General features: G+C 50.4%; 4 protein-coding genes and 2 long non-coding RNA genes across 9 annotated transcripts; 4 read left to right on the top strand and 2 right to left on the bottom strand.

Annotated features, from left to right (window-relative positions):
• The first annotated feature begins 22273 nt into the window (after positions 1-22273).
• On the top strand, positions 22274-25292 carry ANKRD33 (ankyrin repeat domain 33). Its single transcript, XM_047741838.1, has 3 exons — positions 22274-22396; positions 22576-22716; positions 24002-25292. Exons 1-3 carry the CDS (start codon positions 22276-22278, stop codon positions 24706-24708), a joined length of 969 nt encoding a protein of 322 aa, XP_047597794.1. The 5' UTR covers positions 22274-22275; the 3' UTR covers positions 24709-25292.
• A 10830-nt stretch (positions 25293-36122) lies between these two features.
• On the top strand, positions 36123-51247 carry ACVRL1 (activin A receptor like type 1). The gene is made up of 11 exons (XM_047742323.1): positions 36123-36198; positions 36697-36874; positions 41317-41385; positions 41942-42193; positions 42387-42598; positions 42841-42940; positions 43268-43414; positions 43685-43960; positions 44568-44765; positions 47619-47749; positions 48949-51247. Exons 3-11 carry the CDS (start codon positions 41322-41324, stop codon positions 49081-49083), a joined length of 1515 nt encoding a protein of 504 aa, XP_047598279.1. The 5' UTR covers positions 36123-36198; positions 36697-36874; positions 41317-41321; the 3' UTR covers positions 49084-51247.
• Positions 51248-52752: 1505 nt separating this feature from the next.
• LOC125107343 (uncharacterized) lies at positions 52753-63293 on the bottom strand. 2 transcript variants are annotated; one of them, XR_007129510.1, is made up of 4 exons: positions 63165-63196; positions 61398-61432; positions 53896-54017; positions 52753-52884 (listed from the first exon to the last, which is right to left on the bottom strand). It is a non-coding gene; the product is annotated as an uncharacterized LOC125107343 (long non-coding RNA). The 2 variants fall into 2 exon arrangements; XR_007129511.1 differs by lacking the exon at positions 61398-61432 and having other exon boundaries at positions 63165-63293.
• An 18066-nt stretch (positions 63294-81359) lies between these two features.
• ACVR1B (activin A receptor type 1B) lies at positions 81360-115794 on the top strand. Of its 2 annotated transcripts, XM_047740893.1 has the most exons (10): positions 81418-81547; positions 82807-82955; positions 98849-99088; positions 99907-100155; positions 103339-103569; positions 106111-106278; positions 107565-107721; positions 108950-109074; positions 112424-112554; positions 114047-115794. In XM_047740893.1, the coding sequence occupies exons 3-10, from the start codon at positions 98914-98916 to the stop codon at positions 114170-114172; spliced, it is 1362 nt and encodes a 453-aa protein (XP_047596849.1). In that variant the 5' UTR covers positions 81418-81547; positions 82807-82955; positions 98849-98913; the 3' UTR covers positions 114173-115794. The 2 variants fall into 2 exon arrangements, with proteins under 2 accessions (XP_047596848.1, XP_047596849.1); XM_047740892.1 differs by lacking the exon at positions 82807-82955 and having other exon boundaries at positions 81360-81547.
• Positions 115795-117176: 1382 nt separating this feature from the next.
• On the bottom strand, positions 117177-126016 carry LOC125106613 (uncharacterized). Of its 2 annotated transcripts, none has more exons than XR_007129369.1 (4): positions 125931-126016; positions 122589-122748; positions 120410-120625; positions 117177-118545 (listed from the first exon to the last, which is right to left on the bottom strand). It is a non-coding gene; the product is annotated as an uncharacterized LOC125106613 (long non-coding RNA). The 2 variants fall into 2 exon arrangements; XR_007129370.1 differs by lacking the exon at positions 125931-126016 and adding an exon at positions 123999-124080.
• Positions 125029-132907, top strand: TAMALIN (trafficking regulator and scaffold protein tamalin). The gene is made up of 8 exons (XM_047740894.1): positions 125029-125358; positions 127450-127499; positions 129073-129127; positions 129226-129328; positions 130721-130814; positions 130919-130985; positions 131199-131265; positions 131688-132907. The coding sequence occupies exons 1-8, from the start codon at positions 125107-125109 to the stop codon at positions 132182-132184; spliced, it is 1185 nt and encodes a 394-aa protein (XP_047596850.1). The 5' UTR covers positions 125029-125106; the 3' UTR covers positions 132185-132907.
• Positions 132908-139530: the final 6623 nt, after the last annotated feature.

The raw sequence follows: 139530 nt of genomic DNA, 5'->3' as shown, positions 1-139530 counted from the left end.
AGAACATTTCTACTCACATCTTATCGGTCAGAAGTCGGTCACATGGCCACATTTAGCTGCATGAAAAGCTAAAAACATTTTTTAGCCAGGTACTTTGTCATCCTAAATAAGAATTGACTCTTTATTACTAAGGAAGAAGAGAGGAAAATGATGTAAGGCGGCCACAGTCAGAGTCTTCCAGTCTTCACGCTTAAACCAACTCCTGGTCAGTGGGGGCAGGATTACTAGGATTAGTGTACATTGATGTAGGATTTACTCCTGGGGTGGGCACGTGGCTATATTCCTTGAGAGGTGGATCCTGAAGAAAATCCAAATTCTGTTAACAAGAAAGAAGCACATGGAACCGCAAGTATTAGTTATTTACCAAGAACTATTGCCCTGCTTTCTTGCTAACAGAATCTTGATTTTGCTCAGGGACCAGACTGCCCTGGTCATCAGGGGAAGCTGAGCCCCTCCCCAACCCCAGGGGCAAATCTTGATTAGTCTTAGACACTTGTGGCAATTCCATTCCCTTTGCCAGTGTTTGGTTTAAGGATGGACATGTGATACGATTCTGGCCTATGCCACATGAGGGGATTTTTGTGGGGAGACTTCTGGAATGATTTTTCAGAGGCTGAAGGAGAAAAAAAGCTTTTCCTGCCCCCTGAATGCTGTTGTGTGCATGTGATATCTGGAACCGCAGCAGCCATCTTGTGACTTTAAGAGAAGTCAGAGTACAAGGACAAAAACCAACATGATAAGGATGGCAGAGAAAAGAGAAAGCAATATAGTGGAATGCTCACAGAGTGGAATTCTACTTCTGCAACATAAATCAACTATTGATATAGACAACGAAATGGGTGAATTTCAAAAACATTGTCTGAAGCAAAGAAGCCAAACACAGAAGAGTATATACAATACAATTCCATACACAGGAAGGTCTAAACAGGCAAAACTGATCTATGGAGGCAGAAATCAGAGGAGTGGATATACCTTTGGCAAGGGTAAGAGGCAATGAAGGGATTGACCATATACAGACACTAGAGAACTTTCTGGCATGAAGCCAGTGTTCTCTATCTTGATTGGAATGGTGGCTACCAGGTATTTGTTCATCAAAACTCATCAAACTGTATTTTTAAAATATGTGCATTCTACCACATGGAAATTGTATTTCAATAAAATTGATAAAAGAAGGAAAGAAAGGAAGAAAAAACGAACAGGAAGGAAGGAACCTAGGTCTTTGATAACACTGTTGAGTTACTGAATTATCAACAGCCTCACCTTGGGACTTCTTGTTTGGCAACGTAATAAACAATTGTCCTTACTGTTTAGGGCATTTTAGAGAATTCTTTTATTATTATTTATTTGACACACAGAGAGAGATCACAAGTAGGCAGAAAGGCAGGCAGAGGGAGGGGGAAGCAGGCTTCCCACTGAGCAGAGAGCCTGATGAGGGGCTCGATCCCAGGATCCTGAGATCATGACCTGAGCCAAAAGCAGAGGCTCAACCCACTGAGCCACCCAGGTGCCCCTAAGGGCATTTTAAAGTTGGGTCTTCTATAACTTGAAGCCCAGTCCCTCTCATTAAAAGCAGGGAAAGGCACACAGAGGTCAGGGCACAGATCCAGCACAGGGAAACTGTGGGCTTCAAGGAACAGCAGAAAAGAGCATGAGACGTTGAAGCTCAGCTTGATCTGGTGGGGTTTGCTCCCTGCCCCACTATCATGATAGCCCTGTACAGCTGAGGGTTTCCTCCCCACTTTCCTTGACTTTCCCTGCCCCCATTTGTAAAATGAGCACCCTAGCAATTGAAGGACCTACTCTCAGGCTTCTGGTGAGGATTAATTAAGGAACACTCAGAAAAGCTCAGAGCAGAGTGCCAGGCATATAGCGAGGGCTCAGTAAGGTTCCTATCTTACCTCACCTGGTCTGAACCAAGCAGAGGTGGGGGAAGAGGAAGGACCAGAATTCAGACACCTTTAGGAAACAGATCTTGAGACTGTAAATGATTGATGACACCAAGGACTCAGGCCTGGGTGTTTGGCAGAGATTATGAGCAGACTGTATTCTTAATGCCAGGAAGATGCTGGTAAAAAGAGATAAGAACATGGGAGGAAGGCGAGATCTGGAGAGCGAAAAGAAGAGTGTAAGCTGAGTCTCAGGTGTCTGTGAGCAGCAGCATGGAGTGGTGGACCAGAACACGGGGGTCTGCCACCAACTAGCTGTGTGATCTTGGGCAAGTTACTGCCTCTCTCTGAGCCTCAGTGTTCTCATCTGTGAAATGGGAAATCTGGGAATACTTATCTCATTAGGTTGCTATAAAGATTAAATGAAATAATATATTTAATGAGCTTAGCACATGCTGGTATATAGTAGGTGCTCATTAAGTAGTGCTAATAATTTTCACCATGCCCAGGCAGGCAGCTCAAGCTGAAATACTACAGTATTAACCATAGCTGAAGTGTATGGAGAGTTTTGAGCACACACTTCACTTTCTCTTGCCTCCAACAGGGCGTTCCCCAGCAGGGATTTCCTCTTCTTTTCTTTGACCCTGTCCCTCCCTTCCTTCCAGTCTTTATTCTGACCTCACTCTTCCAGGAAGCCTTCCTTGACTAATGCCTCCCCTTTCCCTGCCAACCCCTCCAGGAGCCTCCCTGTAGGGGCTGGCCTCTTAGCCCAGAGCTCTAGCCACTCCCTTCCTTAGCCCATCCCTCAGTAAAGACCACTCCAGCTCAGAGAAGGCCTAGACCCATGGGGATGCTTGCTCAGTAAGGGAAGGATGCCAGCTCTTCGCCACATCTCTAGTGGATGAGCGCTGTGAAAGCGGTGGGGGCTGGTGAGGAGGCGGCCACCTGCCAGAGAGGCAGCAGACAGGCCAGCTAAATCCTTGACCTACGATTTAAGGGGTCGGGCATAGTTCAATAGAGCACTCCAGGCTGAGTCCCAGCTCATTCACACAGGTCAGGGGGATGAGGGGCAGGGAGGGGAGGGGGGGGGGGCATGTCCTCCAAGAGCTCCTTGGAGACATTCCCAGCCCTCGGAGGCATAAGGCAGCACCCTGAAACCTGCAACCCCCATCCCCATCAGTCCAGAAACCCCTCTGAGAGGCGAAGTGGGGAGGTGGGGGGTGTGGAGCCGTGATTTGCATGCAATCCCCCGCGCCGGGCACCCAGTAAGGGCTCAATAAGGCTCCCGTCTGGATTAACCGCAGAGGTAGAACCCCTTGCTAGGTCCTGGGACCCAGCAACTTTGCCCAGAGTTCCCAGGTCGGCCCTAGCCTCTTGTCCTCTCCTCCACCTTTGGAATTTCCCCGGAACTGGGCTCTACAAGGATTTGCGAGAATGTCCTTTGAATAGCTGGAATGCCGGTTGGAATCCCGTGGGCAAAACGTAGATTTTCCTAGCCATAAATGCCGATCAGGCCCAGAGGAGCGCCAAGCCCGGACGCAGGTCTCAGCCAGGCCCCCTCCCAGCCGGTTTTCCTCAAGGGCCGCCGCCCACTTTCCCCCCCGCCGGGAGTGCTATGCAAAAAAGATGCAAAACAGGCCGAGACAGCCATAGGGATTGGCTGACGCGGGAGACCCGGCCGCCCAATCCGGGGCCGCCGGCGGCCTGGGCTCCCCCGCACAGGGCCTGGTCCCGCCCATAAATCATCTCCGTCAGCGTTAATGGCTCCTGACTAATTGCCTGGACTCGGGCTCCGGGCTCTCGGGTCGCCAGCATTAAAATTCAATCAGGCCTAGCGCTGAGCTATTAAATATTCATTGGGAGAGCTTCCCGAAACCAGACTGGGGGATGGAGGTTGATCGGGTTGGAGGGACTACCTGAACCCCCAGCTTCAGCGGAACACCCTCGACATTCTCCGCTCCATCAACTGCTGCCTGATTCCATTCTGTTGGGCCTGATTTCTCTCTGGTAGTCCCTGAGCCGTCTCTAGGGAGATTGAGCTGCCCTGCAGGCCTATGGTGCTAAATTATGACCAGGGCTGCCCTAGTCCTCTGGCCTGCATCCCCCTCGCGCCTGGTGGCCTGGCTCCACAGACCTCTTACCAGCGACCCACGTGGGCCGCTAATCGATGCTGAAGTGGAAGAGCTCCAAGGCAGGCAGAGATGGTTTCATCTTCAAGAGAGGCCCCTAGGTCCCTGGCCTGGTCTTTGCCAGGGGTTTTGCTGGCATTACACTGGTCATCTTCAGCTGGCTTGAGAGAGTTTTAGGCTGGGCAGCGTCGGGTCTGTGCTGGGAGGGAGGAGGGGGGCTCTGCGCAGCTCTCTTCTCCTCTCCCCTTCTCCCAGGAATGCAGTCTGTCCAAGCTGCTGGGCCCCTGGCCTGATGCTGAGCAGGCTGCCTGGAAGTTCTCAAGAAGGGTACCCAGGAGGAGGGGGCTGGGCTCGAGGGCCTGGAGGGGGCCACCGACAGTGTCTGGAACTTAAGCAGGAAAAACACAACCTGCCCCTGCCCTTCATACACACTATAGCTGCCAGGTCATATGAAGAGGGTTTGGCAGGTGTGAAGACAGCCATGGCCTGGAGACTGGAGCAAGACACTCAAGGGAGGACTGGACCCTCCATATTGTATTGAGACATCCTGTAACACAGCTCCACCCCTGACCAGGGCTGTTTAAAGGAAGGGAAACACCAGGAAATATGTTAGGAGAGACCTGTTCCCCTCCTGTTTTTACAGCAAATCTTCAGGAGCAAACCACCTGTTCCTGGGACTCTTCCCTTGCCCTCTGATCTGCTCCCTGCTCCCGGTGCCTGAGGGGCTGCCGGAAATTAACCCGCAGGGTATGGAGGAGGCTCACACTGTCAGAGCCACAGAGCACCCTACAGACACTGCCCTGGAAGGACAGAGGCCTAGGGTGCCAGATTCTGCAAAGCCAGAAGCAGCTCAGGGCTCTAGGAGCAGTGTGAATTTCAGGGGGTCCTGTCTGGGGAGATACTGGAAGGGATTTCTTGTTCTGCTATTCTGAGATTGTCAAGTGTTATAGAATTCTTGTCTGAAAAGCCCTACTCTTTCAGAGCTGAGATGCTCTCCTAGCAAGAGATGGGGGACCCAGGCTGGCCCCAGAGCTGGGTACAGAGCAGATTGTGTCTGGCAGCAATTAGGAGGGGAGCTGGGCTGGGGGGCCTCAGACTTCAGCGGTCAGAAGTGACCTGGGCCAAGTGTCCAATTCCAAAGCCAAACGTCACAGGCAATCCGGGATTCCAGCTCACCCCACGTGTGGTTTCCATTAGGGCTGGCTGGGGTCTTCCTGAAGGCCGGGCGGATTCCTGAGCCCCTCTCCCAACTTGGCTCCTCCCTCTTCAGGCTGTTTGGAATGTCTTACCCAGACCTTGGGGTGGCCCACAACCTTGGGGAGTGGGAGTGCATCCCACTCCAAATAGGCCTCCCCACTCACTAGATGATGTTTTTGCAATCTCTTAAAGGGGACAGCAGGATAGGAGACTTAAGCTCTTAACCCTGCCCCCCACCTAAGGAAGGGCTAATTCCCAAAGACACCTACACGGTGTCTGGGAGCCTTCCTCCTCTCTGGGTCAGCCGCCTTTGTTCAGGCCTCGGCCCCTTTGGTCCAGACACTTGCAACTGTCCCACTTACCAGCCCATTCCTCCATACTGCCCCCCGAGTGGGCATCAGAACACCCCGCCTAGGATTTGGATCATTACCCTCCTGAGGAAACTTCCAGTAGCTTTCCAGCAACTCGGCAGCAGTGGCCCAGATATTCGTTATGTGTATTTTGGACACACACACCGTTTTAGAGTTTTTAGCAATCTCTACACCCAATGTGGGGTTTGAGCTTACAACCCCGAGACCAAGAGTCACATGTTCTACCCACTGAGCCAGACAGGAACCCCTGTTTTAGAGTTGTTGTTGTTGTTGTTTTAATTGTCAACGTTTAAAAACCTAGAGGCAGCACATAAAAATCGACATTTCTAATTTTTCTTGAAAATATCTGACAACACGAAGCTCACTTGGCAGCATGGCAGTAACCCCTTTGGCCTTCAGGGGGTCTCTGGGGCTTCCACGTGCCCTTAGTCCCCCCACTGGATGAGTGAATGGCCTTTTTATCACAGGGCTGGCACTGACTCTTTTATCTCACTTCCTCTCAGCTTCACTCCTTCTAGCCATTTATGTTCCTGTCTGTCTCTCTAGGTGCAAACACTTCAACTTGCTACAACCAACCCAGGTCTAAATCCCTTGGCCTAGGGTCTGTGTCATTTCAGCCACCCTTCACACCCCGTCCCTCCTATCCCAGTCAACTCCTCCTGCCACTGTTGGTCCAATGACCGTGTACTCTTGGTCCAAGCCCACCAAACTTCTTACTCTTCCCCAGACACATCCCGGACGTTCACACACCAAGTCTTTTTTTTTTTTTTTTTTTTTAATTTTTAAAGATTTTATTTCTTTATTTGACAGAGAGAGAGAAAGAGTGAGATCACAAGGAGGCAGAAAGGCAGGCAGAGAGAGAGGGGGAAGCAGGCTCCCTGCCGAGCAGGGAGCCCAAAGCTAGGCTTGATCCCAGGACCCTGAGATCATGACCTGAGCCAAAGGCAGAGGCTTAACCCACTGAGCCACCCAGGCTCCCCTCATACCCCAAGTCTCTGCACACGGTCTCCCTCTGGCCCAGAACACGGCATCTCTTCCGCCCCTGGTGAACCTCTGTTGCTCCTTCAAGCCCCACCCCAGAAGCCACTGACTCTGTAGCATCGTTCTGACCCCTCCCAAAGGTTGCCTGATGGTTCCAGTGATTCCAAAATGTCTCATGCCGCATCCCCTCCCTGGAGGGAGAGCCTCTCCATGGCTGGAAGTGAGGTGCTGGGCATCCCTGGGTCTCCCCTGGGTGGAGGAATGGGCTATCAAGTTGGTGGTGGGAATGGCTGGGGGTTGGAGGGGTTGCATCTCAGCCGGTCTGGAGCTGGCCTTAGTGGCTAACACAGGTTTGTTAGAGTTGGCAAGGCTGGAGGGCGGGGGAAGGCAGCAGGCATTTTGGGACATTAGGTGAGGTCTTGTGGCCCTGGCAGGAAGGAGGCCTCACATCACTCATGTCACTTGGGACACCTGTGTTTCTGCACTTGGGGGATTGTTTAGACCCTTGTGTGTGTGTGTGTGTGTGTGTGTGTGTGTGTTTGAGCGAAGATGTGTAAGTGTTCAGATAAGTGGGCCAGGGCACCCAGGCAATGGGGTACTACTCTCCTCGGCCCTGTGAGTACCCCCAGTGCCCCCAAAGCTGCCATCAGTGTTGGATAAAGAGGTCAAACAGATACCATCTTCACCTCCAGAGGCTGAAGTTGCAGAGACCCTGGGAGATGGGCTTGAAATCAGTGGGGCTGCTCCCTCATCTGTTCCCTGGCCTCCTGTCCCTGTCCCACCCCACCCTCCTTCCTGCCTTTTCGGGGTTCCCAGCGGCCACAACACCTTCCACAGAGCCCACTCCTCCTGCCCCAGGGGCTCCACCAGGCCAGGCCCAGTGCCCCGCCTGGGGCCAACCTCCCCAGGACTAGCAACTGGCCCTCAGTGGAATCACCTGAGATGTAAGGCCTGGGGATCCTGTTTTTATGGACAAGGAAGTAAACTCTGAGGACTGTCAGGCTCGAAGGAACATACATACCAGAGATCCCCTGGGTGAGTAGTAACTGGGAGAAATTTCAGCCCGGACCCTTGTGTCTGAGGGCCACGTTCTGGCCCCCGGCGCCCCGCCTTGGCCCGCGGGTTTCTGGGCTCCAGCCTTGGGTCCCCCGCTTCCCGCCCTGTGCAGACCCACAGTCACAGCCCTCCGGTGCAGACAAAGATCGATGCGTCAATGTCCCAATGCCCGAGTTAACCACCGACAGGTGCGAACGTCGCGGGCGCCCAGGACGCTTCGGGGGTCCCTTCCCGGCGAGGGCAGAACCCGAACGCTGGGATTCGGGGTCTACCAGAGCGGTGTGCCTCCTGCGTGGGGCCCCTCAGCCCCTGCCAAAGAGAGGCGGTGGGCGCGCTCTCGGAACCCGCCAGCACTCATCCCCACGTCGTGGGGAGCTCGCGGGGTACTTAGACCTCCCGCCCCCAGGACCCTGGTGCGCGCGTCGCGCCTCGGCCCCTCCCCCACGCGGGGGGGAGGGGAAGGGGAGGGAGCAGATGGCAGCAATTACGGCTCGGACCCTCCCCCGCCCGTAGCCCGAGGCCGGAAGACCGGCTGCGTGCGCTTTCCCGGGTGGGAGGGGCGGCGGCCTCTGCGGCCAGCTAGCCGGCGGAGGCGGGGCGGGGGCGCCGGGCCCGGGAGGGGACTTCCTTCCCCCGGGAACGGGGCTGGGAGATTCCCGCAGGAAAGGCGAAGCCCCACCTTCCCGTTCCGGGCCCCAGAGTGTTTTCAGGCCCGTGTCCCAACAAGCCCAGCGCCTGCCTGTCTCAGAGCTCCGAGGATTTTCAGCTTGGGCCGGTGGTCCAGGCTGGGGACAGGGGAGTTGTCCGGTTGTGCAGGTTGCGACCTAAACAAGGGCTGGGTGAAGGGGTTAAAAGGGGTCTGAAGTCCAAGTCTTGTGGTTTGGCAGGGGCAGCTTTTTCTGGAGGGAAAGCAAGGAGCACCTTTTCTCACAAAGAGCCCAAATGAGCAAGTCTGGACTGCACCTGATTGAAGGCTGAGTAGATCCGGGAGAGCAAATGGCTAAAATTGGCTTCTTTACCTCAGGGGCACGGCCAAAGTGAGCAGGAGGACTCTCATGGCTCAGGACAGAGACAGTTCTACCAATTGATCTTCCAGGTTCCTTCCTCCTGAAATCTACTCCCATCCTGATCCTGTTGTCCAATCCACTAGCAAAGTTTGTCCCTTCTGTCTCTAAGATATATCTTGGATCAGCCCCTGCTCCCCAACCCCCTCCAGCGTCCAAGCCCTTCTTCCATCCTTGTACAACTGCAAAGGTTCCTGTTTGCTCTTCTGGCTCCGGGATAATCAATTCACACAGCTTCCATGGGGACTATAAAAATACCAATCAGGGTGAAAAAAAAAAACCCCAAAATGAGAGCATGTCAGTCCCTGTTTAAAACTTTGCATGGGGGGGGGGCGCCTGGGTGGCTCAGTGGGTTAAGCCTCTGCCTTCGGCTCAGGTCATGGTCCCAGGGTCCTGGGATCAAGCCCCGCATCGGGCTCTCTGCTCGGAGGGGAGCCTGCTTCTTCCTCTCTCTCTGCCTTCCTCTCTGCCTCTTTGTAATCTCTCTCTCTGTCAAGTAAATAAATAAAATCTTAAAAAAAAAAAAAAAAAAAAAACTTTGCATGGCTTCTCCTGGAGGAAGGCCCCACTTTCTTACCCTGGCCCCTGCCTGTGCTGACCTCTCCTAGATCATTCTCCCTTCTGTCCAGATGCCACTCCCACTGGCTGCCTTTCTGTTCCTTGAACTTGGCAAGTTTTTCCCACCTCCGGCTTTGGTCTTGCCGTTCCCTTTGCCTAGAAAACTCTGCCTGGATCCTTCCTAGGGATGTCACCTCCCCATCAATCCTAACCACAATACTACAACAGCCTCACACCCAATTGCCTGATCTACTGTGTCACTTAACCATGTCTGTTTCTTCAGGACTTAACGGCTTTCTGTAATTATCATCTTTATTCACTTTAGTCTGTGGTCTGTTTCACTTCCCAGAATGCCAGCTTGATGAATGCGGGTGTCTCTCTTGTTCTCTGCTAGCACAATGCCTGGCAGAGACCTAGGAGGTGCTCAACATACCTCATGCAGTTAAGGAATGTGGGAGTCCCTAGGGAATGAATTTGCTATTCGTCTATGTGATCACTTTTAAGGGGGCCACTTCCTGGGAGAAGCCAGCTGCAAACCCCTGTATTCACCTGTGTTTCACCCAAATGCCTCATGTATGGGCAGGCCTGTGGTTTCCAGTACCCATAAACTTAGCAGCCAAGACTAAACTGAGCATGTGCCACGTGCCAGGCGGTACTCTGAGAGCTTTACTTGGCTTAACTGATTTAATTTGCACAATGAAGTAGGTCGTAATATCTTCAGTTTATAAGCAGAGACATACGAGGAAACACATAAGAATGTGTGGTCATTCAGCAAACAATTGCTGGCATCATAAGCACTGAGTTGATTATCGATGGACAACAGATGGGTGAACTGAGTAAGTATAGAGGTGAGCCCATTGCGGGAAGATGGCCCAGATCAGGACAGAACATTAGGGAAGATCAGCATGGGTGGTAGGGGTGGGGGACACAGGGCTAGTTTGGGAAAGTGGGTAGAAGAGGAAGTCTAGGACCACAGCACGTGCTCCTGCCCTGGGTCCCCATGGCCGGCACGGGTGCAGCAGTGGTGCAGAGGCGAGGGCCTGGGTCCAGTATTCTGCCACCCTCCGGGGGGGTGATCTTGGGCAACCACTTGCCCGCTTGGGGCCACAGTAGCAGAATGCTTGGGAAGGCTTATATAACACCTTGCTGCCTGAGCTGTCACTGGGATTAAATTTAAAAATGCTCATGAAAACATTTCATCAGCCGCACCAGGCTGCTGAGGGAAGGGAGTAGGGAAAGGGTGCCAGCTGCTGGCCTGAGAAGCTGGGGATAGAGCCATACGTGGGCTCCTCTTGAGTCAGTCCCCTGCTGTGTGCCCCTCCAGGGTGGACCAGGTCTACCAGTTGTTCTCTGTATGCGGCCTGGCTGGGAGTTTGTACTCAGTGGGTGTTTGTTGAGCGAATACATGTGTTTGTTGAGTGAACGCCTGTGTGAGGGAAAGCCCAGGGGAAGGGTAAGAGAGGGAAAAATAAATGTATGAGTGAAAGATGGAGGGAATGAAGAAGAGACTAGAGACTCCCTCCGCCTCTGAGACTCAGTTTTTTCATCTGTAAAAGACAGTGGTAAGGCTTGGCCCTCCTTTCTCTTGGGCCTCTAGTGCGGATAGGAGGAGCCCTGGCAGGTCCATGGAGGATGCCCCTTGCTGTCGATGCTGGGCTGAGGTGACCGCTGCTCCCCTCCCCCACATCGCAGTCCCCCGGAATTTATAGATTCCTCATTGTCCTGCACAAAGGCCCTCTTGGGGAGGAGGCGTGGTGGTGAGGAGACTGGGGAATTAGAAAGTCAGAGGCTGAGTAACAGCCAACCACACCCAAGACCCCATAAATCTTCCTGGGCTCCCTGGAAGGTGGATTTGCTGTGCCCTCACCCAGAGCGGCCGCTTGCAGCGCGGAAGCATCACCAGCACCACAGTAAAGGTGTGGAGGCCCAAAGACGGGACCCTAACTCTGGGGGAGGGGTGGATCCTATTGTTTTATCCCTGTGACATCAGAAAGTCCTTCCTCCCATCCCACTCCATTCCCTTACACATCCCTGTTAAGTCTAATCCACTGCTGTTGGGATTGAGCAGAAAAATTAGCTTTCTGGGGGTATGCTGAGTTCCTTGGTAAGGGGTGCCTGGAGGTCCAGACTCCCAGGAAAGCTGCCACCTCCCCCACTCGGGCCTTTCCGGGAGAGGAGGACTGGCAGATGGTGCAGTGTTAACAGATGACAAGAAAACAGAATTACTCAGCTGCCCTGTCCCTCATGTTCGAGGAAGGGGATGGCCTTCGAACTGGAAAGAGACAATGGTGTCAATTGGGAGGGCTGGGGAGGAGAGGGAGGGAGAGAAGCTGTGGGGCATGGTTGGGGGGAGACTTGCAAACCAGCACATGGAAGACCAGCTTGGGGTCCCATCTTGGCCACTCACGGGTTGGGGGATCTCAAGCAGGTCAAACCCCTCAGAATCTGCATGGCCTCCTCTATAAAACAGGTCGACAAAAAAACCCTACCTTATCTTCTCACTGGCTTTTATGAAGAGAATGTGGGTTTTTCTCTTTATAAAACAGGCTTTACAACTTGTGATGGTGTCAACATGTGAGAGGTTACTTACCAGCTCTAAGTGCCAGCCCCTTAGGTGTTTGTAGAATCATTTTTAAAACTTTTTTTCCCTTGGACGTCTGGGTGGCTCAATGAGTTAAGTCTCTGCCTTCAGCTCGGGTCATGATCTCCGGGTCCAGGGATCGAGTCCTGCGTCAGGCTCTCTGCTCAGCAGGGAGCCTGCTTCCTCCTCTCTCTCTGCCTGCCTCTCTGCCTGCTTGTGATCTCTCTCCGTCTGTCAAATAAATAAATAAAATCTTTAAAAAAACCACTTTTTTTCCCCCTTACAACAAAATGGAATAGAATAGAAAATATCACGTGCATCACTTGTTATGTAAAACTTTTGCATTTACTTCTGGGGATGTTCTTGTGTTCCCCGAGGCCAAGATAGATATATTTTACTGGGCGTGATGGTAAAAAATTTTGAAGTATTCCAAGGAGAAGTTTCTCTCCTGGTATCTCCAGACCAGAAAGGCTGGTGGATGAAAACTAACAACAAGAAACGCACCAGGAGAAATATACATGTAATGGCTTTGGACTATGGAACCCCAGGGTGGGGAGACCTAGCTCTGAGCAGCTCAGTGTAACTAAGACTGGGGGAGGCTGGGGTGCTTACTTAGAACTCACCAGACTGCCGTCTTGGTGGGTAACAAGAATCTCTTTGCGTTATAGGATGCCTTGGGCCTGAATCATGAGAACACTGTTCCTGAACACCTACTAGGCCATGCCCACTGATCCCTCCGCATGGCCCTGAGCTGAGCTAAAGAGAGCAGCTGGTCAGTAAGAACCTTGAACTCCTGTCCTTGGCCCCTTCCCCCCAACAAATCCACTAAGAGTGCAACAGGTATGATGTAGTAGTAGTAGTCAGGACCCTCCTGCCTGAACTTCACCCATGACCCTCATCCCCACCTCCACCACAGGGGCCATAGTCCAGTGGGGGTGAACTGGTCAGAGGGGGCCCTAAATCAATCCCAGACTTCCCTGGATGGCATTGAGTTACGAGCTATGGGTTTTGTGATGTAGATCATGGTAGGGGAGGAGGGGGCATGACCTATGGCAGGTCACCAGGGACCCCCAGAAGGGGCCAGAGCCAGGGTCAGAGGTCACCTCCTCCATTCTCCATCCCACCATGTTGGGTCCCATCCCATGTCTAGTTCATAGGCGGGGGTGGGCTCTTTCCCCTGACTGCTGGCCCCAGCTGTACCCGCCACCAGGCCTGTAGGGAATAGGGGGCTTCTGCTGGAAAAAGATCCTGGACGAAGGACAGAGGTTGAGATGATAGTACATTTTGTTCCCTAAAGGAGATTGGCCTCTGCTCCAAACTTGACTCAAGAATTTGCTGAGCTCTTTCTCTGTAGATTTGTCGCTGCACTTTCCCCAAATCTCCCCCTTCCCTTCTGATTGAGTTCCACAAGTCAAGACTCCTGCAAACCCAGACCAAAGCATTATATGGCTGGCGATACAGCATGACAGTCAGAGACAAGATAGGAGGAGAGAGAGTGAGAGAGAGAATCGCCCCCAGACAATGTGTGTTATCAGGGCTTAAGCAAGATTGTTAGGGGGATAGATAGATGGAAAGTCCAGACAGTGAGACGAGAAAGATCAAAACTGAAAAGATGGAGAAGAGGTGAAGTCAGGCAGATGGAAAGAAGACAGATTGACAGAAGCAGTGAAGAGATGGAGATTGAAGGGGAAGTTGGAGTGGGCAAGAAAAGAGCATTCTGGTGCACTCCTATCAGAGCCCAGCAGCTAAGAGAACAAAAGGGGGATAACCGCCACTGTTAATCCTCAAGACTGCCACACTGAGACTCTGGAAGGCCCTGACTGAAATGTACCCATAATACCCAGGAGGTGATCTGTTATTTTACACATTAACTAGCAACCTCCAGTGCCCCTCTACCACAATCATCCCTATCAGCAAAGACATACACAGGGAGGGTCAAGACCCAGCCTGGACAAGGGGGGTGGGGTGGGAAGGAAGAAGCATACAGTCTGCCTGAGGACAGAGGCTTGGACAGGGCATGGGGGAACTGAGCATTGCTGCAGGTGGAAGGTAGAAGAAACCTTGCAAACTTTCTGGGTATACAATCAGGTCGACTAAAGCTGATCCACAAAAATAATTCCCCTATAATTCTATCATGCTTTGGGATCAAAAATGGACCCTGTCACCCTCCTCCTGTGCACCCGCCCTGCCAAGACCTTGCCCCTGCATCCAACCCCAGGACCCTCTGCTTTAGCCTTCACGTGGGTGGGGATGCTCTCCCAATTCCTGCCCAGGGCTGCCACCTGCTGGCAGAGAGTGGCCTTGCAGCACAGGACCCTTGCTAAGGCTGAAGGTGGTCAAGGCTTGGAGGAAGATCATTTGAAAAGCAAAATGTGAAATTCCCTTTTACCTAGTCAGATGTCCTTGGGGCCTCTCAGCACAGATTAAAGTCTCCTCTCCTATCCTTCTACAGTCGTTGCTGAATGGTACTGGGTGGGCGGGGCGGGGGGGCTTTCAGGCCAGAGGAGAAACTGTCAGGGGACTTCCCTTTTCCTGAGTGGCCAACATCGTGCTAGATGCAGGAGACAAAGATGTCCAAGGTGAGGGAAACAGCCAAGAACAAGATTAATGGTAACTCACGTGAAGAGTTAAAATATGTGCCTGACACAAGGCCAAGCAGGTTTCATTTCTTATTGAACAAATGATTGAGTGAAGTTCAGAGGTACACTGAGACATGATGAACTCTGTGTACAGGAGAGTTTGGGGGGCGCGGGGGGTGTCTGGCTGGCTCAGTCAGTAGAGTGGGCAACTCTTGATCTGGAGGTCATGAGTTCGAGCCTCATGTTGGGCAAGAGCCTCCCAAAAATAGAAATAAATAAATACACACACACACACACACGCATATGTATGTATATATCCTCTCTTTTCCTTTTGACATGAAGTAGTCATTATCTTGGTGGAAGATTCAAACATCATACAACTTGAAAAAGCAAAACATGAAGGTCCCCTTTCACCTCACTCCTATTCTCCTCCCTTAAATTAACCACCGGCAATGCTTTCATAGAGATCATTCTTTTATTATTATTATTTTTTAAGATTTTATTTATTTGGGACGTCTGGGTGGCTCAGTTGGTTAAGCAGCTGCCTTCGGCTCAGGTCATGATCCCAGCGTCCTGGGATCGAGTCCCGCATCGGGCTCCTTGCTCGGCGGGGAGCCTGCTTCTCCCTCTGCCTCTGCCTGCCATTCTGTCTGCCTGTGCTCGCTCTCTCTCCCTCTCTCTCTCTGACAAATAAATAAATAAAATCTTAAAAAAAAAGATTTTATTTATTTATTTGTCAGATAGCACAAGCAGAGGGAGAAGCAGGCGCCCCACTGAGCAGGGACCCTGACGTGGGACTTGATCCCAGGACCCTGGGATCATGACCTGAGTTGAAGGCAGAGGTTTAACCGACTGAGCCATCCAGGTGTCCCAAATACAGGTCATTCTTTACAAAAGTCCTCAGATTTGGCTACATGTTAGAATCACATGGGGGAGATGTAAATTTTTTTTATTTTAATTAAAAAAAATTTTTTTTTGTTAAGTAATCTCTACACCCAATGTGGGGCTCAAACTCACAACCCTAAGATCAAGAGTCACACACTCTACCAACTGAGCCAGCCAGCTGCCCCTATTATTTTTGTTTGTTTTGTTTTGTTTTATTATTTTTAAAGACTGATTGATTGATTTGAGAGAGAGAGAGCTCAGCAAGGGGCAGAGGGAGAGAGAATCCAGAAGCAGATTCCCTGCTGAGGGACAGAGTGGGGAGCTAGGCTTCGGGACTCCATCCCAGGACGCTGAGATCCTGACCCGGGTAGAAACCAAGAGTCAGCCACTCAACCAACTGAGCAGGCCAGGTGCCCCTACTATTTTGTTTGTTTGGTTGGTTTTGTTTTAAAGATTTATTTGAGAGAGAGAGAGAGAGAGAGCGAGAGCACGTGTACTCATCCACACAAGCGCGTGGGAGGAGGGGCAGAGGGAGAGAATCTGAAGCAGACTCCCCACTGAGGGCCCCATGAGATCATGACCTGAGCCAACACAAGTCAGATGCTTAACCACTGAACCACACAGGTGCCCCACTACTTTTTTTTTTTTTAATGATTAGGTGATTACATGGGGCAGCCAATGTTGACAACTCTTGTTCCAGTCCTTTCTATGCATTTACATACATGTGAGTGAGCCAGTCTCTCTCTCTCACACACACACACACACACATTCTCTCTCTCTCTCTCTCTGTATATATATGGCTTTTTTTCCCTTCAATTAACATGTCTCAGAGATACTTTCCAAGCAGTCCATATGGATCTATCTTATTATTTTTTAATGGAGACATAATTTTGTGCATAGTTTTTTCAAGTCCTTCCTCTGTTGATGAACATATTTTTTAAAGATTTTATTTATTTATTTGACAGACAGAGGTCACAAGTAGGCAGAGAGGCAGGCAGAGAGAGAGAAGGAAGCAGTCTCCCCCCTGAGCAGAGAGAGACCGATCTTAGGACCCTGGGATCATGACCTGAGCCGAAGGCAGAGGCTTTAACCCACTGAGCCACCCAGGCGCCCTGTTGATGAACATTTAAGTTATTTCTAAATTTCTTTTTTACAATTACAAACAATGCTGCAAAGTATATACAGTATATCTTTGTTCACATATACAAGTACTGTTTTGGGAAAGATTTCTAAAAGCAGAATTTTGGGGTTCATGTGTATGTACATTTGTTATTTTGATAGATACTGTCAAAATGCTTTCCAAAAATACTTCACTAATTTACATTTCCCCAACAGTGTAAGTACTTAATATAATTAATGTTTAATTTTTGCTAAGTTGATGGGCCAAAAACAACGTTTCATTATTGTTTTAATTTGCCTTTTCCTGCTTACTGTGAGATTAAGCATCTTTTCATATGTTTATTGGCCATTTGTATTTCTTCTATGAATTAATTACCATGTCTTTCCCCCAAATTACTATCAGTGTTTTTAATTAATTAAGATTAGAGGAAATTCTGTTTCCAATAATATGACTGCCTGGACTCTGGACTGATATTTCTGAGTTAAACAGTAAAATTGCTAGTTAAAATAACAAATACAAATTATTTTTAAAAAGCTGGCCAGATAGCAAGAATTGATTTGTGGGGGTGCCTGGGTAGCTCAGTCGGTTAAGTGTCTGATTCTTCGTTTCTGCTGCAGTGATCTCAGGGTTGTGGGATCAGGCCCTATGTCAGGCTTTATGCCCAGTGAATTTGAGTTTTTCTCTCCCTCTCCCTCTGCTCCCTCCAATACTTGCCCTTGTACATGCCTGCATTCTCTCACCCTCTCTAAAGTAAATAAATCAATCTTTCTTTAAAAAAGAATTTATTAGGTCAAAATCTAAGGGAGGGCAGGATCTCAGACAAGAGAAGAAATCAAGAAATCTGCTTTAGTTTGAAAATATTTCTTGAATCAGGCAAACTTGAGCTTCAATTTCCAGTCTTTTTTTTTTTTTAAGTTTTATTTATTTAAGTAATCTCTATACCCAATGTGGGGCTTGAACTCATGACCTCAAGATCAAGGGTCTCACACTCTTCTGACTGAGCCGGCCAGGTGCCCCACAATATCCACAGTCTTTTTTCTGACAGAACCAAAGTGAATTTAATAGATTTCCAAATTTTTCCAACATCGATAAAGGACAACAATTTACAGGTCCAAAAGCAGGATAAATAAAAAAAACAAAGAAAGGTAAATAATTAGAAATCTATACCTACCCATAAGAGTAAAATTTATTATTTTTTAATTTTATTTTTTTACATTTTTATTTCCTTTCTTTTTTTTTTTTTTTAAAAGATTTTATTTATTTATTTGTCAGAGAGAGAGAGGGAGAGAGAGCAAGCACAGGCAGACAGAATGGCAGGCAGAGGCAGAGGGAGAAGCAGGCTCCCTGATAAGCAAGGAGCCCAATGTGGGACTTGATCCCAGGACGCTGGGATCATGACCTGAGCCGAAGGCAGCTGCTTAACCAACTGAGCCACCCAGGAGTCCCTATTTCCTTATTTTTAAAGAGTAAAACCAGGGCACCATGTGGTTCAGTAGTTTAGTGTCTGCCTTTGGCTCAGGTCATGATCCCAGGGTCCTGGGATGGAGCCCCGCATCAGGCTTTCTACTCAGTGGGGATTCTGCTTCTCCCTCTCCCATTCCCCCTGCTTGTGCTCTCTCTTTGTCAAATAAATAAATAAAACCTTTAAAAAAAAGAAAGAAAAAAAAACTTAGAATACCACAGACAAAGAGAAGATTTTTAAAGGCAGCAAGAAGGGCACCTGAATGGCTCAGTCAGCTGAATGTCTGCCTTCGGCTCAGGTCGTGATCCCAGGGTCCTGGGATCGAACCCTGCGTTGGGCTCTCTACTCAGTGGGGAGCCTGCTTCTCCCTCTTCTGCATTTCTTCCTGCTTGTGCCCTGTCTCTCTCTCTTTCTATCAAATAAATAAGTAAAATTTTTTTTTTAAGATTTTATTTACTTATTTGACAGAGAGTGAGAGAGCACAAGCAGGGGGAGCAGCAGGCAGAGGGAGGAGCAGCCTCCCCACTGAGCAAGGAGCCCTGATGTAGGACTCGATCCCAGGACTCCGGGATCATGACCCGAGCCAAAAGCAAATGCTTAACTGACAGAGCCACCCAGGTATCCCGTAGGAAGTTCTTAAACAAGACCCAAAGTCACAAAGCATAAGGAGAAATCTTGATGAATTTAACCACATCAAAATTCTGGATTTTTTAAAAAAGATTTTATTTATTTATTTGAGAGAGAGAGGAAGGAGGCATGAGCAGGGGGAGGGGTAGAGGGCAAAGCAGGTTCTCCACTGAGCAAGGAGCCCACTGCTTTGGGCCTCCATCCCAGAACCCAGGGGTCATGACCTGAGCCAAAGCCAGAAGCTTAACCAACAGAGCCACCCAGGTGTACCCAAAACCAGGATTTCTTTCAGTGAAGCTCACCACAGATAAAGCTAACAGAAATGTACATAGTACAGTTGCAACGTCTAAAACCCATTTGAGGGGCACCTGGGTGGCTGTCATTAAGCGTCTGCCTTCAGTTCAGGTCATGATCCCAGAGTCCTTGGATCGAGCCCCACATTGGGCTCCCCCTCAGCAGAAAGCCTGCTTCTCCCTCTCCCCCTGCTTATGTTCCCTCTCTCGCTGTGTCTCTGTCAAATAAATAAATAAATAAATAAATAAATAAATAAATATCTGATGTATGCTCACAATGGAACTTTATGCAGCAGGAAGAAGAGGGGAGAAAGAAAGAAAGGTAAAGGATATGCCCCTATGTCATTTATCAAGAGAGCAAAGATTTTCCCAGGAGCCTTAGCCATTAGACTACTGCTTGTATTTCATGGGCCAAAACTGTGTTCCTCCACCAGACACGGTTATACTTAACTAAAACGTGACTAGAGAGAAGGGGGGGTCACAGATAGGGGTTGTGTCCTCTAATTAGTGATGTCTAATACATAATCTGGTAGATTTCTTCTAATTGCTGAAAGAATTCCATAGCATGCATTCACCACATTTTACTGTGATGGCTAGAGGGACAGTAGCCATCTTGTGGCCATGAGGAAAAGTCAAGAGGCTCCCAGAGAAGGCCCTGCCATCATCAGTTTATATCAACAACAGCTTATCCCTGAACTTCTTAATCTTGTGTGAAGAATAAACCCCTATTTGGTTAAGCCACTTGTGGCCGTTAAGGCTCAACAGTAGGCAACAGAAATAGATGTGGCCAGTTTAGACGTAAAGGAATAGAGAAACAGGTTCTAGGTTCAGAAACAACTCCCAGCTTTGAGAAGCACATGACTTCTGCCTGTGATCGGGAAGCAACAGTCATTACTAGAGGAAGCTGATGAATCAGGAAGCTCCTCACCAGAGCCCCACTGCATCTGTCCTGCTCTGTGACAGCAAAACACATGTCCCGTGGTATTTAGCTCTGTTCCAGATTTATGTCTTGCACAAGAGCAGAACCTAAATCACGGATTCCTGGCTCAAGGGAATCGAGGAAGTGTCGTTTTGGTTTTCTAGCTCCTGTAGTTCAGAAGAAACATGAAAAGGAGTTTTGGATCAATGTTGGCAGCCACCAAACCAAGGAGACCAGCTTTGGGTTACTTAAAACCAAAGACGCTCCCCACAGATACACTGCATAGAAAGCAATGAGGAGCCATCTCCAAAAAAGCATGGAGTGAACAAAACAAAACCAAACCAGAATGAGGTCTGTCACACAATTCTAGGGTGCAGGTTAAAACATACATAAACCACATAGAGGAGGGGAGGGAAAAATAAAATAAGACTGAAATCAGAGAGGGAGACAAACCATAAGAAACTCTTAACTCTAGGGAACAAATTGAAGGTTGCTGGTGGGGAAGTGGAGGGGAGGAAGGGATGACTAACTGGGTTATGGGCATTGGGAAGGGCACTTCACGTAATGAGCACTGGGTGTTGTGTGTAGGGGGTGAATCACTAAACTCTACCTCTGAAACTAATTTTAAAAACATACATAAACCAACACTACCTTTTTTAAAAAACAGATTTTATTTATTTGACAGAGAGAAATCACAAGTAGGCAGAGAGGCAGGCAGAGAGAGAGGGGGAAGCAGAGTTCCCTGCTGAGGAGAGAGCCCCATGTGGGGCTAGATCCCAGAACCCCCAGACCATGACCCAAGCGGAAGGCAGAGGCTTAACTCACTGAGGCACCCAGGCGCCCCAACACTACCTTTTTTAATGCAATTTACATTTTCAAGAATATATACATGCCAATTGATAAAGGGAAAGCAGGAGCATAATAGGCTGTGGGGGATCTGTGAAGAAAGAGATAAATAAAGTAAAATAAAAAAGTTCTCATACGTGCTGATGGTGGGAGTGATATAAACAGATGACCACGGTTGGCTCCGTTTTCTACACCTGAGGTCCAAAAGTGATCCATTAAATTTAATATTTAGTTTTAATTTACTTTAAAGAATGGTTCAATAATTATTGATACATAATTAATACATAATTGTAAATAATGTAATTCAATTATTGTAATTTTAATGCAATCTAAATATTCCATACTGAATTTACCATACCAAAACTAGTCCATGAAACTTACTATACCATAATTCTGTCCTCCTAATTAGACAATTTTTTATTTTTTAATTTCCCCAGAACCTCAAAAAAAAAAAAAAAAAATAGGTCCAGGTAACCTCCGGAGCCCCACCTCCCCCAGTCCCAGCCCCTGTTCATGGCGATGTCTGCACTCGAACCCTCTCCTTCCACCACCCGGGCTCCGCGGAAGGGAAAGGGACTTCAGGCTTACGAGGCTAGGGAGGGACCCCTCACGACCCTCCAGCCTCGGAAAGGTTTGCTACCGGTGCGGGAGGCGGAAGGTGAGCACGTTTTGGCGGGGCGGGGTCTTACCCCAGAGCCGCCTCCGCGGGGGAGGAGCCTCCTTGATTGGGCCTCGCCCACTCGGGGGCGGGCTCTCTGGCCGGTCCAGGTCTCTGGGAGAGGAGGGCACCCACCCTTCCCGGTTCCCCCCTCCCCCCAGCCCATTCCCGTCCGCTACTGACCCGGCTTGATCCAGCTCAGCCCCGGGGTGTTTGCAGCAGCTCTTTCCCTAAGTCCAGCCATCTGTTACCTGCCTTGCTTCCTGGGGAGAGAGAGTCCTCCTCCCGCTGCCCTGGAGATCCCGCGAGTGTGCCCCCAGGAGCCTGGGGGCTGCTGCGGGCCCCGGCAATGACCGCCTCCTAGGGAGCCTCCACACCTGGGTAAGGTCCCGTGGGAAAGAGAAGACCGCCCCTCTCCTTGACTCTCACTGGGATCTTCACAGCGAACCACTTCTGCCCTCTTAGGGCTCCTGCCCACAGTTTGTCTTCTCTTAAGTTGGGTGGGGTGCTGGGACCCTTCCCTGGCGTACAGGGAGACACTGTTCCCCTCCGTTCTATTTTACAGGTGCCAGCTGCGTGAGGCTGAGGAACAGGCGTTCTTGCCCCCCACCCCCACCCCCGCCCCAGCTGGAAGAGGAAGAGCCGGGGTGCCCAGGGGTGGGCTGGGCATGTCTGAGTCTTCATCCTGCCCCACCGGCCAGGAGACCCCTGCCCCAGGCTGTAGGCTGGGGGCCTTGTACTGGGGCTGTGTCCGCAATGACCCTGTCCAGCTTCAAGCCACGTTGGACAGTGGAGTCTCCCCAGAAGAGGCCACCCAGGTGGATGGCAACGGGAGGGTGAGCTACCTCAGGTGTTTCCCAGTGCAGGTAGAGCAACCCTGTGTCCTCGCCACAGGACATTCATCCAATGCCTGGATCCATGGGAGGAAGGGAGGGGTTGAGGGTAGGTCTAAACAGAGGCTAGACGTCTCTGGGATGGATGTGGGTTTAGAGGGCACAGGGGCCCCAAGGAGATCCTGGAAAAAAGCGCAGGGGCTGAGCTGCTCCTCCCCCAGACAGGTCTCATGGTTGCCTGCTATCGAGGTTTCGAGAGTGTTGTGGCTTTGCTCAGCCGCTGCCCTTTCCTCGATGTGAACCAGCAGGATAAAGAAGGGGACACTGCCCTCATGCTGGCTGCCCAAGCAGGTGAGAGACTGTTAACCTTACCGTCCACCAGTTTCCCCCACTTCAGACAGGGTCACAATCCCATACTTTTTGTATTATGTTCTTCCACCGCAGAGACTGTTGTGTTTGGTGGAGGGTGAGTTTGGGGCTTCATCACCCTCTTTGGGGGAGAGCTAAGCTCTGTCCTTGGTGCTCTGCAGGCCATGTGCCTCTGGTGAGTCTTCTGCTCAGCTATTACCCGGGCCTGGACCTGGAGCGCCGAGACCAGCGGGGGCTAACAGCACTGATGAAGGCCGCTGTGCGGAACCGTTCGGAATGCGTGGCTGCCCTCCTCATGGCAGGTGCATGGGGCCTGGACCGGGATTTATGACCACCAGTCCCTCCCCAAGCCTTCCAGCCTGACGCTTAGTCGGCCGTGTAGTTACAAAGAGAGGTGGACACGGAGGATCAATCTAGGCCCACTTCCTGGAGGAGGGGAGTGTGCTTGAGTTTCTCAGAATCAACGAAGTCCAGCTATTGATGTCTCTGTTTACACTGTGAATATTGGTCTCAGAAAAGAAAGCTTGGGAGGAAAACATAGACCAGCTAGAAAAACCAAAAATGCTGATATCTGGAACAGACTCTTGGGTTCTAGTCTTGGCTCAGCCACTAGCCGAGTGACCCTGGGCAGATGCCTTCTCTCTCCGGGACTTACCAGTATAATGAGGGTGTTGGTTTTCTCTGGGATGACTTCCGTCTCTGAGAGGCCAGGATTTCGGGGACACGATGATACGTAGATGAGGCGTGTGGCCAAGTGGAGTTGTTCTGGGATAAAGTTCACACTGCTCATGAAGTCTCGGGCCTCCACTATTTTTTCAGGTGGGGTTACCATCTGTTGGTCACCCTGGGGACCCCTGGCCTCCAACTCTTCCTTTCCCTATCCCATCTGACTGTGTTTGGGGTGAGAAGGGAGAAAACTCGGCAACCTCCTTTTACCCCAAAATGACTGCTATCCCCCCAGCCCAGATTAGAGGGGTGTGGTGATGAGAAGAATGAGGAGTGGGGGTCCACAGGACCCCCCTTCATTTGCCCAGCATGTGCCACTCAGGCCTCCCCTGTCCTGGGCGACCTGCCCACCATCTGTTCCTTGGCTCCTTATTCTGCTCTAGGTTTGCAGGCCCCTCCACCAGATCTCTCTGAAGTCTTTTTTACTCTCTGGACTTTACTGTTTTCTTCTTTAGTCTTTTTTTTTTTTTTTAAAGGATTTTATTTATTTATTTCGGGGAGAAAGAGAGCACAAGCAAGAGGAGTGGCAGGGAGGGAGAAGCAGGCTCTCACTGAGCAAGGAGCCCCATACGGGACTCGATCCTAAGACTCTGGTATCATGACCTGAGCCGAAGGCAGAGGCTTAACTGACTTAGCTGCCCAGGCGCCCCTTCTTCTTTAGTCTTAAATAGGAGATTGGGCTCTGGGGCTGATACTGTCCTGAGGCTGTAGCTGCTCACAGCTCCCAGATTCCAGCTGCAGCAGGAGGGGCCTCTGTGGTTTCTAATCCTCCCCAAAATCAGTCCCGCTGCTAAAGAATCCGCCCTTCTGCAAGTCGCCAGTCCTTGTCCCATCCCATGTCACTCCTGTGCCCCCTCCCAGGTGCTGACCTGACAGCGGTGGATCCTCTTCGGGGCAAGACGGCCCTAGAGTGGGCACTGCTGACCGACAGCTTCGACACTGTGCAGAGGATCCGGGCGCTGCTGCGGCGCCCCCAAATAGAGCAGCTGAGCCAGCATTACCAGCCCGAGTGGCCAGCCTTGCCTGGGCTTGTGGCTCAGGCCCAGGCCCAGGCCCAGGCTACCCCATCTCTCCTAGAGCGACTGCAGGCCACTTTGAGCCTCCCCTTTGCCCAGTCTCCTCAGGAGGGGGGTGTCCTGGACCACCTCGTGACCATCACGACCAGCCTGGCCAGTCCTTTCCTCACCACGGCCTGCCACACCCTGTGCCCTGACCGGCCACCAGCACTGGGCACCCGAAGCAAGTCTGTGCCAGAGCTGCTAGGCACTGCCCCACCCCCTCCCCCAGCCCCCCACCCCCCCCAGGTAGTCCCTGGCTCCCGGGTCCTCATCCCCTACCAGAGCCGTCAGGGTGTGCTGAGTATGTGCCCTCAGTGGCTACAGCCCAGGGACAGTAGCAGCCCCAGGCCCCCAACCCCCAAGATCCGCCTCTCCAAGGCACCCTCATCTTCCACACAGTACAAGCCAGAGCCCAGGCGCAGAGATAATCAAAGCCTAGACCTTCCTGTCTGGAGATACCAGGAGCTCAGGATGGAGAGGAAGAGGAGGGAGGAGGAGGAGGGTAGGTGAGCACAGAATTAGAGGAAGATGGATGAGGCCAGGCTGAGAGCAGGTGATCAGGTCCCTCCCTAAGGCTCCTTCACCCTCTAGAGCCCTTTCTGCTTTCCCATTGCTCTCTGTACAAATGCTTCTATGCTCTCCTTGAGAGGTTATTCATATGGCATTGTTTGCAATCATCAGAGTGAAAACAACCTAAGTGTCCATCAACTTAGCAAGGCAACTAGCTAAGTTCCTTATGGGTGTGATCATAGTACATCCATAGGATGTATTCTGTACAGTGGTAAAACAAGGTTAAGGAAGCTTTGTATGTTCTGATATGAAACTGTCTTCGAGATGTATTAAGCGTAAATAATCAAGGGGTGAAACAGCATGAATGGCGTGCTACTGTTTGTCAAGGGAAAATGTGCACCGAGATAAACTTGATCCTGGTTTACGTTATACAAACGTATACTGAGTACCAGGGTGTATTTAACTACGTAGTGAATGAAGGAATGAAGGAGGGAAAGGAAAAACCATTATCTGACCGTGGAGAGAAAAATGCCTGAATAAGATTGGAAAGGCAGGTACAAAAAAGTTTAATTCCTACTTAGCAATAAAACCATCACTGTTTTGTTCTGCCAGAGAAAAATAGTTTGCTATTTATCAGTCTTCAACAGCTTAACCTCGTAACTTTATGTAAGGTCTGGGCCCTATAAAGAGTAAATAGTATGTCAGACAAAATTACTTCCCCTTGATGACCCATAGGTGGGGTTATTAGCCAGTGATCTAAAATTGCTTGAAAAGGCACTTAGTAATTTTTTGTGTGTCTTATTTATAGTTTTTTCCTCACTTTTTGTTTTTTAAGATTCTATTTTTAAAGTAATCGCCACACCCAAGGTGGGACTCAAACTCATAACCCTGGGATCAAGAGTCACGTGCTCCTCCGACTGAGCCAGCCAGGCACCCCTGGGTATTTTTTCTTAATGCATTTGCTTGTTTATTTGTAATAGTAAAAGCAACCATTTGTAAGGTGCTTGCTATATACATTAATGTGTTTAACACTCCCAATAATCCTGTGAGGATTTTATCTTTGAGGACACAGGACACAGAGAAGGTAAGGAATTAACCTGGGGTCACACAGCTAGAAACTGGTAGAGATCAAGATTGAGAGCCAGCCATCTAGTTGTGGAGGCCAGGTTCTCCACTGGTGCCCTGCTGCCTCACTGGAACCTCACTGGGAAGAAACATGGTCGTTTGCTCAGCAAGATGACTGAGCAACTGACCCAGGGCAGAAGGGAAACTTTTCACTGAGTATCTTTTTGAAACTTTTGACTTTTTTTTTTTTTTAAATTTATTTGACACAGAGAGAGAAATCACAAGTAGCCAGAGAGGCAAGCAGAGAGAGAGGGGGAAGCAGGCTTCCTGCTGAGCAGAGCCCTACTCAGGTCTCAATCCCAGGACCCTGAGATTGACCTGAGCCTAAGGCAGATGCTTAATCCGCTGAGCCACCCAGGCACCCCTGACTTTTTTTTTTTTTAAGATTTTATTTATTTGACAGAGAGAGACACAGAGAGAGGGAACACAAGCAGGGGGAGTGGGAGAGGGAGAAGCAGGCTTCCTGTCAAGCAGGGAGCCTGATGTGGGGCTCGATCCCAGGACCCTGGGATCATGACCTGAGCCGAAGGCAGACGCCCAACAACTGAGCCACCCAGGTGCCCCGAAACTTTAGACTTTTTAAAAAAGCTTCATTTTTTACAACAGTTTCAGATTTACAGAAGAGTTGTGGCGATGGTGCAGAGTTCCCACACTCCATACTCTGTGACCTCTTGTCAACATGCGTATAGTACGTGCATTACAACTAGTGAACCAATATTAATGCATTATTACTAAAGTCAAAACTTGTTTCAGATTTCCTTAGATTTTCCCTGATTCCCTTTTATTTATTTATTTATTTACTTATTTATTTTTATTTTTTTTTTAAGATTTTATTTATTTATTTGACAGAGAGAAATCACAAGTAGGCAGAGAGGCAGGCAGAGAGAGAGGAGGAAGCAGGCTCCCCGCTGAGCAGAAAGCCCGATTCGGGGCTCGAACCCAGGACCTGGGATCATGACCTGAGCCGAAGGCAGCGGCCCAAACCCACTGAGCCACCCAGGCGCCCCTACTTATTTATTTTTAAAGATTTTATTTATTTATTTGACAGATCACAAGTAGGCAGAGAGGCAGACAGAGAGAGGGGGGGAGGCAGGCTCCCTGCTGAGCAGAGAGCCAGATGCGGGGCTTGATCCCTGGACCTCGAGATCATGACCTGAGCTGAAGGCAGAGGCTTAACCCACTAAGCCACCCAGGCGCCCCCCACTTTTTTTTAAGATTTTATTTATTTATTTGATAAACACAGATCACAAGTAGGCAGAGAGGCAGGCAGAGAGAGAGGAAAGCAGGCTCCCCACTGAGCAGAGAGCCTGATGCGGGGCTCGATCCCAGGACCCTGAGATCATGACCTGAGCTGAAGGCAGAGGCTTTAGCCCGCTGAGCCACCCAGGCGCCCCTGATGTCCCTTTTCTGTTCAGAATTCCATCCACGATATCATATTACATTTAGTTGTCATGCCTTTGTAGATTCTTCTTGACTGTTACAACTTGTCCAATTTTCCTTGTTTCTGATGACCGTGACGATTTTGAGGAGTACTGATCAGGTGTTTTGTAGAATATCCCTCAACTGGGATTTATCTGTTTTTCTCATGAGGAGACTGGGGTTATGGGCTTTCAGGAGGAAGACCACAGAGGTGACATGCCATTCCCATCGCATCCCATGAAGGGTACGTGCTGTGAACATCACGGTTGAGGGAACCTCGATCACCTGGCTGAAGTAGGGTTTCTCAGGTTTCTCCCTGTGATGTTTCTCTTCCCCCTTCCTAGATCATGCTCTTTGGAAGGAAGTCATTACATGAAGCCCACACTGAAGAAGTGGGGTGTTACATTCCATCTTCTTGGGGCTGAAGTATCCACATAAATTACTCGGAACTGTTCTGCACAGAACATTTTGACTTTTTAGTCATGTATTACTAAATTTTGAAAAATTAAAAAATAAACCTGTTCTTTGAATAGAGGAGAGCATGGAGACACACACTGAGGTGAGAGTGACTATTTGGGTTAGACGGTGTGTGATTTCTCCAGGGGGTTCTTTTTGTTTTGTTTTGTTTATTTTTTAAGGATTTATTTGTTTATGTATTTGAAATGGAGCACGCGAGCATGAGTCAGGGGAGGGACACAGAGAGAGGGAGAGAGAGAGAAGCAGACTCCTGCTGAGTGTGGAGCCCACTGTGACTTGGGGCTCGATCCCAGGACCCTGAGATCATAACGTGAGCTGCAGCTGAGTCAGCAGCTCAGTTGACTGAGCCACCCAGACTTCCCTTTGCTGGAGGCTTCTGAAGGCAACTATGGTGGATTGGACTAGATTCCAGGCTAATTTACCATTTCCTACTCGTGTTTAAGACACTTAATTTCCTCTTGCCTCTGTTTTCGCATCTGTTCATGGGGGAAGACAGGGTTTTGGGAAAGATCCATTTGAAAATCTGAGTTAAGAGGTCCCATTAAACTGTAAAGTGCTACCAAGATTTGAGGTACTATGGAAGGGTCCTGGGGGACTGAGTTTGACTGAGCTATTTCTGGGCCTCCGGGATGGAGCTGGGGTCCTTTCCTCCCATCGAAGACGGAAAGGAACTACATCTGCCGGCTTGGAACAGTGTGGTGGTTACACACTTCAGGCTGGGAGATGGCTGGTGACCTTGGGCAAGTCATTGAGCCTATCTGAGCCTCCAGGCTCTCACACACGCCGTGGCGGTGACACTAACATGTCAGCACGGGGCCGCTGAGAGAATTCAGCCAGCTGGAACTGTCCTGGCCTTAGCATCACCATTACCCTATTGAATCCTCATGACCTTCCTATTTTATAGTCAAGGGAACAGACTATGATTAAGCGACTTACGCAAGGTCACCAACTGGTAGAGGAGAAGTGGCACTTGGAGCTCACGTCTGTGGACCCTGGAGTCTGTTTCCTTTCCACAGCGGCACATGGCCTCTGCCCACAGCCCGGCTGCCTGGGCTTTCTGAGCCTCTCCCTGCCACGTCTAACCAGCCTGAGTTGTCCTAAGGCACAGGGGGTGACGTCAGAATCTTAAGGACCGGAGAAATAACCCTCCGTGGCTCGCTCTCCCTCCCGGCCAGCATGGGCTGGATCTGGGTTGGGGGCTTCCACAAGTAAGCAGTCATCCTCCCGCAGAAGCAGCCTCTCCACCTTGGAGCCCCACCATCAGTCCCCAGCCACCCTGGGGCAGCTCTAGTCTCAGGTCTGCAGTCCCACAAGTACCCCGCCCAGGCCAAAGCAAGCATTTTGTCTAGAATCCTCTAACAGCTTCTGACAGCCTTTCAGGCTTCCAGAGAGGAAGGACACCAATGTGAGCTGCTCTGCTTGTGCTGCCCAAACATCCCAGCTTCTCCACCAACATCCCAGCTTCTTCCCATGCCAGCCCAGCTCCTGCAGCTCCGCATGGAGTCCCCGTCAGTGGAGGCCGGGGAACCCAGGGCCAGGTTCCTGACTGTGCAGAGGATGGCCCTGCAAAAGCGCCCTGCTCAGGCCGACTCCTGACTTTGGATCCCGGCTCTGCCTCTGACCATCTCCATGACCCAGGACTGCTCCCAGCCTCAGTCTCCTAATTTGTAACATTCAGCCGTGATAGTATATAATTTTTACTTCCCAGGGTTGTCCTGCAGCCTAAACAGGGAGTGGGCTATGTGGGCACCGAGTGTGGCCCAGCCGACAGTCAGCAGCCCCATCAACAACAGGTTTTATGACTGGGCTGATCTGCAAGGGGTGTGGCCAAGGGGGTGGCTCTGAGGAGAAGGCCAGTGGGACATGTCCTGGGAACCCTGTGGCATCCCCCCATGATCCCAGGACGCTACTCTGGTGGGCCCTGAAGTGGAAACATGCTTATCCCAGACAGCCTTCTCAGAGCCGATCCTGGAAACTCTGCGTCCCCCCACCCAGGGCACTCTCAGCCCCCCCGTCTGTCCCCACAGCACTGACGGCTGCCAGCCTGCTCCCCGCATGTGCGTGTGCACCCTTACCCTGCCCAACAGGGGCTCCTACAAAAGGGACAGAAAAGTTGGCTTTTTGGACATACTGGGATGTCAGCCAGCCTTGTGAGGACTCATGGGACGGCCTCCCCTCTGTCCTGCATGGGCTGAACCTGGGTCTGTCTCCCCAGTTCCTGGCTCCGCGCCTAGCCCCTTACAGGTGTAATGAATGTGTGTACACAAGAACTGAGTTCAGGCTCCACCAAGGTCTGGGATGCTTAGAGCACCCTTTGTCATTGCCTTCCTCTTTATAGGGACTGTCCTGGTCCAAGAGCCACAGTGTCCCCAGTCATCCCAGGGCACACCCCAGAGAAGTCCTGCTGGGCCAAGCAAGACAAGGCAAGGGAGTACATATATGTAGGGAGGACAGAGGGACAGGTGGAGACTCATTGGTTTATGGTCCCTTTCTTCCAAGCTGGGACACCTGGACAGGATTCCCTCCCCTCCAGCAGTCATACTTCCCAAATGGTTGGAACCATCCATGCATCTTCCATTCCCCACACTTTCTCCCCCATCCCCCACCCATTCCTGTCCCTGGCCTCTGAGTACACTTCTGCCATCAGATTTCCGCTGGCCTCCCTGTCAAACCCACCTGGCCAGGGTTCCTGCAGAGAATCGGAGCTGTTCCCTTCTCTCCTTTTCCTCAGAGGGACCCTGGCTGTTCATGGTTAAGGAAGGTACCACATCCGTGGGGAGGACTGACTGGAGGGCAAGGCTTGGAGTTGGAGGGAGTGTGCAGCCTGGATTGGTCACATGGGCAATGTCATGTGCCAACATACTGCCAGCCCAGGTCCCATAGGGCCCTGCAGGTCCCCCGGGCTCAGAAGTATACACAGGCCCACTGCCCCTCCCCCAACAAGCACACATAAACCCACCCTATCACAGGGACACAAAGACACGGACCTAAGGACTGGGAAAAGTAAAGAGAGGGTTCCCTGTCCCTGGGGTCCCATCCCGCCCCTCCCCCAGCCCTGCTGCTCCCCAGCACTCTTCATTCCCCAGCCGTCCAGCTCCAGGCATTGCCCGTTGGACTGTGCTCTGAGATGTAGCCTGTCCAGCTTTTTGGAGTGGGAGTTGGTGGGGGGAAAAGGGCCAAGGCTTACCCTCGAGGTCACCCTTAGACCTCGCTGAAAAGCCGTGGTCCCTTGGAGGAGGAGAGAGGAGAGCAGGTCAAAACCTAAATCCTGCTTGGTGGTTATTTACTCCAGACCCGCCTTGGAGACCTCCCAACCTCTGTGTCTTACATCCGTGCCCCTGATCTGCTGTGGGAGAATTTGGGGCAGAGGTCTGTGGGTGGGGAGGTCCAGGGATCAAGAGCTTGCTGACGGCCATCCATACCAGGCTGTCCAGGGCTGCAAGGCCAGAGCCCGGGCACGGATGCCGGAGGGGTGGGAAAGGGGCAGGATTTATGGCATTTCCCCTCCAGCTGGAAACAAAGGCAGATTCCTGTGTCCAGTTCCAGTAATCCGGTCCCACCCACCTGAGTGGCTGGAGCTGAAGGAAATCCCGCTGGCCTGTGGCCTCACCCAGCCACCCAGACCCTCTTTCGAACAATCTCTCCCAGCTGGGGCCATAACCAGCTTGCATATTCTGGGGACCCCCTCCTTGTCCAAATACCAAGCCCTTCCCATTGGGGATAGTCCCTTTAACCCCTCAGACTCTGTCCTCAGGCAGCAAGGGTCCCCTTGGCACCATCCAAGAGCCTCCCAGACCCCCAGACCCTTGCTGGGCAACTCTGCCCACACTTGCCCCACAAATTTGGGATCTGCTTTTCTTTAGAGTGAAGAGTCTTGATGACCCTAGGAACTCCCCTGCCATCCTAAATGCTCAGCCCGACCTTCCAAGCATCTCCAATGATCTTTCAATTAACAAAACAAAAACAAATAAATGGCCTACGTTTTGAAGCTTTAAAATAAGGGCAGAGGATGCCTGGGTGGCTCAGTTGGTCGAGTTGGGTGACTCTTGATCTCAGGGTCGTGAGTTCAGGCCCCATGTTGGGTGTAGAGAGTACTTAAAAATAAAATCTTAAAAAAAAAAAATGCCTGAAGCTTTTAAATGTAGAGGCAGCTGAAAGACAAATATTGCACGGTGTCACTTAATCCAAACCAAGGCAAACTTAAGACACAGAGAACAGAAAAGTGGTTGCCGGCACTGAGGAGTGGGGAAATAGGGAGAGAGGTTGGTGAAAAGGTACAAACTTGCAGCTAGAAGATGAATAAGGTCTGGGGATCTAATGTAAAATATCGTGACTATCCATAGTTGAGAACACTGTCTTGTATAATTGAGATTAGCTAATTGTGTAGAACTTAAATTCTTTTAAGATTTTATTTATTTATTTGACAGAGAGATAGAGAGCACAAGTAAGCAGAGTGGCAGGCAGAGGGAAAGGGAGAAGCAGGCTTCCCACTGAGCAGGGAGCTCAACGAGGGGCTCGATCCGAGGACCCTGGAATCATGACCTGAGCCAAAGGCAGCAGCCTAACCAACTGAGCCACCCAGGCGCCCCTAGAACTTAAATTCTATTCCCAAAAAACTTCTCAACAACAACAACAAAAAGATAAATATGAGGGTAATGGATGTGTGGGGGTTTTTTTGTTGTTGTTGGAAAGGATCCTTGCACCTTGTATCTGTGTATGAAATCTTTATGATACACACTTCAAATATCTTATAATTTTGTCAACGGACGTCAACAAAGCTGAAAAAAGAAGGAGAGACGGCAGTGTGAACATACTATTCAGAGTTAGCAAATGAACGACAGAGAAAGGAATAGCTGAGACTTTGGGAAGGGGGTGGGCCTCAGCAAGAGGTTCTGGGGCTGGGCACAGGTGCTTCTCCTTATAAGGTTTCTCTGCAGAATCCCATTTCTTTATTTCACTGCCCTGCTTATTTGGGATCTTTAGAATTTTTTTTTCTGGAACAGTCACCTCATCCTTCCAAGTCCTCTGCAGTGGGCTCTGCCTTCCTCTGGATACCTAGAAGCCCACGAAGCAGCAGGTGGTACTCGTCTTGGAATGGAAACAGAGCCTCTGATCACCTGCCTTCCGGTTCATGCTCTTTCTCCCACCCCACAGCTCAGCCTCCCTCTCGCACACAGCCAGACATCTGTGTGGGTTTTACAGCTGGTAGGGGATTCTCCCAGATCGTTTGCCTTTAGGCAGAGAATGTGATAGAGAAGGAACGGTCAGCGCCTGGCATAGGTGTGGAGATGAAGGCTCGCGTGCGGACGTTCCAAGTCCAAGCCCAGGACTCTTTCCCACAGCAGTGTGGCTGGTTTGGGGGACAAGTCAGAGCCTTGAGGGGGCTTGTGGGGAGGGGCAGTGCAGAGGTCACTGGCTTGCCGGGGAGGGGGTGGTGCTGGAGCAGAGCCCCAGGCTGCCCCATAGGCCAACTCACCCTGAGCCATTGTGTGGGCACCGCCCAGTCTCAGACCTGCTGTCCTGACATGCTATCCCTTCCTTCAGGGCTTCCATCCTGGGATGAGTCATCCTGATGGCCCAGGGGTAGGCGAGGAGCGGATGAACCCACCTAGGGGACATCCTGGAGGAGCTGAAGAGGAAGGTGACTCCGTGGCTCCAAGTCTGGCAATCCGGCCCCTTCCTTGCCAGCCTCTTCCTGGAGGGCTGGGTGGGCTCTGGCTGCTGTGCCCTCCCCGGACCTTAGCACCAGCCATGTCGCCTTTCCACAGGAGCCGTGATGGACCGGCCGGGTGGGACCAGACCATTTTCTGAATTGTAGAACCAAACGAGCACGACCTTCGGAAGTATCTGGTTTAAACCTCTCAGTGTCCAGAGGAAGAAACTGAGGCCCAGAGAGGTGATCTAGGCCCGAAACCCAGGCCCCCTGACCCCTGGTTTAGTGTTGCCTTTGGGACACGATCTCGATGGTGCTTCCGCTCAGAGCTGAAGGAGACCTGGAGAGGTCGCTTCTCCCTCCCCCTCCAGGCAAAACTCAGGCCGTGTCCAGCCCACAAAGCTTGCTCTGTCCTCTGTGTTGAATAAATGGACAAACGGAATTCGCAGGTATCTGCCCTACTTCTCTCCTAAAGGAGACCCACAGTTCTTCTGGTTATTCTTCGTCCTCAGGTAGCAGAACCTGGTTCTACTGTTTCCATGTTTCTTGCATTTGAAAAATCCCTAGGTTGGCTGATCTAAATCTCCCACTCCGCAATTTAAATGAAGCAAAGCCCAGCTCACCCTCTCTGCTAATTCAGCGCCCCTCCCCGCCCACCCTTGTTTTTTCTTCCTACTCATCCTGGTGCAGAATCAGCTACATAATCTGTGGGGCCCAGTGCAAAATGAAAATGGCAGGCCCCTCGTTCAAACATGATTAAGAATTTCAAAATGGCAAAGGCAGAGCATTAAGCCAAGCGTGGGGTCCTGTCCATCTGCGTGGGTCTAATACCCGCGCCGCTCGCCGCGCCCTGGTGTCAAGAACCTGATACTCATAGCTGGGCCTGAAAGCACAAATTGTCCAATCTGCTCCCATGTGGGACTCCACGTGACCTGCCTTCCACAGATCAAAATCTCCTGGAGGTTCACCTCACGTGCCTCCCTAGGATCTCGAGGACTCTGTTTCACACACCGTTGGGAAATTCTTCTGAATATGTAAATTCAAATCATAGCCCTTTCAGCATGTTTCCTCTTGTTCTGTCCTCACTGAATATGGGGAACAGCTGGTCTTCTGAGTAATTAATCTTGTACACTTGGACACAGTTTGTGATTCCTTTTCCCTTTCCTCATTGGGCTGAGTCTCCAGGGCTTTCTCCAACTCTGCATCCCCTCTCTGGTGCCTTCCCCTGGTTCTCCGGGTGCTCTAGAACCCATGAGAGTCACAGGAAGCCTGAGAGAGCCCTAGTCGGGATCCAGGGGGCTCAGCGCTCTGGCGAGGTGGGGGTTCCCCAGTTCCCCATGGGGCCCTGCATTCCTCCTCCAAATCCAACCCTTCTTCATCTGTTTCAGATAAAGTTCCCCATCCCCACTGACTCTCACCAGCAACTCAGACCTAGCCGTGTCACTATTTCAGTGTTCGCTGTATGTCTCAGACTGAATGCTTCCCTTGGGGAAGCCCCCACTTCCACCTCCCAGAACAGAGATCCATGGGCTGGGATTGGGAGAAGTTTATCAGAAGCCAGAGCAGGGCGGGGGGAGAGTGGGTATGAGAGATGGACAGGAGGCCACACTCCGAAGTGGCCGCTATAATCTGGAAGAGCAGATACGGTAATCCCATAGTACTTCCTATTGGCTGCAGGACACAGCTCTATCCTGACACTGAAATTTGGGTGTGCCTTGGTTCTGGAATTCACAATGCTCCCGGAGCTGTGAAGCAGCTGTGGGGTGGGGGCTGGGGAGGGTTTCAGCAGAGGAAGTGAGGTCAGTCAGCAGTTGATGGCTGGCTGAGCCTTTGGCTGATGTCCCCCCAGCCTCTATTCCCAGGAGAGGGTGGGGGTCCCTGGCCCATTTTACACAATCTTCATAGAGGAAGACACCTTAGAGGTTCACTTCGGCTTCCAATACCTGCTCTTTCCGCTTGGCTCCGAGGCTACCTCCACCCCAGCTTTTTTATTTATTAATTTAACATGTTCTTTGATGCCAGCTAGCATTTTTACTCTGCACTAGGATAAGCATCATTGCCTTCATTTTCACGATAGCCCTGTGAGACTGGCCCTGTTGATTATGCCCATTTAGCAGACGGGGGTGTGAGGTGTGGAGAGGTGTCACTTGTCTGAGGTTACGCAACTAGTCTGAATTCCCAGACTTCAGGGTCTTTGTGGGTAAGGAGGACCCTAGAAATGAAGTCCTGCCTTCAGGGTGCTCCCAGTGGTTGGAGCAAAGCAAGCCGATGATGTCAGTGTTCTGAGCCTCTGTAAAGGAATCTGGAGGAAGAGCAAGTCTCTCTCTGGGGGAGAAGCCATTCTGCTCCCCTCCCCAGAGCCTTGTCTGCCTTGTCCCACCAGTGTCCCCACATAGGTTCCAGTCCCCATCTCCATTTGGTGGGGTGAGGGGCCTGCCTGGAAGGGGGCAGTCCCAAGGCCGTTCCTAGCCTCTCCCTCCATCGGGCCAAGCCTTGTAGGGAGAGGCATCCTTGTCGCTGAGCTGTGCTGTGGCTGGAGGGGTTCCACTGTTCTCACCACTGACCCAGAGCAGTCCCATGGGGCCTGTTTACTCTGCGCAGAGCCAGGGAGCCTGCGGAAGAGGGGAGTGAACAAGAGGGGGTGAAGGGGCAAGAGGGAGGAGGCTGAGGGATTTGGACCGAGTGGGGAGTCCTTGGGGGCGGGGGTAGGGGGCGGAGAGGGCGGGGCTAAAATATTTCGGACCCTGCCAGCCCCAAACTCTGCCCGGGCTGCTCCTTCTAGCCCCGGGACCAGAGACTTGAGGGTGGGAGGACAGGTACGTCACCTCCCCTGACACCCCCCTCCCCCGTCTCCCCGCGGTCCTTCCCTCGGTGCCCCCCTTCCAGTCCCGGATTCCAGGCCGCCCCCTCCACGGCTCAGAGCGCGAGGGGCCGCCTCCCCCTCCATCCCCTCCTCGGTTGGACCCTCAGATCGTGCCTCCAGCCTCGGCTCCTGGCCCCATGGCTCGGGTCTGGTCCCCACGAGACCCCCGCGGCCCGAGTCCAAGGCCCGCCCCCTCGGGGAGGCGGATGTGGGAGGCTCGGGCCGGGACGCAGCCGCGATCCCGGGGCGGGGTGTGGAGGGGCGGCCGCGGGGGGCGGCTGCCCTCGGGGTTTGGGAGCCATGCGGGGGATGGTCCGGGCCCTGCGGCCCCAGCAAGGGGCGAGCTGGCCGCCCGTCGGCTAGTTGGGCAATAGGAAACGGTTTATTAGGAGGGAGTGGTGGAGCCGGGCCAGGCAGGAAGACGCTGGAATAAGAAACATTTTTGCTCCAGCCCCTTTCCCAGCCCCGGGAGGCCGCCGCGCCATCCGCGCCGAGCGAGCCCCTCCCGGGTCCCAGCGCCGTCCCGGGCCGCACACGACCCGCGCCGCCGTCCAGCGCTCGCCGGGCTACCTCGGCCTCCGCCGGGGAGGGGACGTGCCCGGCCCGCTGCCTGCAGGGCGGGTCCAGAGGTGAGTCCAGGTCCGCGGGCCGCCTGACCCCCGCCCCTCAACCCTGCAGAGGCCCTTCTTGGGGCAGATCCCAGAGAGCGTCTCAAAGAGGTCGCCGTAGGGTCAGTCCCGCTCCTCGCTGGGGCGAGCTGCCCCTCACCTTCCCCGCACATCTGCGCGTGACCCCATCTGAGACTGGAACAGACTGGGCCGAAATCGGGCTGGGAATCAGAAAACTTCTGGCTCCTGGGGCTAGTCACTTCACTTCTCTGTTCCCCTAGCCTCATCTGTAAATGGGCAGAAGGGATTCCTGCTCTTCTTCCCAGACAGGGGACCCCCGAGTCTGTCCAGGCAGCTGCCTTCACCTGGGAGGGAGTGTCTACTTCCTGAGCGTCCCCTGGAAGCCCAACTTTCCCGGAGCAGCCTCTACAGCTCTTGCTTAAGGCACCTGCCACTGTAATTCCCTCAAAGAAACCTCACCTCCAAACCCTACAGGGTCAGATAATCCCCATGCCATGGTCTTCCCTAGGCATCCAGGCCAGAGGCTTTCCCAATCTCCCTGCAGGCTGGCACCCCGGGCTGGCCCTGGAGGTCAGTGCTGTTAAGAGCATCTCTGGCCTGGCCACCCACCCCCTTTTCTTCTTGAACGACAAGGGCATAGTGGACTCTAGCCCTTGGCCTCTCTATAGGAGGGGTTTCTGGATGAGTCAGGCTCTGTCCTCTCTGATCCCTCTCTGCCCCATTTGCCCTGATCCCTCTCACCTCCCATCTCATGGGGTGGTAAAAATCGCTACCGTTTATTGAGTACCTACTATGTAGTCTTAGATGTGCACTGAGCTCCATTTCTCTCATGTCATCCTGGCCACAGTTTAGCAAGACAGGTTTATTACGCCCATCCTCCTGAAAGGGAAAGAGTTTTGGACCTGCGCCACTTGTCCAAAGCCCCATGGATGGTGTAAATGGTGCTATTACATTTTGGGTGGCATTTATTAGGCGCTAACTGTATATCACTTAGTTTTCTGCTAAATAAGTACAGCGTACCCCTGAAATGAGCACTCTTCTTATTCTCATTTTTTTTTTTTTTTTTTGGTAGGGAAGCCTAAGCCTCAGAAAGTTGAAGTAACTTGCCCCACATCTCATAGCTCTAAGTGGCAGAGGCAGGATTTGAACTCAGGCAGAGGCAGGATTTGAACCCTGACCCCTGTGCTGTCTGGTGCTGCCTGCGCTTTCTGTCTGGCCCTAAGATTCAGGCCTGATGTTCCATCACCCTGGCCGTGAAGGGCCAGGGAGATGATGCCGTTGAAAGTGTTGTGTGTATGGGAAGGGCAGCTAGTCCGTGCTGTTTGGCTAAGACCTGTTGACATGCCAAGCGAGGCTCTTCCAGCCCTGTGACAATTCCTAGAGTGTGCTGGGGAGAAGCAGAATGACAGCCACCTTCTGGGCGCACCCTGACTCTGGTTCTTCCACTTAAGACCAAGCCTACAGCAAGCAGATGATTTCTGTCTTCACATCTAAACAAACCCGCATCGGGCACCCGGCGATAACAACAGCTGTGTGCCATCTGTTACTGTCCGCAAACCCCACTTGCTCTCTTTCTGCCTTTGAGGGACTCACTGAATACCAAGGAATTGGAGACAGGAAATGTCCAAGGGAGGATTTATTCCCAGCAGCGTAAGTTGGTCAGGACCAGGTGGTGACTGCAGGCAAGAAAGTTAATGTTCCTGAGCCTCAGTTTCCCCACTGGGTGGTTGCCAGGATTAAATGAGATTAACCGTGAAAACTGAGTCCTTGGCCCATGGATAGTATTCAGAGACAGTCAATTCTTATCAGGAAGGCTTTCATGGTGGTAAGTTAACATTTGAAATTAGCTTGGCACCTGGGATCTCTGCCCCACAGCGGCGCTGCTTCTGTCCACAGATCTTCCAGCTTCGAAGTGGAGGGATGCACCCGCCTTGGGGAGTCTGTGCTGGAGTCAGGTCTCAGGGCAGATCCGTCAGGGTCGCTGGGAGTTCAGACTGGTCTGGACATAGGACCCTCCTGTACTTCGCTCCATGCTGGGCCTGGCTAAAAGCTGGAGGGAGAATCCCTGTTTTACTCCCCCATATTCCCGAGATTCAACCAGAGGTGGATTCTGCAAATGCTGCCAGGCTCTCCCTGCACTGTGGCTGAGCCTGGGAAGCTGGAGAACAAAGCCCTCACCCCGCCCTCACCTCTGCAGGGGCTCCTCCAGCTGGGGAGGGGAGGTGCCCTGGTGGGAGTGAATCTCCGCCCTCTGCACCCTGGTCCCTGACCCAGCAGGGCCCACACAGCGAAATGAAAAGTGGCCCGGATTTAGCCCCATGTAGGGCACGTTTCTCAGGGGGTGGTACCCATGCCAACTGATGAGAATTACCTGGAGACCTTTTTAAAAATGCATGCTTCTTGCTGGTCCCAGATGGACTGAAGTCAGAATTTGGAAGGGGGGCGAGTAAGGCCAAAAAATGTGCATTTCTAACGAAGTACTTCAAGCAATTCTAATGAGTAATAAAGTAGGTAAGGGGGGTACACTGGGGCAAAGTCAGAGAAGTGGACGCATGGGTACAGGATCTGAAAAGGATGCCTGACTTCATCCTTCCAGTTATCCACCCTTTCTTTCCTACCCTGTGCTTTCTCCTTAGCTGCTCTCTGGGAAACAAAGGCTTCCACGGATGGCTTCCCCACCCCTACCACAGGCGACAAATTCAGCTCCTCTGGAGCTCCTTCTCCAGCTACCAGTTGCACTGCTGGACAGAGTCCTCACTGCCTGCCCGGCGGGGAGGGGGGGTGTGGGGGCAAGAGGTCAGGCAAGAGACTGGGGACACAACTGCAGCAGCCCAAGGCTCTGTTTCCTCCCCCAGCCCTGGGCCTCTGGGGCAGAGGAAGCCCAGGCAGGAAGGCCAGAGCTGCCACCAGCCAGAGAGGCCCATGAGCCACACACATCGCCCCGAACCATCCTACCCTCAGGGCCTCAACACCATGGAGCTTCATTTGGTACCATTCTTAGACTATGGGCCTGCCAAAGCCCATGTGGCCAGACAGCCAGCCTTCCCAACCTCCCTGGGTTATGCCAGAAGTCACTCCCACTCCCTCGTGTTAGCTGCTCCTGCCTGGGGATCCAGTCGCCAAGCACACACCCGCACCCTCGCCACCATTCAGAAAGTCCTTCTTGCTGTCTGCCCTCAGTCCTTGCTGCAGTGTGTCAGCCCTTATCCTCTTGTTCTCAGCCTTTGAGAAATGAAGAAGGGCGTGACTTCTGGAGCACTAGATGGTTTGCGACCTGGGTTGGGGACTATCCTAGATCAGAATTACTTCCCTAACCCTCTCTACCACACTTCTGGAAAAGTTCAACCTTAACCAGCCATGGAAGGTCAAACATTCAGTGCCTAAGAATGTTTCACTTCCCCTCCCACGTTCACTGGCCCTACCCCCACCCCTTCCCAGGACAGCAAGGAGAGGGAAGGGAGGGGCCAGGGAATGGCTCAGAGTGGGTGCCTTATACTCTGGTGATGTGTAGAGGGGTTTCCTTGCACCTGGTGTGAGCCAGCGCTGTTCAAGATCTGTACGGTTGTTATAGCCCAGAGGACTCAGACCCAGGCTGTCACCTGGATTGGGAGACAGAATGGAGGAAGCAGTGGCCTGGGAGTCTGAACACCTGGGGTGTACTCTTGTTACTGCCACTGACCTTGGACAAGTTTGACCTTGGACGAGTCTCCTGGGCTGTCTGAGGTTTAATCTCTATCTTTTCTAAAATAAGGAGCTGGGCTTTGTGGTTCCCAAGGTGTCACCCTAGAATTCTGTCATGGGGCGGTCCCAGCTGCAAGTGGCTCTTCCAGACCCTGTAGCCACCCCAGCCTGCCCTGAGAACACACCCGGAGCTCTTTACTGTGCGTGACTCCTGCCTGTTCTATCCAGACCCCAATCTAAACAATCTTGATTCCTGTTCCCAGCTTGGCGGGACCCTGAATGGCAGGAAGTGAAGACAGGAGCCTGTTTATATTTGAGGCAGCCAGTGCCGGGGGTGGGGGGGGGGTGGGGGCACTGGGAAAGGGGTGGACAGGGAGGGGATGGGCAGGAGCAGAGGACCGACGGGTGGGGGGGACTGCTGAAGAGAAGCTCCTTGCACCCCGGCCCCATGCCCTCTCTGCCCTCCAGTCTGAACTCAGAAGCAGGGGTAAAGAGCTGGGAGTCCCCCAAACTCTCTGTCACTTAAGCATGGCTCCCCCACCCTCTACCCCTAACAGGATGGTTTCCATGGGGAAGTGAACCAGGACTTCCCCTGTAGGCCCCGCCCCAAAGCCAGACACAGGGAGTAGAGAGGAGGCCTCCCTGCCCCCCCCAAAAACTCCCAGTAATTTCCTCTGGGTGGGAGGGACCCACAGTCAGTGGCTGAAAACTCCGAGGGGATCACATTTCACAGACCTTACTGCACCCCCTCTCCTCTTCAGGGACCATGATCTTGGACCCCCCCAGGAGAGGCCTTCTGATGTTCCTGATGGCCTTGGGCCTGACCCAGAGTAAGTACTAGGGAAGCAGGTAGGGGACAGGGGCTGGAATGGGGAAAGAACTGGCTGGGTTCAGCTCTTGCTGGGGCTGAATTTGAGGAGCTAGAGAGAGGGGCTACTTAGGAGCTTGGCTGGAGGGTGGGAGGCAGGCTTAGTTAGAGTAAGCCCCCTGCTACCCCAGCCCTCCTTTGTGTCCTTCTGATGCAAACCCATGGGCTGATGCTCTACTGGCCTCCATGTTGGGCACCTCTATCTGGAGGGTGCAGAGAGTGGGGACGTTGACAGGGAGGGCCTGGGAGAGCACTCAGGGTTGGGGCTGGGGGCCAGAGCTGGGCCTAGAACCCAAAGGGAAGGTCGTAGGATCAGGGAGGGGACAGTAGCCTGGTTCTCATCATGTCAGAGGGTAAGGTTCTAGAAGGAAGGATGATCTAAGGATGGGACTAAAGGAGCAAGGCCTCAGGGGTTGTGTTTGAGAGGCCAGAAGGGAGGGGCAACGTGACGGACACGGGTGTGAGGCCCAGCCTAGGAGTGGGGCCCAGAGTGGCTGAGCTTCCAGTGTGTCTCACAGGTGACCCCATGAAGCCCTCTCGGGGCCCGCTGGTCACCTGCACCTGTGAGAGCCCACAGTGCAGGGGGCCTACCTGCCAGGGGCTCTGGTGCACGGTCGTGCTGGTGCGGGAGGAGGGCCGGCAGCCGCAGGAGCACCGGGGCTGCGGGAGCCTGCATGAGGAGCTGTGCCGGGGGCGCCCCACCGAGTTCGTCAACCATTACTGCTGCTACAGCAGCCTCTGCAACCACAACGTGTCCCTGGTCCTGGAGGGTACGTGCGGCTGCCCTGGCCGGCCCTCCCCATCCTCTCTGACCCTTCCTCCCCGCCCTGCTCCCACCTCACACTCTGGCAAGGAGGGGTGGTGGGAGGAGGGGAGGCAGGACCCTGGGATCTGACTGGCAGAGTGGCCAGGCGGGGGGATCTGGCTTGGTGGTAGCTGGGCCTCCGTGTCCCCCTCTACCAGCCACCCAAATTCCTCCGGAGCAGCCGAAGGTAGATGGCCAGCTGCCTCTGATCCTGGGCCCCGTGCTGGCCTTGTTGGCCCTGGGGGCCTTGGGGGCCCTGGGCCTGTGGCATGTCCGGCGGAGGCAGGAGAAACAGCGGGCCCTGCACAGCGAGCTGGGCGAGTCCAGCCTCATCCTGAAGGCATCCGAGCAGGGGGACAGCATGCTGGGGGTATGGGCTTGGGAGAACCTGGCATGCGGGTTGGGGGGGGGGGGAGACAGGAGCCATAGAACCAAAGGGGGTGCCGAGGGACAAGTAACCAAGAAAGGTGCAATCGCACTCAAAGATCTGGGGGTGGGGGTTGCTGGGCGAGTGAGGAGCATGTGAGGACAGTAGTGGGTCCCAGCTTAAGGAGGAAGAAATGGCCTGGGCCAGGTGGTGCAGCCCATCAGTGGCCTGTCCGTATCCCTCAGGATCTCCTGGACAGTGATTGCACCACGGGCAGTGGCTCAGGACTCCCCTTCCTGGTGCAAAGGACAGTGGCACGGCAGGTGGCCCTCGTGGAGTGTGTAGGTGAGCCGTGGAGGGGAGGTGGGACTGAGGGCTCCTGTGAGCTTGCAGGAGTGAGCAAGCTCTTGGCCTCCAAGTCACAGGCAGGGCCAGGTCCCGAGTGGGAATTCTGCTGGGTAGGAAGTGGCCCAGAGAGGGGTCAGGGCAAGACCTTCTGCAGGTGCTGGGGTAGCCAGGCAAATGGGGCTGGGGCTGGACTAAGGAAACAAACATCAGGATTTTGCAGTTGGGGTCAGTGCAGCATCAAGATGGGGGTTTCTTCTGGGGTTCCCCATGCCCAAGGGCTGTGCGTGCCCATATGTGACCATATGTGATCCACCTTTGGATCAGGCAAGGGTCGCTACGGCGAAGTGTGGCGTGGCCTGTGGCATGGTGAAAGCGTGGCCGTCAAGATCTTCTCTTCAAGGGATGAACAGTCCTGGTTCCGGGAGACTGAGATCTATAATACAGTGCTGCTCAGACACGACAACATCCTTGGTAAGTTGGGAATACTAAGCCAGACCCGGGGCTTTCAGCCCTCTGCCCTCAGGGCTGGAGTCCCTGACCTAGTCAGGCCTGGTGACACTGACCTAGTCCTGAAGGACACCTGTCAGCCCCTCAGCCCCGACCTCTGACTCCAGCTCCCTCTCCGACCTAAGCCAGACCAGCCTCCACCCCCATCCCCAGCCCTGACCCTGACCCCAATTAGTCCAGCCTCCTTTCTCCCTTGCCCCTCTGCTGAGCCATCTATGGACCCTCTGCCCATAGGCTTTATCGCCTCAGACATGACCTCCCGCAACTCAAGCACGCAGCTGTGGCTCATCACGCACTACCACGAGCACGGCTCCCTCTACGACTTTCTTCAGAGGCAGACACTGGAGCCGCAGCTGGCCCTGAGGCTAGCTGTGTCGGCTGCCTGCGGCCTGGCTCACCTGCACGTGGAGATCTTTGGCACGCAGGGCAAGCCAGCCATCGCCCACCGAGACCTCAAAAGCCGCAACGTCCTGGTCAAGAGCAACCTGCAGTGCTGCATCGCTGACCTGGGTGAGCTGCTGGGCAGGGGTGGGCGCCGGCCGGGCGCGGGCTCGAGCACCCTCCCTCCCCGCTTTGTCCTGTGTGTGTGTGTGTGTGTGTGTGTGTTGACAATGATGCTTCTGATCAGTGCTTTAAAACCTCCTGGCGCTTGGGTTGTCTATTTCACCTCTGCAAGAGCCCTGCGAGTTGCCTGGCGGCTTTGAAAGCCCAGACTCCTCCTGGCGTACCGCCTGGGCTCCAGGACTTGGGAGAAAGGGGCAGGGTACCAGGAACCTGGGTTGTCCCCCTGGCTTCACTTGACTGCATTGCTCCCCTCACCGGGCCTCGGGGTTCTGCTCTGTGAAATGGGCACAATAACGCCTGCTTTGCCGACTCACATCTCTCTGGGCACTTGGGCACCTAGCAGGAGGGCTACACAAGCCAAGCATACCAGGGACAGGTGGGCCCGGGGGTGCAGTCTCCCAGCCGGCCTCCGGGCAGGTGTCCGTCTGCCTGCTGCTCCATGTCCCACCATCTCTCTCCATGCCCTCCTCGCCTCCTGCACCCCAGCTTCCGGGGCCACCCCGGAGTCTGGGGCTCGGATGAGTGGCAGGAGTGACAGGCCCGGTCCCCACAGGCCTAGCTGTGATGCACTCCCAGGGTAGTGATTACCTGGACATCGGGAACAACCCACGAGTGGGCACCAAGCGGTACATGGCCCCCGAGGTGCTGGAAGAACAGATCCGCACCGACTGCTTCGAGTCCTACAAGTGGACAGACATCTGGGCCTTTGGCCTGGTGCTATGGGAGATTGCCCGTCGGACCATTGTCAACGGTGAGGGCCTGCCCTGCGCAGGGTTGGGGAAGGGGCCTGGGGCAGATGGATAGACAGGCGGACAGGCAGGAGACAGGGGCCTCCTGCCACAGATGGTGTCCATGGCCTGAGGGTTCAACTGAGTGACCTTTTAAGGTGTGACTCTGGGAGTCTGTAAGTCTGGCTGTGAAATCCTGGATAATAACAGAAATATCAGTAGCGGCTAACTTTTATTGAGCTTAAACATGTTATATCCATGTATTATCCTAGTACATCGTCCCGTGTTGGCAGGGGGTGGTGTCACTTCGTGGTTAAGAGCGTGGGTTGGGAATCACACCACCTGGGCTCCGTTCCTGACCTTGCCACTGACCATGGGCAGGTTACTTAACCTCTCTGTGTCTCAGTTTCATTTGAAAAGAGGAATGAAGACAGCTCAAGTTGTTGGGATAATCCCAGGATAGTATCTGAAGCTATTCTGGGGCTCGGTAAATATTCATGGCAATTTATTGTAGTAACGAATGCCTGACACAGTATCGTCCCCATTTCCCAGGTGAAGGTACTGAGGTACAGAATTACTGAGGGCTGGAGGCAGCGCCGGGGTCTGAAATCCAGACTGTTGGACTCTGGGTCCGTGGTTTCTTTGCTGCAAAAATGCAGGATAGAATAGCGTCTACACTGCCTGCTTATCGCTGCCTCGTTATGACTGCGGGTGCCTGTGAATGGGCTGGGAGTAGGTGGAGGGACCCTGTTCCTGCTGGCCGGGACAGGGGTAGCCCTGGGGCCGGTGCCTTCCCAGCCCTGGGGTGGATGGATATTGGGTGGTGGTCTGGACCAGGCTGGGGAGGCTTGTCAGTCTCCATGGAGGCTGTCTATGGGGAGGGATTGCTGGCTATCCTGACAGGTTGGGGACAACCTCAGGATATGACTGGAGCTCCTTTCCTTGGGGACAGGGACCTTTTCCATTTCCTGAGCATCTGCTAGTAGCCACCCCCAGGCCAGGCTTCATTTCCCCTTAGCATTGACAGGTGGAGGGCAGAGTGTAACCCACCAGTCCCTCTGGGAGACTCTCGAGGAGCTCGGATTCCTGTCCCCTCAGGTGTGAACTCCTAGGCTAACATTGGCTGGGGCAGGGGGCACCTGGAAGGAGCCGAGGCCCCTTGGATGAGGCTGCCGGTGGAAAGAAAGGGCTGGCCCGGCCAGGGCTGATGGGGGAGGCTGACTGCAGACTCCTGGGGCGGAGGGAAGCTCTGTCAGCCCCACACAGATTCGTGGTGCATTATAAACACTGTAATCTGGTGTCAGCCCCAGCACTGATTAAAGGCCCATTAGACACGCTCAGGCCTCTGTGCAGTGCTGATTAGGGCTCCAGCGGCACAGGGGCCGGCCTGGAAGCCCGCCATGGAGAGAACAGCTGGTGTAGGGCTCTTCTGAGGTTGTGACTGTGTGGCCATGGCCCCCCACCTCAGGCTGGGAAGCAGGGGCGGGAGGAGGGGTCTGGGGGGCCTTCTCTGGTTCTGGCCTCTTCTGCCTGAGCTGTCCGCAGCTCTGCAGGCAGCGTTTTCCAGAAGGTTCCTGGTAAGGGATGTTGGGGAGGAGCGGCGCTGGTGAGGGGGCAGCGAGGCCTGTGCTGTCGTTGACAGGGGTGGCTGTTATGTGGACTTGGGTAAAAACCCCTTTCTTCTTGTGCCACATCGTCCCCCAGCAGTAGGCCAGCTCTCCTGCCGTGAGCAGAGCTCGGAGGTCAAGAGCGTGGGCTTTGGTTAGAGCGTCAGGGCTCACTTAAATCCGTCACTTACTTACCTGTGTGATTTTCACCAAGTTTCTTCACCCCTCTGGCCTTGGTTCCATTGTTCATAAAGTGGAGCTAATAGTATGACTTATCTCACAGGGTTGTTGTGAGGATTGAATGCTGTGAAGTTAGGACAGCACCCTGCACAGCATACGTGGCCAGTAAATGTGTTTTGTTTTTGTTTTTAAAGATTTTATTTATTTATTTGACAGAGACACAGCGAGAGAAGGAACACAAGCAGGGGGAGTGGGAGAGGGAGATGCAGGCTTCCTGCTGAGCAGGGAGCCCGATGTGGGACTTGATCCCAGGCTCCTGGGATCATGACCTGAGCCGGAGGCAGACGCTTGATGACTGAGCCACACAGGCGCCCCCAGTAAACGTTTTTATCAGGCATCTGGGAGAGTAGGGACCTGGGAGCAGTGCCTGGGCCCTGGGTGGGAGGCAGCCACGGAGAGACTATAATGAGGTCCAGCCTAGGAATCTGATGAGATGAGTTTAAGTCTGGACTCTGCCCTTACTAGTGGTGTAACCTTGGGCTTACCTTCCCTGAGCATCAGTCTCTTCATCTGTAAGCTAGAGGTCACAATAATACCCAGGGGGTTGTGACAAAGATGAAGAAGGGGGAGCACGAAAGTATTTATAACACAGTGGCTGGCATCTTCTGGGGAGTGCAAGTTCAATAGTCATAGTTCTTTTTTTTTTTAAAGATTTTATTTATTTATTTCACACACAGAGAGAGAGGGATCACAAGTAGGCAGAGAGGCAGGAGGGGGAAGGGGCAGGGAAGCAGGCTCCCCGCTGAGCAGAGAGCCCGATGCAGGGCTTGATCCCAGGACCCTGAGATCATGACCTGAGCTGAAGGCAGAGGCTTAACCCACTGAGCCACCCAGGCGTGCCATCAATAGTCATAATTCTTACTATTTGTAAACATATTGATTATATTTTAGAGGCCCCTTCAGGGTTAGCTTGGGTCAGATAGCTGGTTTTCTGGAACTTGGGACAGAAGGTGGGCAGGGCTCTCCTTGGGGTGGCATGGAGCCTTCCTGGGGTGACAAGTGACAGTCCCATCCCCCCTCCATCCTCAGGCATTGTGGAGGACTACAGGCCACCCTTCTATGATGTGGTGCCCAATGACCCCAGCTTTGAGGACATGAAGAAGGTGGTGTGTGTTGATCAGCAGACCCCCACCATCCCCAACCGGCTGGCTGCTGACCCGGTGAGGCCTCGGTGGGGACCGGGGTGGCACGGGGTGGTGGCTCACAGCTGGGAGTTCTGGCCCCAGGAGCATGTGCCTGAGGTCTTTGCCTCCCCTGGAGAGGTTCCAGAGGATAGAGTCCAGGGTCCCTCTCTGGGGACCCCCTCCCCCATCCCTGGCCTGTGGACCCCTGAGATTTGGGTTATGCTGGGATGTTCAGAACCTTCCCTCTGGCCCGAAAAGTCGGAGTCTCTCAGCTGCATTTCTTGCTATGAACTTTCATTGTTGCTGTTTGTTTTTGTTTTTTTCTCAGAACCCTCTACATGCATACGTAAGACACATACATATGTGTACATAAACACATACAGGCACGCACAAGCTTCTACACAAACATATCCTCACGGATACATATGTGGCGTGCACAGACATGCCAGACTCTCAGCCCTGGGCAGACAAAGAGCATGTCTCCCACGCCTCCTCACTTCCCTGTTATCTGTCGCTGGGCTGGCTGACAATAAGTGCTCCATCAATGTTTCTGGATAGAGCGAATGTACATGGATACACACATAGGTGCACAGACACATGTATGTTTCTGCAAAACATGCATATCCATAAAAAAACCACATATATGCACTGCTCTGCATACACACACCCTCTCTCCCTGTCAGGGGGCAGCTTGAGTTCTGAGGTTGGCTCACCCTGGGGCCACTGAGCGCCCTGGGCTGGGTTCCTCCACGGGCACTCCCCCAGTGGCCGCTGGGCCCAGCCGGGGCTGGTGGAAGTGCTGGGAGAGGCTGCCCTCCGCACGGGGGTCTGGCCATGGAGGGGCCCCTAAGCTTGCACATCTCCCCTTCCCTGGATCCTGGCGGAGGTGGGGGGTGGGTATAAGGCATTCCACAGACCCTCCTCGCAGAAGGGGGCCTGAGTGCACCCGAAGAGCTGGGTTGCAGCTGTCCTTCCGTCCTGCCTGTTGCCTTCCACCTGCTTCTCACTCCACCATCTTCCTCTTCCTCTTCCATCTCTCTCTCCTCTCCTCCTTGCTTCCATTCTCCCCTCCCTTACCACACTGGCTTCCCTCTTTCCCTCCTCAACGCTCTCCTCCTTTCTATCCTGCTTCTGTCTCCCCATTTCTGGGTGTCCTCCTTGTCACTCCATTTCCAGGTGCCCCTGACCCAGGTCTCTGCTTCCTCTCCTCTGTGTCTCCCCCCTCCCCAAAACAGGTCCTCTCAGGCCTGGCTCAGATGATGCGGGAGTGCTGGTACCCCAACCCCTCTGCCCGCCTCACTGCACTGCGAATCAAGAAGACACTGCAGAAACTGAGCAACGGTCTCGAGAAGCCCAAAGTGATTCACTAGCCACAGGCCTGAAGCCCGACCAACTCCCCTCTGCCTGCAGTGCATGTGGGGCGGGGAGGCAGACGGTGGCCCAGGGGCGGCTGTGCCTGTCGGCTTGGCTCATCCAGCCAAAAATACAGCTGGGCTGAAACCCGATCCCCCGCCGTCTGGCCTGCTCAAAGCAGCAGGCTCCCTGACGCCTGGCTCCCTCCTCACCCTCATGCCCCGGTGCAGTCCCTACCACCCCCAGGACAGGATGCGAAAGAGGCCCCAGAGCCAGGGTGGCCAGGCCAGGGAATCCCAGTCGCCGGCCCGGAGCCCAGGCCTGCACTTTTCCCCCTGCCCTCGGTCAACCCCGCTGCCCCACCAGAGCTGCCAGGGTGACGCAGGGTTCTCTCTAGCCTTCAGGATGCATCCTGCCTCTGGCATCAGCCCCACACCCACAGTCCATCATTTCCTCTCTGTGGGCTTGTCTGGGGCCTCTGTCTCCTGGGCAGGACCCCACCAGCCCAGCACCATCCGCCTGGGAGAGCTGGGGCCTGATCCTGGGCCCCTTCCCCATGCCCTCCCTAGCTCACTACTTAGGGCATTAAACCCAAGGAATCCTGCTGCAGGCGTGGCTGGGTTGGAGGACTGTGGAGAGGTAGTTGGTCAGATTGGGGAGGCCCAGGACCTTCAGAACAACGGGGAGATGCTGAAGCCAAGCACAGCTGGGGAAAGGCTCAGCTGGGAGTCAGGAGACCCATGTTCTGGTCCTGGGCAATTGCTCTACGGGACAAGAATGAAGTCTTCATGGTCTGGAACCTTTGTTCCCTCATCTACCTATTGCAAGATTCGGTCCTGATGTCCTTTGAGATTTTGTCAGCTCTAATTTTCTTTGACATTTCAGCCTGTGTCAGGGGTCAGTCAGTTCATCTGTTCCTTCTGCTCCTTTTGCCCAGCCCTGGTAGTTTGCCTCAAGGTGGGGACTTGAAAATGACTTAATCTGAGGCCAGGAGTGCCTGAAAGTTCTCCTAGACAAATTCTACAAGCTCCACTTCCCACTTTAACTCAAACCAGTGGCCATCCTTGGATTCAGACAGCCCTGGGCCTTTTGGCAGGCCACTCAACCCACTCTGTGGCTTAGCCTCTCTGTTCCAGGGCTGAGAAGGACTGAGGGCTGGCTTCCTGCAGGGCCTCCAAGGCTCAGAAGACATTTGGCTCTGGCCAGCAAGCCTCCAGCACCCAGATTCCTGCTCTCCACTGGCCCCTGGCCTGGGCCCATAGCCTTGGCTAGGCCCCAGACAGTGTGTGTCTAGGAAGAACCTGGTGGCTGTGGAGAAACACATGGAAAGTTCAGCATTTGGCCGTGTCAAGGGTGTAGGTCCGTGCCATGAAGAGGTTACCCCAAACCCTGGGTGGGTGGATGGGCTGGAGGTCAGTGGATTGAAAGTAGAGCCTGAGGGTTGGGGGATGGGGACGCTCAGCCTAGGGACAAGGACAGTTTCAAGCTTGGAAGACCTAGCATCTCTGCCCTCAGGCCGCAGTGGAGAAGGACCCTGTTTTCCCCAGGAGGTGACAAAAGTACAGCCTCCTCCCTCCTGCTTTGAATGACCCAGCACAACCTCCCCAGGCAGCCTGCGTGCTGCTTCCACCAGCCACAGTGGCACTTTCCCAGGCCTGTCTGCCCAAGTTGTGCAAGGCCCACAGCACAACCAGGAAGTGAAACTGGGTGAAAACAGAAAGTGAGAGGGACCTGCTGGGTCCTCAGATGAGCTCGGGGCACTTTCACGTCTTCTGGTCACTGGAACCCACCCAGCCCAGGAGCCAGTCCCCACCCACCCCCCATGCCAGATTTTTATCTCTGTTGCATTGGGGGAAGGGGGACAAAGCATCTTCTCCTGGGACTCCACAGCCAGAAATGGAAGGCCACAGCTCCCCATGAGGCTGGAAAATCCCGGAGGGGGAGAAGGTCTGAGGCAGGAGGTGGAGTGACAGGGGCCTCTCTGTTGGGAAAGAGTAGTTAGTGGCTAGGGAGGGAGGGAGGCCCTGGGAAGAGCAGTGCACTTGGTGCTCCTGTCTGAGGGTAGGAAGGTGTGACAGGGCCTAAATTACAGTCTGTCACCTGGGGATGTTGTGGGAGCACTTAGGTTGTGCTTAGCACATAGTAGGTCGTCAATAAACCGTGATTGAATCTCCAGCTCCTGCTGAGTTTTCCCAGGCTGGTTGGTGCCTCTGCAGTGGCTTGACGCAGGGAAAACCCGAGGTGGCAGGGAAGGAGTGGGTCCCAGAGCATCATGACCGGTCTTGCCCTTCTGGGTCAAGTCACAGCTGGCACAGACTCCCGCACCCGACCCTCACAGCGGCCCAAATCTCAGTTCAGTCCCTCCGCTGAGAGCAGTCGGCACTCGCGGCGCCTGCCACACCGCCCTCTGCTGGCGGACGGCTGCTCAGCAGCCGCCTCCCGCCCCGCCCCTACGCCGGGACCCGCTGGCCCTTCCCGGAACCAGACCGACTCCCGCACGCTGGGGGCAGCGTGCGTGCGCTGTGTCAGACCTCGGTTTGCAGGGACTGTCCCCTGAAATACACACCTAGGAACGAGCTTTCTGCGTCTTTACGCAGGTGCAGCGTGGACCCGCCCACCTCAATTTCTCTGTTCGTTCCCTTCCCAAATGCGGCCCCCACCTTGCCTGGAGTCGGCTCGCGCATCCCTAAAATGGGAAGGAGCTCACATCCTCCTCAGGGACCCATCTTGGCATCCTGCGCTTAGAAAGCACCTTCCCTACCCCTAACCCCGGGAAACTGGGGGCCAGGAAGTGTCATAGGGGAGAGAGGTACTGAAAGAAGCATAGAGGGTCTCCTCCATCTGACTTTCCAGCCTTGAAAATTTGCGCCTTTGTATTTGAGGCCCTCTTAGGGAACCGCAGAAAAGGTACCCTAATTCTTTCTACCGCCGACGACGGACACCACTCCCTACAGACCACAAGTCGGCCTCATGCCTGGTGCCCACTAAAGTCTCCTGGGGCTTATATCCATGGACGTGCCCACCACGCCCCCATGCCTCCCCACCCTCCTTCCCAGAGGAACCTTTAGACCAGCTTTGGGGAAATTAGATCGTTCCTGGTGTCCCACAAAGGCAGCCTTTCTCCTCCCTGGTCCTTACATCCCCACCCTGACGTCCACACTATGGTTGGACTTGGCTGGGTTCAGAGAAAGGAGAATTGACGCATTGCCCTCCAGAGTTAGAAGAGTACCTGGGAGATCACCATGTCCTAGCCTCACTCTCCCACTTAGAGCCTGGGGAACATGCCTGTCCATGGAAGAAGGAGACCCATTGACTTCTTTGCAGTTTTGCCCTGCTTTCCTGGGGGACCCCAACCTCTAATTTTCTTACCTGTACACAGAGGGAGAGGATCATCTGTGTAATGAGAACCCTCCCTAACGGGTGATGAGTGTCTGTAATATGCCCAAGTGGGGGTGAAGGTAGTCTCCAGAGCATGAGCTTCGAAGCTGAGGACCACGGTTCCCCTGCCAAGGCCTCAAGGCACCCAGCCTCCTAAGGACGGTTCTCTCTTCTGCCCAAAACACCAAACTCCCTCAGTCCCACCCCACTTCAGCCTTCAAAGAGGGTGTTCTGCTTCCTCCCAAACCTCCCTTGCATCAAGACTAACAGACCAAGATGTGGCCATCCTCATGTGTAAGAGACCCAGGCCTGGAGGTGGAGCAGAGGGGTGCACCTGAGACCAGCCTCCCCGGGCGGGGACCGATGCTATCTGTGCCGCCATCACTCTAGGTGGGCGACTCTTGGAAGGAGCCGTTTCCACCAGGGCCACATTCAGTTTGCTAGAAATAGAGACAGAGGGCTTCTTGACTTTGCATATAATTTGCATAATGTCATAGACACACAGTCTATTTTCAGGCAGATTTCAGGTTAAAGTGTTGTCACTTGCTGCCCTGCAGGGTGTCACGTCTGGATGAGTCTCTCTTCTGTTCTTTCTCACCCACCCACTCTTACTGACCTAGATCCCAACTGCAGGAGCAAGTGGCGAGGTGAGGGGGAAGAGTGGGGTTGTCCGGGGAGAGACGAGGACAGGGCAAGAGGCACGCTGGAATTTCCATGATGGGCAGAGGGCGAAGGAATGGGAAACGAGGTAGCCTGCACTCTGTTCTTCAGAACCTTTCCCGTCTCTCCCAGCCAGGAGAACGGCCAGTTCCCATACTCTTGATTCAGGCTTCTGCCAGTTTGAAGGAAGACATCTCGATCAACCTGTTCCTCTGAGCCACCCATAAACCCTTGCTTGGCCCAGCTATCCCTCTTGGGTGTTTATTTTCAGCACTAAGATTTGATCTTCGCCTCCTGTGAAATCTGACCCACAGTCCGGCCCTCTCCTGGGAGTCCCATCTGGGAGACCAGGATCCTGGTCTGATGATCTGTGTTTTTAAAGCACCTGGCACATAGTAGGAGGTCAATCAACGCTACAGCTCCTCTCCTTCCCTCCGTCTAGAAGTCGGTGCCAAGCTCCTAATTGTCCCAGCCCTGGATGCCCTGCACAGCCACCATCCTCTGAGGGCTCGAGCTAGAAAGGCCAATTGGGGTGACTGTCACTAAGTTGTCGGTGACCTTGGCAGGTCATTTGGCCTCTCCTCAGCTAGAAAGGAGGGGGTTTGGTGGGTTTAGGGCCAAGAGCAATTCTTATTTCATAGCTTGAGCTGTTCGGTGACTTGTCCTTGGTCACAGAGAGCTGGGGTGGAGCCCCAGCCTCCCGCAAAACGTTCGGCCTCAGGGCCTGTCTGGTGCGCTGTCTCACTACGTAGACCCAAGGATTTACCAGATACCAAGGCAAAGAGACTTACCAGGTCCTGGGAATCATAAGGCCACTCGGTCAGGCTGGACAGCAGCAGTGCGCTACCCAGAATTCCCAGTCCCTGGCGTCCAGTCCCCCTGGACCTGCCTCGTCCCCTTAGGCAGGCGTTTCCTGTTGATAAGAAGCTCAGTCACAAACACTGATAAAGAGATGAAGAAAGGAAATTGACGGGCTTGGGTATAATGGGCATTTTGTCTGCCTTTTCTACCTTCTTCCTTCTCCCAGTACCCCTCCCCCACTGCTTCCCAGAACTGAGGGAAAAACATGCCCCCCACCTCCACTGTTGGCCTTATTTTGTGGTTTCCAGGAATTTGGCCTCACAGAGCCCTTAGAAGCAGAGCCTAGCTTGACCTGGTTGGGGGTGGGCTGGGGCGGGGTCAGAGCTCAGTGGCAGGAAACACTGGGTGCTGTGAGGCCCCCAAGTGCAGGGAGAAGGGCAGTGGCAGCAGGAAGGAAGGACGGTCAGGCACAGGTTGCATCTGTGACCTTCCCTCTCCCTCCTTCCTGCAGAGGCCTGGCTCCAAGTAGTGGCTAGGTGGCTGCATAGTCTATAATTAGTGGATTTTCCATAATTTTAGTCTCAGGCTCATTACTGGAAAATCTCATTAATTTTGACTCCACTAATTTGGAACCTGTGATCCTTCAGGACAAGGAGCCGGACTGATCTTTAGAAAAACAAACACAGCAAACAAGTTTGCAAAGCATCCTGGGCTGCCCTTCTTGGTTCTGGATTTGTAAACTCAGCTGGACGAAGGCAGTTTTTCACAAGCATCCCCCACCATGTAGTTAGGATATCCTGCCACCAGGTGGGTGATGAGGCCTTACCGGCCAAGTGGGCTTTAAGTAGCCATTGCTCAGGGATAGTGGTGTTCTAAAGATCTCTACTTAATATCTTCTCCCCCCTCCCGCCCCGCCCCCCGACCCCCGTCTTCCCCAGAGATGTAATTCCTTAATGAAACATGCGAACGTGAAGGAGTAGAATAGATGGGTCTCTGAATGGCCAGGATTTAAAAGAAAAACAACAGCCATTTAGCCACTCAGTGACTTTCTCTTGAATTCCTGTTTCCAGTCCTGCTACCCTCCTGACCAGGGTCTCCTGGCTTCCGTCCCTCGTATCTTTCGTTGCACTTTGGATGCTTGAGGAAGGAGCAGAGTAGTAGTCAAGATTCCAGCTGGGTTTTCTGTTTAGTAATTAGTAATTCAACAGATTTATTCTTTTTTTTTTAAGATTTTATTTATTTATTTGACAGAGAGAGATCACAAGTAGGCAGAGAGGCAGGCAGAGAGAGAGAGAGGAAGGGAAGCAGGCTCCTTGCTGAGCAGAGAGCCTGATGGGGGTCTCAATCCCAGGACCCTGGGATCATGACCTGAGCTGAAGGCAGAGGCTTTAACCCTGAGCCACCCAGGCGCCCTCAACAGATTTATTCTTAATTTAACTTTATTTATTAACTTTTAAGATTTATTTATTTGAGAGACAGAGAGGGAGAGAGAGAAAGAGAGAGAGCAAAGAGGGAGAGTGAGAGGGAGAAGCAGGATCTCTGCTGAGCAGAGAGCCCGATGCGGGACTCGATCCTAGGATCCTGGGATCATGACCTGAGCTGAAGGCAGAGGCTTTAGCCCACTCAGCCACCCAGGCACCCCAAAAGGAGCATTAAAAAAAAAAGATTTTATTTATTTGACGGAGAGAGAGCACAAGCAGGGGGAGTGGCAAAGGGAGAGGGAGAAGCTGGTTCTCCACTGAGCAGGGAGCCCAACACGGAATTTGATTGCAGGACCCCAGGATCATGACCTGAAAGGAAGGCAGACACTTAAGTGACTGAGCCACCCACGTGCCCCAAAAGTTGCATATTATATACACTATTCTACACCTTACTTTTTTTCCCCTTTTTAAAAAAAAAAGATTTTATTTATTTATTTGACAGAGAGAGAGAGAGAGAGAGAGCAGAAGCAGGGGGAGCTGCAGACAGAAGGAGAAGCAGGATCCCCACTGAGCAGAGAACCTGAATGGGGGCTCCATCCCAGGACCCTGAGATTATGACCTGAGCTGAAGACAGATGCTTAACCGACTGAGCCACTCAGGCGCCCCAACACCTTACGTTTTTCACTTAATATACCTTGGGGGTGCCTGGGTAGCTCAGTCAGTTAAGTGTTTGACTTTTGGTTTCAGCTGGGGTCATGATCATGATCTATGGGTTGTAGGGTCAATCCCCTCATGGGGCTCCATGCTCAGCTCAGAGTCTGCTTATCCCTCTCCCTCCCCCTCTGCTCCTCTTCTGATGGCTCTCTCTCTCTCTCTCTCTCTCAAATAAATAAATAGAATCTTTAAATATTAGGGAAGAAAGGCTAGGTTGTTTAGATACTGTTGGGAATGCTAGATCATGGTTTTGAGAAAAAGTGTAGCTGGGTCTCTACTTTTGCATTCCATATAAAGATGGCCTCCAAATGGATTAAAGACCAAAATGTGAAAGCGAAACTGGAAGGCCAATAAAAGAAAATGAAAGAGGACATCCTTGTGACCTGGGGCTGGAGCAATACTTAAATAAGACCCCAAAACACAAACTGCAAAACAAATCATATAGATCTATCAGTTCACCCTTCAACTCTACACCATAAATAAATTTAACATAAATAAATTCATAAACTTAAAAATAGATGGTAGACTGAAAGAAGATATTTCTTTTTTTTTTTAAGATTTTATTTATTTATTTGACAGGCAGAGATCACAAGTAGGCAGAGAGGCAGGCAGAGAGAGAGGAGGAAGCAGGCTCCGTGCTGAGCAGAGAGCCCGATGAGGGGCTCAATCCCAGGACCCTGAGATCATGACCTGAACCTAAGGCAGAGGATTTAACCCACTGAGCCACCCAGGCGCCCCTGAAAGAAGACATTTGTAATCCCTAAAATTTTAAGGCATTAGTATCTACAACATATGAGAAACTCCTGCAAATCAATAAGACCCAATAAAAAACGGGCAAAGATGTGGAGAGTCAATTCTCTAAAAAGGAAGCCCAAAAGACCAATAATCTGGAAGGGAATGCTTTAATTCAATAGTGGTCCAAGAAATTCATGCTTAAATGACATAAAAACTAATATCCATCAAATTGGCAAAATCTGAAAAGGGGGTAGTGCCAAGTGTGGGCAAGGATGTGGGAAAATAAAAACTCTGTGTAATTCTTTTTTTTTTTTAAAGATGTTATTTATTCAGGGGCACCTGGGTGGCTCAGTGGGTTAATCCTCTGCCTTCAGCTCATGTCATGGTCTCAGGGTCCTGGGATCGAGCCCCACATTGGGCTCTCTGCACAGCAGGGAGCCTGCTTCCCTCTCTTACTCTGCCTGCCTCTCTGCCTACTTGTGATCTCTCTGTCGAATAAATAAATAACATCTTTTTAAAAAAGATTAAAAAAAAGATGTTTTTTGCTTTTTAAAAAAAAGATATTATTTATCTGAGAGAGAGAGAGAGAGAGAGAGAGTACAAGCAGGGGGAGGGGCAGAGGGAGAAGCAAATGTGGGACTCAATCCCGGGGTCCTGGGATCATGACTTGAGCCTAAGACAGATGCTTAACCAACTGAGACACCCAGTCACCCCTTGCACAATTCTTGTACAAATGTAAATTGGTATAGTCTTTTTAGCATTACTTAGTGAAAGTGGGTGTGCCTATCCCATTTGACCTCAAGTGTGATTACTTTTCTGCATTCATATCTAGGCAGAGTTCTCAGACAAGTCCACAAAGGGACATGCGGGAGGGAGTTCAACACAGTGCTGCTTGTGGTAGGAGGGAGGGAGCCACCCTTCGTGTCCATGAATGGGGGAATAGCTAGGTAAAATGTTATAAATGAATATTTCAGAATATTATGTCATTCAATGAACCAGATATACATACAGCAACATGGATAGATCTTTAAAAAATGCAGAACTGATTGGCAAAAAGAGAATGAGAACACAATGCCTTTTATATAAATTTATATATGCCTTTTATATAAATTTAGAATGCATAAAAGAATGACAGCAATCCTACTTCTGGGTATATATCAAAGGAATTGAAATCAGGATCCTGAAGAGATATCTGCAGCCGTGTTCATTGCAGCATTATTCATGATAGCAAAGACATGGAAGCAACCTAAAGGTCCGTTGACAGACAAATGGATAAAGAAAATGTGATAGGGTGCCTGGATGGCTCAGTTGGTTAAGTGTCTGCCTGCTTGAGATCTCTCTCTCTCTGTGTCAAATAAATAAATAAAATCTTGAAAAAAAAAGAAAGAAAAGAAAATGTGGTATATTGGGGTGCCTGGCTGGCTCAGTTGGTGGAGCACACAACTTTTGAACTTGGGATTGTTAAATTCGAGCCCCACACTGGGTGTAGTAATTACTTAAAAATAAAATCTCTCCGGGGGCGCCTGGGTGGCTCAGTGGGTTAAGCCGCTGCCTTCGGCTCAGGTCATGATCTCAGGGTCCTGGGATCGAGTCCCGCATCGGGCTCTCTGCTCAGCGGGGAGCCTGTTTCCCTTCCTCTCTCTCTGCCTGCCTCTCTGCCTGCTTGTGATATCTGTCTGTCAAATAAATAAATAAATAAATCTAAAAAAATAAAAAATAAATAAAAAATAAAATCTCTCGGGCGCCTGGGTGGCTCAGTGGGTTAAAGCCTCTGCCTTCAGCTCAGGTTATGGTCTCAGGGTCCTGGGATCAAGCCCCGCATCGGACTCTCTGCTCAGCAGGGAGCCTGCTTCCTCCTCTCTCTCTGCCTGCCTCTCTGCCTACTTGTGATCTCTGTCTGTCAAATAAATAAATAAAATCTTTAAAAAAATATATTCTTTTAAAAATAAATAAATAAATAAATAAATAAAATCAGGAGCGCCTGGGTGGCTCAGTCAGTTAAGCATTCAACTCTTGATTTTGGCTCAGGCCATGATCTGAGTCATGAGATTGAGCCTTGTTTCAGACTCCACGCAGGGCATGGAGCCTGCTTAAGATTCTCTCTCTGCCCCTCCCCACCTGCTCGGCAAGCACCTCTCTCTCTCTCTCTCAAAATAAAGAAATAAAATCTCTCCTTTTTTCTTTTTCTTTCTTTTTTTTTTTTTAAGATTTTATATATTTACTTGACAGACAGAGATCACAAGTAGGTGGAGAGGCAGGCAGAGAGAGAGAAAGGAGGAAGCAGGCTCCCTGCTGAGCAGAGAGCTGGATGCTGCTCGATCCCAGGATTCTGAGATCATAACGTGAGCCGAAGGCAGAGGCTTTAACCCACTGAGCCACTCAGGCGCTCCTTTTTTTTTTTCTTTTTTAAGATTTTATTTATTCATTTGAGAGAGAGAGACACAGCTAGAGAGAGAACACAAGCAGGGGGAGTACAAGAGGGAGAAGAAGGCTTCCCTCTGAGCAGGGAGCCCGATGTGGGGCTCAATCCCAGCACCCTGGGACCATGATCTGAGCTGAAGACAGATGCCTAACGACTGAGCCACCCAGGTACCCCATAAATAAAATCTCTTACAAAAGAAAATGTGGTATATATCTATATCTGCATATGAGGGAATATTATTCGCCCATTAATTAATGTTAATATTTAAAAAGGAGGAAATTCGGGGCACTTGGATGGCTCAGTCATTAAGTGTCTTTCTTCAGCTCAGGTCCTGATCCCTGAGTCCTGGGATGGAGCCGCACATCAGGCTCCTTGCTCAGCCAGAAGCCTGCCTCTCCCTCTCCCACTCCCCCTGCTTGTGTATTTTTTCTTGCTGTGTCTCTCTCTGTCAAATAAATAAATAAAATATTTTTTTAAAAAAGGAGGAAATCCTGCCATTTGTAACAACATAGATGAACCTAGAGGACATTATGCTAAGTGAAATAAGCCAGATACAGAAGGACAAATACTACAAGATATCACTTATACAAGGAATCTAAAATAGTCAAGCTCATAGAAGCAGAGGGTAGAAGGGTGATTATAAGGGTTGGTGGGGGGAGGTGGAAATAGGGTATTAGTAGTCAAAGGTACAAAGTTTCATTTACACAAGATAAATAAATTCTAGAACTCTGCAGTATACAGCCTATTGTTAACAATACTGTATTGTATACTTAAAAATACGCTCAGAGGGTAGACCTTATGTGTCAAGTGTTCTTAAACCCCCCCCCCCCCCAATAATAATAGAATGCATGCGTATCCAAAACAATGCTACATTCTTCCCCAGGATATGCATGCATTTAAAGACATTATCAGAGACGCCTGGGTGGCTGAGTCCGTTAAGCCACTGCCTTCCGCTCAGGTCATGATTCCAGAGTCCTGGGATAGAGTCCCACATCGGGCTCCTTGTCCAGCAGAGAGCCTGCTTCTGTCTCTGTCTCTGCCAGCCACTCTGCCTGCTCGTGCTCTCTCGCTCTCTCTCTGACAAATAAATAAATAAATAAAATTTAAAAAAAAAAAAAAAAAGACATTATCAAAGGAGCTCCAGGGTGGCTCAGTCTGTTAAGCGTCTGCCTCTTGATTTCAGCTCAGGTCTTGATTTCAGGGTGTGAGATCGAGCCCCAGAGGGCTCCGCACTCAGCGGAGAGCCTGCCTCAGGATTCTCTCCCTCTCCCTCTGACCCTCTCCCTCTGACCCTCTCCACTGTTCTCTCTCTCTTTCAAATAAAGAAATTAATTAAAAAAACAAAAACAAAAACCACGTGCAAATTCATCAGAGTGCCTGTGGGGTGAGGGGAGCTGGTGGATGGGGATCATGAAGGGGATTGGAGAATGAGGTAGAAAATACAACCCGAGAGGCGTCTTGCTGTCTCGCACTGGCCAGAGATGCTCACAGGCAACCGCGTGACTGACCTGAGGCCCATTGTGGGGGTTGGTAAGAAAACGCGATCCACACCCGCCGAGTTTTTGGGTCCTGACAGCCATCCACGAGCCTGTGACCCTGGACCCCAATCGGCACAAACTAATCAGCTTCCCCCTCTTGAAACGCGGATAATATCCAAAGGTGGTTGTGAGCATGCTGGGCAAAGGGCCCGGCCAGAACTGGTGTTAATAATAATAACACCAAAACCAAAACCAGGACAGTAGCCTCACCGAGGGTGTTGACGCGCGTCAGTTCCGTCAGTTCCGAGGAGCTCCAGCACCGCTTGGTGTCAATGCTTCTAGCTTTGTTCCTCTCTCAAGTGAGAAGAGAGAAAGGCAGTTCCCTCTCCCCATCCCCTAGCTCTCTAATCTCCCTGGCCTCCTTATCTGTGCAGCAGCTAAAAAGGGGAGATTTGCAGGACAAGGTGAGAGCATAAGATTGCACACACACATTATATGGGCTCTGTCTATATGCGTGCTTATTTCAATTAGAAAAAGCCTTCTCATCCTGTTCTCACTGGCTGATCCCTTTGGATCAATACTTTAGTTAGGTCTTTTGTGAAATGAAATTTATATTCACGCTCCACTGTTCCCTTAGTAACAATCTCCGGCAATCAGATCTGCTCTCTGGTGGAAATGGCCTTTGGAAAGTGCCTGTGTGGGGCACAGTTGCACGATCTTACCTTTGCCAGAAACAGTTTTCTGATGTAGTCCGTATCTTTTCCAGAAAAAAAAAAAATTAACTACATTTAAGCAGACTTAACAAGGTCTTAAAATAGATATAAAGTGGTTTCACCCCACAAGGGGAATTCTTAAAATACTAAAGTACTGTTTTTAAGCATAGTCAAGTACTTCAGAAAAACTAATTTACATTCCAAACAATTTCTATGCTAATTACAAATGATCCTTTCCCAACTGCTAGGTAATATTTTGCGTTACTGTATGTACCTGAAATGAATAAAATTACCTTTCTTTCTTTCTTTCACCAATATTCACTCCTTCAAACTGGCCTTTCTGCAATTCTTCCAGATTAGCATTTTTATTGTATTTCAGGTGTGAATTTGAGAATTTGATCCCATAGTGTTGAGGTAAAAACCACAAAAACAGATTTATCACAGTTATCTAAATGAGATGGTTGTCAATCTCAGATTTCCACTGCTTTTGCCTTTTCATAGAAAATGAAAGCCCAGGATGCTCTCTCTGGCTGACATGAAACCTATAAACTCACCTGCATCATTATCTCTCCCTCCTCTGGGGACCTACTTTCGGGTTCCTCTCGCTCTCTCTGTTTGAATAAAACTTTATTTATAAAAACAGGCAGCTGTTGGGACGCCTGGGTGGCTCAGTTGGTTAAGCAGCTGCCTTCGGCTCAGGTCATGATCCCAGCGTCCTGGGATCGAGTCCCACATCGGGCTCCTTGCTTGGCGGGGAGCCTGCTTCTCTCTCTGCCTCTGCCTGCCATTCTGTCTGCCTGTGCTTGCTCTCTCTCCCTCTCTCTCTGACAAAAAAAAAAACAAAAAAAACAAAACAGGCAGCTGGCCCAGGGCCTCAGGTTCCTCTCTCTTAATGACCCTTCACTCTTTCGAATGAATCTTCAACTTGCCTTTCTCTGTGGGTCCTTCCCACCACGGTGTAAACTCACTGCAAACAAAAAACTCTCACCTCTTCCAACCTCACCAATCTCTCTCAACTACCCCTCCCCTTGCTGGTCACATTTATTGGAAAAGTCTCTTCATCGCTTCCCAGTCTCGGCCCACTGCCTTCCAGCTCTGCCAAGGAAACTGATCTGTTAGTGGTTATCATGGCCTCCTTGTTGTGAAATCCAGTGGCCCCTTATCAGTCCTTCCTTATTTATCTCAACCTTTAGGCGACTTCTGACTGCTAACCACTCCCACCTCTTGGCTTTCCTGCCACACACTCCAGACCTCACTCCTGCCTGGGGTGGGGGTGGGGACCCTGTCTCAGACTTTTCTGCAGGGTTCTCTTCTTTGCCTCTTCCATAAATGCTGGCGCTCGGAGCATTCTGTCCCTGTCCTCTCCTCCATCTACACACATCCCTGAGTGAGCTCATTGCTCCTTGGTTTTAATGCTCGCTGATGACTCTCAAATCTGTGTCTCCGGCCTACACATCCCTCCTGAGCTCTAGACCTTAAGCCTCCGCTGCTTCTGGACCGCTTCTTGGATGTTTCCCAGGCTTCTCCAATTCATCATGTCCCAAGCAGAACTCGTTATCTGTCACCCCAAACTTGCTCTGTCCCTGATGTTCAGAGAATGGTATTACTATCCAAGCAAACACATGAATTTGTTCATGACTTCCTTCTACCTATCACCACCCCCATCAGTCGATCAGTCAAACCCGGACTCTTGTCCCTTCCAACTCTCAATTACCTCTTCGGCTCTGCCTACCTCTCTCCATGCCCACCTTGGTCCCAGCCACCAGCATCTCTCACCTAGGTTAGTGGGAAGTCCTCTTTCGGTCCTGCACCCATCTAGCCCCTCCAGTTCATCCTTCACACTGAAGCTGGAGGAGTTCCTCTAAAATACAAATGTGTATTCCATAATGTTCTCTGCTGCCTGCCGCTGCCTGCCACTGCCCTCAGGTTAAAGTCCAAACTCCTTATTAAAAGGCTGGTATTGCTTGATCTGAGCAGCCTGCAACATTCATTCCCACAGCCTTCCTCTCTCTTTGTGGTCCAGTCACACTGGATTTCCTCTCTTCAGCTCCATAGACCCACAGTTCCTCTTTTGCCTCTGGGCCTTTGCACATGCCATCCCCTCTGTCTGGGATACTCTTTAGGTCTAACTTATTATCAGTAAATGTGTATAGTGATGTGATGGAGAGGATTTCTGAGAGAGACAGACCGGGGTCTGTATTCCAGCTCTGTATGTATGACCATAAGCCTGTCCACTAACCTCTCTTAGCCTTAGTGTCCTCATCTGTAGAAAGAGAAATAATTACGCTTGCTATGTCTGGCATATACTGATTTTTCTTTTCAACTACCTGACCCACCTCCACCTCTCCACTTGGAAATTTTCGAGGAATTGCTCCCTCTTCCCTATTTGTGTGGGAACAGTGGGGATTCCTGGCAGCCATGTTCGTATAACATGGTGAAGCCTGCCCGCTCCCCACAGATAATGGGGCTGAGGTTGGCACCTGACCCAAGCTGGACCATCAGTCCCTACCTCCTGAATGAGGAGTTGGGACCCAGAGAGAGTCACTGGAGACTCTCCTGGGTGGCTGGACTGAACATAGACCCACAGACTATCAGGAGCCATGTGTTCCTGTGGATGGGAAGTAGAGAAAGCTGGTTGTCACAAAGAAGGTGGAAACAGGTACACAGAAGCAAAGGCCCGGAGAGGTAGAGAGAGGGTAGAAACAGAAAGAATCTTGTGCCTTCGACATCCTGCTTCCAGTGACTCACTGAGACTAGGTGCCCTGAGTCTAGGAGAAACTCATGCATCCTTAAACTGAAAAAGAAAAAAAGTGTTTTCTTTCCTTGAATAGCTAGACTGGATTTCTACTACTTGGAACCAACAAAGTCCTAGGTAATTTACCTATCTTAACAGAGTTCAGAGTTATTGTGAAAGGTGGAAATGAGGCAAATATGCACACAGTAAGTAATCAGTGAATAATAACAATAAGGTTATAATACATTATATTATACATTTAGTGGATGAGGACTAAAGATGTCAGAACTCTCTGTGCCTGTTTCTCTAGAATAGTTTCAGAAATAGGACCAGTGCTTAGTACTATATCATCCCATGAGTATTTTTTTTTTATTAAAAAGACGAATGATCATATTTTGGTAATTTTGAAAGAAGGGGAAAAAAATTACACATAATCTCACCCTACCAAATTGAACCAAATATTTCCATTGCGTAGAATCATGGCACACACTCCATGTTGTGTCCAGTGTTTTTCACTTATGATATCATTAACATTTTAATATTTCTATACAGGCTTTATAATCATTTAAATAATTATGTAATACTTAATACAGTATGTCAGATAATTTAATAAGCCATTCTCTCTCTCTCTCTATATATGCATATTTATTTTGTTTTTGTTTTTTCTGTCTTACATCACACTTCAGTGTATATTTTTCTGGACAGGCTTTTTATTTTTAAGATTTTATATATTTATTTATTTGACAGAGAGAGAGAGAGCACAGGCAGGGGGAGTGGAGGAGGGAGAAGGAGAAGCAGGCTCCACGCTGAGCAGGGAGCCTGACGTGGGGCTCAATTCCACAACCCTGTGATCATAACCTGAGCTGAAGGCAGATGCTTACCCAACTGAGCCATCCAGAGGCCCCTGGATAGGCTATTTTTTTGTTGTTGCTGTTTTTTTTTTTTTTAAAGATTTAATTTATTGATTTGTCAGGGAGAGAAGGAGGCCAATGCAGGACTCAATCCCAGGACCCCGGGATCACGACCGGAGCCAAAGGCCGATGCTTAACTGACTGAGCCACTCAGGCATCCCAGGCTATTTTCTTTCTTTCTTTCTTTCTTTTTTTTTAAGATTTTATTTATTTATTTGACAGAGAGAGAGATCACAAGTAGCAGAGAGGCAGGCAGAGAGAGAGGAGGAAACAGGATCCCCGCTGAGCAGAGAGCCCGATGCTGGGCTCAATCCCAGAACCCTGGGATCATGACCCGAACCTAAGGCAGAGGCTTTAACCCACTGAGCCACCCAGGTGCCCCACCAGACTATTTTCTTAAAGATTTGTTTATTTATTTATTTGAGAGAGAAGCCGTGAGTGGGAGGAGGGGCACAGCACCCTAGGCTTCAAGTAGACTCCCTGCTGAGCGAGGTGCCTGAAGCAGGGTTCAGTCCCATGACCCTTGAGATCATGACCTGAGCCGAAACCAGAAGTCTGACACCCAAGCGAGTAAGCCACATAGATGCCCCTGGATAGGGTCTTTTAAATTAGTTCACATTGATTGTTATAATTGCAAAAGTGATATGTAGTCATCTTTGAAAATGATGATACAGATTATCAAGAGGAAAATATTTGTCATTTCACCACCCAGAGATAATGTGCATAAACATTTTGCTAAGTATCTTCCCAGCTCTTTCTCATGCATAAATATTCGATTATACTGTACATATTTTATTTTATTTTTTTAAAGATTTTTATTTATCTATTTGACAGGGAGACACAGCAAGATAGGGAACATAAGCAGGGAGAGTAGGAGAGGGAGAAGCAAGCTCCCTGCAGAGCAGGGAGCCCGATGTGGGACTTGATCCCAGGACCCTGGGATCATGACCTGAGCCAAAGGCAGATGCTTAACAACTGAGCCACCCAGGCATTTCTGTACTGTACATATTTTATGACCTGCTCTTCCGCCACTTTAACGGTATATCAGAAACATCTTTTTGTGTCATTAAATCTTTTTCTACAACCCTTTGTATAAAAGTACCTTACATGAATAATCCTCTATTTTTGAATGTGCATTTATGTCAATATTTTACTATTTCAGCTGAAACTGCAATGACAGGAATTCCCGAGTCACATCTTTATACATGTGTCTGATTACAGTCTCTCTTTAGGATGAACTCTCACAACTGGAAATGTAGGGTCAAGAAATGTATGGGTATGCTTGGGATAATTTCTAGGCGTGAAATTATGAGGTTCAAGTTTAGAACTTCTTTAAGGCTCTTGTGCTATTTTGCTCATAAAAAATTCTTTAATTTTTTTTTAAAGATTTTATTTATTTGTTTGAAAGACAGAGAGAGATCACAAGTAGGCAGAGAGGCAGGCAGAGAGAGAGGGGGAAGCAGGCTCCCTGCCAAGCAGAGAGCCAAACAGAGAGCCTGACTTGGGGCTCGATCCTAGGACCCAAGGACCATGACTCGAGCTGAAGGCAGAGGCTTTAACCCACTGAGCCACCCAGGTGCCCCAATGCTTTAGTTTTTAAAAGTGGAATTTTAGTGGGGGAGGAGGGAAGAGTGCTTTTTAGTCCTCCCGGAATCACTGGCTTATGGGTACCAGCTCTCTTCCCTCTTCCTTTCCTCCTCTGCACCCAGGCATTTTAGGATAATGGCAAAGATCAAAGGATTTGGATCCCAGGGGCTATTTCCACATTTTACAAACTGAATGACTCAGGCAAAAGTCGCTTAGATGTTTCTGGAGCCTCAGTTTCCCTATCTGTTAAGTCAGGTTCATTGTATCTACTCTGGAGTAGCATAGTTTTCTCAGAGGTGAAAAGGAATAATAAATCAACCATAAACCCCTGTTCTAAGCAGTGCATTTGTTTCGCCTCATGAGGAGACAATGGTGCTCAGAACCGGGCTGCGTTTCTGATAAGATGATGGAGACAGGGGGCGGAGCTTGTTGAAACAGGGCATTTTACCTACCTGGTCAGCGGCAGGACCGGCAGGGGGTAGGCCCCATAACCTCCTCCCTCAGGCCCCCACTGTCTGGATTTATTCTCTGGAGCAAGGATGGTGGCCAGTGGACTGTGGTAGTGCTCCGAACAGCAGCGGTGGTATTCTTGGGCTTTAATCCACAACCCCTTCCTCCCCCAAAGCCAGACAGCCCCTGTAGGTTCCCATGACAACAGCACGCCCAGGAAGGACCAGCCTGGGGGGAAAGAAAAACACATTTTACTGCAAGAAAAAGTGGCCAGAAGCAGGCAGGGCAAGCTGAGACAAAGGCTAATGGGGCTGGGTCCTGGAGACAAAGACCACAGGGGTGTGAGGGAGAGCTCCAAGCAGGACAGTACCCGACCTGTTTTGAACACTTTTCCGGGCCAGACTCCATTAAATGTGCTGTGTATGTGTATTGACTTGGATTCTCCCAACTAACCTGTGAGGTAGGACCATTACTGGCCCCATTTTACAGGTGCCAAAACCAGTACAGGGAACTTAAAAGCCGGTAGTCTGACTTCGGTGCTTGCCTTATGGACCTGTAGGAAGTCATAACTCTTCTGTCTACAGCCTTTGGCAATTGATCAAGTACAGCTTCCTTCTCTCCTCACCAAAATGTTGCAAGAGAAAAATTATTCCCATTTTACAGATGAGGAACCCAAAGTTCAAAGAGGTTAAGTGACAGGCCTCAGATCACACAGCTAAGAAGTAATAGAGCTGGGATTTGAGCTCAGATATGTCTGAACCCAGAGCCCATGGTCTTTCTTCTACAGAAGGAGCCTAGAAGTAATTCTGGAACTTCCTATCTGCCCATAGGTACATTTGCCTGTCAGCCTGAAGAGGCAAGTCATGGTTGCTTAGTATAGCTTTAGGGGTGTGTGTGGGGAGTGTTTCTGTGTCTTTAGCACTGTGCCAACTCTTTCCCAACAGACACAGACACAGACACACACACACACACACACGTACGCACGCTTGCACATAGGCACGCACACATGTACACACAGGCCCTGGCAGGCTAATGCTGTCTTCCTCCCAGCCAGGAATGGGCCCGCCTACTCACCACAGGCTTCCCAGGCAGGTGAGCCTGCCCACACCTGCTCACCTCACCTGGGAGAGGCTGCTGGAAGGCACATCTCCCCACCCCAACTCATTCTGTGTAACCAGGCTGGGGCTTCCCAAGGGAGAGAGAAATTTCCGGAGGTCTGTGAGGCTCCTGGGGCTTGGGGGGGAGGATTTTCTTTCCAAACAGAACAGGGAGCCTGAACTTCAGAGCTTGGAGCCTTAGTCGATCCAAGGTTAGGGTAGGGAAGATTCTGGTATTCCGAAAGGAAAACTGTCCCTATTGTTCTTCCCATGTCTATTTTTTACTTAATGTATTTAATTACCTGTAACCTGATATAGTTCTTTTCTGGATGTGGCCTTTGATTTTTAAGAGGTCCTACAATCCCCTTGGTAGGTGCAGTGGTCTTTTATCTGTCATTCTTTTTTTTTTTTTAACATTTTTTAAAATTCCAGTGTAGCTAACATATAGTGTGTGGTTTTTTTTTTTAAGATTTTATTTATTTATTTGATAGAGAAAGACAGCAAGAGAGGGAGCACAAGCAGGGGGAGTGGGAGAGGGAGAAGCAGGCTTCCCGCTGAGCAGGGAGCCAAATGAGGGGCTCGATCCCAGGACCCTTCGGATCATGACCTGAGCTGAAAGCAGACGCTTAATGACTGAGCCACCCAGGTGCCCCCATATAGTGTTATATTAGTAAAAAATGGGTATATTAGTAAAATTAGTAAAATCATGGCATTTGCTTAAGTTCAGGTGTACAATATAGTGATTCAACTGTTCTGTACATCACTCAGTGCTCATCAGGGTAGGTGTGCTTTTAACCCCCTTCACCTCTTTACCCATCCTGCAGCCACCTCCCCTCTGGCAACAGTGGTTTGTTCTCTATGGTTAAGACACTGTTTCTTGACTTCTCTCTTTCTCTCTCTTTCTTTTTCTTTGCTCGTTTATTTTGTTTCTTAAGTTCTACATATGAGTGAAATCATATGGTATTTGTCTCTCTCTGACTTATTTCCTTTAGCATTATACCCTCTAGATCCATCCATGTTGTTGCAAATGGCAAGATTTCATTCTTTTTTGTGGCTGAATAGTATTCCTGTGTGTGTGTGTGTGTGTGTGTGTGTGTGTGTGTGTGTGTGTGAATTTTTTATCCATTTCTTCTTTATCCATTTATCCATCAGGGGACACTTGGGCTGTTTCCATAGTTTGGCAATTGTAAATAATGCTTCGGTAAACATAGGGGTGCATGCATCCCTTTGAAGTAGTGTTTTTGTATTCTTTGGGTAAATATTTAGTGGTGCAAGTACTGGATCACAGGGTAGTTCTATTTTTAATTATCTTGAGGAACCTCCATACTGTCTTCCACAGTGGCTGCACCACTTTGCATTCCTACCAACAGTGCACAAGGGTTCCTTTTCTCCACATCCTCACCAACACTTGCTGTTTCTCATGTTTTTGACTTTAGCCATTTTGACAGGTGAGAGGTGATATCTCATTGTGATTTTAATTTGCATTTCTCTGTTGATGAGTGATGTCAAGCCTCTTTTCATGTGTCTGTTGGATATCTGGATGTCTTCTTTGACATGTCTAGAAAATGTCTATTCAGGTCATCTGCCCATTTTTAAATTGGATTATTTGGTTTTGGGGTGTTGAGTTACAGAAGTTCTTTATATATTATGGGTACCAACTCTTTATCAGATATGCCATTTGCAAACATCTCCCATTCCATAGATTGTCTTTCAGTTTTGCTGATTGTTTCCTTCGCTGTGCAGAAGGTTTTTATTTTGATGAACTCCCAATAGTTTATTTTTGCTTTTATTTCCCTTGCCTCAGAAGACATATCTAGAAAAATGTTGCCACAGCTGATGTCAGAGAGATTACTGCCTGTGCGCTCTTTTTTTTTTTAAAGATTGATTGATTGATTGATTGATACAGAGAGAGGGTGTGTGCGCGAGAGCAAGAGCAAAGGGGCTTTCCGGCAGACTCCCCGCTGATTGCAGAGCGTGACATGGGGCTTGATCTCAAGATCCTGAGATCATGACCTGAGCTGAAACCAAGAGTCGTACAGTTGATTGACTGAGCCACACAGGTGCCCCTGCCTGTGCTCTCTTCTAGGACTTTTATGGTTTTGGGTCTCACACTGAGGTCTTTAATTCTATCATTCTGTCTTATCTCTGAAGGGCTATTCTGTATTTTCACCTGGGACCTCACCCCTAAGTTCTTGAGAAGAATCACAACATTTGCATAAGATCAGTCATTGCACAGAGATTGATCCTATGCCTTTCCCTTGAAAATCAGGTTATATATGGGAAACTAAAGACACAATTAGGTCCACCCCTTCTTACCTCTATAGAGTCAAGGGAGGCACAAGAAGCCTCTTCTGCCAAGTGTCCTCTTAGGTAGTGGGCTAGATAAGGGGCAGAAACTGAAAGCCTGTTTTATAGCAGGCAGCTTCTACACACTTTTCCACTGGAAGCAGAGTTAAGGTCCTCTCCCCAACTCTATCAGCCTATTCCCCTCTGAATCACCCACAAGACATCCTCAGAGATGACCTGGAAAACATCCTAAGCAGCTTTCTCTAGTATCCAGCAGAACCTGCCTTGCTTAGGTGTAAACCCCATTTCTGCTCCATGCTGAACTGCTGTAGATGGGAGTAGAAGATTTAGCACACTACAGCTCCCCGTTTCCCACTTGGGTAGAAACTGGCCATGAAGCCTTTTTTAGAGAACCCTGATGTCCATTCACAGGACAGCATGGATTCCAAAGTGGCGTGAGCAAGGGGGAGAGAGGTGGCAAAGCAGGGAACTATGGGCAAAATAGGACAATATCATGTTTGTTTCTGCCTCTGGTGGGGAAGAAAAGGGAGAGCCTGCCACTGTCTTGACTATGGCGCACCTGAGCCTGCCTCCCATCCCCCTGAGGTCCCTATAGGCTGGCCCTGGCAGGCAGTGGGCATTTAGTAAGTGCACATGAGAGCTGGTGGTGATGTTGACGGGATGGCCGCACAACACTCAGTCTGCAAAGTCCAGACTTCTGTCTCTCCCGCCCCCTGGGAATTTCATAAATAAATCCCTGGCCCTCTTCCAAGAAGAATTTCAGGGCTTCTCTGCATGTGTGTGTGTGTGTGTGTTTTCAGAAACACAACCATTTTACATGCTGCCTGGTGTGCAAACTCCTAAGCAGCTCCTGGGGAGGGATGAGGGCGGGCAGGGCATGAGAACGCAGAGCCTGGGTTAGGCTGGGCCAGCGGGATGGCCAGGATACCAGCAGTGAATGGGTAGGCTGGAGCGGAGTCTCTGCGCCTGGGTCAGCTAACCTGGTACGCAGGCACCCAGGCGGCCCCAGGCTCAGGTTGCTCAGCCCCCCTCCCCCACTCCCTGGCTTTGGCAGTATTCTCCACCAGGTTTTTGCAAAGCGCTGGGGTCTTAAAATAGCATAAAGGCATACACACTCTAGACTATAGTGTCAATTCCAGTACCAAAGAGTGATCCGAAAGGAGGGAGAGTGGAGGGGAGAGCTGTGTGAGTGTGAGGGCAGTAGGAAACGGGGTGGGCACTTGGTATGAGGACAGGGAGGGAGGAACAGGGAGAAGAAAACAAGACAGAGCTCATATCTGGGTGTGTGCTGGGTGTGTGTGACACAGTGAGGGGGCTGATAGTCATGTCTGGTGTGTGTGTGTGTGTGTGTATGTGTGTGTCTGGGATCATGAAAGCAGAGGCTGTGTTGGTGTGATCATTTTGGTGAGGACACTTTGGATTTCTCTTCTGGACTATGAACTTCATCGTAAGCATCCCCAAGGCCTAGCCTGGTGCCTGGCACGCAGACAGTGGGGGCATATTCCTGGGATAAATAAACAATGGATGGTGGGTGCGTGGATTTGCTAGAACATAAAATGATAGCCATAAAGATAGTCCAACTTCAGATAGCAAGATTAGAAATGTGTGCCCCGAAGGTAGCAGGCTCAGTCAATCCATATGTATTTACTGAACATCAGGAGGAAAATGGAAGTGAAGGGCTTATGGTCTGTCTGGGGAAGGAGAGAGGAGCACACCCAGGAAGGGGAAGGCTTCCTGGAGGAGTCAGGCCCTAAGCTCCTTCTGAAGGATGAGTGCAATTCGTTGAGCTGGTGTCCTAGCTAATGCTCTCAGGCTTCAAGGACCAGTACCCTCAAACCAACGGAAGTGAAAAGAGGATTTCCTGGAAAGACATGGGAATCTCAGAGAAACTGGTAGTGGAAAATACAGCCAGATCACCTGGGATCTGAGAAGACACTGGGCTGGTTATTTGTTGAGGATAATTTGACAGAGTGGGTGAGTATGGAGGGCGTGTGGGCACACATACATACCCATAGACACACCTCAGTAATCTCTCTCTCTTTCTCTCTCTCTCTCTCTGACTCTGTTCCATTCCACTCTCCTCTCCTGGTTCAGCCTGGTCATGCTACATGACCAGAATGGCTTTCTCGTAGTGCTCTGTAACTCCTGTCACCATCTAAGTGACTCAGTTACTATGCCTCCTGAGTTCCAATGCCCACAAGAGAGAAACTGAAGAGTCAGCCAGTCTACTTACTGTTTTTCCTGGGTTCAGATACCCAACCCTGTTCAATCATCTGTGGACAGAGGGCAGATCATGCACTCACCCAGGAGAAGGGGGCATTGACTCTTATAATCAAGATGGAAAAGACAGAACGAGGGCTGTCCAGGCAGGGGGAACACTATGACTGAGGATTTGGGGTCTGCGTGTCTGTGGGTATATGTGAGAGAGAGAGGGAAAGAGAAGCCAAGAGAGCTGTCAGGACCAAGATTAGCTGGGTGAACTTTTGCAACTTATTTAATCTCTCTATGCCTCAGTTCCTCATCTCTACAATGGAGTTGTTGTGAAGATTAAATAAATAATCCATATACGGCTCTTAGGAGAGTAAATGGTCAGTTCCTGTATGCTATTTTTAACTAAGTCTGGATGGATAGTAAGTTCTCATCATGAGGAGGTCTCGACTGTCCCCTTTGGTTCTACCCTGGACAAATCATTGATCTTGTCTGAACCTCAATTTGTCCATCTGTAAAATGAGATCAGACTAAAATAATTTCTAAACTCTTCTCTAGATTGAGAATGTCATGGGCTTGGCTTGTTGTTTTGGGCAACAGGGAGCCTGTATGCTGTCCAGAAGGCAGATGACACAATGAAAGGGGCTTTCATGTACATGGGTGTGCAGCAGTGTGCCTGGGGACAGTGGGGAGTGTGGCCAGGTGATAGGGCATGTAAGTACGAGCAGTACCAGATATGTGTGGTCTGAAGCTCTGGAAGGGGCCTCACTTAGGGCAGGGAGAAGAAGGGGCCAGGCAGGCAGAAGCTCAGATGGTCCATGATAAAAGGAGCATGACCAGGAGAGCCACCCTGCTTGGCCATTGGGCATGCTCAGAGAGAAACTGAAGTATGAATCATCAAGGCTGAGGGCACCAGGGCTGTTTACCGAGGAGGCACTAGGGTAGAACGAGGTCATTGTGAGGGTTAAAGAAAAAAAGTCTAAAATCATGTGATGGCCTCTGGAGCAGCAACAGGAGGAGAAAAGCCAGGGGAGAGTTTTCCTCAAGGACACCAGAGCTCAGCACCATCTCATGGGACCACGGAGCACAGATGGCACGCGGCCGATGGCATCAGGTCCCTGACACTGTCTGGGGCCTTCAGGCTTCCAAGGGCCACAGCAGCCCCTCTGGCCAGCCTCCCATCCTCAGCCACCAGCCATGTCACATTCAATTATCTTTCATTCCTACACTGTGCTCCTGCTGCTTCCCTCAACTCCCTGTCCCATCTGTTCACCCCCCAGCCCCTATTACCCCGTTCCCTACCCCTTAATCCTCCAAAAGTCCCTTCTGATCTCACCCGGGGCTGCTAAGTATTTCCAGAAGAACTGTACCAAAGCTTGTTATGACCTCAGCTTTGTGTCCTGCAATCCTGGCTGGGCCCCAGTGCCATCTTGGCAATCCCTTTCTGCTTTTTCATGTCCCTGCACACTGCTCCCATTGTCCACACAGTCTTATCCAAATGCTCACCACTCTCTTCAAGCAGATCCACCATCATATGCCATCCTTCCTCTTGACCATACTGTACCACAATAGAGGGCCATGACCGCAATTTGACTGAGAACACCCAGGTGGCCTTCTCATGCCTATAAAGTCCCTTGGTTCACCTTCCTCCTCCAGCCTCTGACCAGCATTATTCCCTGTACCTCTGCATCTTGATGCTGTGTTCCCCATCCACCCTGGGTTCTGGCTCCATCACTTATTCCTTCTTCTTCCTATACCTTTAAACTCCTCTTGGCCCCTTTACCGCAGTCTAAGTTGTCATCACTCCCTTCCTGTTAAGGCAACAAAACACAGCAAACACTTCTTTTTTTTTTTTTTTAAAGACTTTATTTATTTATTTGACAGAGAGAGATCACAAGTAGGCAGAGAGGCAGGCAGAGAGAGAGGAGGAAGCAGGCTCCCTGCTGAGCAGAGAGTCCGATGCGGGGCTCGATCCCAGGACCCTGAGATCATGACCTGAGCCGAAGGCAGTGGCTTAACCCACTGAGCCACCCAGGTGCCCCGACAGCAAACACTTCTGAGACCTTGTGTATCCTTCTAGAAATCTCCTTTTCTCTCTTTCTCTTGTCCAATCTGAAAATCTGTACCTTTTAATTGGATTATTTAGCCCATTCACATTTATTGTAATCATGGACATAGTTTGAATTTATTTTTACCATTTCATTTATGCTTTCTATTCATCCTTCTTTAATTTTTTTTCCTTTCCTTTTTTTCTCCTTTTGGATGGATTATTTTTTCTCACTCTATTTTCTTCCTTCTCTTAATTTGGAAGTTATATAATCTGTTATTAGCATATATCTGACAATAAAGTATGCATGAATTCATATATAACTTATATGTTTTTTATTTAGTCTTTTTTTTTAAGATTTCACTTATTTATTTGAGAGAGAGAGAGAGAGAAACATAAGCAGGGGGAGAGGGACGGGAGAAGCAGACACCCCATTGAGCAGGGAACCCCACATGGGGCTCGATCTCAGGACTCTGGGCTGGTCTGGGCTAATCCCAGGACTCTGGGACTCTGATCTGAGCTGAAGGCAGACACTTAAAGGGCTGAGCCACCCAGGCGTCCCAAGCCTTTGGTCCACCATGGTCCAGAAGCAGATGATTCTCCTTCTGACATATTGTCAAAAAGTCAATAGAAGCCTAATACTACATTACAATGCCTACATCATTCACCTCATTCATTGCATTTGGTAAGCATTTTATCATCACACATTATCACAAGAAGAGTGAGTACAGCAGAATAGGATATTTTGAGAGATCACATTTACATAACTTTTATTACAGGATAGTGTTACAATTGCTCTACTTGATTGTTATTGTTGTTAATCCCTTACTGTGCCTAATTTGTAAATTAAACTTTATCATAGGTATGTATGGATAGGGAAAGAGAGTATATAAAGGGCTTGTCACTATCCAGTTTCACTGGGGGTCTTGGAACGTATTCCCCTGTGGATAGGGGGAGCTATTGTATACGATATTCTAAGTTGACTGCTATTTTTCTCTAGGCCTTATTTAGTTGTTTTCGGATTTTTGACTACGGAGATTATATTTCTTGGAATTTTGTCTGTGAGAATTCCTTGTAGCCCAAATTGAAGGTGGGCTCATCTAGAGATGATCTGCTCTTCTTCCTTCCAGTTACTTTCAGAAGGTACACCAGCCCAGGACCATTTGAATCTAAATAGGGTATAGTTTTTCAGATCACACCGGTAGAGTGAATTTGTAATGAAATTGAATCATGCAAGCCCGCTTGTGGTTGTGAATTCTCAGGGAAGATTTTCCCCCATTCTCACTCAGAGCCAAGGTTTAAGTCTGGCAATTTTCCTTTCCTATCTCCTGGAGGAGTGAATTATTTCTAGTTCATACTTCAACCTAGTATATTATTACCCATCCTGGGTCACAGCTTTGTGCAGATGGTTGCTTATTAGACTCCTCACCTTGGGCAGTCCTGGGCTTTGTTTTCTGTTCCCTCTATCCTGCTTGCCTTTGAAAACCAAAGTTCAAGTTCACCTGGTATGCAAATGGTCTCAAGGTGAAAGCCAGCTTTGCAGTTTTGCTTTCCTCTCTTTTGTTCCTTAGTTTTTGACTTCCTTGGTAGTTTTCTAAGTATTTTGAGTTGCTTCTTCAGCAGAAGGTTTGCTCAGAGAAACTGGTCCGTCATTCTGAAGGAAATTCAAACCTCCCTCTCCCATCACAGCCACGTTTTTCTATGTATGTATGTATGTATGTATTTCTATTTGAGAAGGGGGAGGGTCAGAGGGAGAGATAGAATTTTTTTTAAGATTTTATTTATTTTTGGGAGAGAGAAAGTGAGAGAAAGCATGAGCTGGGGGAGAGGCAGATGGAGGGGGAGAGGCAGTCTCCCCATGGAGCAGGGAGCTCTATCCCAGGACCCTGGGATCATGACCCGAAATGAAGGCAGATGCTTAACCAGCTGAGCCACCCAGGTGCCCCAGGAAACAGAATCTTAACAGACTCCATGCTCCACACCCAGCATCCAGAGCAGAGCTCAGAGATGTGGGGCTCGACTTACATACAACCCTCCCCTGAAATCAAGAGGGACACCCAGGTGCCCCTCAGCCAAGTTCTTCTAAAGAATAGATGACTCTCAGTCTTTCTAAGCCTCTGCTTGCCATTCACTTATAGCCCCCTGAGGTTTGGCCTCTACCCCATGTTGCACTGAACCTACTTGGGTAATCATCCCCTTGAAGCATCAGGCTTCAAATCCTCAAATCCTAGACATTCTTGGTTCCTCATCTTACTTTATCCCTTCTCACATTAGAAACCCCCGATCTCTTGAATCCCTGGGGGTTGTATGTAACTGATGAATCACTGAACTCTACCTCTGAAACTAATAATACGCTATATGGTAATTGAATTTAAAAAACAAAAAACAAAAAAACAAAACAAAACAAAACAAAACAAAACACAAACCTGCCTGCTTAGAACCCTGCCAAGAAAACTGGAGAAAATAACATCTCCAAGTATCCGTCCACATCTATCTCTTCAACGTTACCTGTCTACCCTGCACCAGCCCCTTTCACCCCGTGCCCCCTTCACCCTCTGTGTTGCCAGGTTGCTCTTGCTTCCTCTAAATGCCAGGCAATTTTACTTCAGTATCTTGTTCGTACTGCTCTGTCTGCTGGGAACCACCTCCTGCTTTCCCTTGCCCCACACCAGCCTGTCTACCTAGAGGATGTTCTTTGATCTTCTAAGAGTCAGCTGTAGCATGGCCACTCTGTGAAAACTTTCCCCCCTCTTCAGCTTGTCCCTGAAGAGTTGAGGCATCCATATCTCTTGAGTGCCCCCACTGAGCCTTTACCGGTGTGTGTTACAACATAAACACATGTTGTTGTCTTTTTTTTTTTTTTTTTAAGAGGAGGGAGGTGGGGGAGGACATAAGGCAGAAGGAGAGAGAGAATCGTAAGCAGGTTCCATGCTCAGTGCAGGGCCTGATGCAGGGCTCGATCTCAGAACTCTGAGATCATGACCTGAGCTGAAAACAAGAGTCAGCAGCTTCACCAGTGGAGCCACCCAGGCATTGCTGTTGTTGCCTTTTTAAAAAACGCTTGCCTCTATTATTGTAGGTTCCATGAGGGCAAAGACCATGACTTATCTCTCTTTTACATGGTGCACCTGGTATACCATAGGTGCTCCATGCATGCTTGTAGAATGGGTGAATGAAGATGAGCTATTCCCTTCTTGAGATTAATGAGTCTGCTGCTCATCAAGGTGAACTAAGCCAGATCCCCTAAGATGACAATGTCTTGGTGCACTGTGACTAAGATGGCAGCCATAACACTGGACAGTCTAGTCATTGGAGCCCGGGGAGTAAGCTCTGGGGAATCCCATGACAAAGGGACAGAACAAGGCAAAGAGGAAATTTGTAGATTGTGATATGGGTCCAGTCCTAAGATTAAGGAGCTTTACAGAAATGGACACTTTGCTGAAGCCTTCAGGGATGGTCAGAGAGAGGAGCTGTGGGTAGGACACAAGTAGACTGAGTGCCCTAGGGCTCAGCTCAGGACCTAAAAGGGAAGGTAGGCACATCACATAGGAAAGTCCTGATTTGAGGGGATGTGCCAAACCCTCAGGAATAGGGTGTGAGGATATAACTAACCCCTCCCACAACCCATCTAGTCTAATGTCCGCACCTTCAGCTGGCTCTTGGAGACCAATCCCTGGTAATGCATGAGATGCTATAATGTTGAAGGAGCACAGGACCAGCGGGCTGTTCCTTCAACACTAAATTATACATGGGCTTGGGCAAGTTGCTCACCTTCTTTGGGTCTCAACTGCCTCACTTGTAAATTGCACACACACAAACATGCCTCAACCACTTCATAGGATTGCAGTAAATGTCAAATCATCATATCGTAATAGCTATTCTTTTTATATCACTTCCTATGTGTCAGAGGCTATACTAACTGCTTTACATATGATATCCTTGCAACATCTCTATGAGATAGAACTATTTTTTAAAAAAGATTTATTTACTTGAGAGAGAGAGAGCACAGGGAGAGGGGCAGAGGGAACTTCAAGCAGACTCCCTGCCGAACGCAGAGCCTGACATAGGGCTTGACCTCATGACCCTGAGATCATGACCTGAGCTGAAATCAAGAGTTGGACACTTAACCCCCTGAGCCACCCAGGTGCCCTGAGATAGAACTATTATCAACTCCATTTTGCAGATGAATGAATCGAGGCTTAGGGAGGCAAAATACCTTGCCCAAAGTCAAATGCTATCAAGTGAGACAGTGGAGCTGGGTTTGGGGTTGTTGCCCCAGTGTTCTGGTTCCCCAGGGTGTATATTCAGGTACACAGCTGACCTTGCAGTCTAGGAATAAAGCAACCACAGGGATTGGTGAATGTAACTGAATTGAATAGTGTCTTCCCTGAATTCAGGTCCACCCAGAACCTATAAATGTGATCTTATTGAAACAGGATCTTTGCAGATAATCAAATTAAAATTACTTGAGCTCATAGTGGATTGGGGTTGGCCCTGATTCAGTGACTTGTGTCTTTATAGGAAGAGAGAAATTTGGACACAGAGATACATGGAGAAAAGATGGCCATGTGAAGATGGAGGCAGAGAATGAAATTATGCTTCCGCAAGATAGGGAAAACCAAGGATTCTGGGAGCCATCAGAAGCCAGGAGAGACAAGGAAGGATTCTTCCCTAGAGGCTTGAGAGAGAGAGCATGGGCCTGCTGACACCCTGGTTTCAGATTTCTAGCCTCCAGAACTGTGAGAGAATAAATTTCTGTTATTTTAAGCCATGCAGTGTGTGGAACTTTGTTAAGGCAGCCCTAGGAAACTAAGACAGTAACCCAGCACTGTGCACATCACAGCTGGGCACCCTAAGAATGGGTGGGGCAGAGTTTGAGAGACCAGTTAGATGGACTCGGGGGGTGACCATTTTGGGGTGATGAGGGAGAGCAGTATAAAAATAAGGGGTTTACTCATGCAGCTACTGACCAACTCATAGACTGCATCTCTGCGTGACTTTGCACGTGTGTGTTTGTGCGTGAGTTGTCTGAGGAGTGTGGCTGCAGTCTTGTTTTTTTTCTGGATGTGAGGATGGGTGTTCTTCAGATTTGTAACAACTTAGAAGATGAGGATTCCACTTGGGAAATGTTGCCCCCCACCTCTGGTCATCCTCTCCACCCCTAGATCTTGGATGATGATGCACTGTACTTAGAGAGGTTAAAGAAACTTGCCCAGGCATTCATACCAGTTAGTAAGAAAAGGAAAATTCAGATCCAGAACTCTGGTTCTAAAGACTCTGACCTCCTCAAGAGCTAAAACTGTTTTTCAAGCTAAAGAAAGCAAACTCTTTTCAAAAAGATATGGGCGATTGATTCAGTTAACCTTTCTTATTTTATTTGTTTTTAAAGATTTTATTCATTTATTTGACAGACAGAGATCACAAGTAGGCAGAGAGGCAGGCAGAGAGAGGAGGGGAAGCAGGCTCCCTGCTGAGCAGAGAGCCTGATGCGGGGCTCTATCTCAGGACCCTGGAATCATGACCTGAGTGGAAGGCAGAGGCTTAACCCACTGAGCCACCCAGGCGCCCCCAGTTAACCTTCTTTAAGTACTTTTTTCTAAATTTGAAAGTAACACTTGTTCATCTGTAAAATATTTAGAAAACATTGAAGTGTTTCAAGGAAAAGTAAAAAAATAAAAATAAAAAAATCTTGGCAATACCTACTGATAATATTGGGTAATTCCTTTCCAGTCTTTCCCCCATACAGTTATATATTATCAACAAAATTAGAATAATACTGTAAATAGTTTGGTATTTTGCTTGCTCATTTAACATTATCTCACAAACATCTCACCTTATTGGTTTTTATAAATATAATTTTTAATTACTAAATAATGCTCCATCCCATGGATGGGCCATCATTTATTTGTCTTCTATTACTGCCTCCTTAAGGGTCCAGCTTTTTATGATGATAAACATGCAGCTGTTAACATTTTTCATACATATTGGTCCTCATCTATTATTTCTTGGAAGACAGACAAGGAATAATACCAGCACATGGGTATGGATATTTTAAGGCATTTGATATATAATGTCAAACTGTTTACCGAAAGGAAAACAGCAGAATGGGAGTGCCTCCCGCAGCACCCTCCCCAAGACTGAGCGCTAGCATTAAAAACCTGACTCTGTTCTGCAAAGGGGCACCCCAGGATGTGATCACACAGGTTGCCGCAGCCTGCCGCGCGGGACAGGGAGGCAGGTTGCAAGGACCCCGGCGGGACGTGAGACGTGATGGAGGCTTGAGGTGAAGCAGTGGGGATGGAGGGAACAGGAACACACGCACGCGACCCGTATGGCATTCGATGCGGAGGAGGGGGGTGGGTGCTGATAACTGTGCGCGGGGCGGGGTGCAGGCCAGGGTGGAGGCCGCGTGTCAGACCCGGGCCTCTCAGCTGAGCGTTCGGCACCCACCCGTGAGGTGGCCGAGGCGCGAGCCCCTCCCACCCCGTTAACAGGGACACTCCCCTTTAAGGCGGGCGCCCGCGCGCACCCGGCCCCGCCCTTCGGGGGCGCGCGCGGCGGCCGCGGCGCCGGCTCGGCCGGGAGCGCACGTGCCGGCGCCGGGCGGAGGAGAGGGAGGCGGGAGCGGGGCCGAGGGAGGAGGGGAGGCGCCGGGGGCGCGCGCGCGCGCGCTGGGCGCTGCTGGGCTGCGGCGGCGGCGGCGGCGGCGGCGGCGGTGGTGGTTACTATGGCGGAGTCGGCCAGAGCCTCCTCCTTCTTCCCCCTTGTCGTCCTCCTGCTTGCCGGCAGCGGCGGGTCCGGGCCCCGGGGGATCCAGGGTGAGTCCCGGGCCGGGGGGCGGAGGCCGGGATGGAGAGAGCCGGGCGAGGGCGAGGCCTCGAGCCGCGGCCCCTGGCTACAGCGCGCCCCCTCCCCACGCGCACAATATGGCCGGGTGGGGGGCGCGGAGGAGTCGGGGTGACCCACGGTCGGCGTCCCCAGACCTCCGAGGCGCGGCTGCCCCGCCGGGACCGAGCTCACGCGGGGCCCCTGGGGACCCGAGCCGTCTTCCAGGCGGAACTGGATTCGGGGAGCTCTCAGGGTCGCACTCCCAGCACCCCCTTGTTCTATAGTGGGGAGTGCGAGCTCCCTTCCCTGAGATTCGGAGGTCCGTGCTTCTGCCATTCAGCATGTCCAGGGGCGGGGGTCTTCATTCCCTCCTTCCAGATGCTCTTGAGGGGCGTCTTTTCTCCCGCCAAGATTGAGGGGTTCAGGCGATGGGTGTTTGCTTCTCTGAGGTATCCTGATGTTGCGAGCCCTTGCGCACCTCAGATGACAGGGGAAGGGGTCTCTAACCTTTCCTTCAGGACCTGCATTTGGGGTGTCTCTTTCCTTCCCTCTGCTTCCTCCCTAATGTTCTGGGAAAGGGAGTCACATTTCCCCTTCGCGCAGCCCCTTTGAGTTCAATGGGGCAGAACCCCCCCCCACATACACATGCCCTGTGGAAGCTGTTTGGAGGAAGCGAGACCAACAGGCCCCTAAACGTTTTTGGAGCTTGGCTTTGGAATCTCTCTAACCCTAGGAAACCTGGTTCCAGAACGGTTAATCTGCATCTAGGTGTATTTGCTTTCCACCTCGCTTCCCCCACCCCACCCCAGGGGGCCCATTCAGTTAATCACTTTGTGGATGCCTTTCAGGTGAAATCCTAGAACCTCCCTCCAACCCCCAAGATTATTTAAAGATCCCACCACTGGACCGACTTCCCGGCCCTTGGTCAGTACTTATTTACCTTCCCACACGATCCCTTTTTCCAGCCCTGCCCCCCACGCACTCCCCCACCCTCACACACCCCTTACCTTCCAGCCCCCACAGCCTTCTGCTCCCTGACACCACCCCCACCCTTCTCACTATAGAGGTGGGTACCTCTCTGTGGGACACTCGACTGGGTGTGTTGTTTATGAGGTTTTGGGGGCTAAGAAGAGCACATGAAACCCTAAAATATTTAATTTAAGAGACTCGTCTGAAATGTGTCTTGGCATTGGGGGAGAAGATGAAGGTTATATTTGGCAGTTATATTGAAGTGATTATTGACCCACAGATGGATCTGGGAGAGACGATCAGGATTGTATTCGCTCCCGATGTACAAAGCCTGGGCTTTGACTTCTCAGCAGCCCCTAACCTTCCAGCTATGGGAGATCAAGTGTGTGTTCTGTGGCTCTCCTCTCCACTAAAAATAATGATTCTCAGGTGGGTTCAGGCTTCTTTAATAAACCAGACAAACAAGAAAAGACATCATCCTACTTTGGAGTCTCAAAACAAGTTCATTATCTCCAGCTTTGATATTTGTTCCCAGTGGTGTAGCCTGTGCAGTGGGGTCTTTGTTCACTGGCTAATGCTTCTGTTAAGCACCTCGTGTGTGTTCCTGGGTCTTGCTGCTCTGTGCATGGGTAATACGCCGTGGGGTCTGATAAACATGTGAAGGTCTACGAACAGGGACTGACAGTTGGGGTAAGATCGTGCTTTTCGTGAATAATGTCTGCTGGGCCTTATTATGGGCCATGTTTTTGGAATGTGTAACATAATGTTATTTCTCTAGTAGGATAGTAAATAAGGAGACTCAGCCATCAGGTTTGTCATTTTCTATGTGTCTGAATAAATCTTTGCATTCTTTCCATAGAATTTTTTATACTGTCCCTAATACAGTTAGGTTTTTAAACAGCTATTTCCCTGTTGATTGGGTGTAGTGTCTGGGGTTTTTCTTGTGGTGAGCCTAGTTAAGAATGTTTAATTGGTAATCCAGCTGGTTCTGAATAGGGCAGAGTTCATTTTTTGTAACCTTCCTAAAATGGATGTTTGTTAGGGTGAGGATGGGTGGGCATAATAGGGAGTTAGTTTCTTTTTTTGGTAAATTGGAAATTAGGTTGTGTGTCCAGCAAACATTCTCGAAGGCCTTTAAACTTCTTGGCCAGACGCTACAGTTTTTTCCGGGACACATGTAGTTGCCAATAGTGCATGCTACAGAGACCACTGTTGCAAAAGGCTTCAAGTAAAACGTCAGTTCTGGGAAAATAGAGGCTGTGGGATTAACAAGAAGTTGATTGCTTTCCTCCCCTGAGCTTCCTCTCTGTACTCCCCTAGGTGAGCTGAAGGAATGGCTGAGCCAGGCAACTCTGATAGCTGGTACTTGGACATGACATGAGGGCAACAAGGGATAGGTGTTCTATTAGTGCATTAGCTGCAGCTTAGTAAAAGGCCAGTGACAAGGAGAATGAGTGCCATGTTATAAGCAGCATCCATTTGATAAATATAACTAACTGGTTTTAAGGTCTCACTTTGGGATTTTCACATCAGTATTTAAAAATGTAAAGTTGCATTAGTTAGTAGTGGGAGAACATGGCATAAATTTCTTAAGACAAAAGGAGCAAGGGAGACGTTTGAGGTTCTGAAAGGAACAATTTAGATTTCTGTGAACAGACTTAAAAATATAATTTTAGGCCAAGTCTTATAATTTTGTTGAGTGGACATGGATTTGAAGTACAGTAAAAGTGAACTCCTGTAGAGAGAAAGAGAATCTCTGGTTGATTTTGTTAAAAGAGCTCCTGGAACAGATGTGATTAAAACATAATAAAATGGCTACTCTGGTTAAAGGTTGGAGCCAGATGGAAGGAGGAAGCCAGATCTCAGCCCCAGAACTTTGCTCCCTTACAGGTTGTCCTTGAACAAGTCACTTGCTTAACCTTTCTGTGACTGCCTCAGTTTTCCCTCTGTACAGTAAGGAAATAGCCTTTGTAGTTCTTACTGGGACATTTGTGAGACTAACTTACTGATAGCCAGTTGGCTGGGAGGTATTTTTAGATACAGTTTCTGACTTCAGGGAACAAGCAATGTTGGGTTACTTTTTATCTTATGGAATGGAATAACATACTCTTGGGATTGATAGAAGCACCGCAAGCCACAGTGTGGTTAATTTCTTCTGATTTGTGCATTTTTTTGTAGACCGTTTCAGATTTCCTCAAGTTAATTTCTGTCTTTTGACAGGCTCTTACATCGTAGACCGGGCAGCGTACCTGTGCTAATCAAAGACAGTCTGGAGGGAGTGACCTGCTTTAGGTTTTATTGGTTTGGCAACGTTTTAATTCTTACGCAACTCTGAGTATGTTTATGGCACTATGTAAATGTTACATAAGAACATGGAGGCTGAGAGGTGGCTGGAATGGTGCCTGTGAACACAGGAAGGTTAGACTGAGGACTTCATCCGAAAGGACCTTGGGAATCTGCAATCAGCACAGGAAGAAACTGCACTTCATTTTCCTCTAAAAACCTTTTTAGAGGATTGTGTCTTTCAGGTGGACTGCCATGTTATAAATAGGTTTATTCTCCACCGGTGAGCTAATTGTAACCTTGCTACCAAAATATGAATCAGTAAGTGAGGAGCTGAGGAGCCGTGCTGCTGCTTTCGGCATGTCCTGTCGAAGTTGCTTGTTGCATTTTGGAACAGGAGTTGAATTGCGTTGCTCTCATAATAACTCAGGAGTACAGGGTGTTGAGGTGGAATGGAATTCTCAGTTCATGGTGCTTTAGATCTTCTTTATTTTTGAAGGTTAAATTAGAATACCAAAGTGGTTCTTTTGTTTTAATTTCGAAATCCTTATTGTTTACTGTTCAATTTTTGCTTGGGGCAGCGGTGAACATTAATTCTGGAATCCCACCTCTTTGTCTTGAATTCTTGTGTTATTTGTCTGTTATAGTAGGAGTTGATGTAAGAGGGTCTTATCTCATTTTCCTTTCTGTGTTTATGAAAAGGAAATCCTAGAGTCCTCTTTCTCATCCACCCCTCTGACGCTGGAAGTGCTGCTAGCAACCGTAGCCCATCAGTTCTGCCCTGACTGGGAATGCTGAAGCCTTTGAAGGAATGGGCTCCTCAGACCCACAGTCTGATCTGCATTTCTCCCCCTCGGTAGACGCCGCCTCTCGTGGCCAGGTTCAGATACCTACCTACCTGCTCCAGGCTTTTGCTCTCAGTGTCTCTTGCACATGTGGCTTGACCTGAGCTTGGCTCCTGGAGGTACCATCCCTGCTCCTGCCTAGTCTCTCTGCCTGCCGGCTTCTCCATCAAGGATAAATGTAACACCAAGCAGAAATACTATTTCAGAGTGTATCTCTCTTTCCCTTACTCAGTAGAGCTGCCAGCATTTGGTTGAGCCGTGAAGTTTGCGTCCCAGACCATCTGACCTGCTGTCTGGGTTTTGGAGACAGTGCCACCTCAGGCAGCTCTGGGGATCTTTTTAGTTTCTTTCTTCTCTCTCCACTTTATCCTAAGCCTGCATTTGTCTTACTAAATATTTTGATTTTAACATAATGAAAGTAACTGCCCTTCCCTTTAAAGTGTCAATCACCCCTGATATTTGTACAATTGCATGTAGGAGATTTCTCTATTCATTAGGTTGGGTATGTGCCTGGAATGGTTCTTGGCTTGGGGAAATAACCCTGAGAGAATGAGATGGGCAAAAATCCCTAAGTCCCTAACTGTCATGGAACTTAGAGTAGCAGTGGCTCAGACTGAAGATAAATAAATAAACACAATTCTCAGTCTTAAGTGCTCTGGAGAAAATAAAACAGAATGATGTGCTACAATGTGCTGATAGCTAACATTTCACATCTCTCTCAACTTCATTGTTTCATCTGTAAAATGAGGCTAATATAGTCAAGTGTCACTATTCGTGGTACTTATGGTCTGTAAAGTTGCCTGGAACACTGGATTAGCAAATACTGAACCACTGCTCCTAGGGAAAAGATGGGATTAGGTTCCTGTGAGCCAGTGGTCACCACCTTTTCATTGACAGATCAGTACATAACCCTGCTATGTGTGTGTAATAAGACACCTTATTTAATATATATTGATGCTTAATTAACCTTGAACTTAAGGCCAACAGCACTATTGTGCAAGCCTGAATGACACTTACCTGATAACATGTATTTTACTCTGCGAGGCACATCACTGTCTCTTTGAGCTTGGGAATATTGGAGAGCATTTTAGCGCTATTCTTAGGGGCCATTTTATTTTATTTTATTTTTGAAGATTCTATTTACTTGACACAGAGAGAGACAGTGAGAGCGAGCGCAGGGGGAGTGGGAGAGGGGGAAGCAGGCCTCCTGCTGAGCAGGGAGCTGGATGCAGGACTTGATCCCAGGACCATGACCAGAGCTGAAGGCAGATGCTCAACGCCTGAGCCACCCAGGGGCTCCTCAGGGGCCATTTTGAACAGCAAAATTTCCACCCACCAACAGGCAAGTGTAAAAAAAGTGAGAAGCATGGCACAGAGTATACTATGAAAAGAACACATACTTACAGTATGAAAGCTGAAACAAGAAGGCAGAGCATTGTCCCCTTGTTCCCCATCAGTGGGGGACATATGCATTGGGGACTAACATTTTTTTACCACTCTGCATATGCCTGTGAATGACCATGAAAGCACTGAGAGTATTGATTTTGGGGTTACAGATAAACTTTAATGAAAATGGAATCTGTGAAAAATGAGGATCACCTGTATTTTTTTAAAGCCATACAGATCATTGTGGCAGGGATAAAATTATATGGAATTCCAAGGATTCCTAAATCGTTTCACTGAACCAGAATTTGAATATAGAGAGAGGTCCCATTTCTAGCCTGTAAATATAGTCACCTGAAGTAAATATATATAAGTATGTATATATAGTGGTGTTAGTGATATATAGATGTGTAGTGATCTAAGTAGATATATAGTGATCTAAAGATTCCTTTAACACATATTTATTGAGCACCTACTATGTGCCAGGTACTGTCATAGGTGCTAGAGATACAACAGTAGGCAAAAGGACATCACATGCCTCCTTCGTGAAGCTTACTTTCTGGCAGGTGAAATAAGCAATAAATAAAATATAAGGTGGGCGCCTGGGTGGCTCAGTGGGTTAAGCTGCTGCCTTCGGCTCAGGTCATGATCTCAGGGTCCTGGGATCGAGTCCCGCATCGGGCTCTCTGCTCAGCGGGAAGCCTGCTTCCCCCTCTCTCTCTCTCTCTGCCTGCCTCTCCGTCTACTTGTGATCTCTCTCTGTCAAATAAATAAAATCTTTAAAAATAAATTAAAAAATAAAATAAAATATAAGGTGATTCTTTCTACCACCACCCACCCTCTGCTCCCTCCCCCCAAGAGTTCCTCCTGCCTTTGGATTATACCACCTTCCAATTGTCAAACACCAATCTAGGCATGCCTTGGAGGGATTTTGCAGATGTGATTAAGGTCCCAAATCAATCCGTCTTCAGCTAAGGGGATAGACCTAACTAGGTAGCTCTTCGAAAGCAGTTTTCACAGCTGATTGCAGAAGAGGAAGTCAGAAATGCTCCAGCTGGTTTGGAAGAAGTAAATATCCATGTGTGACCTACCCATGGGGCCACATGGCTAGAACTGTGGGCCAGCTCTGAGAGCTGAGAGTGGTCCCTGGCTGTCAGCAAGGAGGCAAAAGGGGACCTCAGGCCTCCATCCACAAGGTAGTGGAGTTTGCCAACAACCAGCGAGCTTGAAAGAGGTCCGAGCCTTGGAGGAGAAGGCAGCCCTGGCCAGCACCAGTCACACTGGGCCTGGACTTCTGACCTATAGAAACTGAGATAGTAAATAAGTGGTGTTTTTTAAAGTGAGTGAAGGTGAGTGTGTGTGTGTGTGTGTGTGTGTGTTGGCTCAGATGAATATGTGAGGAGAAGGAAAACAAGAAGGGAACTACCCGAGAGAGAGAGAGAGAGAGAGAGAGAGAGAGAGAAGATTGTGTGTGTGTGTGTGTGTGTGTTGGCTCAGATATATGAGGAGAAGGAAAGCAAGAAGGGAACTAACTACCCAAGATAGGCTCAGGGAGACTTGAGACCTGGTACCCAGCCATGCTATTGATGGACCTTGCATGTGAAAAGTCCTTTGACTACATATGGCCTTCACCTACTGCCAGTTCCCTTTTCCTAGATAGTTGTGAGTGAGTGAAGGAGAGAGACTGTGGGTACTATGGAGATAAGTTTTTTAGGTAGTTACAGTGTTTGAGCTGAGGAATCTGAACTGAAGCATATCTTTTTTTATTAAGTAGTCATGGTGAACCTGCCTTGCCCTAGATCTTCATGTGTTGTCTTGGTGTACATTTGTATATTACATTTTATAATTGTGGTCCATAAGATTGAATTGTGTTCATTTCTAACATCCAGGAGCAAGCTGAATGGTGAGAGAGATACTGAGGAAAAAGTCTGTCCCTGCCCTTAAGAAGTTTACACAGAGGGGCGCCTGGGTGGCTCAGTGGGTTAAAGCCTCTGCCTTCGGCTCAGGTCATGATCTCAGGGTCCTGGGATCAAGCCCTGCATCGGGCTCTCTGCTCAGCAAGGAGTCTGCTTTCCCCCACTACCCGCCTGCCTCTCTGCCTGCTTATGATCTCTCTCTCTCTTTCAAATAAATACATACATACATACATACATAAATAAATAAATAATCTTTAAAAAAAAAAAAGAAGTTTACACACAAATGGACTTTTCTTCTTTTTGCTGAAACAACCACAAGACTAGGAAGAGTTTAGACCCTTCTCATGCAGTGGATAACAGTAGTAATAAAGGCATCTAAACGCTTACTAAATACTCAGGTATGATGCCAAGGACAGTTATTCTCTGCAGCTGCTTTGAGCAGTCTTATCCGCATTTTACAGATGAAGTACTGGGGCACGGTGAGGTTCAGTGGTGGGCTCGACGTCTGTCAGACTCCCAAAGCATGTGCTATAAATCCTGTACTCTACCATATCCTGTGAGGACTGTGAGAGTAATTTTCTAACCAGCCTCTGTTTCTAGTCTCTCACTTGTCGTCCTTGTCGTCCATTGTGTTGCTGGATTTAACGTTGGAGGGTATGCCCTGCGTCTCATGATTCCAGTGCTTTCATGTGGCCTCCAGTATCAACCCCAGACCCCTTAGCCTGGCATCATGTTGCGTCTGATCTGGTCTCATCTCCCTTACCATCCTTGTCTCTGGCTGGGACCTTGCATCTGTCCGTTCACCATGGACCTAATATGCCTTGTGTGTTGCTTGGCCTCAGCCTTGTCTTAGCCAAAGTGACCATCCTCCAGTGTGGGACCATCTTTGTCCTCTTGCCTTCCCCTGGTCCATAGTTCCATCCTCTCTGCTCTTTTCTTTGGTCCATCTGCTCCTCCCACTCTCCCAGCCTCTGCCCCCTAAAAATGGATGCTCAGAACTGGCTTATTCTTTCTATGGCTTTGTCCTGTCACAGAGCCTTGCACATTTTAAGTACTTAATAAGTTGTTTAATTAAATTCATTCAGTTCTTTTCCATCCTCCCAGCAATATCCCAGGTAAGTAGTTCCAGTTCTGTCCTGCTGTACTTTCAGTCTCTCCTCTATATGGAGTTTTTAATCCTTGTCACTCAAAATGCTACAAACAGGGGCGCCTGGGTGGCTCAGTGGGTTGAGCCGCTGCCTTCGGCTCAGGTCATGATCTCAGGGTCCTGGGATCGAGTCCCACATCGGGCTCTCTGCTCAGCGAGAAGCCTGCTTCCCTCTCTCTCTCTCTCTCTGCCTTCCTCTCCGTCTACTTGTGATCTCTCTCTGTCAAATAAATAAATAAAATCTTAAAAAAAAAATGCTACAAACATTTGTGAGTTACTTAGAACATGATAAGCTCTCTTCCTACCTCACCGCTTTCATCTTTGTTTTATTCTACCACCTACCCATTTTATTCCAGCCAAATGCACTTGATCTCAGCCTCATTAGTTTTATTCTCAGCCCTGGCTGATTTTTTTCTCCTTCATTGTCCCAGTTGCCTGAAACCATTCCTATTCCTCTTCTCACTCAAAACTGTGACGTACGCTGTTTCTTCTCCACTCATCCATAGGATGGTAAATAGGTCAGGAAGCAAATATAAAATACCACTCATAAACATCCTCCCCTGCCCTAATGAGCCACAAATATGTCTGTTTAAATACAACAAAGAGAGAAAGCAGAATGATTTTACATGTTCATTATAAACTGTAAGTAAAGGAGAAATACCAAGTTACTCCTAGATAGTCTGAATATGACCGCTGAGTCCATACACTTAGGTCCTGGGAACACTGGGCACCCTCTGTAGTAAGGCACCACTCATTCCAGTTTTACCTTGACATTCTCCTGGGCAGCAGGTGGGCCCTTGCTAAGATATTCAGGTACTTACAGTCAGCCATAAATTAAGTTGCAATGACAGGTCTCCTTAGCATAAACATCAAACGTCTCTTTTGAGTGAGAACAAAGCTTTCATTCTCTAGACCTGAGGCTTAAGGGTGAACTTGTTTAAACAGCTCTCTGGGGTTGGGTTTGTCTCCAAGTAGAATGTCAGAAAGGCAGTTGGTAGAATAGATAGTGTGGAGCTGGCTTTTCAAACACCTTTCTCTTATGCAAACCCCATTCCGAGACCTTTTCCCAGATTGGAATTAAATACCAAGCTTATCAAGTGTCTTATTGTTAAGTCTCTGGGTCCCCCCCCCCCCATACAAACAGCTTCCTTTATTAAGTCACTTACATGTTTTTCATAAGTGTGTTTTACCAGTACATTCTTTGGTTTTTTAGGTACCACCCAACTACACATGTAAAACTTGACTTTATTTTGGCTTTTGGATACTTGAGAGGTTTGGTTTGGTTTGGTTTTAATGTATTTTTAAGATATTTTTTAAAAATCTAATTTTGATGATTGTGAAGGGCGAAAATGTAACTTGGGTCTTTTTTTTTTTAACCGACCAGTAGCATCTGATTGCTTTACTTCTATGTTAGGTGATGTTTCTACTTAGGTTAGAGGTTTGGCTCCTGGCACATTGTCAGTTTCCAGTTACTGTCCCCCCTCACCCCTATCAGGGGAACCAAACATGACCTCTGTTTTGTAACAGTTTAGTGGCAGACACCTCCCATTTTTTAACCTGATTCAGGATTTTCCTAAACATTTTGGTAACTGTCTAGATCAGTAGTTACCTTTTTTCTTTGTCTTTTTAAAGCAGTGCAACTCTTTAAAGAATACAAAAGTAGAGGGGTGCCTAGGTGGTTTAGTCAGTTGAGCATCTGCTTTCAGCTCGGGTCATGATCCCAGAGTCCGGGGATCGAGCCCCACTACGGGCTTAGCGGGGAGCCTGCTTCTCCTTCTCCTCCCTGCTAGTGATCTCTCTCTCAAATAAATAAATTAAAATCTTAAAAAAAAAAAAAGAATAAACAGTAGAAACATATGTATAGCAGATAAAAGCCACTCTGGCAGAGCCCCCTTCCCTCTCCAGTTACTAGGCTGAGATGTATTAAACCCAGTGTTATCTACCAGGCACTGTGCTAGACACCAGTGAGAAAATGGCGAAGCAGCACAGGGCAGTGGCTCCCCCCTTGTAAGCTTAAAGATTCCTGGGACATCTTGGAGAGCATGGGGATTCAGGAAGAATACAGTCTGAAGAACGCTAGACCTCCAGGGTTTTTTCCCCCCATTTATGTATGTATGTATATATGTATGTAATCTCTGCACCCAACCTGGGGCTCAGACTCATGACCCCGAGATCAAGAGTCATGTGCTCGACCAACTGAGCCAGGCATCCAGAGGGTTTTGGTTTTTTTTTCCCTATGCATGTGTGAGGTGTTTAAATGTTTTTGTTTCATAATTGATATTATATTATACATACTGTTTTTGAAAGATGTGGTATTTTTAAAATTGTGGTAAAACACAGATAACAGAAAATTTACCATTTTAGCCATTTTAAAATGGACAGTTCAGTGGTGTTAAACACCTTCATAATGTTATCACCACTGTCTGGTTCTAGAACTTTTTCTTTACCCCAGAAGAAACTTGGTAACCCGTTAAGCAGTAACTTCCCATCCTCCCTCCCACTCTACTACCCAGCTCCTGACAACCAACTAATGTGTTTTCTGGTTATTTAATATAAATGGAATCATACAGTATGTGTCTGCTTTCACTTACACAGTGTTTTTAGGGGCACCTGGGTGGCTCAGTCATTAAGCGTCTGCCTTTGGCTCAGCTCATGATTCCAGGGTCCTGGGATCCAGCCCCTCATCAGGCTCCCTGCTTGGCAGGAAGCCAGCTTCTCCTTCTCCCACTCACCCTGCTTGTGTTCCCTTCTCACTGTGTCTCTCTGTCAAATAAATAAAATCTTAAAAAAAAAAAAAGACCATGTTTTCAAAGTTCATTCATATTGTAGTGTGTATCAATAGTTTATTCATTTTTATGGCCAAATACTCCATTGTATGAATATACCACATTTTGTTTTTCCGTTCATTATTTGGTAGACATTTGGTTTGTTTCTACCTTTTGACTATATAAATAGTACTATTATGAGCATTCATGTACAAGTTTTTGTTTGAACACTTGTTTTCAGTCTTTTGAATGTATACCTAAAGTGGAATTGTTAGGTAATATGGTAATTCAACATTCAGTTTATGGAGGAGCCATCAACTATGTTTTGCAGCAGCAAAACATTTTATGATCAGTGGTGTACTAGCAATGTATGAGGGTTCCTGTTTCTCCGAGTCTTCACTAACGCTGGGTATTTTTCTTTTTCTTATGAACTTCCTAGTGGGTGTGAAGTGGTGTCTCATTGTGGTTTTGATTTGACTCTGCATTTAAAATTCATTTGCATTTGAGATAATGTTGGGCATTTTTTCATGTGCTTGTTGGTCATTTGTGTATCTTTTTTGGAGAAATGTCTGTTCAAGACCTTTGCCCATTTTTAATTGTTTTGTGTTGTTGAGTTATGAGTTCTTTATGTATTCTGAGTACTAGGCCATTATTAGATATATGGCTTGCAGATATTCTCTCCTATTCTTTGTATTCTCTCGATACTGTCCACTGAGGCATGGAAAGTTTTAATTTTGTTGAAGACCAGTTTATTTTTCTTTTGTCCCTTGTGCTTTTGGTATGCTATCTAAGATACCATTGCTAAATCCAAAGTCATAAAGCTTTACTCCTATTTTCTAATTTGAAGTTTTAAACTTATATTTTAAACTTATATTTAAAATATAAGTTATAACTTGTATATTTAGGCTGTTGATCCATTTTGAGTTAATTTTTACATGTGGTGTGAAGTAAGGGTCAACTTCATTCTTTCACATCTGCATATCCAGTTGTCTAGGACCATTTGTTGAAAACTAGGCCTTCCCCCTCTCCCCCGCCGCCGAACAGTCTAGAAATTCTTGTCAAAAATCAGTCGATCAGAAATGTATAGGTTGGTTTCTGGACTCATTTCTGTTGCATTGATTTATGTGTCTGTGTTTAATGCCAGTACCACCCTGTTTTGATTGCTGTAGCTTTGTAGTAAGTTTTGAAATCAGGAAGTGTGAGTCGTCCAACTTTGTTCTTTTTTTTCCCCAAGATCATTTTGGCTCTTCGGACTCAGAGTTGAAGTCTTTATACTACCCTAAGGAAGCTGTAGAGGGTTTGGATAAGGTCCAAGGAAGACTAATTAAAATAATCATGCCTTGTAATAGGCTATTCTTATCAGTTTGGCCTATCTGATGGAGGCTGTCATCTGGAAGGAGGAGGGCTGAGAGGCAGAAGTCGTGAAGGGGAAGGGCTGCGCAAGCTGGTTTGGGCAGTTCATTGTGGATACTGCAGACTTAGAAGGTGGCCCAGTGAGCTTTGGAAGAGGCAGGTTTAGCGTACCTGAACAGGACAGTGCCCCATTCTGGTACAAAATCAGTGAAGCTTTATATCCCCAACGGGCGATTAATGTAAGCTACAAGTCATAAATACTGTAGCTTTAAGATGTTTTAGAACATTTGTTCTAAATCTACTGTCTTTATCTACCAGGACAGATGTGGATGTTTTGTGGTTTACCTCTTACCTTCCAAGGTTGGGCCACCACCCTGTGCTGTCCCATACCCGGTCCCCTGGAGATGTGGTCTGGGGCAGAATAGTGGGCTGAGTGGCCAGGAGCTTATGCCTGTATGGTGGCTCTTGGGAATTCCCATGAGCCACACCCTTGCTAAGTGTCCTCCCAGTGGGTCAGAGAGAGAGAGGACCCAGCCCCAGTGCCCTGCCTGTAGTGAGGTTGTCCTTGCTGAGACCTAGCAGCCTCAGTGCCTCCATAAAGTGCAGCTAGACAGACGCTGTCCAAGTTGGGACTTGTTGGTCTTCCTCGAAACACAGACTCTCTCGTGAATCAATTTTCCTTCTTTATCCTACCACAGACCGCCTTCTGATCCTATTTTGGAGCCACATTCAAATCCTGCTTAGGTGGTTTGTTTTTAGTTAAGGTTTAACTGACTTGTTAATAACAAAATGCTGTGCTAGTGAGAAATTTGTTCTGGCCCCCTTTTTTTAGTGGGGGAGGGGCTGAGAGAATCCTAAGCAGACTCCACACCCCCAGCAGGGAGCCTGACGCGATGCTCCATCCCACAACCCCGAGATCTTGACCTGAGCCGAAATCAATAGTTGGGCGCTTAAACAACTGAGCCACCAAGGTGCCTCCTCATTCTGACCACTTTTTAACTTGGTTGTGTCTCGAGTGATTTTGTTACTCCTCTGTGATTGGTTTTCCAAATTGTGTTATTTCTACTACATAACTCCTTGGTTGTGGAATACAGAGAGTTTTAGGTATATATATATTTTGTGTGTGTGTGTGTGTGTGTGTGTGTGTGTGTGTGTGTAGACTGATTTAACCTGATGAGTCACTATGAAGTAGATTATAAAGGGCTATTAGCATTCATTAGTCCAGATTTAACTTTTCAAAGAAATCGGGGTTAGGTTTCTGATTTAGTGAACTAGTACATTTACAGTAAATTCAGATGTTTTTATAACTTTATTGCTTATTTTGATAAATGAATATTAACAGAAGACTAGCCCTAACGTCTGTCTTTAAAGTTCAGGAGAAAGTGTATAAAATTTAAAGCAGAACTTCCCAGTGTTGGATCAGTGATCCAAACAACGTGAATTTAAAAACAAACTGGATTCAGATTTCAGCTGGAGGATTTTAGAGGTCATTTAGTTCGTTACCTTCTTTTTGATTAATTGTGAGGAAAATGAGGTTCAGAGAGGTGAAGTGACTTGCCCAATGCCACACGGCTAGTTCCTGGAAGAGCTGAGGCTAGCATAGCAGTTTCTTGCTGTGCTTGCTGTGGTCTTACTGTAACTTGCCACTTCCTAATTAGTGGTTAAAGAGACGTTGTATGTGTGCATGCCTGAGTGTGTGTCTGTTTATGTTTGAGTCTTACATTTAGAGGAGAGAGTAAAGTCGATTGAGCACCTACTTGCCGAGCTCTTTTTAAAATATATTATTTCGTATGGTTCTTGCATAGTCCTGTAAAGCGATTATTAACAGTCCCACTTTACAGATTAGGAAACCGGGGTGCAGGAAGGCTACTAACTTGCGCAAGGTCATGTGATTGGTGTTAGAGCTGGTATTTGAGCCTTGGGTCTTTCTGACCTACTCCTGCCATCATAACCCTGCTGTAGCTCAAGTGGTAAGTAACTGAAGCCTTTTTAGGGGTGTGGGCAGTGGTGATGGTTATCTTAAAGATATATCTGTTTCAGACTTCTCCCTCACTCTGTAAAATATATAGAGGTACCCAGATGTGTGCAGAGAGAGTCCTTCTCCGAACACTCATGCACTTAGCGGATGTTTGGCTAATCTTCATACCATCTCTGTAAGATAAATGGTATTTTCTGGTTAGGTGGCTGAGGCCCAGATAGATTCAGGGACTTGCCTAATTCCTTATCACAAACCCACATGGCCCTGCTCCCAGTTCCGTTCTTCATCCCGTCTCACATAGATTTCACCACTTTTGTTCTTTCCTGTCTTACACCAAGATTGTTTAAGTACTTCCCAAAAATAATGAGCCACGTGTGGGTGTGTTCGTTCTCCAGAATGAATCACTGTGAAAGAGGCCATGAACCAACGAAGGGAGAATAAGTATCTGGAATCAGAGACTCTCAGCTCTCCTGTCTGCTAATTGACAGACTCTGAAGTGAGCTTTTTTTTTTTTTTTTTTTTGCCTTCTTAAAAGGCGGCTATGGGTCTGGCCTGTGTGTCCCACTGTGCTCAGAATAGCCCTCTTGGAGTTGTTCGTTTTCCCTTCTTGTTTCCCAAAATAGCCCCAGTGCTGTTCTCTTTGCTGGATGTCAGGGCACATGTACTGAGAGGTGTGTGCTCCATGGGGAACCCCTTTGTGCCTCCATGTCCTCCCTGACACAGAGGGGAGGGGCGTCAGCTTCCTTGGATGGCCGGTCAGGACTCCAGTGTGAGTAAAAGGTTTGGGTCGAGTATTAAGAAGGATGCAGAAGTAAATTTAAGTTAGCAAGAAGAATAAAAGAGGGAGCAAAAAGAGGTATTTGGGGGAAAATGAGGAGGTTTCTTCGTCTTTCTTGTGTCTAAAAAGGGTTGGAATCGAAGTTTAGGAAGAACTTATTTTTAAAAATTGCTTTTATGATTTGGATTCTAGTCTAAAGGGACCTGCTTTAAACTTCCTGCCCTTAAAATAGAACACTATCCTCACCCTTCAGCAGGTAGCTGCGTGTTTTGGAATTTCTCCCAGAAGAAAGGGCTCTGATCAAAGGCCTTACGTGAAGCCCCGCAGCGGCCGCGTACCTGTCAGTGTGCGCTCCCCTTTGTTTCTGGGCGTGGGAATGGCCAGGGATTGCATCATTTATAGAGCCTGAGGAAGGGGGCTTGGGCACGGAGATATTTAGAATCTGTCTTTGGAACTGAAAAGCTGAGAGATGCCTTCCAGTGTCTTGCAGGAAGAGACAAAGATAGACTGTTTACAGCGTGAAGGGGTGAGTTACAACAGGCTAGGTTTTCATGGGATTGGTCATAAACGTCTCTTCTCTAGGGGGCTTGGTTTGAATATATTCCCACTTGGTATCCAGATAGTAGTCAATGAATGTCCAGTGTGGGACTTGGGTGGGCTGCCCCCTCCATTCCCTATGGGCGAATGCTTCATTCAGCACCGAGTCCCAGCCTAAGTGTCCCAGCCGCGCTCCTGCCCGTTCCGAGAGGTCAGGGCTGGGTTAGGCTCATGGGAGACAGTGTTGGGGAGAACCAACTGCTGCTGTCTGTGCTATTCTTGTTAGATGGATAAATAAAGGATTTCAGATTCCAGGGCAGCTGAACTGGCTTTCAGAGGCGCCAAATTCATTTACACTAATTTCCTGTCAATAGTGCAAACTTATGTATAAAACACACCCAGCAGAACTCATTAGTCCCAGATATGATTGCACACACTGCCTATTGGGGGGGGCACACGTGTGTGTGTGTAAAATATATTTACATATATTTATATATTTTATATATGTGTATATATTTTATATACATATATAAGATTTTCAAGGGATATCCAGGGACCTTCCAGAGTAGGTTTAATTTTGAACACTTTTTATGCATCGGCTCATTTGATCCTCCCAATAACTCTATGAGGTAAGCATTAATATTATCCTCGTTGGAGGTTATTCTTTTCGCCCCTCGTGAGAGGTGCACCTGCCATGGACCAAAGGGAGAAGAAGGATATTGGACTAGTGGGCGGGAAGCTTTTCACGGGAAGTGATGGTCAAGCTGAATCTTAAAGGATTTGTGAGAAGTAGCCAGGAAAAAAAGCATTGCAGCAAAAGAATGTGTGAGAGCGTGCTGCATTCAGAAAACCGTGGGCCTGCCTGGTGTCGGAGAAAGGGGATGGAATGATGAGCCACCATCAAGTGAGGCAGCCTGTGTGGCTTTGGATGGAGGATGTAGGGTTGGGGCAGGAGGTGGTGTCCTGTCTTCTCCAAGGGGTGGGTGCCTTCCTCTCATCCTCAGGGATCTGTATTTAAAGGAAAACTTCATTCCCAGCTACAGAATAATGTATGATGAGTCTAAGACAGAGTTCAAGAGGTGGTTTCTCTGTTTCTCACGGGCATTAGATAGGGCACTTAGAAGAAAATGGTGGAGCTTGGAAGCTGGGTTTCTGAGCTGAATAAGCAGGTGAAAAGTTGTTGCTCCCATTGATGGTGTCATCTTTCGTGCCCTGTCTGTTTAAAAGCTCCTTATTTGGGAACATCAGGTGTGCTAAAGGATTATATGCTAAGTCTGGGAAAGGACCTAGGAGGAGATCTCCCCATTAATGTCTGCATACTCCCCAATCTCCTGCAGCTCTGCAGTGTGCATGTACCAGCTGCCTCCAGGCCAACTACACGTGTGAGACAGATGGGGCCTGCATGGTTTCCATTTTCAACCTGGATGGCATGGAGCACCACGTGCGCACCTGCATCCCCAAAGTGGAGCTCGTCCCTGCCGGGAAGCCCTTCTACTGCCTGAGCTCTGAGGACCTCCGCAACACCCACTGCTGCTATACTGACTTCTGCAACAAGATCGACCTGCGGGTGCCCAGTGGTGAGTGGACAACCTTGTTGGACTATTGGCTTATCCTGGAGGTCGGGCACCCCCATCATCTTATCCTTTGCTCTTTCCCAATGCCTTTGTTTGGCCATAGGTGAAGGTACCTTTTTGATGTTCTCCAAGGTACAAGGGGATGGGATTCCTCCCCAGTCGGGTCTGTGGACAAGAGGTCGGGGGTAGGCAGATGGTCAGGGTAGTCCCAAAGGGGAAAGCCGCATTTTGGCTGCTGGCTGAACAGCTGTGGGCAGCTGGTGAGGAATGGGAGAGCCAGGGAGGGGTCCCCACGGGAAGGTATGGAGACAACCCTTGAGCTCTATGAAGGCGGGTGCGGGCCGAGGGTGATGGCAAGATGGAAAGAGAGACCGGGGTTGGAAAAGAAGGACAGCAGTCATGGCTGAGAAGTATTATTAGCTGGCACTCCTTTGCAAGTGTACCGTATTGAAGGCATTACTGGGAGAGCGGAAAAGGAGGGACTTAAAGCTGCAGGGCTTAAAGCAGCTGTTACGAGTGGAAGAGCAGAAGCTGGCCTCCATCTGGGGTACTGAGGCGGGATAGTCCCATGAAATGCTGCAGATGACAGAGTGGATTGTGAGTCGGACTGTTGGAAAGGGCTCCTCCATTAGAGAAGACTGCATCTGAGAGCACTGGGCAGACAGACAGCCCGGTAAGACCAGGGAGGTCAAGGGCACCTTGAACACAGGCAGAGGGAAAGGGCATTTTTCACGTGGAGGGAGGTGTTGGGGACAGATAAGGCCAGAGCTTTCCCCTTTTTTTTACGGTGTTCTTTCCCTCTCCTCTCTCACTTGACCCAGGTCACCTCAAGGAGTCTGAGCACCCTTCCATGTGGGGCCCTGTGGAGCTGGTGGGCATTATTGCTGGCCCAGTGTTCCTCCTGTTTCTCATCATCATCATTGTTTTCCTTGTCATTAACTATCATCAGCGTGTCTATCACAACCGCCAGAGACTGGACATGGAAGATCCCTCGTGTGAGATGTGTCTCTCCAAAGACAAGACGCTTCAGGATCTTGTCTACGATCTCTCCACATCAGGGTCTGGCTCAGGTACCGAGTCCTTCAGCAATTATGTCTGTGGTTGGTCTTTGTTACCGGTTCCCAGCGGGATAGACCGTTTATGAAGAAGGCTGGGTGCTGTGCTTGTCTCTGCCAGCATGAAAGCATTTGGCTTCCTAATTCCCCTTCTTTTGGAGTCTGATATATAATAAGATAATGGGTCCACAGAAAAGCTTTCATTCCCTGGGATTCCAAAGGTCAACTGCAAAACTCTCCATTCCAGAAACCCCACCTCTCTTCAAGTCTTGTAACTGTACATCTATTAAAATTCACCTGGTTCCAGCTGAGCAGTGGAGTGCTCAGTGGAAGGGCCCCTTTGGAGAAACAGGAGTGTGCCGGGTTTCTGTGAGGTGGTGATAGCTAATCATTGATCTCCGAGCAACCACAAGGGGAGTTTAAGGACACTGAGTAAAGCTGAGAGCTGGGGTTTGGTGAATCATTGACTTGTACCAGTTGCCCAAGGGTTTTTTGGTGGGGGTTACGTAAAGGCAGCCTGGGCTGGCAGCATGGGATCTGTACCATTTGTTTCCTGCACGGCCTGTTGGTAACCGAGTCTTTCTTAGACGAGGGAATTGACCGGAACCCTGGACCTTGGTGGGAGCCTGGAATTCAGGATAAAGGGACTGGGGTTGCTCAGGTCTCAGGGCATAGTTCAGCTAGCTGTTAGATGTGAAAGGAGTACCAAAGAGTCTTTTTATGAAGACAACCATTTTAGTGATGGTGGTATTTTGTCCTTGTTAAAAAAAAAAAAAATCATCTGCAAAGGACTCTATTGCCATTCTGGCTAAAACATACAGAATCATATTGTGAGAATTTTGTGTGTGTTTACGTATGTTTCCTTGCCATGTGACAAAGACTATTGTTCCGTAGGGAAATTATGCCATCAGTCATGGCCAGACATTCCTCCTTGAACACAAGGAATACTTTGAGCTGTGACATCTCCTGAATTTCAGTGGTTTTGCCTTTATTAAGCTCTGCAGTAGAGAGTGCCAAAATGATGGATATATTTAAAAGCTGCATATTTTTAGGAAGAGAGAAAATACATGTCTTGTTCTTTGCTGAAAGAGGTAGGGCAGTGGTTAGAACTGCCTGACTGACTCTGCGACTTGATTTGCTTTCACAGGAGGGTAGCTCAGGTTTTCTGGAGTCCTTTTGGAGATCAGAACTAGCCGAGGCTAACGAAGGTCCACGGTCGTAACTTAGTCCTCTGGAGTAAAATTATTATATTAACGATTTCTCCTTGTTCAAGTCCCTTCTTAATTCCAAATAAGCAAAGCTTTGAAGGTGTTGGCCTTTTAATACTATGGTTTTTAAAGTGATAAGTGTTCATGTGGCTTTCAGTTCCCTTCAGCATGTACGTGTTGAAGGCTCTCTGAGTGACACAAGGTAAACAAAGATGAAAAGGGCTGACCCAGGATCAGATAGAAGAAATGGGGATTGCTGGGAAAGGGTCTCATGGGGGAGGTGCATTTAAAGGGGCCTTGAAGACGGAGTTGGAGGTTTTATGAGAGGTAAGAGGACAGGGAACATTCCAGGCCAAGGAAAACCCCTTGAGCTAAAGGAAGGCACAGAAGCTCACCATGTGTTCAGGGGACAATACAGAGACAGGCATGCCCTGCCCACACTGGGGCGTGGGGACTGGCAGCACAGCACGGGTGGGCAGGACCTTGGGTGCTGTCCTTTATCCAGTAAGGCACGAGGCATCTCCCGGAAGTTTTCATGTGGCAAAGTAAACATTCATGTTTTCCCGTTGAAGGAATTCTGGCACTGGTGTGGAGGGTGAATTCACTCATTCACCAGCCCCCCCATTAGGGAGGGCAGGGTGAGGCAAGGCTGTGTGTGGGTGTGCAGGGCAGGAGGAGGAAGACAGGGGAGGCAGAAAGACCAGTTGGGGAGTCTTTTAAAGAAGGGCCAGAACTGGGCGCAGGGGGATGGAGAGGAGGGGTCTGATGTGAGAGACATGTTGGTGGTTACAGAGTTGTAGTTAAAAGCATAAACTTCAGGGGGCACCTGGATAGCTCAGTGGGTTGAGCCTCTGCTTTCAGCTCAGGTCATGATCTCAGGGTCCTGGGATCGAGCCCAGCATTGGTCTCTCTGCTCAGCAGGGAGCCTGCTTCCCCCTCTCCCTCTGCCTGCCTCTCTGCTTACTTGTGATCTCTCCGTGTCAAATAAATAAAATCTTAGAAAAACAAAACAAAACCATAAACTTTGGGAGCAGGCAGTTCTAAACTTTAATCCCTTCTTTGCCACTTGCTGCCTGTATGAGTTCAAATGAGTTACTTAACTTTCCCTTTTGAGCCTTCGTTTTCTCATCTGTAAAATGGGGATAATAACACCATCTACCTTATAGGTGGTTGTGAGGAAATGAGATAATTTATCTAAAGCTTTATCATAGTTCCTGGTGCACAGTAAGCCTCCAGTAAATGGTATTCACATCCACAGGACTTAGGGATTAATAACATGTTTATTTGGTCTGGGAGAGGATGTGAGAGAGCTCTGAGTCAGTCCTGATGGTAACTGTGATTGGATAGATATGGAGACTACTGAAGGGGGCAAATGAAGCAGTAAATGAGCCCTGCGAAAGACAGTAAAGTTACTCTTAGAATAAGTGTGGGTTGTCTCTTGTTGCGTATCTGGAGCTTGACCAGTGAGAAGAGCTTTGGAGAGAGGTGGGAACCTTGCCTGCCTGACCAGTTGGGCTTTCATGGGCCACACAGCACCGCCCTCTAGTGGCTGTAGAGCGGAGCTGCCTGAGGCACCCCCAGTCCTCCAGCGCTGTCTTTCCTCTTCTCTGCCCTCTTTCCTCTTCAGTTAGCATAAAGTCCTCTTGTGGACTGGCCCACAAGAGGCCGGCTGCAGAGTTGGTAAATCTGGTCACACGTGTACAAATCTGTCACCCATACTAACTGAAAGGAAAATTTGCTTAGATAAGGCGCAGCTAATCTTGTGCGTTTCCGTTTCTGTGTCCACTCACTGCCAGTCGCTGCCTGGTTTAGCCTCTGACCGCTCACCTAGCCATGGTGCAGGGGCAGCCACAGCTGTCCTTGGTCCGTGGATGAGGGTGGATTGGAGGCATTGTGTGGTAATGGCCTTTCCAGTGTGGCAGTGAGAGTGGGAGTTGCAAAGTTCAGCGAATTTTCAATATCTGCCTTCTTTCCATTCTTTGGTCCACAGGGTTGCCCCTTTTTGTCCAGCGCACAGTGGCCCGAACCATCGTTTTGCAGGAGATTATTGGCAAGGGCCGGTTTGGGGAAGTGTGGCGTGGCCGCTGGAGGGGTGGTGATGTGGCTGTGAAGATTTTCTCTTCTCGTGAAGAACGGTCTTGGTTCCGGGAAGCAGAGATATACCAAACGGTCATGCTGCGCCATGAAAACATCCTTGGATTTATTGCTGCTGACAATAAAGGTAATGAGCTGGGTTTGGGTACGGGGGGGTCCCAGAGCCAGCAGTAGCCCCAGAGGGTGGGGGTCACTGGGGAAGTTGAACGGCTATGGGACCGCCTTCGAGTTACTCCCATAGAAAGAGAATCCGAATAAGCTGACAGTCCTTCCAACTTTTCTTCTATGAGAAGCTTACACCAAAACCCAGGCTCTTCAGCAAACAAAGTTATTAAGCAGATAAACAAGATCAGCCCCTCACCCTGCCTGCTTACTCTACATTCCTAACACCCCTTCCCCTCACCTCTAGTGTAGTCCCGGCAGGGGCTCCAGTTAATTTACCTTGAAAATCACTGGAATGAAGAATTGTGACCTCACCCCCTGCCAGGGCAGGAGAGCCCAGAAAAGTGTGTGGTCCGTGTTCTTTGATGTAATTGGCAGTGGCCACACGTGTAGTGGAGCGGGCAGCACAGCATGGGTGACCTGGCTTCCCACAGAGTGTCACCTCCTCATGGTCTTCAGGCTCCGCTTTTGGTCGGCTTGGACCTGGGGTCGCTTGGTTCCTCCTTCCTCTCCCTTCTCATTTTCCTTTAATTTTGGAGTCTCTGTTGTGTGGCCAGGCATATCCTTGTTTTTGAGGGCTTCACTGACCAGGAGAACAAGAGGTTAACGAATAGTTGATTCTAGGAATTCTAGGAAGCTAGACTCTCATAGCAATCGATTAGCTAATCGATTAATCTAAAGCCAATCAGTCTAAAGCTTTTCCAGTGAGCAAAAATTGGGAGTGAGATGGGGGTCAGGGAGGTCCCACATGAGCTTGATTGAGGCCAGGGTGTCAGGAGTCCGTCAGGAAGAAGAATCAGTGGGAAGGGCACTGCAGACACACATGTAGAGGTGAGGGGTGTCTGGGACCCTGCAGGTCACATGGGTGGAGAGGCTGCCACCGCCAGACTGTGAAGGGCCTCCTAGAGAGCCTTACGGTTTATTCTGAGATAGTGGGGAATACTTGGCATTTCAGTCATTAATTCACTAACAGCCATTGACCACTGTGGGGGGAGACCTCTGCCAGCTGCTTCGATCATCACAGGGAGCAAATCGTGGGCCTTGTCCTTGCAGCTTCCAGAGAGGGGGAGGCAGGCATGTGGGCAGGTAGTGCACCTGAAGTCGGAAAGACCGGGAGGTGTTTGCTTGTGCATTTGAGAAGAGTCGCCCCGACAGCTGTGACACAGGCTGCTCCCATGACATGGCAGATTCTAGAAGTTAGTGTCTCCAAAGCCTGCAGAAGATGCTAAGTATTTATTCTTCCTTCCTAAGACCACAGCAGACTGCCGATTTCTTGCATTGCTTGGGTGGGGGGGGATTGTTATATGGCCCCAACTGCCCCTAAGTGGAAGAGGCTCGGACTCAAACATGGGGGAAGAAGGGGAAGAGAGCATGTTTATTCCCTCTGAGTAAATTATGCTTTTTATTTATTTATTTTTTAACAGCAACATCTTTTGAGAGCACTTCAATTTTACATACAGGTTAAAGGCTCAGAAGATGTCTTCCCTTCCAACTTTGACTTACTGCCAGGGTCCTCCCAACTTCAGGGCTGGTTGGAGTGCCAGAGCAGTTTGTTGGGTGGGCTCCTTGTTCACAATCAGAGAAGCCAGAATTGGTGCTGTTCCAAAAGCCACTCCCTGTATTGATTCTGGCAGCCCGTGTGAATAGGGGTCTGGCTGTAAAAACTCACATTAGGGCCAAGGGAGGAGGAAAAATCGGACTCCTTCGCTTTTGCCTTTTTAGCATGATATATATTATATATATGTATAGTATGGTGTCCTGGAACTGGCACCGGCCTGGAATTTGGAGATCTCAATCCAATTTCCAATCTTCCTATTGACAGCAGCATAACCTAATTAGATTACCAGCTTTGGGTTTTTCTTTTTCTCCTTCCTCCTTCCTACTACACACTGCCTCTCATCCCCTACCCCCTAGAAAAACACGTGCTGTCCACCTTCCATTGCTCTTCTGGGGATAAGGTGACCTTTCTGCAATACTTGGAATTGTGCTCTTCATGCACTGAAAAGCATTTTTTTTGTCTGGAATATAAGAACACACTAAGGAGCTCTTTGCTCTTCTCCCAGAGAGAGAGAGCTCATGACCTGGAAGGAGCAGTGGCCTGAGAGGAAGCATTAGGGATGAGCCAGCTGGGGGGGGCTGGGCTGTGCTCACAGGCTTGTGGAGCACAGAGGAGGGTCTGCGAAGCCTTCCTCGTTGGCCACAGCGGGTGCAGCCAGTCACGGTCTAATGAGTAGATGAGTAGGTTGTGTTCAGACTCTGACAGCACCTGCCAGAAATAAGGGAGCCTGTCTAAGAAAGAACATCATTCTTCTGTCCTTCCTGGACCCCCACACTGGTAAGCAAGTATAGATGAAACGGGTACAGAGGGGGAGCCTCAGGAGGTGTGGAGGCCACCATGAAATCAGGCGTCTAGTTGGGAGCTCATGTTGTTCGCCTATTCTTTCCTGCTTTAACCGTTTTGCTGGTAGTTGTGCCTCTTCCAGAACTCCTCTGTGGTTCTCTGCAGATAATGGCACCTGGACACAGCTGTGGCTCGTCTCAGACTACCATGAGCATGGCTCCCTGTTTGATTATCTTAACCGATACACGGTGACCATCGAGGGGATGATTAAGCTGGCCTTGTCTGCAGCTAGTGGGCTAGCACACCTGCACATGGAGATTGTGGGCACCCAAGGTGAGTGGACCCTGCCAGAACGCCGGGAAGTTGAGTAGACTTTGGAAAGCCAGTACCATCCAGGTTTAGTTTCCAGAATGCCTTTTTCCTGAGGTGGTTGGAGGTGGGCCTCAAGAACTGTGGCCCAATCTAAGGGAGAGAGGTTTTGAGTTTCCCTTGAGAACAAGAGGTGTCTCCAGTGGGGTCTTTCCACCTCTGTCTTTAGAATTCCCTCAGGGCTCTGGAACATAAAGTTTCCATTGTTTGTCAACGGCTGGCCCGGCATGATTGCTGAGTGGTGAGCTAGTGTTGTGTCATCCCCGAAGTCTCCACACACATGTAAAAGAATGGAGCCCAGAGGAGAAAGGGAGCTAGGGCAGAGGAACACAGTTCACTAAAGTCATGTCACACATTCGCTATTTGGGGACAGTTGGCTTACAGACTGCGTGGTGGGTTAGACACTGGGCTTTTTCTAACCTGGGAAGGTTCTCCTGGAGGAAACAGACCTCGAGCTTCCTTGTGGGTTGACTGTGATATCAGCTCTTTGGGGTATCATGGTTCTTTTTTTTCTTTTCTTTTAAAGATTTTATTTATTTATTTGACACAAGTAGGCAGAGAGGCAGGCAGAGAGAGAGGGGGAAGCAGGCTCCCTGTTGAGCAGAGATCCCAATTCGGGGCTCGATCCCAGGACCCTGAGATCATGACCTGAGCCAAAGGCAGAGGCTTAACCCACTGAGCCACCCAGGCGCCCCTGGGGGATCATGGTTCTTGTCCACGTTGTGGGTGTGCTCCCTAATTTCTGGTTGACCAGGGCAATGGCTCTTGCTGGCCCTGACTGGAAACCAACCATTAACATGTGATCCTGCTCCTAGCCCCTGTAGGGCTTCTGTGTGACAGTACCATGTGACAGTAGCAGGCCTTCTCTTCGCCTCTTTGACAGTGAGAGTCTAGCCAGTACAGCAGTTCTTCTTGGAATTCCTTTGCAGTTCTATCCTGGAGTATATCAGTTCAGGGAAAGGAAAGGAGGAGGAGGAATGAGAATCACTAATGTGCATGTCCTTCTGAGCTCTTCACTTACCCACATTAATGCGTTTCGTCCTCACATAGCTGTCAAGTAAGGACTGGGGTAGCCTCACATTGTGGATTAGAAGACAGAGGTGCAGACAGGTTAAGTCGCTTTTTAGGGTTACGGGGTTAGTGGAAGGCAAAGCCAGAAGTAGGACCCACACAGTCTGGCTGCGGAGTCTTAGGCTTTTAACATGTATGCTCTCTCTATATAAAGATCCATATTTTCTTTTCTCTGCCAGGGAAGCCTGGAATTGCTCACCGAGACTTAAAATCAAAGAACATCCTGGTGAAGAAAAATGGCATGTGCGCCATCGCAGACCTGGGCCTGGCTGTCCGCCATGATGCGGTCACGGACACCATCGACATCGCCCCAAATCAGAGGGTGGGGACCAAACGGTAGGAAGGCCTTGGGCCTCTGCCTTTACCCTGCCCTTGTACCGAGGCGCGCATGAGCGCCCATCTCCCCATCTGCAAAGGAGAAAGAGACATAGATGTGGAGGTGTGGCCTTTGCTCTCCCGACAGTGGAAGCTGAATCAAAGCCCCACCCCGTGCACTGGAAAGCCATGCTGGTTGCCTCCAACAGATGCGAGTGTCGTGAGCCTGGCTCTCAAGAACCAGACACACGTAGCTGTTCTTGGTGTTGGGCAGGGGAGGCAGCAGAGCGAGAGAATCTGGAGAAAGATCTGAGAGGGGGCAGGCCACAGCCTTGGCTGGGGCAGGGAGGAAGAATGTGTAGTCCCAAGGGTGCTTGTGCTGACACAGGGCTATGTTTGCTCTGGGGTCAGAGCAGGTTTGCCTGCCTCGAGCAGAGGTGACCTAGGGTGGAGAGTGGGGGCACCTTTAGGATTATGGGTCTGCTTCCTGTTTCATACAGAAGTGAAGGAAGGAGTAAGGAATTAGGATTGTAGATTGATTTCATGAGTTGGAAACGGAGTGGTCTTGTAATGGGACAGAAGAGGAGATCTATTTATCTGCCAGATTTCAGTGAATTTGACTCAGGTGTGCTGCTGCTTTCCTCCTTCCTCTTGACCTGTATGAGTACAGCTACCTAGGCCCCAAAGTGTGAGGCCTGAGGTGACCCCCCATTGCCCTTCAGGTGTGGGGACTGCTAAGGGGTGAGGGGAGTGGCTCGAGTAGTACTACTTAACCAAGGAAGACTTTAACAATCACCTAGAATTAATTTCATTTTTATCTGTAATTAGGCAAGATAACAAAAGAAGTTCAGAGTGAAATTTAAACTCAACCCATCACTGTGGCTACATTCAATTAAGTCCAAGACCCCAGTGACCACCAGATGTTATGGGTTGTTACTGCCCTGTGATCCACAGAACAACTACTACTGTCAGGAAATCAGAACATGCAAAACACACTTACATCTCGATGGTTAAAAAATAGAGGTACAAAGAAGAGCAGCCTAGTATCACCCAGCCCCGGCTGAAGTGTTTAGATTCAAATCCAAAACATGGGAGTTTGCAGTAAAGAGAATTGATCACTTCCTGCTCCCCAAGGAGCATTCTTGGGGTGATGCCTTTCTACATTCAGAGGGCCCCTGAACCACTACTTGAATTTAAATGAAGAAATCATCGTTTTCTTGGCGTGATCTTACTTCCTTTGCTCTTGCAGATACATGGCCCCCGAAGTGCTTGATGAAACCATTAACATGAAGCACTTCGACTCCTTCAAATGTGCTGATATTTATGCCCTCGGGCTTGTGTATTGGGAGATTGCTCGGAGATGCAATTCTGGAGGTACCCTTCTTTTTTGCCTTCTCTTGCTCCCCCATGCCAGTCCAGCTTGCCGGATCCATTGAGGGTGCTCACCTGAGGGGGCTGGTGTTTCTGTGTCTCCTTTCTCTTTACAACCTATTGGGTGTCTAGTGCCAGAGCCCGTTACACCTCGGGTCCTCATCAAAGATGAGGGAATCTTGGAGGTGATTGTACTAAAGGTGTGTCGACTCTGTTGCATAGTGCTTTTTACAAAATTATATTTATTTTTTAAATTATTTTTATTTATTTGAGAGAGAGAGTGTGAGTGCGCTAATGGTTCAGGGGTTGGCAGAGGGAGAGAGAGAGACTCTCAAACAGGCTCCATACCCAGCCTGGAGCCCAACTCAATCCCAGGACCCTGAGATCATGACCTAAACCGAGATCAAGAGTTGAATGAATGCTTAACCGACCATGCCATCCAGGTGCCCCTGTAGAATAGTGTTTTACATTGTAGTAACCATTCTGGAGGCTTATTTGGCTTACATTTTTGTTTGTTTGTTTCTTTTTTTTTTTTAAACACATTGTCCTTATCCTCAGAGTTTGGGAAAGCCCCGGGCAGGAATAGCCCAGGACTAATGCAGGGCTTCCCTTTCCATGAGAGGCAGGGAGTATGTTCTGACACCAGCTCTCAGGCCATAGTGCTGATCAGATAATGGTGGTAATTTCTGAATTTGGAACAGAAAGTTTATTAACATACAGGATTTTCTCAAAATGAGTTAGGTTTTTTATTCTGTAATTGTTTCTTACACCTTTAGCATTTGCACTGCTCCTCTATATCAGAATCCAGTAAAAGGTAGTATCAGATCTAGCAGGAAACATTTTTTTATCATTAGCTTAGTACATCAGTATTATACAATGACTTCTAACTTTTCTGCCATGTGAACAAATTCAGGAACCACTAGAATCTTTCCCTCAGCCATTTGTCTCTGATGTAAAAGATTCCAGGTCAGTGGAAATGAAATAAATTAAAATTAAGTGAACTTAAAAGAACTGGTAAGTCTTCCAGTGGAACGCTCTTCTGTTTTACTCACCTTCTCCGTCTCTTGTGTGTTTGGGAAGATTCATATTATGGAGCAGGCACCCAGGTATTATTCATGGAATTGCACATATAACATTTTTAAAAATTTATTTTTAAAGCAAATTTTACCCCCCAGCCCCCAACATGGGGCTTGAACTCATGATCCTGACATTAAGAGTCGTGTGCTTGGGACGCCTGGGTGGCTTAGTTGGTTGAGTGGCTGCCTTTGGCTTGGGTCATCATCCCGGCGTCCTGGGATCCAGTCCCGCATCGGGCTCCTTACTCAGCAGGGAGCCTGCATCTTCCTCTGCCTCAGCCTGCCATTCCGTCTGCCTGTTCTCGCTCACTCTCTCTGACAAAAAATAATAATAATTATTTTATTTTATATATTTTTTAAAGAGTCGTGTGCTCTACAGACTAAGCCAGCCAGGCACCCCTGAAATATGCATCATTATATACAGATAAAACAGATTTAAGAAAAATCTGGTCACACAGGTCTTAAACTGTGAATAAGTTAATTTTTTCCCCAGAAGTTGGGGCTGAGTATTCTAGTAATAATGATACTTACTCACTACTCACTGTGTATGAACTCACTGAATCTGTCCTGCAGAATCCTAAGAGGTGGGTACTATTATTTTCATAATTTTACAGATGAGAATGAGTCACAGCAAAATTAGGTAATTTGTCCAAGGTCACACTAATCAGCTAGGATTCAAACACTGGCTGACTGAGGCCAGAGCATAGTTTCTCAGCTACCCCTTAGATAATTATCAAGTCAGACTCTGTTTATAGATCTGCCCCACTAGCTAAGAACAGTAGAATTTTTCCTAGAAAAAGGCAGGGAAAGTTACCTTGGAATTTTTAAATTAGCTTTTTATTACAGAAAGTATGGGCGCCTGGGTGGCTCAGTGGGTTGAGCCACTGCCTTCAGCTCAGGTCATGATCTCAGGGTCCTGGGATCGAGTCCCGCATCGGGCTCTCTGCTCAGCAGTGAGCCTGCTTCCCTCTCTCTCTCTCTCTCTATCTGCCTGCCTCTCCGTCTACTTGAGATCTCTGTCAAATAAATAAATAAAATCTTTAAAAAAAAAAAAAAGAAAGTATTTCAGTTTGTAGCTCTAAAAGATAAGAACTTAAAAACATGACACTGTTATCACACTTTAAAAGTGAATAGTATTATCATTTAACCAGTGCAGGTTGAGATTTTTTAGACAGTTTGTTCAAATTAGGGCCCAAATAATGTCCATCAGCTGCAGTTGGCTGACACACATCTTAAGTCTCTTATAATGTACAGGTCCCCCTTCTGCTTTTTTTTCCTTTGCAGTTTATTCCATTGGAGAATCTAGGTCATTTGCCTTGTAGTTTTCCTATCTAGATTTTGCCAGTTACCTTTTCCTGGCATTCACATGTTCTTCTATTCCTGTGGATTTCCTGTGATAGTTACATCTAATGATGAGAATTATACACACACACACACACACACACACACACACACAGTTTTTTCCCCCAAAGTTGTTCTGTTACCAGGCACATAATGCTGGTTCTGTCTTCTTTGTGATGTTAATAGCCATCAGTGATCATTGTCCAAATCCATATTCATTAGAGGTTGAAAAATGCCAATATTCTGATACTGTCAATCCTGAAATATTAGCCAGATTTTTTATTTTTTTTTAATTTCTTAAACAATAATTTGTTCTTAAGTAAACTCTACTCCACACATGAAGCTCAAACTCATAACTCTGAGTCGTATCCTCTCCTGACTAAGCCAGCCAGGCACCCCTGGATTTTTTTTTTTTTTTAAAGAGAAATTTCCCCTAGTTGTTTAGTTACCAAGAAATGTAATTTGAATAGGGAAGGAAGGAAAAATACTCTGATCTTTATGTTTACTTACCGTTTTTCAAAATAGTTTGTTCCCTCTACAAAGGTGACTGAGGTTTTTGGTGTCCCTTTTTTTTTTTTTTAAATATCGTGAACTGGTGGATTTAAAATATTTGCTTCCATTGAAGTGATTAATTAGCCCTACTTTTGCTTAAATGTTCTCATCTTTGGCCACAGGGGAGCTTTCCAAGTTTGTGCCTTTTGACATGACCTTAGTAGTCTTTGATAGTTTGCTTGTTTTCGTATGGAAAAGATACTCCTGGCTAATCTCATGTATCTCTTATCCCCTTCCTGGAACCCACCCACCTCTCCAGGGAGCCCTGGCTCCTCTTAGTGGGAAGTGGTATTTATAGATCACAGTGGAAGTGGTGTTGTAGGTTTTTGAGTACTGCCCTCCTTCTATTGATAACTCAGGTGGATATTTTTCTTTTCTCCCAGGAGTCCATGAAGAATATCAGCTGCCATATTATGACCTAGTGCCCTCTGACCCTTCCATTGAGGAAATGCGAAAGGTCGTATGTGACCAGAAGCTCCGTCCCAACATCCCCAATTGGTGGCAGAGTTATGAGGTAGGAAGCTTCCCTGCCTCCTATGGCTTTTCCATCTGCCTGATTTTTCTACTTTAGAAAAAGGGTTTCCTAATTTAAAAAAAAGGAAAAAGGGTTTTCCAACAAGGAGGCTGTGCCCAGCGGTAACCTCTGAGTGTGTCAGTTATATACAACCATGTGCTGTCGTATAGTAAGCCCTGAGGGGCCACGGCGCCTTGTCCTGGGCACTGTAGGGTTCCCTTGCAAATCGAGAGCCTAGAAGAAGAAAAATCTGTGTCTTGGGGACCAAGCCAAGTGAGGTGGTCAACAAGAGACGGAAACAAAAACTGAGCGGGAAGCGTTAGACCTGTCTAACTAGAAAAATGGCTCTGGAACCACAGGGGTGAGCTGAGCTCTGTGGAAGAGCCTAGAAGAGGCATCCAGGAAAGAAGCTTAGCCTGGATGTAGAAGAATGGCAGGACAGGACTTAGGGAGAAGGCATGTTTGTGAGGGAGGCGGCTTTTCTAAAAACTCAGAAGGGAGGAGGGTGGTAGGGTTGGAATTTGGGCGAGGTGGCATCTGAAGTGGGGGCGGGGACAGCATTTGGGGGGGAATTGAAATGAGAGCAAATTTATAATGCAGGTTCCTAATAAACATGGCATTCTGGGGTCTTAGAGCCTTCCCAGGAGCAGGGTTTGCGGAACCAAGTGCATGTGGGCCTCCTTGGTCCTCATGGTGCTGCTTTTAGGCATTAAAACCACTAGGGGGCATTGGTGCATTTAAGAACAAAATCATTCAGTTCACATTTGACGTGATGTCTTCCTGTTGCATAATAGAGCAGCATTTTCCAAAATGTTCCTTGGAGCCCTCAGGTCAGGGTTTCTGAGGATGAGGGTGAGGTTAAAAGAGCTGGTCTTTAACTGCCCCTGTTCCACACACCCTTTGGTCAGTCTTTGAAATTTTGAAAACCGCTGGCCTAGGGTAGCCACTGGGGACTTCTATGGCCCTCAGGAACCAGTAGAGGTTCATAGGCGACCTTCCAGAACTCTTCTCTTGGCCTGACCATGGTGGTCGCCTGTGTAGTCCAGGCAGTGGCAGTGTAGCTTTCTGCCTCTGACAGGATTGCCTTCAGGGGCCCTGTTGCTGCTGCTCCTCATCCCAGTCTGTGCCTGTGAGCCATGGGCTCGCAGATGTGTGCATGCCCAGAGGCGCCCCTGTTATGCCTGGTTCACGTGCTGCTTTAGAAAACCAGTTAGGACAGAATCATGCAGAGGGAGTCTTCAGCCCGACAGAAGTGATTTTCGGAGCCCTGGCTATTTCTGGGACCCCCATCCAGAGCACTCCGGTGATGGCTGGCCGAGGGCACTTGCAGGGCACATCTCCCCTCTCCAGGCACAGCATTCTCCTGGCCCCCGAGGAAGCAAGGGGAAGGAAGCTTGCCCCAGACGTCCTGGGGCTCAGGAAGGTGGTCGGGAAGGCCTCTCCAGGGCAGGGGTGAGGGTCCTACTGACGCCGTCTGGGTCTCCCTGTGCAGGCTCTACGGGTGATGGGGAAGATGATGCGGGAGTGCTGGTACGCCAATGGCGCGGCCCGCCTGACCGCTCTGCGCATTAAGAAGACCCTCTCACAGCTCAGCGTGCAGGAAGATGTGAAGATCTAAGCCTCTCCCTCCCCTGCACGCAGCCCTGGGCAGTGGGAACTACACGCAGAGCTGCCGCGTTGAGCGTACGATGGAGGCCTACCTCTCATTTCTGCCCAGCCCTCTGTGGCCAGGAGTCCTGGCCCGAAAGAGGGACCGAGCCCGGGAGACTCCCTCACTCCCATGTTGGGTTTGAGACACAGACACCTTTTATATTTACCTCCTAACGGCATGGAGACTCTGAGAGCGAAGGGTGCGGAGAACTCGATGCCACAACTCAAGCCGGCTGTGGTGGGAAGTCCCGCAACCCCGGTGCGCTGGCGGGCGGCCTGGAGGGCCTGGACGAAGCAGAGTGTCGCCAGGGCGCCAGTGTCGTGCAGCACTGAGGGTTTTCCTCCAGGGACCAACCCCAGAGGCACCAAGAGGACAGCGCCCTCTCACAGGCAGCTCTGGGCCCCAGGCTCCCCTCCTCCCTCCTGCGGACATCTGGAGGGCCCGCCAGTGGAGACGGGATCTGCTGCCTGTCTGTCCAGCCGTGTGTGTGTGCATGTGCCGAGGTGCGTCCCCTGTTGTGCCTGGTCCGTGCCACGCTCTTACACATATGTGTGTGTGTATGTGTGTGTCTGTAGGTGCGCACTTACCTGCTTGAGCTTTCTGTGCATGTGCAGGTCGGGGGTGTGGTTGTCATGCCGTCTCTGCGTGCTGGTGCCTCTGTTCGGTAGTGAGCAGCGTCTGGTTTCCCTGGTGCCCTTCCCAGAGGTCTTACTCCTGGCCCCTCCCCGCCCCAGGACCCCCATGCCGTGGTGGGGCTCCCTGCCCAGCAGGCTGCCCCACCCACCCCATGTCAACACCTCCACTTCAGACTGTGGAACCAAAGCTGGCCCAGTTGTCCATGTCAGGCGAGGCTTTTGGGTCCAAATGTGAGGCGTGGGGGTGGGCGGGGAAAGAATCTTGGTGGAGTCTCAGGCGGTGCAGTTAGTGGCAGCCGTGGGAAATGAGCCAGCCCAAGGGCATCGTCCTCAGCAGCACAGGAAGGGCCAAGGGATTTGAAGCCCAGATCCTGGGACTCAGATTGGAATGTCACATCTGTCTTTCATATCCCAGATTCTGGAAACAGCAGTGTATATTTTTGGTGGTGATGGGTTTAGGGTGGGGAAGGGAGAGGGGGGCAAGGAGTGGGGAGGGAGTCCGGGGTGGGAGGGAGGCATCTGCATGGGTCTTTTACTGGATTATCTGATTACGGTGGAGGGAAGATGTGAGACTTGCACCCACTTCAGGGGCCCTATGAAAGGGAACAGCCCGAGCCAAATCTGTTCTTTTAACCTGAGTATAGTATTTAATGACGTCTAGAAGCACGGTTGTGGGTGGTGATTTGCTCAGCATATCTTAGGTATATAATAACTTTGAAGCCATAACTTTTTAACTGGAGTGATTTGGGTTGTTTGTTTCTTTTTTCCTTCCTTCTTTCTCTCTCTTCTCTTTCCTTTCTTTCTTTCTTTCTTTCTTTTTCTTTCTTAATTTTATTGGAAGGGTCTGAATTTTAACTTTTTTTAAATATTATTAAGTGTTTATAAAAGGAAAACCATCTCTATGTGATGATTACCTCTCAATCTCTTTGTTTTTAAAGAAATTCCTACGAAACAACCGCAAAAAAAAAAAAAAAAAAAAGCTTCAATCAAACGCACACAGCTCAATCACACTGGAAATGTTTGTCCTTGCACCTGAGCCTGTTCCCACTGAGCAGCGAGAGTTCCTCCCTCTTTGCCCTGGAGGTCAGTCTGTCTTGCACTGTGTCCCCCTCCCCAGCCCCCAGTTCTGTGAGTGGTTTCTGCATCAGGGCCCTAGCCTTCTGTGCATTGTTCAGCTGGTTGCAACTTTCCCTCCAGCATTTATTTACGAGATGTTTGCCAAGTGCCTCTTGTGTGCCAGGCACTGTGCTGGGCGCTTGGAATACTATACATAAGCAAGACAGGCGTGGGCCCCCTATTGGAGCACTGAAGAAGGGGCTGACCCCAGTTAGTGGGTGCCTGGTTCAAGAGCAGATGTTTGTAGAGTTGGTTCTGAGAGCCTTTTGAGCCTGGAATGATTGCTCGCAGAGAAGACCACTGAGGAGCAGGGTGCCTCCCCACCCCAAAGAGCCCGGTGGTGGGCAGTGAGACCCTAAATCACTGCATTCATTCTAAGCCCCCCCTCCTGCCCCCAGGGGAGGCACATGATGTATGCAGCCTGAGAGCGGGCCCTCCTCCAGCCCAGTGATTTCTGCCAAAGCTTGTGGAGGAGGGGCGAGCCTCTCCCTGCTTACATGGGTCTCCCAAATGCTCCTGGTCTTCCTATTTATTTTCCCGATGTGTTGCTTTTTTCCTTGCATTAAAGGAGATCTTTGCCTCACCCTTTGGGCCAATTTACTGGCTACTGACTGATTTCCCTTGAATACCAATTGTGTCATTAGGGGGACCTTCTTTCCCCATCCCTGCTGATCCCTATGCCCCCCCATCCCCCGCCTGTCTGCCCTGCAGCGGAACCTGGCAGGGTAGAGGCGGTGATGGAACTTAGATTCCCGTGCCCCAGTCACAACCAGCCTCTGGGATCTGCCAACACTCCTCGACCCAGGGCCTCCCAAGCCACTGGCCTGTTCCCCGGGAGGCCCTTCTGGCCTCACCGCACCTTGGGGAAGACTCAGCAGTCTTTGGGGAAGTTCTCACCCTCTTCCCCACTGCTCTTAACACCAGGAGTTAGGAGTTGGAGAGCTGGGGAGACACTGAAGCCTAAAGCCGTGGTTTTTGGCCCCTGGGGCTAACCCTGATCCATAGGGCTACCTGCACCTCTGGATTCTGGATTCACAGACCAAGTCCAAGCCCGTTCTCACGTCGCCATCAAGGCCCCCGAACGGCATTCTCGGTACTTCTGTTTGTTTTTGTACATTTTATTAGAAAGGACTGTAAAATAGCCACTTAGACACTTTACCTCTTCAGTATGCAAATGTAAATAAGTTGTAATATAGGAAATCTTTTGTTTTAATATAAGAATGAGCCTGTCCAATTTCTGCTGTACATTATTAAAGTTTTATTCAAAGAGCTTTCCTGGTGCCCGCTGTCTTCTGTGTGTGTAGCTCGACTGCCCAGCTCTGGTCGGGGGCGAGGGCAGGGGGCAGACACTCTGTGAGGAGGTGGTGCTACCCTCCCACGTGCACCAGTCACAGCCGGTCACGGTCACGGGGTCAGAAGAGGAGCTGGTCTGAACACAGCCCTCTTTCCTCTCTGACACACGGCGGGCAGCCTGGCCTAGCCTGGACGAGGGAGTGGGAGCAAACCACTCATCTTTTCTCAGGCTTCGTCTGTAGCTGCTTTTGCCTTTTAGCCTTTTCATCTGTACAAAAGAGGGTCTTGATCCCAGTGCATCACCAACCACCTAGCCTTGAAGGCAGCCGAAGAGCTCTGCTGGGTTTGTGCTTTCCCCCTTGTCAATTAGAGAATAAATGTGAATTGGGGGCACGTAGGTGACCTGGAGATGGGAATCTTCAGTGGCTGCTTGGCTTTTTAGCATGTGGGTGGCGGTGAATGCCTTTCTCTAGGCCACGGGAACCCAAGATATCAAGTCCTCGGGGTCATGGAAGCTCAAGTGTAGCTGGGACCCTAGAGGTCGCCTGGTGCATTGGTGTCAGGCACTGGGCTCCCCTGCAGCCCCCTGCCACTTACTGGGAGGCCCACGCCTTCCCCTGTAGGCCACCTGCTCGGTAGCAAGCCCCTCGTCATGGGGAGCCAGGCAGCCTCCGGGCATCTTCTCCAAGGGCAGGCGAGAGCAGTTACTCTCTCGTGCCGGGAGGTTCCTTCCATTTCCATCAGTTAGTGGTGTTGACTAACGTTGATGCTCATTGCTAAGCAGTGCCCCTAATCTGCTTTACATATATTCACTGCCCTTATCCTCAGAGAGCGTGCAAGGTGGGCATTACTCTCCTCCCTTTGTGGATTAGGAACCGAAGGCTAGAGAAGTCAGTAAGCTGTCCATGGAGCTCATGGAGTGGAAAAGACGTTGGACCTGGGATGTCTGACCACAGACTGTGGCCTCTTGGCCTGTGTGCTGTCCTGCCCGCATGGTTCCATGTTCTTCTGCCCTGCCAGCTGCGCCCCGCTGAATGTCGCAAAAGCCTGGGGCCGGCAAGGGCACGTAGCATCCCATTCGGGCATTAGCTGAAGTGCAGACTGGGACACACATGACACTGTGCCTGACTCCTGCGGGTCCCATCTGAGGACCCTGGGACTTCCATCTCATGGGCTGAGTGAAGCCCGGCCACCTCCTTCATCCCATCCACGGGAAGCTGCTTTTTTGAACTCAAGTGCAGGACCTGTAAAGTTGCCCTATTAAGTTTTACCAGAGAATGTGCTCATGGCTCCAACCTGTCAAGATTTAAAAATTCAAATTGTTGGGGCACCTAGCTGGCTCAGTAGGGAGAGCATGTGACTCTCCACCTCTGGGTTGAGTGCAAACCCCACATTGGGTGTAGAGACCACTTAAAAATAAAATCTAAAAAATAAAAATTCTGATTGTTATCCAGAGTTTTCCATCGTTCTCCCATCTGAGACTATTGGGCTGGAGAAAATCAAGTAACTGACCTCTAAAAATTGGCTTTAAGTTTGGCACATATCCCGGTAACCTGGATTAGCTGCTAATTAAACTGTCCTTGTGCCCTCCCCGTAACTCATTTGCGGACAGAGATAATAGCACAAGTCCAAATATCTTTCTGAAGTGGCAAGGTATTGTGACTATTGCATTTCTTTGTTGAAAGAAAGGTGACATGGCTTGTAGGGAATCACAACCCTGTCGAAAAGCCATCCTGTGAAGAATCCATCATCTGGCCAGGCATGGACAAAAAACCCACTAGGCTGTGGATTGCAGCTTCAACTTTACCATCCTTAAAGAATGGCAACCATGGGGTACCCCTTTGTGTGCCCTTGACAGTTGCTAACAATGTTTCGCCTTTGTAAGGCCCATGACACAGGAGACCTGAATTCTTTTGAATAGTGTATCATTTGGGGTTTTGTTTCACACATTGTCAGTTTTTGTCCCCACCAGGTCCTGTCTTCTGATCTTTACAGGCTGGAGAACATGCTTGCAAAATACAACCAAAACAAAATTAAAAGTAAAGCAGTAGAGTTCAAGAGACACTCGGGAACATAGGAGGGGTGCATAAGGAAGGTGGCAGGAGGGGGAAATGGTGTACTATGGTTCTCCAGAGAAACCCAACCAATGAGATGGATGGAGAGATGGATGGATGGTTGGGTGGATGGATATTTTGAGGAAGTGACTCTCGACCGTGGGGACTGGCAGGTTTGAAATCAGGCTGACAGCTAGAGATCCAGAGAAGAATTGATGTTGCAGTCTTGGATCTGAAGGCATTCGGATGCAGAATTCCTTCTCCCTCACGGACTGCAACTGGTTAAGGCCTTCAACTGATTAGATGAGGCCCATCCACATAAAGGAGGGTAATTTGCTTTATTCAAGATCTGCTGATTTAAATGTTAATCACATCTAAAGCACACCCTCACAGCAACATCTAGACAGGTTCAGCCAAACAACTGACGCCACACTCCGGAAGTCATTGAGCATCCCATGGTCAGATAGGATGGGATTTAAGGAATATGGCAGAGAGCCTTGGGTCCATCTAGGAATCCTCCTTGGGACCCATGGATGGGGGCTAATAAGATAGGAAGGTTTAAAGAACAATTGGATGGACTAGGCTTTCTTTAATTTGTTGAGCAACCTTAAAGTGTTAATGCAGAGAGAATACAAAGACAGTCTATGGTCCTTGCCCTTCAAGGCAGAGAGATGGTTTGTACAGAAAGAACAATAAGGCAGAGTCTGGCAAGTCCCCTTACAGAACTATATGTAACGTGTCATGGAAGCACAGACGGGGTGCCTAGGGAACCCCATGCTTCCCCGCCCTCCAGGGGCTCCCTGACTGGTGGACTGGACTAGTAGACAACCACAATGCAGCGAGGGACATGCTAGGAGAGCAGTTGATACAGAATGACCCAGGAGCACAGGACAGAGAGTAAGTTAGGGGTCAAGAGAGGTGACATCTCTGTTTTGTTGTAGGCCTCAGCCTGCTGACTGAGAAGAGGAGAGGGTTTTAGAGGTGTCACCATTCAAGAACCACAGATGTCCTCAGCTATGGCTGGCTAGCGCAAGGGGGCTGTCCCATGCTGAGATAAAAAGGACTTCATCCTGGGGGCCACCAGTGCCATCACTTGTGACAGCTACCTCAGACTCTGCCCATCAGTGGTTTGTCCCCTTGAGCCTGGGCTCGGCCTCCACAAATGTTTCTCAGCAGCACGCTTCTGTGGAGTTGCCCATAGGTTAAAACCTCTCTGAGGTTCCAGCTCCCTCACGGAGGGAATAGGAATGAGGTGATCCTGTTCGTGTCCGGGGAAGATCACCTCGCAGATGTCGCGAGCAGCAACGGTTGCACGGGAACAGCTGGAGCAAAGGAAGAGACAAGGGGAAGAACACACAGGTTTGGGAACTAACCAGAGGCAGAGAGGGAAAGAGGGGAGCTGATTCTGGAGTCGGGTGGGGGAAAGTCAGTTTGGAGTAGGTGGGGGAAACTTGGGTGCTCCACCCCGTGCCCCGGGAGAGGGAACTGGGGATGAGCTCCCCAGCAGTTGTCCATGCCCAGAGGGAGGAGGGCTGGGGTGTCCGAGTCCTGGAGGACTGCCCTTTTCTGCCCTCACTATCTCCACATCCTGAAAGGAGCCAAGGTAAAGCAACAAGTTCCCTGTGTCCTAACAGCAGCGCATGGATGCGGTGGGGAAAGCTGGGGAGTCAACCCTCCCTTCTTCTGTCAGTCTCCCCTGTTCAAGTCGGAGACACCTTGCCATCCCCACCCAAGAGGCAAAGTGGTCCCAGGCCTCTGGCTAGACTAGACCCAGAGGCCACCCCGATCTAGAGCAAATAAGCTGCTGTATCTGCCGTGCCCTTACTCCCAGACCCCCCAGAATTGGCTCTGTGGGCCGTGCTGCATCTTCCCCACTGCCAGGCTCCCCTGGGTCCCAGCACCACACACAGACACTATCCAGTGGAAACTGTTGGACCATGAGAGCCATTAAGAAAAACAGCCACTCCCTGCCCCGTCAGCTGCCCACCGGCTGTCTCTGCCTCCCTCAGTGTCCTGCAGGCAGGGGGCCCAGGCCCTCATTCCCGACCAGAGCACCAGCTGAGTCCAAGGCCCCCCCTCTCCCTGCCTCCCCGGTTCAGGAGCAGTGGCAGTACCCAGAGAGAAGTCTCAGTGACCTATTACTCATCCTCCCCATTCTGGAATCAAATGACGATGCCCGAGCTGACACTGCGTTAGACTCCAGAGCAGCCCGAGCTGCTGGAGCTCTTGCCCCCAAGTACCCCAACTTCCCTAGAGCTTGAGCCCACCTGTGGGGACAAGATTCAGCTCTTCCCGCTTCCTCCACCGGGCCGGGTGACTGTTAGGTATCCCAGCAGGGGCTTGTCCCAAAGAGAAGGAGTCTTCCTCAAGCCTTGGCCATGAGTGGAAGGAACCCCCACCACACACAGCAGGCCCTATCCTGAGAGCTAAGAACCAGGGCAGCTGGAGGGAAAGTAAGCAAAGCTGGGGAGCTCATTCTGAAAGACAGACTGGCTCGGGGAGAAGATACAGATTGAGTGCACATGTCTGAGGTCCCAGAGCCTGGGGCATTTGCAACGAGGCCTCCCGGAGGGCAACGTGCGGCATGCTCCCCCCTTCCCACCCCCCCCCCGCCATCCTCCTTGCCACCCCCGAGCCTTAAGAAGCTGCGGAAGATAGGATGGGGAGAACAGATGCTAGACAAGAGACTCGGGCTTAGGAGGAAGTCGTGGAGGAGTGGAGGGAGGGAGAATGCAAAGCTTCAAGGTCCCTGCGTGTCTGGCCTCTGGTTGTAGCACAGAGGCCCAACAGCTGTCTGCCACTGTTTGTTGAATCTCCCCGACGACGGCACAGCAGCCCTGGGGGAAAGCAAAAACAGAACCTCCGAACTGCGACTGCGGCGGGACTCCAGAACTCGGTGACCACCAAAGTGCAGCGTGGCATCTCGGTGGGACACAGACCCTCTTGCACAGTAGAAGAGACGTGGGAGATCTGGGAACCCTGCTCAGATTCAAGGCGGAGCCTGACACTGAACCAGACAGCCCTTCACTCCTGTTTGAAGATTTTCCAGCAAGAGACACATGGCCACCAGAGGGCATCACCACCCTGTAGTGGGGCGTCCTGGGCTCCCCTTCCCCTCCCTGGAGAAACTGATGAGATGTGGAGCAGGAAGCAGGCAAGGATCTCTGAGCTCTCAGGGGAGCTGCTAGCAGCTGAATTAAACAGTCCCTGGAGTCAGGAGACCTTGGATCTCGTGGGTTCTAGTGCCCGTTCCGCTACCATCCCTCCTCCCTGGCCTCAGTTTACCTCCTTTCACTGTGTGCTTGGACTGCCTTGTATCATCATGGGGCCATGAGACCCTTCCTTTCCAGCTCTCCAACTCTAGGATCTGAGGTAATCATGCAATGAGCCTCACATTGCTGTCTTCTGGGCCCGCCCTTACTCGGGGGGTTTTCTGGAGCTCTGCCTGTAGGAGGGGGAAACTTGTGTGAACTTCAGTTCTCTGGTGCTGTGCCCTCACTCGGAGGCAGAAGGGCAGACTGACCTGCAGATTGCCTCCACGGCAGCCTGAAGGAGGACTGTCTTAACAGGGCTCGAGACACTGGTGCCATGATACCTGAGGCGTCCACTTCGGCTTTCAGACAAGATGGTGTCTGTGGAGTCGCCCTCTGTGATAGCTGGGGTGGTGGTCCTTCCCACAAGAGACTGTACAAGTTGCCCTTTTGCTGGTCCCTTCGGGGACAGCCGCAGGAGTGAAGAGAATAGAAACCATCGCCTCTCGCCTCCCCATCCCCCACCCCACCCCCACCCGCACCACAGATGCTGTCTGTTGGGAGCAGGCAGCAGACGGTCCAGGGGTCCATCTGTGCTCATGCTTCACAATATAGTCCCATGTTTCCCCACCAACACCCCCTCGGCCCCTCAGCTGATGGCCACTTGGTGGTGCCAAGGGGGAGGAGGGAGGAGGGAGGGGAAGACACTAAGGGAGCTAGCTCTTGGCTCCCAGCAGTCCCCAACCCACCCTCTGTGCCCCCCCACCTCCGCCACCCAACAAGCATCCTGCCATCTGGACTTGTGCTAATTACTGAAGGGTGGCGAAGCACCCCTCCCACCCACACCTCCTGCAGGGGCTGGGGCCCCAGGGGCCTGGGGCTGGGGCAGTGACATGAGTCGAGGAGACACAGAAGCACAGAGACTGAGACAGACCTGCGGACTGAGACAGGCAGGAGACAGAAAGCCCTTTCTGGCCTCTTCAAGTAGATATGGCCACTTGGCTCTCTGTACCTCTCATGCTGGCCCTCAGAACTAGCACGGGAACGCGTAACCAGACCTGGAGCCTCTGTAAGCCCAGTGCCCAGCCAGCACGTGGCCTGGAACAGGGCTGAAATGTAGGGCGAATGAGGAACTGAAGGAGACAGCATCACGCGGGGTTAGGATCCCAGGCTCTGGAATCAGGCTCCCTGGGTTGGAGTCTCGGTTCTGCCACTCAGGGGCCTAGAGCGAGTTATTCAACCTCTCTGGGCCTCAGTGTCCCCATCTGTGAGGTACCTATTACATAGGCTTATTAGGAAGACCAAGTGACTTCACACATGTATGTAACGCAGCACACACACTACAATGTGAACGGCCCAGGGTTACTGCTCAATAAATGTCAGCTGTAAAGGCATAACACAGGTTTGGGAAAACCGGAGGAGAAAGGGACAGATGGGACCGTACCTCCCCAGCCTCTGTTTAGTGGCCCATGGTGGGATGTGGAGGCCCCCAGCTTGTGGTGCTGACGCCCTGTGGTGGCTAGCTGCTCTTTAGACGCCAAGACTGGCCTTCCACTTCCTCCTCTCACTTCTTATTTGGGCACCTCTGACGACAGCGACTTCAGCTGGGCCATCCCAGTCTCTCCCACTGCCTGGCAGCCACAGTAACACAGGCAGTGGGTGGGGTGGGGGGCGGGAGAGGCTTGGGGGCTGGTCCCAAAGAGGGGGTCAGAGAATGGTGGAGCACCTGCCCCAGCCCTGAGCACCCACTCAGCTCAGGCACATTCCCCTCCCCATGAGTCAACGCATAGTTAAGATCTTTCTGCTGGGAAAAGGGGTGTCTGAGCTCCAACATCAGGAGCTAGGGAAAGGCTTATCCAGGAGGGACCACTCCTGACTCTCTGAGGGGACAGGCCAGAATTACGCCCACACCCAGGGCTGCTGGGTTTCCACTGCTTTCCTTGCCCCTTGAGGGGGGAGGGAGCCTCTGTCACCTCTTCTCCAGCAGCTGTGCAAAGGGGATATCCTTGACCCTCACTCCCTAGGGGCTTCTGCACAGTCAGGGGTATCTCTAACCTCTTTTGGGACTTCACCCCACCCGTTGTCCATACCCCTGCACAGCGCTGCTGCCACTCTCCCCTTGCCCAAAGTCTCCTTCAGCCCCCTGGATCTCCTAGAATCTTCTTGCCATGTATCCGGGAGGCCCCCCTACACACACACAAACACGTCAGGTATCCGGGAGACCCCCGCCCGAGGACGTCCTACTTCCCTCCTTCGTGGCTAGGCTTTCCCCAGTGAGTGTTCAGGTCCCTAGACTTTTCCCAGCCTGGCGGGGCGGCGAACGCCGTGGGCGGGGCTCCGGGGCAGCGGCCCCCCAGAGGGCGGGGCCTGCCGCTCTAGGGGCGAGGCCATCCGAGGCCGCTCCCCGCCCGCCCCCCAGCCCGCCCAGCTCGCCGATCCTATAAAGGGATGCGACCGGGGGCCCGCCCGGCTGGCACCCTCTAGCCGCAAGCAACCCCGTCGCGCGGCGCGACACCGCCTCCGAGGGTCGCCGGTCGCCGGGCGCTGGAGCCATGACCCTCCGCCGACTCAGGAAGCTGCAGCAGAAAGAGGAGGCGGCGGCCGCCCCGGATCCCGCGGCGCGGGCTCCCGACTCGGAAGTCGCTCCCTCCACTCCAGCCCCGACCCCGGCCTCGGGTCCCCGTGCTGCTGCCGCCAGCTCTGGGGCCCCCGGAGACGAGCTGTACGCGGCGCTGGAGGACTATCACCCGGCTGAGCTGTATCGCGCGCTCGCCGTGTCCGGGGGCACCCTGCCCCGCCGAAAGGTGCGTCGCCACCCCCCAACTCCCACGGCCCCCCAGCCCTCGGTACCCTCCGGTGTCTTTTCCCCGGGACCCGCTCAGCCCCGCAACATCCCGCCTCTGTGCCCGTTGACCCCACGACATATTCCTCGGGGACCACCGCGTCCCCCACCTACTTCCCCAGCCCGCTCTTACCCCCGACACGTTCTGAACCTGCTGTCCCTTGGTCAGGCTCCTCGGCCTTCTCCTCCAAAGGCTTAAGCCTCCCCCGCCTCCACGCCGCCCCGGATCTCGTCGGCCCCCCACTCCGCTCCCCACGCGCAGCCGTCGCGTCTCGCTCCTCTCCTTCCCGAGCACCCCCTTCTCCTGCTCACTCCATCTGGCTTTCAGCACCCTTGTGCCCTGCCTCCCGCGCCCTGGCGTCTCGAGGCCCCCGGGACCCTTCGCCTGGGCTTCTCCAGTTTGCAGCGCGGAGGCCTAGGGCTGCGTCCCGCCGCTCGCCGGGACATACTGAGGGTCTCAGAGCCCGGGTGAGGGGAGAGGGAGGCGGGTGGACGAGAAAGTGCGTGCGGCGAGGCGGGCTCCCGAGAGCTCACCCTTCCGAGGGGACGCCCGGATTGCTGGGCTCCGGGCCTGCGCCTTGCCCCGCGACGGAGGTGCGGGGCGCGAGGGCACGGCTCCCGGGACTTCGCCGCGACCGGACGCGGTGGGAGGGGTCGCAGGGCGCCTGCGGGGCAGGAAGGATGCGAGCCGCGCCCGCCCTCCGAGTCGCCCCCTCTGCGGGGCTCTTCCTCTGGCCTGTGGGGACCTGAGCGCTCAGAAGTCAGGACACAGACCCAGGTTGGGGGGGGGGGGGGCTGGTGGCCTTTCCCCGTTCAGCACACCCCCCACCTCCCCGGCCCTTGGCTCCCCCCCATACAATGAACAGCTTGTTGAGAATTTGCATTTTATGAAAATCGGGTTGAAAGACAAAGGGGTCTCTCTCTATGCTGCCCAGTCCTTCCACCCTGGCCCATTTGGGAACTGCCCCCACCCCTGAGGCCAGTCTTCGGTTCTGGAAAAAGAGGGCTCACTTCTCTTCCTAGCCTTGGGGCAGCCTGGGGGGAGGGTTAACTAGGGCCCGACCTGGAAGGCCCTGGGCTGTTTAGGGCTCGTGGGACAGGGGCTGGTCTGGCACAGCCTCTTCCAAGGGCCAATAATTTAGGAAAGGAGAGAGACTAGTTGCTCCAGGGTCCCAAGAAAGCAGGAATCTTCAGCTCTGACAACCCCCCCCCCCAAAAAAAAAACCCTCCCAGTCTCTCTCCTAAGTATAGTGAGACTTAAGGACAAGTTTGAGGTCTGGTTTTTGTTTGTTTTGTCCAAGAGTGCAACAAAATATATGGCAACGTGGAGAAACCCAGGTGGAGCTGGGTGCAACTGGCCACCTACCGCTGGGATCCACAGTTGGTCCCTGAAACGGCCTGTAGTTTGGGGGAGGAGGGGTGGCCCAACTGACCCCTGACTTTTCATGTTCAGGCTGGAACTGCGGCCCTCCATACCTGGGTCTCTGACCCCAGCTCCCCCAAGTCTCTGTTTGTGACTGAGAAAATAGGAGGAGATGCCCAACTGGTGGTGGTGGTGGGGAGTGTCTCTGGAGTACCTTGATAAGCAAGCCCAGGGTCCCCCTGCCCTTCTTTGGGAACATCTGGAAAGAGCCCCTATCTCAGCTTTCAGAGTCTGAGGGCTCTGAGTCCTGCAGACATGCACCCTGAGGGTAGAGACTATTCTATCTAGATTAATGAGTCCCCCTTTTGCCCCCCTCGCCATCTGGGCTAGCACAATGCTTAGAAGTCCGTGCATCTGGAACCCGGTAGGACCGTTGTGTTCCCACGGTCTCAGTTATGGGGTAGAGCCTTAGGGAGAGCTCTGTGGGGTGATGCCGCAGCGGCGCTTGGCGAATAGTTACACTGGCCCCAAAGCAGGTATGGAATTGGCACCAGACAGGCAGGCGACAGGAAGTGAGGTGCTAGGTCCAGGGCTGGAGCCCAGGGGAGGGACCTCCCAGAGTAGGACTGTCAGCATGGGCTCGAGGACAGTCCCCCTCACCTGCTCCTTCCTCTGTATCTGCCCACCCAGGGCTCAGGATTCCGCTGGAAGAATCTTGGCCAGAGTCCCGAACAGCAGCGGTGAGTCGCCAGCACCCCAGCCCCTGCTCTGGTCCCCAAGGGTCAGGTGGGCTGGGGGTGGAGAGCAGCAGGACACAGCTCTCGGCCCAGTGGGAGTCATTCTCTCAGCAGGCTTCCCTCGCTAGGAGTGAGGGGCAGGTGGGGGTGTGGGCTGTGTTAAGGGGGTGGCAGAGAAAGGAGGTAGGGATTCTTAGTCATCAGGTGCTCCTCATGCCACCCCCAGTCCTGCCAGTTACCCCTCCCCAGGGAGATCCAGATCTGGGAGGTGGAGGAAGTGGAAGTCTTCGGGGAGCTCCCCTGAGCTCTCCTGGTCCCAGCCCACCCTAGGGCCCAGAACCTAGCCCGGCTGGCATCCGGCTGTTTGAATCCAGCGACCCCTGCCTCCAAAAGCTTAGTCCTCTGCTGCCCCCATCCTGGGGCCAGGGCTGAAGTAGGCGCCGACCTCAGGCCCTACATTGCTCAGTCCCATGCAGACTGGGGCCTGGCTGCTAAAAGGAATCAGCAGACGACAGCCCGCTAGCCAGATTGGCCTGTTGGACCCCTGAGCTAAGAGTTGTTTTTCTAGTTCTAAAGGGTTGTAAAAATAACAACAAAGAACAATCTATGACAGGGGCCAAATGGAGCCCCCAAAGAAAGCCTAAAATATGTACTATCTGCCCTTTGCAGAAAAAAAGTTGGCCAACACTTGCAGAAACCCAGAGAGCGCTGGGGTAACACACAACTTCAGTCACCCTATTCCTCAGCCCAACGCACAACACACACAGTGGGGGGAAAGGCCTTCTTTCCCAGTGGGGAGGAGCTCAAGTTAGGGCTGGGAGTTGCTGGTCAGCATTTGGGGGCATCTGGGTCAAGCTGGGAGCTGTGGGCCTGGGTCTCCAGGGCCTTTCTGAGGCCAGAGACTTGAAGGGGCCTCTGGAGGCTGCTTTCACTCTGCCTCTGGCGGGGCGGGAAGGAAGGGGGTGGGGGTGGGCAGAGGAAACTCTGGGCTCCCTCAGCAGGCGAGGATCTGGAGTGGCTCCAGACCATTGTGTCCAGTGGGCAGGCCTTCAGTGCGGGAAGGGGCGGCCTTGAGGTTCCCCTCCCCCCAGCCTCACATCTGGTGGGCTGGCCCGCTGCAGCTGGGAGGAGCAGCTGTGGTCTGGGCTGAGCCTCGTGACTGGCCTCCAGGGGTGGGGCCAGCCCTCTCCCCAAGGCTGCCGTGGTGAGGCTCAGGGCTGGGGCCCGAATTCAGGGCCTCAGCAAGTCAGTGAGTGGTACTCTAGGGCTTGCTAGAAAGCTGGAGGAGTGGCTCAAAAGCTCAAAGAGTCCATTCCCTCTGGGGGCCAGCCATTTCCAGTGCCTCCCTGCCCCAGAGGCTAGATTGATTCTCTGTGGCTCCATGAAGCTGATCTGGCCTGGGGATTGGGACGGGCATTCCAGCAACCCGTGATGAGAGTGGGTTGTGGCTGGAGACCGATGAGTCCTGCCTGGGTGTTCTAGAGCAGAACCCACCATCAGTGGAAGGCCACACTATGGGACCAGCAAGTTCCTTTTCATCGTGACAGTCCTGAATGGCCCCTGTGTCCCCTTGCAGGAAAGTGCTGACTTTGGAGAAGGAAGAGAACCAGACCTTCGGCTTTGAGATCCAGGTGGGAGAAGCTGGGTACTGAGGGAGTGAGGGATCGGGAGGCCAGGGATGGCTGGCCCCTGCCACAGCCCTGGCGGATCGTCCCCTTGTCTCTGACAGACTTACGGCCTTCACCACCGGGAGGAGCAGCGCGTGGAGATGGTGACTTTTGTCTGCCGGGTTCATGAGTCCAGCCCTGCCCAGCTGGCTGGGCTCACACCAGGTGAGGCCTGAGCCCAGGACACAGGGCTCCGGGAAGGTGGGATGACCTTACTCCCAAGCAGAGGGGCTGAGAAATGTCTTCTGAAATCAATTCCCCTTCCTCCTCCTGTTTTGAGAAGGCCAAAAAGAAGAATGGATAGAATCGGGGCACCTGGGTGGCTCAGTGGTTTAAAGCCTCTGCCTTCAGCTCAGGTCATGATCTCAGGTCCTGGGATCGAGCCTTGCATTGGGCTCTCTGCTAGGTGGGGAGGCTGCTTCCTCCTCTCTCTCTGCCTGCCTCTCTGCCTGCTTGTGATCTCTCTCTCTGTCAAATAAATAAATAAAATCTAAAAAAAAAAAAAAAAGAATGGATAGAATCTAGGCTTTGGATCCAAGCAAACATGCCATTTACTGTGTGATATCGAGCAGTCCCATCTGCAAAATGGGGGCAGTAACATGCCTGGGGTTTCCCCCAGGCACAGAGCCAGGGCCTGGTTAATGGCAGATGTTGCTGTGGCTGTTTTCCTTCCTCCTGGCAATCTGGCCATCCAGCCCAGGGCAGGAGTTGGGAAAGGGGCTACGTTCCTTTAGATCTGCTTGGTATTGGAGATCAGGACGGATCCCACACCGACCTGGCCCAACTCTGGGGTACCTGTGCTCCTTCCTCTAACAAGGAAATGATATGATACTTCCAGTAGGGGACCCTTGGGATTGGCCAAATCTAGAGCCCCAGGTCCCAGGGAGGGGATCGAGACCCTATGAACTCACTGCCCCTCCCCCGATTCGGTTACCACTTTCTTCCCTGAGCTGCACCTCCGTGCCCACTCACCAGCAGCCCCTGCTGGCCAACTGGTATACTTCAACTTTGCACAATACCTTCACATCCACTCTCCCTGCTGATCCCAGAAGTAGCCACCGTAGGGATCCACGCCCCCTTTTTTACAGATGGGAAGTGGGCCCTCGGAGAGGGTGGCTTCCCCTGCCTCAAGTCGGGAGGTTCTTTGGTGGCTGAGGCTCTCAGAAGCTGAGGCCTCTCATGCCGGGGTGCTGGTGTCAGGTCCCAGCTCTGTGCTGCTCATCCTGACCCCTCCCTTTTTGCAGAGTCTCATGACCCCGTGGGGGCTAGACAGAAGTAACCAGCTCCCAGGGCAGCCCAGGGTATCTGAGAGGGCTCAGCCTTTGGGGACAGTTTCCTGAGGGTGGGGCGAAGGTGTGGGCATATGAGGGCCTGACTCCTGCAGCGGGGTTGCTGGACCAGGACGAGATTTCCCCCACAACCATGAGGAGTGGCTGGAGGGAGCTCACGAGCATTCTGTGGGGTTCTTACCCTGACCCTTTCCGGCTCCGGTAGGGGGCTAGAATTCTTCGGCTGTGCCTCAAGGAACAGATACTGACCCCCCTCTCTGCCTGGCAGGGGACACCATTGCCAGTGTCAATGGCCTGAACGTGGAAGGCATCCGGCATCGAGAGATCGTTGACATCATTAAGGCATCTGGAAATGTTCTCAGGTAGGTCCGGGTGCCGCGGTCCCTGAGGATCCCCCGAGCTCAGCTTCTCTCAGTTTTCCACACCCTGTGGGTTCACACAGCCTTTGATTCCCCAACCTCCCCAGGCTGGAAACTCTATATGGGACGTCAATTCGGAAGGCAGAATTGGAGGCCCGTCTGCAGTACCTAAAGGTAAGAGAGCCCGGATAATGGCCCCCTCCGCCCTCTCCTCCCCCAGCCCCCGCCCCTTCCAGCATCAGTCTTCCTAGGGGCCTATTTACCTGTCCAAACCTGCTTTTAATCTTAAGATCTCTTCTGTGTCCTGCCCGCCCCCTCAGTCTGTCTCTTCCCACCTCCTGCTTTCTTGCTATCTGCTGACAGGGGGCCGGGGGGTGTCTCTTGCAGCAAACCCTGTATGAGAAGTGGGGAGAATACAGGTCCCTGATGGTGCAGGAGCAGCGGCTGGTGCACGGTGAGTGGAACTCGCCCCCACCCACACCCCCCTTCAGTAACGCTCCCCCTCAGAACTAGAGCGTTCCTTCCCTCTCCTAGATGGAGAGAGGTTACTACTCCGGGCACAGCGCTGCGCTGGGCTACTACACTGCACACGCATTCTGAGTTCATTCTCATGATGGCCTTCGACAAAGCCTTAGTATCTCCATTTCACAGATGGGAGCGGCGAGGCTCATTGAGCCGGTTTCAAATACCTTCGGCGCCCTTGTGCCCCGGCCGGTCCTCCTAAGGACTTGAGTGGAGAATCCTGTTTTATAGAGGAGGGAAGTGGGGCTTAGGCCAGGGGACCACACGGATGGTCAGATGGTCCGGAGGAAGGAGCAGAGGTCCCCTCCCCGGGCGCTCTGACGGCCCGCCCTCTTGTCCTCTCTTCCCTGGCAGGCCTGGTGGTGAAGGACCCGAGCATCTACGACACGTTGGAGTCGGTGCGCTCCTGCCTGTACGGGGCGGGCCTGCTCCCGGGCTCCCTGCCCTTCGGGCCCCTGTTGGCCGCGCCCGGGGGTCCCCGCGGGGCCGCGCGGCGGGCCGGGGGCGACGCGGACGACGCAGTCTACCACACGTGCTTCTTCGGGGGCGCCGAGCCGCCCGCGCCGCCGCCACCGCCCCCCGCCCGCGCTCCGGGCCCGGGCCCAGCCGAGGCTCCGGCGTCTACGCCCCGGGCCGCTCTGAGCCGCAGCGCCAGCGTGCGGTGCACGGGCCCCGGGGGCGGCGGCGGCGGCGGCGGCGGGGCGCCGGGCGCGCTCTGGACTGAGGCCCGGGAGCAGGCCCTGTGCGGCCCCGGCCTGCGCAAAGCCAAGTACCGCAGCTTCCGCCGGAGGCTGCTCAAGTTTATCCCCGGACTCAACCGCTCCCTGGAGGAGGAGGAGAGCCAGCTGTAGGGGCGGGGCGGGTGGGAAAGGTATTTATTTATTTATTCGATCCAGCCTGTGCAGAAAGGGGGCGAAGGGAGGGGCGGGTACCCGTCCCCCCCAAGGGACCCCAGGAGCCCAGCGCAGCGGGAGAGGGTCCTGGCCAGCGCCAGTCGGTCTGCTGGTGCCTGGCTGTCTCTGCGGAGCGCTGCTGAGCCCGGGGCTCCAGATTCCTTTTCAACTCATCCTCCCCTAAACCACAGTGGGAGGTGGGGCGGGGAGAACCAGGCAAGCTGGGGATGGGAGAGGTTTGGGGGCGTTCATCCTACATCTGGGTCAGTAGTGCCTTGTGGGGTGTCCAGGAAAACCCCTCTGGAGGGGAGGAACCCTGTCCCGCGAAGCCCTCTCCTCAGCTTTACTTGCTCCTCACCCTTGGCCTGGGGGAGAAATTGCCTCCGGTCCGTCGTTCCCCTACCTTCCACACACATGCACAGTTCCAGTTAACCAGCGGGCCCCTGAAGAGGCCTAAGGTGCTGGGCCCCCTCCTTCCCGGCCTTGACCCCTAAGGGCTTGGCCCCTCCCAGGGGCCTGTAACTAAGTTGGGTTCTGCCGGGCAGGGGTCCTGGGTTCTCTGCCCCTTGGGGGACAGGAGTGGGCGTGTCCAGGTGGGATGGGGGCAGCCCAGACTGTTCCACCGTTTTGCATATTGTTGCTTCTGAACCACAAACTGTATAAAATTGACGGATTTTTGCATCTGTTGTCAGTGTGGTGACTACCTGGTGGGGGGGGGGGGGCAGGACGGGTCTCCAGAAAGCTCTGACTCTACCACACACCCCTCCAACACACACGCCTCCTTGCGTGTGCATGCACACACACGCGCGCGCGCGCGCGCACACACACACACACATAAACACACACACCCTTACACTGTATTTTACATCTTATTGCTTGGAGACTGCAGCCAGGGGCATAGTCTGGGGGGATCTTGACTTCCACGTATGAACCTGAGGAAGAGGCCCCACCCCTCTTCAGAACTTGGGCTTCTGGTTGTCTTGAACTTCCCTTCCTAAATCCTCACAACAGGGGGGTGGCCAAGGCTCCTCTCAAGGACTTAACTATACCTGTGATTGGAACCCTCTTGGCGCTGGGCCTTGGTCTCCCACAGAGGAGGCCTCAGCAGCCAGCCCCCCAACCTGTGACAGGCCTAACCACTGACCACTCCATTGTTCTAGAATGCCTCACTGTACTCCTAAAATAAGATTCTGACTTCCATGCTGGGTTGTCTGACACCCCTGCCTGCCTCAGTTTCTTGTCTCCTCGCTTCCTTCTCTGGCCCCTTCGCTATATCCGGAACGCTTCAGATCCCACCTGCTCTAGCCCTCTGCCTTCACTCTTCCCATAATTGGCCCCCTCAGTCCTCAGCTCTGCCTCCCAAAGGACTCCCCACCCAGTCGAAAATACAGTCACACCTTCCCCTGTGGCAGAGCCCTGGCTTTTTCTGTCCTACCACTCATCACCTTCTGTAGTTGTCTTGACTTCTATGGAGTCTGGTATTGGCCTGGCCTGGCTCCCTGTGACAAGGCACACTCCTCACAGCAGCCCTCCGGGGACCTTTCCTGTCTTCTCTGCCACTTTCGTTCTTGCCTGCTACTAGCTCACAGTCAGACCCCAATAACGACAGCACGTGCTCACAGCATCTCTGCAAGGTGGACCATTCTTTGAGGACACCCAAGGCAAGTGACCCATCTAGGGTCACGAAGAAAGCAAGGAGCTAGGCCTGGGACGTGAGACTCCTATGCCAGTGCTTGCTGGCAGTGACCAGCATACAAGGGCAGCTTTAAGGGGTCTGAGTGGCACCTTACCCCAGCCAGGCCATCTCCTACCCTCTCAGTCCTGCATGGAACTGCACTTGCCTCCTGAATGGGCTCCCTGCTTCCTCTCTTGCCCCAGGCCCATCCCCTCACCTAGTAGTGTGGGCTTGATCTTTCTGAAAAGGAAATCCGATCATAACCCTCCTCACTTAAAACCCATCACGGCGTCCCCTGGAATAAAAGAATAAAATCCAAACTGTTGCCTATGGCTTATCCATAACATCTTGTCCTTCTGGGCAGACAAATGACAAAAAGACATCCCTTCCTCTGAGCTGACAGCAGCCACACAGGCCCAAGAATGTGGTAACCAGGAGACTTTGTGCAGTGCACAACATCTGTGAGCGAGCGTACTGGGATGCCCTGCAGGAGGCCCTCCGGGGTCAGGTCTCTATCTCTCTCTTCAAGCTCAAATTGTTTCTCCTTCCATGTCACTTCTCCTGTTCAAGCCACGCTGTTCTTCCTAGTTTAATTCCTCAAATATGCCCAGCCCTTTCTTGTCTTCGCCCTTTGCCCACCATGTGCTCTCTGCCTGGACTACTCTTCTTTACAAGACTGATTTCTTCATCCTCCAGCTTCAGCCTAAACACTTACTCACAGAGCTTTCCCAGATCAGATCAGTAGTTTCCTGTCCTCATCATTCTTTATCTTGAGCCCTCTAGTTTTTGTTGTTGTTTTTTGTTTTTTTCTTCTTTACAGCACTTACTCCCCATTGGTAATTATATGACTTCTTTTGTACAGATAGGTCTTCTGCCTCCCTAGGGCAGGAAACTCAGCCTTGTTTACATTGTACCTGGGGGGCCTAACACAGTGAGGTACACAGCAGGTGCTTAATAAACAGGAATGCTTCCACTGGGCGGACCAGCAGAGAGGTGATCACCACCTCCCTCTCCGCCTCCCTCCCCCCCAACCCCTTGTTCTCAGCCCTGGGGTCGGAGTGATGAAGAGGCCCCTCTCTGCTCCAGCTGATGCTGGCACCTGTGGGCCCCTCTCATGATATCCCTTTGGGGCTAGGCGTCAGCCCCAGCCCAGGCACCTGCACCTGGCTACCTTGCCCTCCCTGGTTCCATGGGGGAGGGAGAACATTTGATTAAGAAAATGGAGCTTCCCCAGGCTCCCTGTTTGAACAGCTGCTCAGCAGCCATGACAAACAGCAGCTCCCAGAGGCTCAGGTCTTGGGGAGGGGCCCTTCCCTACCTTTGTTCCCAGAGCCCAGGACTGCCAGGGGACCAGCTGCCCCAGCAAAGCCTACCACCTTGCTGGGGGCGGGCTCTGCAAGGGCTTTCTCCTCCCAGCAGAGATACCCAGCCCCTCTGTGACCAGCCTCTTCCTCCCCTCCTCCCCTGCATCTAGTCTCAGGAGTGATGTCCTATAGCCCTCACCCAGGTCGAAGGGGACTCCTGGTCACAGTGTGCACAGAGGAGGGTGAGGGGGTGCCCAAAGGGGGGCTGAATCCCACCTCACAGATGATGGGATGACGGCACCAGCACAGCAGCCTCCTGCCGTGTAGGTGGGTGACAGGGAGTGACTAATGTGCGAGCTGCGATGCTAAAAATTAACCCAGGGATCGTGTTTGGTGGAGGGTGGGGGTGGATGGGAAGGGAGCAGGGACGTGGAATAGTGTGTGGCTGGTATTCCCCTGCCTTGCCTCCCTTCCTTCTCCTTCATCTCCCACCAGCCTTCTGGTCCTCTCAGTGCCTCAGGGGACTCTGGGAGACCTTTCCCATCCCCAAGCCAGAAGGGACCCCGAATAATTCCAGGGAGAAGAGTAGAAGCCACTCTAGGTCTTGTGCGTGGTAGAGTGAGGACACAGCCTTGCAGATGCAGCTCTGGTCTGAGGTCCCTACAGAGCCCTGCACCTCTCCCCATCCCCCTGGCATGGTGGCTGCATGCCCCCGAGCTCCCTGGTTCTCCCTGCTCAGCCCTGGCCAGAGCCCTGCTCAGGAGTGGAGTAGGGGAGCAGAAAGAGCCAGTGCACAGAGACAAGGACAGGCTTCCATCGGCAGGTGGAGTTGGGGTGCGCTGTACCTGAAGGAAAGGACAAGGGACTATCTCCTGGAGCACCTCTAGGTACCGGCACTGTGTGAAACACTTCCAGAGCTTTCGACCACTCAGGCCTCACAGCATATCTGAGAACCATGTGCCACTGTCCCCATCTTACAGATGAAGAAGAAGCTAAGAGTTGGAGAGGTTAAGGTAGCATAGCTGGTACCTGGCAGAGTTAGCATTCCCTCGTATAGGTTTGTCTCTAGAACCTGGACTGGGCAGAGGGAAGACTTCCTGTATGAGGACGGATGTCAAGATGGTAAAGAACCGTTTAGAGGAGCTGAGCCTCTAAGGCTGTGGGGCTCTCCTGTAGGGAGGGAAAGTGGGAGCATGGAGGGTGGATGAAAGTGGGACCTGAGGGAATAGAGTCTGATATGTGCCAGAGAGCAAATGAAGATCAGGTCCAGATGGATCAAGGCTCCATGTATGTGGGTGTTGTGCTGGAATGAGGTGAGAACCTTCTCATCAAAAGATTGAGGGGCTCTTGAAACTGGGCTCTGGGGGCCACACAAGGGCTTGGGCTTGGAGAAGAGCTTTGTTGACCCCGTAAGAAAAGACGTTAGAAGGAGTAATCCAGAAACACTTCCATTTTGCTTGGAGACAAAACCATAGAACTTGAGCTGAATGGTGGCAGAAGAGATAAGATAGGAGAAGGCACTTTCTGCTCAACAATTAGTCACTCCCCAAATCGGGGAAGTGAGAGGCTGCAGGACTCCCCAAAGGTCAGGAGAAATGCCAAGCTGTCTAGTTGGGAGGCTGTCTGCCCCTGCATTTGATGGCTGGATGGGGTGGCCTAAAGAAGGGAGGGCTGGGCTGAGACAAGTGAGAGAGAAAGGAGCCTGGGGCAAGAAGAAGGCTGGAGACCAAGGAGGGCTCCTCCAAGCCAAGAAAGAGCCAAAAAATGAGAGGACACCGCAGAGTAGAGCAGGCGTGCCTGACCCCCAGTGGTGACCTTGGAACACTGCATCTCTCTCAGCCCTAACCTTACCGGCAGGGGACCGAGCAGAAGTATGGTGCCCTGTCAGCCAAATGCGGGAGGGTAGCTCTCCCTCCTTAGAGCCCACCTCTCCAGAACTTCCTCAGCCCTGCCCCACACTCACAAAGTGGAGCCCCCTCTGAACCACACAACCCATCTGTGAACATTTTCCTCCTGGAGTATAGAGAGCGCACCAATGTGTACAAGTAAAAAGTATGGAAAAGAAAGGGTGCTAATTAGTAACAAAAAAACATGTAAGAATAAATCCCATTGGAAAGTAAATATATAGTAAAAGTAGTAGATTAATTATTATAAAGCTGGTATGAAGTTTAAAAGACAAAAGTAGTAAAAATAACTATGATTACAATAATTAGTTAAGGGATACAAAGGTCAAAAGATGTAAAATGTGATCAAAAACACAAAATCGGGGTGCCTGGGTGGCTCAGTGGGTTAAAGCCTCTGCCTTCGGCTCAGGTCATGATCTCAGGGTCCTGGGATCGAGCCCCGCATCGGACTCTCTGCTCTGTAGGGAGCCTGCTTCCTCCTCTCCCTCTGCCTGCCTCTCTGCCTACTTGTGATCTCTGTCTGTCAAATAAATAAATAAAATCTTAAAAAAAAAAAAACACACAAAACCTAGGTGGGGGAGAGTAAAAATGTTGAGCTTTAGAATGGGATCACACTTAAGTCACTATGAAGTTAAAACAGACTGTTATAAAAGTTGTTATACATAAGCCTCGTGGTAGTCATAAAGCAAAAATCTATAGTAAAAACAAAAATAAATAAAGAGAAGGGAACATAAGCATACTACTAAAGAAAGTCATCAAACCATAAGAGAGAAGAGCAACAGAAGAGGAAAGGAGCAGAGAGGAACTACAAAAACAGCAAAAAAAACAATGAACAAAATGGCAATAAATACATACCTATTATCTATTTGACTTTAAATGTAAATAAACTAAATTCCTCAATCAAAAGACATAATGGCTGAATGAATTAAAAAGAAAAAAAACCTGTACGCTTTTATATGCTGCCTACAAGAGAACACTTTCATTGTAAGGACACATACAGGCTGAAAGTGAAGGGATGGAAAAGATACTTCATGCAAATGGAAACAAACAAAAAAAGCTGGAGTAGCTAGGCTGCTTCTTCTTCTTCTTCTTCTTTTTTAATTTATTTGACAGAGATCACAAGTAGGCAGAGAGATAGGCAGAGAGAGAGGAGAAAGCAGGCTCCCCACGGAGCAGAGAGCCCGATGCAGGGCTTGATCCCAGGACCCTGAGATCATGACCTGAGCTGAAGGCAGAGGCTTAACCCATTGAGCCACCCAAGCGCCCCAGTAGAGAGGCTTCTATTAGATAAAATAGACTTTATTATTATTTTTTAAAGATTTTATTTATTTATTTCACAGAGAGAGACACAGCGAGAGAGGGAACCCAAGCTGGGGGAGCAGGAGAGGAAGAAGCAGACTCCCCGCTGAGCAGGGAACCTGATTCGGGGCTCCATCCCAGGACCCTGGGATCATGACCCGAACCAAAGGCAGACGCCTAACGACTGAGTCCTGTCTCAGAGACTGTAATAAGAGACAAATACAGAGACTGTAATAAGAGACAAAAAAGGGTGTTACATAATGACAAAGAGGTCAGTCCAGCAAGAGGATATAACAATTGTAAATATTTATGCACCTAACATGGAAGCACCTAAAAGTAGAAAGCAAACGTTAATAGACCAGAGGGAGAAATTGACAGCAAAACAGTAATAGTAGGGGATTTTAATACCCTACTTACATCAATGGATAGATCATCCAGGTAGAAAGTCAACAATAAATATGGTCTTTTTTTTTTTTTTTAAAGATTTTATTTATTTATTCGACAGAGAGAAATCATAAGCAGGCAGAGAGGCAGGCAGAGAGAGAGGAGGAAGCAGGCTCCCTGCTGAGCAGAAAGCCCGATGTGGGGCTCGAACCCAGGACCTGGGATCACGACCTGAGCCGAAGGCAGCGGCTTAACCCACTGAGCCACCCAGGCACCCCAATAAATATGGTCTTAAATGACATGGTAGACCAGATGGACTTAACAGATATTTACAGACCATTCAACCCAAAAGCAACAGAATATACATTCATCTCAAATGCACAAGGAACATTCTCCAGGAGAGATGATACATGTTAGGCCACAAAACAAGTCTTACTAGATTGAAGAGAACTGACATCATATCCAGCATCTTTTCCAACTACAATGGCATGAAACTAGAAATTAATTGCATGAAGAAAACTGGAAAATCCACCAGTACGTGGAAATGAAACAGGCTCCTCAACAACCAATGGGCCAAAGAAGAAATCAAAGGAGACACAGGGGCACCTGGCTGGCTCAGTCAGTAAAGCATACAACGCTTGGTCTCAAAGTGGTGAGTTCAAGCCCCACCTTGGGCGGGTAGCTGACTTAATAAAAATTCCTTGTGACAAATGCAAACAGAAATAGAATATACCAGAA

Source organism: Lutra lutra, chromosome 8, assembly GCF_902655055.1.
Source record: "Lutra lutra chromosome 8, mLutLut1.2, whole genome shotgun sequence".
Classification (NCBI taxonomy): Eukaryota; Metazoa; Chordata; class Mammalia; order Carnivora; family Mustelidae; genus Lutra; species Lutra lutra.
Note: the sequence above shows the minus strand (reverse complement) of the source record. Positions and strands in the feature narration are given on the sequence as shown.

Excerpts from the sequence above, each read along its gene's own strand:
- TAMALIN (XM_047740894.1), top strand. The coding sequence starts at position 125,107 with ATGACCCTCCGCCGACTCAGGAAGCTGCAGCAGAAAGAGGAGGCGGCG. Across the intron at positions 125,359-127,449 it reads GCACCCTGCCCCGCCGAAAG|GGCTCAGGATTCCGCTGGAA; the intron begins GTGCGTCGCCAC and ends CTGCCCACCCAG. Across the intron at positions 127,500-129,072 it reads CAGAGTCCCGAACAGCAGCG|GAAAGTGCTGACTTTGGAGA; the intron begins GTGAGTCGCCAG and ends GTCCCCTTGCAG.
- ANKRD33 (XM_047741838.1), top strand. The coding sequence starts at position 22,276 with ATGGTTGCCTGCTATCGAGGTTTCGAGAGTGTTGTGGCTTTGCTCAGC. Across the intron at positions 22,397-22,575 it reads CATGCTGGCTGCCCAAGCAG|GCCATGTGCCTCTGGTGAGT; the intron begins GTGAGAGACTGT and ends GGTGCTCTGCAG. Across the intron at positions 22,717-24,001 it reads GGCTGCCCTCCTCATGGCAG|GTGCTGACCTGACAGCGGTG; the intron begins GTGCATGGGGCC and ends GCCCCCTCCCAG.
- ACVRL1 (XM_047742323.1), top strand. The coding sequence starts at position 41,322 with ATGATCTTGGACCCCCCCAGGAGAGGCCTTCTGATGTTCCTGATGGCC. Across the intron at positions 41,386-41,941 it reads GGCCTTGGGCCTGACCCAGA|GTGACCCCATGAAGCCCTCT; the intron begins GTAAGTACTAGG and ends TGTGTCTCACAG. Across the intron at positions 44,766-47,618 it reads CCGTCGGACCATTGTCAACG|GCATTGTGGAGGACTACAGG; the intron begins GTGAGGGCCTGC and ends CTCCATCCTCAG.
- ACVR1B (XM_047740892.1), top strand. The coding sequence starts at position 81,457 with ATGGCGGAGTCGGCCAGAGCCTCCTCCTTCTTCCCCCTTGTCGTCCTC. Across the intron at positions 106,279-107,564 it reads GGAGATTGTGGGCACCCAAG|GGAAGCCTGGAATTGCTCAC; the intron begins GTGAGTGGACCC and ends TTTCTCTGCCAG. Across the intron at positions 109,075-112,423 it reads TCGGAGATGCAATTCTGGAG|GAGTCCATGAAGAATATCAG; the intron begins GTACCCTTCTTT and ends CTTTTCTCCCAG.